We start from the raw sequence: 144,179 nt of genomic DNA, 5'->3' as shown, positions 1-144,179 counted from the left end.
CTTGCGGCTTCTATTGTCACACATCATGATGATGAGGATGATGGCGACTGAGACGGCGGTACGTTCAGATGCAGATCTGTGTGTCTGTAGTCTCTAGTCTCCTAGTTTAACTTTACGTCATTGTCAGACTAGTAGTCAGTGGGTGATTTTATTACTATGACGTCAGTCGGCCTTTAGATGGGTTTTAAGCACGTCTACTTCTACGAGGCGGGTGTTTAGATGGGTTTTAAGCACGTCTACTTCTACGAGGCGGGTGTTTAGATGGGTTTTAAGCACGTCTACTTCTACGAGGCGGGTGTTTAGATGGGTTTTAAGCACGTCTACTTCTACGAGGCGGGTGTTTAGATGGGTTTTAAGCACGTCTACTTCTACGAGGATGGTGTTTAGATGGGTTTTAAGCACGTCTACTTCTACGAGGATGGTGTTTAGATGCTCTCTTGGTTATTCTGCTTGTGCGTGTGGTGCTGGCTCAGAGAGTTTCCTGTCCATATTCTCCCTGTGAGGTTTTGTGGAGGTTGAGATCAGATGCTCATGGACGTCAGTCTGCGCCATCCGTGTGATTTGTACAAGAGCCTGCAGCCACTTATCAAACAGGCCTGCCTGTTGCCTACACACATACGTAGGAGCGCACATACGTACGTGTGCACACATACACACGCACAAGCACATCTAGGCATGAGCGCACACACATTTGCGGATTGACTGACTGACATTGACTGACTGATTGATTGTGAATGATTGATTGAAAGGGGCTTTCTTAATGATGTGTGTCTTTGTGCGGTGGGCTTAACACAAACCTCTCGCCAGCTCCCAGCAGGGCTGCGGTTCAGAGGCTGGGGCTTTGTGTTCTGTGAAGGTGTCCTTAATTTGAGAACAGAGAGACATTAACATATGGCTTATTTCATTGTTTCCTTGGCAACCATGCCCTCTGTCACAAGATGTCCGTTTTGGTTGACTTGGGCGGATGACATGAGAGTGTTAGCGTGCCGTGACGCCGGGGAGATTAGCGGTGTCTCATCGTGGATGACTTCATCTTCTGTCGATGACTGTGCTGGGCTAGAGGTCAGGCAACCTCAGGTGGAGAGGTTCATAAGAGGGGAAGTTTTATTTGAAATCTACTATTATTTAGATTTCACTTGTCTTTGGAAAACTTACCCCAACCAGTGATTTACTTCCTCATCCCCGTAAGGGGGCTCTGAAAAAGTATTAACAAATTCTCCAAAAACACCCATATATGTTATTTTAGGAACGGCAAAGCTCTCAGTATATAACATCTAAAGACCTGCATCACTATTTTGAGAGCTTATCCGTTTCCGCAAACTTCTATAACATGCCATTTACATCAAAAATAGAGATTTGGTTGCAAAAAAGCTAAATTCTCCTTTAACAGGGAGCAGCCATCACTGTTACTCCAACACTCTAATGGGACATGCTGAAAAGCCTCTAATTGTGGAGTCCAGCATAATGGATCTGGTCATCAGGCTAGGTCTTCCTGAGCGCACCGTAGCTGTGGTATTCAGCTGGGACACTGTTCTTCATGTCTTTGAACATCCTGTTCTGAGAAGGAACATTATGGAACACTTCCTTCTGAAGGTTCTAGAACATTAAGATCCTTGTTTTTGGAAGTTCTAGATTAGAGAAATTGACTCCTCTAATCCAAAGTGTTCCAGACTTGATCATTGGAACCGTTTATGACAGATGTTGTAGAACACTCTGACGTCCCCTGCATTGCTCGGGAACCTTCCCTGTTGTTCTGGGATGTGTTGTGGAGTTGTTGGATTCATATCGGAATGTCCTGAACCATCGGCGACTATTAAAGGATGTGCTGAGCCAGCAGCTGTGCTCCTCTCCTCTCAGAGGACAAGCTCCCAGTCAAGTCTCCCAACAGCAACACACATTCACCCCCCTCTGCTACTCTGCTCTCCTCTCCTCCACAGCAACACAGCACACAGATTTACAGTTTATGTGCGCCTTGGCTCGCCATCATAATCACACTCTACTGTGTTGGATGTCTGTTTGAAGCTGGGCGGCGGCCATAGCGCACATTACAGAGCTTTGAAGTGCAAATGGCGGTCTGCTCCGCTGCACCGTATGGAGGGCCAGTGTAGAATAACCACGGTGTGAGAGGAATACGCAGCCAGGGGATCATGTGTTGATAGTCGTTTCCTTGTGTGGGGATAGAGCAGCGCCAGCAACCCAGTGTGATGCAGGGTCAAGTTCAATCCAGATGCCAACACTGGTGGTCAGAACCTCCCTAGTCAGCCAGGCAGCAGAGTAGAGCTGGAGGAGGAGTCAGGGCTCTGAGGGCTGACCTGACTAAGTCGCTTAAAAGCGTTTGCTAAATGGCACAGAATTGTTCTATTATATTACCTCCAGAATCAATACAATGAACCAACTTGAAAGGGAGAAGCAGAGTAGCAGTAAACATTCATCAATATGAAATCAAGTTTAATGGGGCAACCCTCAGTTCTAACAAAGCACCTCCCCACCATTGTTTCGGTAAAAGGCTGAGGGATTGGGCAATGTAACCACTCTCAAATTCATAGCCAATTTAACCACTCTCAAATTCATAGGCAATGTAACCACTCTCAAATTCATAGGCAATGTAACCACTCTCAAATTCATAGACAGAGCTATGGATGCAAGTACTGACCATCCATGATATCAACACTCTAGCTCTAACTATGTTTTAAGGCTATACAGTGTTTGTTTACATTTACTTTGTTTACAAACATTGGAGTAAAACAAGCTAATAGTTTGGAGTTGAACTAAGCCCATGAGGCATTTAGAAGTTAGATTCTTCAAGAATCAATGCGTATATTGAATGAATACATCTATTGATGCTCATGGACACATCATCAGTGATGCAACCTGAGGTCATTTGGTGTTTGGGGTCTTTCAACATGAATTTATAAGGCCCCCTTAACTGGAGATATTGATTTTGTCTTTTAACTTTAACATTTAAAAAACAACTTGTTGTCTCCCCCTGTCAGTTTTGGAGGTGTGCTGCTGTCCTCATTGGTGCTGATGTATTTATTCAGGCGGGTCTCCTTCAACCTCCGTCTCTGACACCCCCCCCTTTGATACTTTATTTTTACCCCGCTCCACACCATCAGCCACCAGCTGGCAGAGTGTGGCTTCTAATGCGCTCAAACCCTGGTGTTACTTAACACGTTTACCTCGTGTTTACCATACATTTACCTCACAGGAGGTTGGTGGCATCTTAAATGGGGAGGACTGGCTCATGGTAATGGCTGGAGCGGAATCAGGGAATTGGTATCAAATACATCAAACACGTGGTTTCCAGGTGTTTGATGACATTCCATTTGCTCCGTTCCAGCCATTATTATGAGTCGTCCTCCCCTCAGCAACTTCCTGTGCTTTACCTCATATATCCAACATGGTCACCCACAGTGTATACCTCACTCACCACAGAACAACCCTTTCCCCCTCAGGCAGACAACTCCCTCTCACAGACAGAGAGACAGAGAGACAGAGAGACAGAGAGACAGAGAGACAGAGAGACAGAGAGACAGAGAGACAGAGAGACAGAGAGACAGAGAAGCAGGAGGAATGAGCGATGAGGTTGACTGTCAGAGGAAACTGAGACTTCCTGTCACTCCTTATCCTGTCTGGGTACTGGCCTGGGTATGCTACACTGTATCTGTGTGTATATACACTGTATTTGTGTATATCTGTGTGTGTACGAGTGTGTGTGCCTGTCTATATGTGTGCATGCATGTGCTTGTGCACAGTTGTGTGTTTTTGAGTGTGTGTGGTGTGCTTGGGTATAAGAGGATGTGTGTGCAGTGTGTGTGTGTGTGTGTGAAGAAGAGAGAGGGACATGAGGAGGAACGCTGCGGTGCTTATATGTCAACCAGTGCTGGAGGGGCCGATGACTCCAATCCTCACCCACAGGAAGTGAAGGAGCATGGCTGACTTACCCCCTTTCTCCTTGTCTCCCTTTTCTCACCCCGTCCCTCAGAAATGTAGATAAAGCATCAGTCCCTGCCTGTCCCTGCCTTGCTCTGAGTCTCACGCACACACACACACACACACACACACACCCACACACACACACACACACACGCATTACTTCAACCCTAACCCTCTCTCAGGAAAAAAGGGAAATGAACACTACAACAAGCCAACACTTGAGATATTTCCTTCCCTCTGTTTAATTAAACATAGACTCCATCTGCTCTTTTGGTTCGCTTCTTCTTTTCTTCTGCAATATTGACTATGGTTGTTCTCGTGATTGTTTCTTATGACTCTGTTCTAACCATGAGTGTGTGTATTAACACTGGAAACATGTCACGTGTGTGTGGAGGAGGGGTCATTTGTTCTGCTTAAAGGTTCCGTGCCAGACCATTCAACCTCTGTTCATGTGCCATACTGAGACATTTATGGAATAAAAAATACATTGTTTTTTCACATAATCCCCATTGAGATGCTGGTCGTTATTTTGAGTGACAAGTGAAGTTTGAAATGTCTCAGAGAGAGTACAATTGAAGTCGGAAGTTTACATACACTTAGGTTGGAGTCATTAAAACTTGTTTTTCAACCACTCCACAAATTTCTTGTTAACAAACTATAGTTTTGTTAAGTCATTTAGGACATCTACTTTGTGCATGACACAAGTCATTTTTCCAACAATTGTTTACAGACAGATTATTTATCTTATAATTCACTGTATCACAATTCCAGTGGGTCAGAAGTTTACATACACTAAGTTGACTGTGCCTTTAAACAGCTTGGAAAATTCCAGAAAATGATCTCATGGCTTTAGAAGCTTCTGATAGGCTAATTATTTGAGTCAATTGGAGGTGTACTTGTGGATGTATTTCAAGGCCTAACTTCAAACTCAGTGCCTCTTTACTTGACATCATGGGAAAATCCAAATAAAACAGCCAAGACCTCTGCAAGTCTGGTTCGTCCTTAGTACCTAAGTATAAACACCATGGGACCACCCAGCCGTCATACCACTCAGGAAGGAGACGTGTTCTGTCTCCTAGAGATGAACGTACCTTGCTGCGAAAAGTGCAAATCAATCCCAGAACAACAGCAAAGGACCTTGTGAAGATACAGGTACAAAAGTATCTATATCCATAGTAAAACGAGTTCTATATCGACATAACCTGAAAGGCCGCTCAGCAAGGAAGAAGCCACTGCTCCAAAACAGCCATAAAAAAAGCCAGACTACGGTTTGCAACTGCACATGGGGACAAAGGTTTTGGAGAAATGTCCTCTGGTCTGATGAAACAAAAATAGAACTGTTTGGCCATAATGACCGTTGTTGTGTTTGGAGGAAAAAGGGGGAGGTTTGCAAGCCGAAGAACATCATCCCAACCTTGAAGCACGGGGGTGGTAGCATCATGTTGTGGGGGTGCTTTGCTGCAGGAGGGACTGGTGCACTTCACAAAATAGATGGCATCATGAGATAGGAAAATTATGTGGATATATTGAAGCAACATCTCAAGACATCAGTCAGGAAGTTAAAGCTTGGTCGCAAATGTGTCTTCCAAATGAACAATGACCACAAGCATACTTCCAAAGTTGTGGCAAAATGGCTTAAGGACAACAAAGTCAAGGTATTGGAGTGGCCATCACAAAGCCCTGATCTCAATCCTATAGAACATTTGTGGGCAGAGCTGAAAAAGCGTGTGCGAGCAAGGAGGTTTACAAACCTGACTCAGTTACACCAGCTCTGTCAGGAGGAATGGGACAAAATTCAACCAACCTATTGTGGAAAGCTTGTGGAAGGCTACCCAAAACGTTTGGCCCAAGTTAAACCATTTAAAGGCAATGCTACCAAATACTAATTGAGTGTATGTAAACTTCTGACCCACTGGGGATGTGATGAAAGAAATAAAAGCTGAAATACTATTATTATTATTATTCTGACATTTCACATTCTTAAAATAAAGTGGTGATCCTAACTGACCTAAAACAGGGAATTTCTACTAGGATTAAATGTCAGGAATTGTAGAAAGACTGAGTTTAAATGTATTTGGCTAAGGTGTATGTAAACTTCCAACTTCATCTGTATCTGATTGTGTGTGTATAATCTCAGTGTATAGAAATTAGATATGTATGATTTAAATATGTGTGGGCTTTTTGTTTGAACTATGTAATTCTCCAATGCATATGTCAAATATTTGTTGTTTTCCTTTTGAGTGCATGTGTTTTTTAGTGTGTACCATAGTGTGTGTGTGTCTACCATAGTGTGTGTGTTTGTGTGTGTTTAAAAGGCAAGGTGTTATGTCAGTGTGTTAAAGCTGATTTGACATTACAGTATGGCTGCGGACTGGCTGGCTGCGAGGTGTGTATTTTGACCCTAATGACTGACCACCGCCTGCGCCCGCCTGACATCTGTCTGTGTGTGTGTGTGTGTATATGTATATGTGAGTCTGTGTGTGTGTGAGTCTGTGTGTGTGTCACAGTTTTTAGCCTGCGGTATACACTGCTTTCGTGCTAGCTGGACTGGAGGTTAGCCAAAGGGTCAGCTGCTGAATGCTACGGACTCAGGGTTACAATTCTTGGCTAACCCAAGGGTGTGTGTTTGTGTGAGAAGAAAAATAGCTAAAAACCAGTGGCCTGCTTTGCATACCGTATGTGCTGTGCATATCCATATGTGTGTATTTAAACATATAATTTTACATTTGTTTGCGGGTTGCTTCTTGTGCATGCGTCTTCAGTATGCCCTTGTGAGTCTGCATGTATTCCTTGTATCTGTCTCTGGATCTGTAGATGTGCAGTAATCCAGGTAAGTAAAAAACATCAACAAGCATTTTAATCATGGGAGTCTTGTGTGTGAACATGCCCTTCAAATTACTGATGCTATACATCACTCCCATAGCATACATCTTACCTACTCTATGGTGCAGTACACAGTCACACTGAATAGATTATGCAAAACTATCCTAACAATGATCATTTTCAGCTCTCTGATGGTGGGATCTGCATGACTCAAGGGTACCGCAGCGACTACTTATTTAAGATGAAAAACAGACTGTGTGAAATCCAGGCTCTTCGTATGTAATAGAACTGAACATTGCAGTATGTGTTTAACTCATTCCAACCATTAGCTCCTTATTCATTCTGCGGTGAGAATCATTTCTGTCGGGTTTGAAGGAGTTTTAACCGAGCAGACCGCAAAGGAAAATAGAAACTGATGGAAGGATGAGGAGACAGGAGGAAAGGACACAGAGGAGATGGATAGTGATTTGAGAGGGAGGAGGGGACAGAGAGAGGAGATGGATAGTGATTTGAGAGGGAGGAGGGGACAGAGAGGAGATGGATAGTGATTTGAGAGGGAGGAGGGGACAGAGAGGAGATGGATAGTGATTTGAGAGGGAGGAGGGGACAGAGAGGAGATGGATAGTGATTTGAGAGGGAGGAGGGGACAGAGAGGAGATGGATAGTGATTTGAGAGGGAGGAGGGGACAGAGAGGAGATGGATAGTGATTTGAGAGGGAGGAGGGGACAGAGAGGAGATGGATAGTGATTTGAGAGGGAGGAGGGGACAGAGAGGAGATGGATAGTGATTTGAGAGGGAGGAGGGGACAGAGAGAGGAGATGGATAGTGATTTGAGAGGGAGGAGGGGACAGAGAGGAGATGGATAGTGATTTGAGAGGGAGGAGGGGACAGAGAGGAGATGGATAGTGATTTGAGAGGGAGGAGGGGACAGAAAGGAGATGGATAGTGATTTGAGAGGGAGGAGGGGACACAGAGAGGAGATGGATAGTGATTTGAGAGGGAGGAGGGGACAGAGAGGAGATGGATAGTGATTTGAGAGGGAGGAGGGGACAGAGAGAGGAGATAGATAGTGATTTGAGAGGGAGGAGGGGACAGAGAGGAGATGGATAGTGATTTGAGAGGGAGGAGGGGACACAGAGAGGAGATGGATAGTGATTTGAGAGGGAGGAGGGGACAGAGAGGAGATGGATAGTGATTTGAGAGGGAGGAGGGGACAGAGAGAGGAGATGGATAGTGATTTGAGAGGGAGGAGGGGACAGAGAGGAGATGGATAGTGATTTGAGAGGGAGGAGGGGACAGAGAGGAGATGGATAGTGATTTGAGAGGGAGGAGGGGACAGAGAGGAGATGGATAGTGATTTGAGAGGGAGGAGGGGACAGAGAGGAGATGGATAGTGATTTGAGAGGGAGGAGGGGACAGAGAGGAGATGGATAGTGATTTGAGAGGGAGGAGGGTACAGAGAGGAGATGGATAGTGATTTGAGAGGGAGGAGGGGACAGAGAGGAGATGGATAGTGATTTGAGAGGGAGGAGGGGACAGAGAGGAGATGGATAGTGATTTGAGAGGGAGGAGGGGACAGAGAGGAGATGGATAGTGATTTGAGAGGGAGGAGGGGACAGAGAGGAGATGGATAGTGATTTGAGAGGGAGGAGGGGACAGAGAGGAGATGGATAGTGATTTGAGAGGGAGGAGGGGACAGAGAGGAGATGGATAGTGATTTGAGAGGGAGGAGGGGACAGAGAGGAGATGGATAGCGATTTGAGAGGGAGGAGGGGACAGAGAGGAGATGGATAGTGATTTGAGAGGGAGGAGGGGACAGAGAGGAGATGGATAGTGATTTGAGAGGGAGGAGGGGACAGAGAGGAGATGGATAGTGATTTGAGAGGGAGGAGGGGACAGAGAGGAGATGGATAGTGATTTGAGAGGGAGGAGGGGACAGAGAGGAGATGGATAGTGATTTGAGAGGGAGGAGGGGACAGAGAGGAGATGGATAGTGATTTGAGAGGGAGGAGGGGACAGAGAGGAGATGGATAGTGATTTGAGAGGGAGGAGGGGACAGAGAGGAGATGGATAGTGATTTGAGAGGGAGGAGGGGACACAGAGAGGAGATGGATAGTGATTTGAGAGGGAGGAGGGGACAGAGAGGAGATGGATAGTGATTTGAGAGGGAGGAGGGGACAGAGAGGAGATGGATAGTGATTTGAGAGGGAGGAGGGGACACAGAGAGGAGATGGATAGTGATTTGAGAGGGAGGAGGGGACAGAGAGGAGATGGATAGTGATTTGAGAGGGAGGAGGGGACAGAGAGGAGATGGATAGTGATTTGAGAGGGAGGAGGGGACAGAGAGGAGATGGATAGTGATTTGAGAGGGAGGAGGGGACAGAGAGAGGAGATGGATAGTGATTTGAGAGGGAGGAGGGGACAGAGAGGAGATGGATAGTGATTTGAGAGGGAGGAGGGGACACAGAGAGGAGATGGATAGCGATTTGAGAGGGAGGAGGGGACAGAGAGGAGATGGATAGTGATTTGAGAGGGAGGAGGGGACAGAGAGGAGATGGATAGTGATTTGAGAGGGAGGAGGGGACAGAGAGAGGAGATGGATAGTGATTTGAGAGGGAGGAGGGGACAGAGAGGAGATGGATAGTGATTTGAGAGGGAGGAGGGGACAGAGAGAGGAGATGGATAGTGATTTGAGAGGGAGGAGGGGACAGAGAGGAGATGGATAGTGATTTGAGAGGGAGGAGGGGACACAGAGAGGAGATGGATAGTGATTTGAGAGGGAGGAGGGGACAGAGAGGAGATGGATAGTGATTTGAGAGGGAGGAGGGGACAGAGAGAGGAGATGGATAGTGATTTGAGAGGGAGGAGGGGACAGAGAGGAGATGGATAGTGATTTGAGAGGGAGGAGGGGACACAGAGAGGAGATGGATAGTGATTTGAGAGGGAGGAGGGGACAGAGAGGAGATGGATAGTGATTTGAGAGGGAGGAGGGGACAGAGAGAGGAGATGGATAGTGATTTGAGAGGGAGGAGGGGACAGAGAGGAGATGGATAGTGATTTGAGAGGGAGGAGGGGACAGAGAGGAGATGGATAGTGATTTGAGAGGGAGGAGGGGACAGAGAGGAGATGGATAGTGATTTGAGAGGGAGGAGGGGACAGAGAGGAGATGGATAGTGATTTGAGAGGGAGGAGGGGACAGAGAGGAGATGGATAGTGATTTGAGAGGGAGGAGGGGACAGAGAGGAGATGGATAGTGATTTGAGAGGGAGGAGGGGACAGAGAGGAGATGGATAGTGATTTGAGAGGGAGGAGGGGACAGAGAGGAGATGGATAGTGATTTGAGAGGGAGGAGGGGACAGAGAGGAGATGGATAGTGATTTGAGAGGGAGGAGGGGACAGAGAGGAGATGGATAGTGATTTGAGAGGGAGGAGGGGACACAGAGAGGAGATGGATAGTGATTTGAGAGGGAGGAGGGGACAGAGAGGAGATGGATAGTGATTTGAGAGGGAGGAGGGGACAGAGAGGAGATGGATAGTGATTTGAGAGGGAGGAGGGGACAGAGAGGAGATGGATAGTGATTTGAGAGGGAGGAGGGGACACAGAGAGGAGATGGATAGTGATTTGAGAGGGAGGAGGGGACAGAGAGGAGATGGATAGTGATTTGAGAGGGAGGAGGGGACACAGAGAGGAGATGGATAGTGATTTGAGAGGGAGGAGGGGACAGAGAGGAGATGGATAGTGATTTGAGAGGGAGGAGGGGACAGAGAGGAGATGGATAGTGATTTGAGAGGGAGGAGGGGACACAGAGAGGAGATGGATAGTGATTTGAGAGGGAGGAGGGGACACAGAGAGGAGATGGATAGCGATTTGAGAGGGAGGAGGGGACACAGAGAGGAGATGGATAGCGATTTGAGAGGGAGGAGGGGACAGAGAGGAGATGGATAGTGATTTGAGAGGGAGGAGGGGACACAGAGAGGAGATGGATAGTAATTTGAGAGGGAGGAGGGGACACAGAGAGGAGATGGATAGTGATTTGAGAGGGAGGAGGGGACAGAGAGGAGATGGATAGTGATTTGAGAGGGAGGAGGGGACAGAGAGGAGATGGATAGTGATTTGAGAGGGAGGAGGGGACAGAGAGGAGATGGATAGTGATTTGAGAGGGAGGAGGGGACACAGAGAGGAGATGGATAGTGATTTGAGAGGGAGGAGGGGACAGAGAGGAGATGGATAGTGATTTGAGAGGGAGGAGGGGACAGAGAGGAGATGGATAGTGATTTGAGAGGGAGGAGGGGACAGAGAGGAGATGGATAGTGATTTGAGAGGGAGGAGGGGACAGAGAGGAGATGGATAGTGATTTGAGAGGGAGGAGGGGACAGAGAGGAGATGGATAGTGATTTGAGAGGGAGGAGGGGACAGAGAGGAGATGGATAGTGATTTGAGAGGGAGGAGGGGACACAGAGAGGAGATGGATAGTGATTTGAGAGGGAGGAGGGGACAGAGAGGAGATGGATAGTGATTTGAGAGGGAGGAGGGGACAGAGAGGAGATGGATAGTGATTTGAGAGGGAGGAGGGGACAGAGAGGAGATGGATAGTGATTTGAGAGGGAGGAGGGGACAGAGAGGAGATGGATAGTGATTTGAGAGGGAGGAGGGGACAGAGAGAAGCAAACAAGTTTCCTTTTTTTTGTGGCTTTTTAAAAGGTCAATTCTTGCAGTTGGCTGGAATCTAAGTGTTTTCTCTTCCTCTAATTGAGGTCTGTTGTATATCACCCATTTTTCACCTTCCCATGGTTTCTGTTTGGTTTCTGGTCTGCTGGTCATGGTTAGGGTTAGCCATGTTGAATGTGACGCAGGTACCATGGTGTTTTAGTCTGGAGGTCAGGACCAGCGTTAATCCTCAATGTGAAGGTCACTATCAGAGGAAGGTGCCTCTGCCTTCTTTAATTCAGTCCCCTGTGATGGACTGTCCATGTCACCCCCTCCTCCCTCCCCTCCCTGCTCGCTCTGCAGTGATACAGTTGTAAAGCGTAACCTTGGAGACAGGAGGTAATCATCCATCCCATAACTACCCTTTCAATGTCCCCCTCTTTCTCACCTCTCTCCTGCTCTCCTCCCTTCCTCCGAGGTGGCACGGACAGCTGTTTAGGTATTTTATCAGGTTTACAGTATTTTTGCAAAATTATCCTTTTCACTTTCCTCTGTTTGTCCTGTGGAAGGACGTTTGTTTTCCTGTGGGGGAAGAGGGTAATCGACGTCGAGAGAGGACTTATTGATTAGAAAGCATGGAACAGGAGAGAGTGAGAGGAGAAAGTGAGTGAGAGGGAGAGAGAGAGGTGACAAGATGACACACCAAGCACATGACACATACAATGTACAAGCACAATATCTGATGACTGGACATACAGGACAGTATATAACCCCCCCCCCCCACACACACACACACACACACACTCCTAGAAAAGGAGAACCATTTTCACCCTTTACACTTTTTTTTTAAGAGTGTACAAACATTAATATATTCAGATCTCAACAAGCTGCATGTTTTCTACCCACATGCAGCTCCGACAGGTTCATATATTATAAATATCACTGTGACAGAACGTATACAGTAAATGTAGAAAAGAGAACACATGACATGCAATCTCTAAAGGAGTTTATAGATATTTCACTCACAACTATGGCAGACATATGTTCACAGTTTGCACTCCACGCCACACAGCCAGAGTCAACACAACACTAAACACTAGCCTACCAGCCAACGCGTGTGTGACTGTGACTGTGTGGTAAAGAACCCTTGAAAGTAGGTGGCAGGAAGAGTTGTACGGACTGTTGACTTTCATCACAGTATGACAGAACACACGGCTTCAGCACAGACCCCAGTGACACTGACAGCTACTCATCCACACGTCTGTTTCCATGGCTTCCCAAATCCTGAAGCCGTGTGACAGGCAGGGCTCTGACTGAGGAGACCACGGAGGAGGATTGCAGACAGAGGATTTGACACTGTTGTTATCTGTGTGATAGGATAATTATCTCTCATATTCAGCATTCCAGACTAGAACAGAGAACAACTGGTAAACATCCGAACGCACACACCCGGCTATGAACACATTAATATCTACACTAGACAGGCAATCGACAAACGGCTTGTTGCACGCCCTGTAGAATGCACGCCCTGTACCGGCGCACACAGATTTCCTACACATTAGTGATTGACATGGATGAGACAACTTATTGGCTAGATCAACGTAGATACAGCACAAACAAACACACAAATGGTGAATTGACAGTGAGTGGATTACTGCACACAGTGTACTTTACTGTGGTGATTGACATGCAGGTACAGTATTTTTTTATATTTTTAAATTGTACCTTTATTTAACCAGGCAAGTCAGTTAAGAACAAATTCTTATTTTCAATGACAGCCAAGGAACAGTGGGTTAACTGCCTTGTTCAGGGGCAGAATGACAGATTTTGTACTTTGTCAGCTCGGGGATTCGATCATGCAACCTTTCGGTTACTAGTCCAACGCTCTAACCACTAGGTTACGCTGCCACCCCACTGCAGTATACAGTGTGGCTGGGCTGCATTATATACTGTATGTACTGAGGGTAGGCAATCTCTCTGTACACAGCAGATCAAAAGGTTCAGTGTCAACTGGTTGAAAGAGTTGCACCAGTGAGTGACTTGGGGCTGTGGAGCCGTGGAGAGGTGAACCTCTAATCAATACCTTCAATCCATCGATTAGCTGCAGAGTAATGACAGGCAGCAGACAATGTGGTCCTGGAAGACTGTGTGTGTGTGTCCGCACGTGTGTGCATGTGTGTGTGCCTGAGTGTGAGAGAACAGCAGGTAGGCTAACTAACTACAGGACGTAAAGCCACTAGTGGAGCCTGCAGCGGTGGACACCTGTGTGAAGCATCCTGAGAGACTGGCTCTTATTTACTTCACTCCACTACCTGGTGTATTGAGTCAGCCTCAGCCCTCTTAGACAGGCTCTGCTGCAGCTGGCTGCCTGTATACCTGCCTTCCTGGCTGTGTGCCTGTAAACCTACCTGTAAACCTGCCTGGCTGCCTGTAAACCTGCCTGGCTGTCTGTATACCTGCCTGCCTGGCTGCCTGCATACCTGCCTGGCTGGCTCCCTACCTGTATACCTGCCTGCCTGTTTACTTGCCTGCTTGACTGGCTGCCTGCCTGTATATCTGCCTGGCTGGCTCCCTACCTGTATACCTGCCTGCCTGTTTACTTGCCTGCTTGACTGGCTGCCTGTATACCTGCCTGGCTGGCTCCCTACCTGTATACCTGCCTGTGTGACTGCCTGGCTGGCTGCCTGTATACCTGCCTGCCTGGCTGCCTGTATACCTGCCTGCCTGGCTGGTTGCCTGTATACCTGCCTGCCTGGCTGGTTGCCTGTATACCTGACTGCCTGCCTGCCTGCCTGCCTGTATACCTTCCTGCCTGGCTGTCTGCTCCCGCAGGCACAGGGGCCTCTGCTGCTACTGGTGTGTGATATGCTATGCTTGCCCTGCTAGCATTAGCGCATTAGCATCACTGTTTACGCCCCCTGAGGTCACACACACACGCCTATTTATACCTGGACTGGTGGTGTAATGAGATGACGTTATGTATAGTGGGATGGGACAGTTTCACCATCAGATAATGACTCCTAGGGATGTTGATGGATTCTGTCTATATTTGTATTAACCAAGGAACCAATGTCACTTCTCCACGTTGCCCTGGATACAGACGTCTGCTAAATGACCCAATAATGATAATAATAACAATGACAGCACTATTTAAAGATTGGCTTTTAAAACCACAGGGAGAGGGACACAGTGAGATGAAGAGAGTAATGAGGATACAAAGAGGTGGAAAGAAGGAGCGAGGAAGGAGAGAGAGAAGGGGGGTACACAATCAATGATCAGTGAAGTAGCATTAGCATTGTTCACACATCCCCAGTCTCGTCTCCCCTCCCCCTTCCTCTTGCGGCCTCTCTTTCTTGCTTGCTGCAGCGTTACCATGGCGACCGAGAATATGTGGGAATACCTCTGTCCTTCAGAGAGAAGGAGAGGTAGAGAGACAGTGAGAGAGAGAAAGAAGTGGAAGCAGGGAGAGGTATAGTGAGACAGAGAAAAGAGAGAGAGAGTGAGTGAGGGAGGAAGATGCAAAGAGCATGGGGAACGAAAGCAGACGTGCTGACTGAGTAGACATTAAAGGCCTTGTTCTGTACTTAGAGGAGCCGTTAAAGCATGGAACATCATGATTGTACACCCTCACATCTCACACACACCCTCACATCACACACACACCCTCACATCTCACACACACACACACCCTCACATCACACACACACCTCTGCTGTGAAGCCACTGTTACTATGACAACCTGTGGCCTAAAATAGTCCACTCTAACCCCCTTTGCTTCCATAGCGTGCCTTGTTTTTGTTTTTCTCTTCCTCCTTGTTACCTGAAACTCTCACCCTACCTCCGCCCTTGCCCGTAAGCCCACACCCTCAACCCGGTGAAGTGACTGTTGTATTCATAGGGGCTCAGTCTGTCTGAGGGTCTGAAGTACCCCTCTCTCTTTCCCCCTTGTTGCCATCCTCTCCCCTACCCGTCTCTCACCTTCCTGCCATCTCCCTGCAAAGATTCAGTTCAAATTCATTTTATTGGAAGCTTGTGTTTCCATGGAAACATCTTGAAACCATGGCAACTATTTGAATTGAGCCAAACGCTCTTTCAAAACTGCTGCATTCATCCCCCTCTCTCTACCTCCTTTTCTCCCATCCTCCCGCCATCTCTCCCTCCTCCCTCTCTCTACCTCCTTTTCTCCCATCCTCCCTCCATCTCTCCCTCCTCCCTCTCTCTCTCCCTCCATATCGGCACTGTGTTGCTATTTCATCCAGTCAACTAGTGTTTGTGTGTGTGTTTGTGTAAGTGTGTGAAAGAAATCGTCAAGTGACGGTTGTGTGTTGGTGAGCATGTGCAAATGTCTCCAGGAGTGTTAGAGTGAGCATGTAAGCCGGTTTGCATAAGTGTGAGAGTATATGCCTTCTGCTGTCTACCTGCCATGTGAGCTAAGCATGATTATGTTTGTGTTCCCAATCCTCCCCTCCTTTCTCCCTGCACCTTGACTCTTCTCAAGTGTTACGCAAGAACATACTGACCTGTCTGTCTGTCTGTCTAACTCCTCCCCCTGGGCTCCTGCCTCTCCCCCTGGCTTATAGCATGCAGTCTCTCTCTCCATCACGTGAACCGTGAACAGTGCTGCTGCTGCACTTCCTATGTGAAGCTGAGCAACGTGGATCCATCCAGACCTGCCTGCCTGAGCAGCCCTCTCCTGGCTACAGGTGGGATTGCCACAGAGCACACAACGGACATCATCCAGTCAAACATATTTAGTACCTCATTTACTGGGCCTAATAGATGGGAGGTGGGATAGTGTAGCACTGGGAATGGATTGCCAGGACCAGGATACAGCCAGCACATAATGGTTACATATGGCTAATTGCTTCGAGGAGGCTCTTCAACAGTAATACTCTGGAGTTTCTAAAACCATGCAATCCTGAGTAAGTCTCTGCATAAGTTGATCCCATGACTACTGCTGCAGAGTTAGCGTCTAGCAACCATCAAAGAGTACATTTTTTTCAGTTTGGTTGATGTAAGAAGAGTTTCTTTCATATTAGGGCTTTGATTGTACAGAAGAAGAACACAGATAAAGACAATGCTCTCTATGACTTGACTTCAAAAGCCCCCCCCCAAAAAAGGCTGTCAAAAGTGTGAAATCTAATCTGGCCTACTTCAGATTCGTTGGATATAATGGATATCTTACTGCTGCTAAGTCGCTTTCGCAGGCTGGGATTTTATCTCCTGGATCTGATTGTAAGACCCTGATTATACACACATGGGGAACCTAAAAACACTACTAATGACATCACTCTCTTTACTCACAGTCTAAAATGTACAGATAAAAAACATTGAATAATTTGTGAGGAAGAGAAGTGGGGGGAAGGGGGGAGAGAGAAATAGAGGGGGAATATCCCTGTGCCTTTCCCCCACAGCCAGTAAAGTGTAATTAGCGTAATTGTTTTAATGAAAAGGCCTTTTCCTTCTGCCAGTCTGTGATAGCAGATGAGTTCACTCACCTAAAACGCAAGTGTCCTCAAGAAAAAACGCCAATCAGAAACAGAATGAAAAGCACATCAGTTTTTACTGTTCATCAAATAACATGAATTGAAATGTAGTGAGAATACGAATCATTAGTAAAGTACCCCAGTAATACTACATATAACATAACACAGTAATAAACATACTACAGATGAAAGCACTTTATTCACAAGTCAATTCCCCAAAGACCTGCTCAGGATTTATACGGTGAGAGAGAGAGAAAAATAATTACCAAGCCTTGAAATGAATAAAAGGTATATTCAGTTATCTGGGTCTTTGAAGATGGGCAGAGAGTAAGCAACTGGAATTGAGCACACAGAGTTTTCCTAGTGCTGTGGGGCCCATGAGAACAAGCCCTATCTCCCAAAGTGCAGAGATTAGTAGGTGGTTCAACCAGCTCCCTGGACTCTGGGGAGGGGAGTGAGTGGTTTGGGTCGCAGTAATGAGAGAGATGATTGATACAGGCTGAAGCACAACCACGGCCATGAAGAGACTGAGTTTTACATTCAAGGATCTGGAAGTCAGGCAGGGACTTTATGAGGAGGAGCCGTTTTGGGATAGAGAAGAACAGGGGATGATGTCATGAGGAAACTCACGCTCACAGAGACACACACAGATGCACAACAAATACACACAGACAGACAGGGACACACACACGCAGTGGCTTCATGCCCATAGGGTGCACAAAGGCATGTGCCCCCTCAGATTTGTCCTGTTTTAAACATGTTCAGGTTTAAAGGGCTCTATTCAGTCAGATCCGCTTTAGCCGACATCCACAGTGGTTGTTCTGGTGGTGTCAGAGGTGGAACTGCGTTAGAACTGTCAAATCCACAAGTGGCTCCTGGAATTATACCTAAAACGGACATAGCCTACACTTTCTCATTCAGAACTTCTAATGCTAGTGGGGCGGGTGTGGCTCACTGTCGTAATGCAGTTCCTCTGGACCCCTGCAAGGTCACTGATTTGACGGCTCCAACGTAGTTCCGACACCGCCAAAACTTCCTCTATGTGGGTGTCTGCTATCACCGGTTAACGCTAAATTCATTACTAAACGTAAGTCCACATTTTATCATCATTTCAAGCATAGTGATGGCTGCATCATGTTATAGGTATGCTTGTAATCGTTAAGGACAGGGCAGTTTTTCATGATAAATAAAACTGATTGGAGCTAAGCACAGGCAAATCCTAGAAAACCTGGTTCAGTCTGCTTTCCACCAGACACTGAGAGATTAAATCACCTGTCAGCAGGACAATAACCTAAAACACAAGGCCAAATCTACACTGGAGTTGCTTATCAAGAAGACAGGGAATGTTCCTGAGTGGACGAGTTTCAGTTTTGACTTAAATATTCTTGAAAATCTATGCCAAGACCTGAAAATGGTTGTCTAGCAATGATCAACAACCAATTTGACAGAGCTTGAAGAATTGTGAAAAGAATAATGGGAAAATGTTACACAATCTAGATGTGGAAAGCATTTCGAGACTTACCCAGAAAGACTCACAGCTGTAATCGCTGCTAAAGGTGCTTCTACAAAGTATTGGCTCAGGGGTGTAAATAGTTACGGAACTGAGATATTTCTGTATTTCAATACATTTGCAAACATTTCTAACATTTGTCACTTTGTCATTATGATGTGTACATTGTGGGAGAAATTGTCTTTTTAATCAATTTTGAATTCAGGCTGTAACACAACACAATGTGGAATATGTCAGGGGGTATGAATGCATTCTGAAGGCACTGGACCAGTGTGGCAACTCCTAAGGCATGAAAGTTCTTAAAGAATCAATGTGCATCATTCATTAAAATTACAATTGAATAGGGAAAGAGGAATGTTTCGATAACCTATGCAGAAAAATATACCTTTTTTATTTCCATAGAATTAGGCATAATGATTATGGCTCTAGATTGCTGTGTCAGTTGTTTGAAAAATGCTACCTTCTCCAACTTGTCCAAGTATAAACACAAAGTTGTCCTTTCCAGTCACACCAGCGTGATGTAGTTATTGTGATCTATCCATCTCTCTGCTCTCTCTCTTTAACCAATGAATACAATGACACCGGGTTTAAGTCACACTGATATTCAGTGGAGCATACTGTAACAACAACAAAAAGAAACATGAGACTGTGTTGGAGGATGAGTGTGTTTTAAATTCTATTTCAACAATGGGGAGGCAGGTAGCCTAGTGGTAAGAGCCTTGGCCTAGTAACCAAAAGGTTTCAGGATCGAACCCCTGAGATGACAAGGTGAAAATCTGTCGTTCTGCCCCTGAACAAGGCAGTTAACATGCTGTTCCTAGGCCGTCATTGAAAATAAGAATTTGTTCTTAACTGACCTGCCTAGTGAAAAAAAAGCTCTCAGTCTCACTGCAGAATTAGATGGTCATCTACATTCTCCAAACTTCAAAGTTGCACCAAACATCACATTTCAAAGTGTTTTTGTTGCTTCACTGTATGTTCCATTTCCCCAAACATCTAATTTTGAAGTTAAGTTTAGACACTCATTCCGAATTGTTAAGGTAAGGGTTAAGATTTGGGATAGGTTAAAACGTCAAATAAAAAGCTAGTGTCCACGACTGGGATCGAACACGCAACCTTCTGACCCAAGATTACTTGATGGTAATAGCGCTCACTGTTACCGCTAGTGGCCCGGCTTTGACGGCATTTTCCGATGTCCTCAGGACATGGATAGAGCTACAACCTGGCTGTTTATTTTTCAGTCTGCATCTTGTTTTGAGCTATTGGTTATGAATGTATACTTGTGTGCTCGTGGGAACTCACATGTACTGTACCAGTCAAAAGTTTGGACACAACTACTCATTCAAGGGTTTTTCTTTATTTGTACTATTTTATACATTGTAGAATAATAGTGAAAACATCAACACTATGAAATAACACATATGGAATAATGTATTAACCAAAAAAGTGTTAAATAAATCAAAATATATTTTAAATTTGAGTTTCTTCAAAGTAGCCACCCTTTGCCTTGATGATAGCTTTGCACACTCTTGGCATTCTCTCAACCAGCTTCATGAGGTAGTCACCTGGAATGCATTTTAATTAACAGGTGTGCCTTGTTAAAAGTTAATTTGTGGAATTTATTTCCTTCTTAATGCGTTTGAGCCAATCAGTTGTGTTGTGACAAGGTAGGGGTGGTATACAGAATATAGCCCTATTTGGTAAAAGACCAAGTTCATATTATGGCAAGAACAGCTTAAATAAGCAAAGAGAAATGACAGTCCATCATTACTTTAAGACATGAAGGTCAGTCAGTCTGGAATATTTCAAGAACTTTGAAAGTTTCTTCAAGTGCAGTCGCACTGTGATGAAACTGGCTCTCATGAGGACCGCCACAGGAAAGGAAGACCCAGAGTTACCTCTGCTGCAGAGGATAAGTTAATTAAAGTCACCATCCTCAGAAATTAGAGCCCAAATAAATGCTTCACAGAGTTCAAGTAACAGACACATCTCAACATCAATTGTTCAGAGGAGACTGTGTGAATCAGGCCTTCATGGTTGAATTGCTGCAAAGAAACCACTACTAAAGGACACCAATAAGAAGAGACATGCTTGGGCCAAGAAACACAAGCAATGGACATTAGACTGGTGGAAATATGTCCTTTCATCTGATGAGTCCAAATTTGAGATTTGTGGTTCCAACCGCCGTGTCTGTGAGATGCAGAGTAGGAGAACAGATGATCTCTGCATGTGTGGTTCCCACCATGAAGCATGGAGGAGGTGTGATGGTGTGGGTGTGCTTTGCTGGTGACACTATCTGTGATTTATTTAGAATTCAAGGCAAACTTAACTAGCATGGCTACCATAGCATTCTGCAGCGATATGCCATCCCATCTTGTTTGCGCTCAACGGGACAATGACCCAACACATCTCCAGGCTACTTGACCAAGAAGGAGAGTGATGGAGTGCTATATCAGATGACCTGGCCTCCACAATCACCCGACCTCAACCCAATTGAGATAGTTTGGGATGAGTTGGACTGCAGAGCGAAGAAAAAGGAGCCAACAAGTGCTCAGCATATGTGGGAACTCCTTAAAGACTGTTGTAAAAGCATTCCAGGTGAAGTTAGTTGAGAGAATGCCAAGAGTGTGTAAAGCTGTCATCAAGGCAAAGGGTGGCTACCTTGAAGAATCTCAAATATAAAATATATTTAGATTTGTTTAACACTTTTTTGGTTACTACATGATTCCATGTGTGTTATTTCATAGTGTTGATGTCTTCACTATTATTCTACAATGTAGAAAATAGTCCAAATAAAGAAAAACCCTTGAATGAGTAGGTGTCCAAACTTTTGACTGGTACTGTATGTGCACATGTGTGTGTGTGTATATTTTAGTAACTGAACATGGATTGTGTTAGAGTATCTATGCTGTAATGAGACATCTATGCAGTGAGTTGGTAAGAGAGAGTGGACTATGTATAAGTGGATGAGCTGTACTGTATGATGTTCCTGTGTTTCCTTCTCTGTGTCTCATTTGGTTCTTATACTGTAATTACACAGTAGAGACTCGCTCCCTCCCCTGCTTCTTCTCCCCCTCTCCCTCTCCCTCTCTCTCTCTCTCTCTCTCTCTCTCTCCCTCCAATTCTGTGATTGCATGTATAATTAGTGGCATAATTATAGTTCTCTCCATCTCACTGTTTCAGGAGCTCTGTCTCTGTCTCTTCTGAACACCTCAATGTTTCACCCCCCTCCCATCTCGCTCTCTCTCTCCCTGGGTTAGTCTGTCTGTCACTCTCTCTGAAGATGTCTCTCTGTCTCTAGCTGTGTGAGAAGGAGCTGTGCTAATATTGGGATGATGATAGAGATTCTGGTCTACTCCTGGGCTGCAGTGGCCTGGTTTCATCATTAATTATTCATTATTAATTCAGGAATCTCAAACTTTAAAAGCCTTGAGGTGTGTCACTGTGAGAAGCAAAACAAAATGCATTATTTCTCTTCAAAGCCACTTTTTCTTCCCAAACTCACAAAAAAACACAGTGTGTGTGTGTGTGTGTGTGTGTGTGTGTGTGTGTGTGTGTGTGTGTGTGTGTGTGTGTGTGTGTGTGTGTGTGTGTGTGTGTGTGTGTGTGTGTGTGTGTGTGTGTGTGTGTGTGTGTGTGTGTGTGTGTGTGTGTGTGTGTGTGTGTGAGAAAGAGGAGGGATGGGGGTGTGGGTTCCCCATGTATAAAAAAAAAAGTAATTAAATAATGAAAATATGTGAAAGCAAATGTCGTCCCAGCAGGTACAATTAGTTTGATTGCTTAGCAACAGAAAGTGACATCAGAGAGTGTGAAATGGTGAGAAAGCTCAGATGGAGCATTGGTTCCATCTCCTTTGTTTGTAGTGTTCACAAGGAGTTGTTTCCCTAAACTTTTCAGATCACATTATCATAGCTGCTCTGTGCTTTAAATCAGAAACACTTAAAATGCTGTTTTCATAAATAGAAACATTTTAAAAACAAAGGACAGCTATTTAGAATCACACATGTACTTCGATGGAGCATACAGTGGAGCTAGTTCTAAAGTTAAATGTTTTTTGCTCTACTGTAAACCAAGCTACTACAAAACAACCATGTCCTACTTCACAAAGCCACAGGGTTTCCCTCTGCCTTTACAAGTTCAACTAATGACGTGTGCAAACTTTATTTTCACTTGTAACCAACATGAAATCAATGGCAAAACATTTGAGTTCTTTCACTTTCAATATGGACCCTTATGTAGGCCATACCTAAGTACAGCGGTCTATATAAAGTGTAGGCCGTCAATAATGTACTGTATCTTCTTTAGAAAAAATACATTGCTATAAGGAGTCTATGAACGCTTGGCCTGATGCTATGGTTGAGAAAGTAGTTAATGACCTGTCAATCTAAGGATCCTGTATGGGCTGGTCAGTGTTAGGGTCCCTCAGTGGTTGAGCCACTATACTCTCACTCCCTCTAGAGGTAACACATGGCTACAGTAAGTCAGTCAGTCCAATGGCCAACTAAGACCTGAAGTCGCAGCGAAAGCATATTAAACATAAGGAGGCCCAGAGACATGGATAGTCCTAGTCCTCACAACTCAGCCCACTTGATAAAATTCTCTCAGCGTTTTCTCCACTTTAATCTTTTGTAAATCTTGTGTTGTCAGACCGATGAATAGCGGGCTCCACCAGGGGCCTGGTTGGTTGGGGCTGCAGTACAAGGCTTTCATTTAGTGTGCAAGGCGCACGGCGGTCTTTCCCAACGGAGACGGTGCTGTGTTTGTTTTGCGGGTGTGTAAATTAGCGGTAATTCGTTTGCTCAGTAATGACGTGGGAGAACTAATTAGGGCAATGTTGATGGGTGCTTTAATTAGTCTCCAGTGTGTTATGCTAATGAGACCCTAATTTGTGTGTGTGTGTATGCGTGAGTGTGTATATGTGTGAGTGTGAGTTTGGTTTTAAGTAAGTAGTAATTCTTAAGATATATGATGCTGGACACGCATGGCTGAGTAGTGATCTCCTTCACGCAGCCTGTGTATCCAGCTAAGTGCTAAGAGGCTTTGGTCTGAGAGGCTCTTCCCTCCACTCCCCATACCTATTACCTACCCTCCACTCCCACTCCACACACCTACACTACCCTCCACTCCCCATACCTATTACCTACCCTCCACTCCCACTCCACACACCTACACTACCCTCCACTCCCCATACCTATTACCTACCCTCCACTCCCACTCCACACACCTACACTACCCTCCACTCCCCATACCTATTACCTACCCTCCACTCCCACTCCACACACCTACACTACCCTCCACTCCACTCCCCCATACCTATTACCTACCCTCCACTCCCACTCCACACACCTACACTACCATCCACTCCCCATACCTATTACCTACCCTCCACTCCCACTCCACACACCTACACTACCATCCACTCCCCATACCTATTACCTACCCTCCACTCCCACTCCCACTCCACACACCTACACTACCCTCCACTTCCCATACCTATTACCTACCCTCCACTCCCACTCCACACACCTCCACTACCCTCCACTCCCAATCCCCATACCTATCCTATCCTCCACATACCTATTACCTACCTTACCCTACCCTCCACTCCCACTCTCCATACCTATCCTACCCCCCACTCCCCATACCAATTACCTACCCTACCCTCCACTCACAATGCCTACCCTACCGTCCACTCCCACACCTATTACCTACCCTCCACTCCCACACCTATTACCTACCCTACCCTACCCTCCACTCCCCATACCTATTACCTATTACCTACCCTCCACTCCCCACACCCATTACCTACCCTCCACTCACCATAACCATTACCTACCCTCCACTCACCATACCCATTACCTACTCTCCACACCCATTACCTACCCTCCACTCCACTCCACACACCTATTACCTACCCTACCCTCCACTCCACATACCTATTACCTACCCTCCACTCCCCACACCTATTACCTACCCTACCCTCCACTCCACATACCTATTACCTACCCTCCACTCCCCACACCCATTACCTACCCTCCACTCACCATAACCATTACCTACCCTCCACTCACCATACCCATTACCTACTCTCCACACCCATTACCTACCCTCCACTCCACACACCTATTACCTACCCTACCCTCCACTCCACATACCTATTACCTACCCTCCACTCCCCACACCTATTACCTACCCTACCCTCCACTCCACATACCTATTACCTACCCTCCACTCCCCACACCTATTACCTACCCTACCCTCCACTCCACATACCTATTACCTACCCTCCACTCCCCACACCTATTACCTACCCTACCCTCCACTCCACATACCTATTACCTACCCTCCACTCCCCACACCAATTACCTACCCTACCCTACACTCCCCATACCCATTACCTACCCTCCACTCCCCATACCCATTAACTACCCTCCACTCCCCATACCCATTATCTAACCTCCACTCACCACACCTATTACCTACCCTCCACTCCCCATACCTAATGCAACCAATATGATGGTAGGTAGGTGCACACACACACCAATGCTTTCACTAGCAGAATTACAATCATAAATTCCACCAGCCGTGATAAAGCCGCCCGGGACCTCACACACAACACTGACAATGCTTTGGTAAATGACTGTTTTATGTGTGTTGCACTGACAGGTTCATGTCACAGATAAGAACAATCCATCTCTGAGCTGTAATATTCAACCATTATTAAGGTACTCTATTACTACACTCAATTAGCTTGTCTCAATGTAGTGGTCTGTTATTATCATAATTCATTCAGTTATTACCGATATGGTATTTGACATGCCACTGGTGAGGATGTGAGAACGAGAGGGATAGAGAGAGGAAGAAAGAGAGAGAGAGGAAGAAAGAGAGAGAAAGGGGGAGATAGAGAGAGGGAGATAGAGAGAGCATATTTAGAAAACATCACCAGTTTTTTATTCTAATCATATTTATTCACGTCTATCCTGTTATACATAATCCATTATGATTCCTGCAGAACTGTATCCTCTGGTGTTTCTATCGGTCACTGTAACTCATTTCTTCTCCTCGTCTCCTTCTTTCTTCTCCTTTAAGACTGGGGAGGGCAGAGAGAGAAACTCACCATGAAAGAGAGGCTAGAGGGGGATTATCCTACTTTAACCTCCCTCCATATATACAGTGCCTTGCGAAAGTATTCAGCCCCCTTGAACTTTGTGACCTTTTGCCACATTTCAGGCTTCAAACATAAAGATATAAAACTGTATTTTTTTGTGAAGAATCAACAACAAGTGGGACACAATCATGAAGTGGAACGACATTTATTGGATATTTCAAACTTTTTTAACAAATCAAAAACTGAAAAATTGGGCGTGCAAAATTATTCAGCCCCCTTAAGTTAATAATACTTTGTAGCGCCACCTTTTGCTGCGATTACAGCTGTAATCGCTTGGGGGATGTCTCTATCAGTTTTGCACATCGAGAGACTGAAATGTTTTCCCATTCCTCCTTGCAAAACAGCTCGAGCTCAGTGAGGTTGGATGGAGAGCATTTGTGAACAGCAGTTTTCAGTTCTTTCCACAGATTCTCGATTGGATTCAGGTCTGGACTTTGACTTGGCCATTCTAACACCTGGATATGTTTATTTTTGAACCATTCCATTGTAGACTTTGCTTTATGTTTTGGATCATTGTCTTGTTGGAAGAAAAATCTCCGTCCCAGTCTCAGGTCTTTTGCAGACTCCATCAGGTTTTCTTCCAGAATGGTCCTGTATTTGGCTCCATCCATCTTCCCATAAATTTTAACCATCTTCCCTGTCCCTGCTGAAGAAAAGCAGGCCAAAACCATGATGCTGCCACCACCATGTTTGACAGTGGGGATGGTGTGTTCAGGGTGATGAGCTGTGTTGCTTTTACACCAAACATAACGTTTTGCATTGTTGCCAAAAAGTTCAATTTTGGTTTCATCTGACCAGAGCACCTTCTTCCACATGTTTGGTGTGTCTCCCAGGTGGCTTGTGGCAAACTTTAAACGACACTTTTTATGGATATCTTTAAGAAATGGCTTTTTTCTTGCCACTTCCATAAAGGCCAGATTTGTGCAATATACGACTGATTGTTGTCCTATGGACAGAGTCTCCCACCTCAGCTGTAGATCTCTGCAGTTCATCCAGAGTGATCATGGGCCTCTTGGCTGCATCTCTGATCAGTCTTCTCCTTGTATGAGCTGAAAGTTTAGAGGGACGGCCAGGTCTTGGTAGATTTGCAGTGGTCTGATACTCCTTCCATTTCAATATTATCGCTTGCACAGTGCTCCTTGGGATGTTTAAAGCTTGGGAAATATTTTTGTATCCAAATCAGGCTTTAAACTTCTTCACAACAGTATCTCGGACCTGCCTGGTGTGTTCCTTGTTCTTCATGATGCTCTCTGCGCTTTTAACGGACCTCTGAGACTATCACAGTGCAGGTGCATTTATACGGAGACTTGATTACACACAGGTGGATTGTATTTATCATCATTAGTCATTTAGGTCAACATTGGATCATTCAGAGATCCTCACTGAACTTCTGGAGAGAGGGGCTGAATAATTTTGCACGCCCAATTTTTCAGTTTTTGATTTGTTAAAAAAGTTTGAAATATCCAATAAATGTCGTTCCACTTCATGATTGTGTCCCACTTGTTGATTCTTCACAAAAAAATACAGTTTTATATCTTTATGTTTGAAGCCTGAAATGTGGCAAAAGGTCGCAAAGTTCAAGGGGGCCGAATACTTTCGCAAGGCACTGTAATATATATATATATACACACATTCATTCATACATACATACTGAACAAAAATATAAAAGCAACAAAGTGTTGGTCCCATTTTTCTGTTATTACTCTTAAATATTGTGCACAAATTTGTTTACATCCCTGTTAGTGAGCATTTCTGTTATTACTCTTAAATATTGTGCACAAATTTGTTTACATCCCTGTTAGTGAGCATTTCTGTTATTACTCTTAAATATTGTGCACAAATTTGTTTACATCCCTGTTAGTGAGCATTTCTGTTATTACTCTTAAATGTTGTGCACAAATTTGTTTACATCCCTGTTAGTGAGCATTTCTGTTATTACTCTTAAATGTTGTGCACAAATTTGTTTACATCCCTGTTAGTGAGCATTTCTGTTATTACTCTTAAATGTTGTGCACAAATTTGTTTACATCCCTGTTAGTGAGCATTTCTGTTATTACTCTTAAATGTTGTGCACAAATTTGTTTACATCCCTGTTAGTGAGCATTTCTGTTATTACTCTTAAGTGTTGTGCACAAATTTGTTTACATCCCTGTTAGTGAGCATTTCTGTTATTACTCTTAAATGTTGTGCACAAATTTGTTTACATCCCTGTTAGTGAGCATTTCTGTTATTACTCTTAAATGTTGTGCACAAATTTGTTTACATCCCTGTTAGTGAGCATTTCTGTTATTACTCTTAAATGTTGTGCACAAATTTGTTTACATCCCTGTTAGTGAGCATTTCTGTTATTACTCTTAAATGTTGTGCGCAAATTTGTTTACATCCCTGTTAGTGAGCATTTCTGTTATTACTCTTAAATGTTGTGCGCAAATTTGTTACATCCCTGTTAGTGAGCATTTCTGTTATTACTCTTAAATATTGTGCACAAATTTGTTTACATCCCTGTTAGTGAGCATTTCTGTTATTACTCTTAAATATTGTGCACAAATTTGTTTACATCCCTGTTAGTGAGCATTTCTGTTATTACTCTTAAATATTGTGCACAAATTTGTTTACATCCCTGTTAGTGAGCATTTCTGTTATTACTCTTAAATGTTGTGCACAAATTTGTTTACATCCCTGTTAGTGAGCATTTCTGTTATTATTCTTAAATGTTGTGCACAAATTTGTTTACATCCCTGTTAGTGAGCATTTCTGTTATTACTCTTAAATATTGTGCACAAATTTGTTTACGTCCCTGTTAGTGAGCATTTCTGTTATTACTCTTAAATGTTGTGCACAAATTAGTTTACATCCCTGTTAGTGAGCATTACTGTTATTACTCTTAAATGTTGTGCACAAATTAGTTTACATCCCTGTTAGTGAGCATTTCTGTAACAAGCCCTTTTGTGGGGAAAAACCTGGCCCACCTCCCAAGTGGGTGGGCCTATGCCCTTCCAGTCCCACCCATGGCTGTGCCCCTGCCCAATCATGTGAAATCCATAGATTAGGGCCTTATGAATTTTCCTTCTATGAAGTATAACTTCGTAGATTGTTGTTTATTATTTTTGTTCAGTGTAATATGATGATTTGTATTCTGTACAACTGCCTGAATCATACACTCACAATCTCTACATTTAATCTTGTTAGGGAAAATTACATACTATCAGAGTGTTCCCAACAAGCGATAATCATAAGTCATAGATTGTGAATCCATGACCAGCTTTGTAATAATGGGTTTAACGGATGATAACTGATGATTAGTTAGACAACTATTGACTGCCAATAAAAGTCTGTCTCATGCTGAGTATGATAGGAGTTGTAGTGTGTGTGTGTGTGTGTGTGTTTGTGCATGTCTATGTGTGAATGCGTGACACTGTGTGTGTGTGCCAGTACCTCGGACTTCCAGCCTGCACTCCACCTCGTCCTCCCCCAGGTCGTTGATGGCCTTACAGGAGTACTTGCCCCCGTCAAACTGGCCGGGCTTCCTGATGTTCAGGGTCAACACCCCCTGGTTGTTCTGCATCAAGAATTTAGGATCCTCTCCGATGATCATCTTGTTCTTCATCCACACTATCTTAGCCTGAGGTGAGGAGAGGACGCGAGAGGGGGGGGGGGGGGGGGACTTTAATTGGGGAACATTTGGCCTTGAAATATAAATCACCAACTCACTAGGCAATTTTCCATTGACCTCGGTTTATTCAACAAAAGCAATTTCATTGTAACATGTGTAATGGAAAGGCAGATATAGGAGACATTTTCTGAAGAACGATAACATTTCTATCCATTCAACAGGGGTGGATTTTAGTAATTTTTCTTTATTTGTGAAAAAAATAAATTATGATTGCCTATTAATTTAAGGTACCCAGGGCACGTGATTTCACCGAGTAACTATAAAGCTCCACTCCATATTTAATTCTATGCTTACAATAAACATTTTTCCAACTACACTGAACAAAAATATAAAAGCAACATGTAAAGTGTTCATCCCATGTTTCATGATCAGAAATAAAAGATCCCAGAAATGTTCCATGTGCACAAAAAGGTTATTTCACTCCAATTTTGTGCACAGATTTGTTTACGTCCCTGCTAGTGAGCATTTCTCCTTTGCCAAGATAATCCATCCACCTGACAGGTGTGGCATATCAAGAAGCTGATTAAACAGCATGATCCTTATACAGGTGCAACTTTTGCTGAAGACAATAAAAGGCCACTCAAAAATGTGCAGTTTTGTCACAACACAATGGCCACAGATGTCTCAAGTTGTGTGCGCAATTAGCATGCTGACTGCAGGAGTGTCCACCAGAGCTGTTGCCAGAGAATGTAATGTTCATTTCTCTACCATAAGCCGCCTCAAGTCGTTTTAGACCAGCCCAGGACCTCCATATCCGGCTTCTTCACCTGTGGGTGTCACGCCTGCTCCCGCTCCCCCTCCCTGGCTCTCGAGGGCACCAGGCTACCCGTCATCCGACACACCTGTTACCAACATGCTGCGCTCATTGGACTCACCTGGACTCCTTCACTTTGTTGATTACCCCTTGTATATCTGTCTGTTCCTTGGTTGTGTTCCCTGTGTCCGCATTATTCCGTATTGTGTTTGTCATATGTCCTTGTTTACCTGTGTGCTGATGCTGTTCCTGTCATGTTCTATATCTGTTCCTGAATAAATGTTTGACTCTCCGTACCTGCTTCTCATCTCCGGCATCAGGTCTTTGCAGTGGGATTGTCTGAGACCAGCCACCCGGGCAGCTGATGAAACTGTGGGTTTGCACAATCAAATCATTTTTCCACAAACTGTCAGAAACCGTCTCAGGGAAGCTCACCTGCATCCCCGTTTTCCCCAGGGTCTTGACTTGACTGCATTCGGCATCGTAATCGACTTCAGTGGGCAAATGCTCACCTTCGATGGCCACTGGCGCGCTGGAGAAGTGTGCTCGTCACGGATGAATCCCGGTTTCAACTGTACTGGGCAGATGGCAGACCGGTGTCGTGTGGGCGAGCGGTTTGCTGATGTCAACGTTGTGAACAGAGTGCCCCGTGGTGGTGGTTGGGTTATGGTATGGCCAGGCAGGCCTGGGAGCAACTTTGGTTTTTATCCAGTTGGAATAATACTCCAGACAGCCTAACTGACCGCTCGGAGATGTCCGCAAGGTCCTAAAGCATTTTCCTTGTTTTGTATCACATTCCAATGATCAAATAATGGGGGACAAAAATGAAAGTTGCGCCCCTGTGGACACGGATAAGCACAAACACAACTGCATTTTATCGATGGCAATTTCAATGCACAGAGACACCGTGACGAGATCCTGAGGCCCATTGCCGTGCCATTCATCCGCCGCCATCCCCTTGTGTTTCAGCATGATAATGCACGGCCCCATGTCGCAAGGATCTGTACACAATTTCTGGAAGTTATGACATGTCACACATTGAGCATATTTGGGATGCTCTGGATCGACGTGTATGACAGTGTGTTCCAGTTCCCAACAATAACCAGTAACTTCACACAGCCATTGAAGAGGAGTGGGACAACATTCCACAAACATTCTGATAAACTCTATGTGAAGGAGATGTGTCGAACTGCATGAGGCAAATGGTGGTCACACCAGATAGTGGCTGATTTTCTGATCCACGCCCCTACTTTAAAAAAAAAGGTATATGTGACCAACAGATGCATATCTGTATTCCTAGTCATGTGAAATCCATAGATTAGGGCCTGAATTCATTTCAATTTGATTGATTTCCTTATATGAACTAAGTAAAATCTTAAATTGTTGCATGTTGAGTTTATATTTTTGTTCAGTGTACAAAAATAATGTTTCTTAGCAGTACATGGATTGTCCTGACTTTCAGGAATGCCTGAATTTGGGCTCCCGAGTGGCACTGCATCGCAGTGCTAGAGGCGTCACTACAGACCCTGGTTCAATTCCAGGCTGTATCACAACCGGCTGTGATTGGAAGTCCCAAAGGGCGGCACACAAATGGCACAGCGTCGTCTGGGTTAGGGTTTGGCCGGGGTAGGATGTCATTGTAAATAAGAATTTGTTCTTAACTGATTTTCCCAGTTAAATAAAGGTTAGCTAAAATAAATAAATTAAGAATTGCTGCGCCTTGCTTTTCTGGTGGATGCAAGTGTCACCATCCAACTATTTCAGATCTACAGGAGTGCAAGTTTCCTAGTGGCATGGACTGTGGAGTTATGTTGGCACATGAGAATTATTAGAATATGGCAAATATTAGTCAATTATTCTATTCATGCTGGCTTTCGCGGGCTACCTGAAACATGAAACAGATAGGTGGGAGGGGATACAGGTTGTTGCCAATTTATTCATGTAAAATTTGACTAAATGGGTAATGGAAACACTTCAACCAATACATTTGTATTTTAGGTGTAACATCATTACGTCCAGCTGTTTTAATCGACACAAGATCGTTAAATGGAAACGCACCCAAGCAGGCAATTGTCGCATCTATTTTCTATGCCAACTTTCTGAATGTTGAAAAGTCACCAGACAAGTTAATGGAACCACAGCTTGTGACACAAACGCACCTTCAAACAGCTTCTTGTTCTCGCTCTCTCAACACACACTCAATTACAGTACTGCCCCCCCCCCCCACACACACACACACCCCCTCACCTTAGGGTAGGCCCGGACAGCACAGCTGATGGCAGTACTGTAGCCTGCAACAACAACCCTGTCCACTAGGGGAGCTGTAAACTTGGGGGAGCTGCTCATGTCCTTCTCTTTGAAGGCTGGTTTGTTGTACTCCAGATCTGAGGGAGGGATATAGATGGGGACTGTGATAGCTGTGTTTACTAGGCTATATAATAATAATATTAATACATGCCATTTAGCAGGTGCTTCTATCCAAAGGGACTGACAGTCATGCATGCATACATTTTACGCATGGCTGTCCCGGGAATAAAACCCACAATCCTGGCATTATAAGCAACATGCTTTAGCTTTACCAACTGAGCTACAGAGGACCACATGTTGTCTACTATATCTACATACTACATTTGGTTTAGTATAGTATGGTGTAGTGTGGCGGTTCTCAAACTGGGGTTCGCAAGAAGGTTTTGGGGGTTGCAAGTTTGAAATGGAATGTGGAAAATATTTCACACATTTTAAATCAGCTACATAAAGTTTAGCAATCTGCTACGAACACATCTTTGCCAGAACAATTTCATTGATTATTTTCACATTTTAGAAGGTTTGGGTGGCTAGTACTGGCTACATTTCTAAAGATAGCTGTAACACTGTAACAGTCTTTTTTGACTTATGGGGTGAAGATGAAACATATTCTGGCGAATTTATTGCGAGATTTGTGAGGAAGAAAAAGACTACAGACGGTAGACTACATGGTTAGGCTGTTACGGTGACTGTATTACGGCCACGCCGGCGGTCACGAGTCATGACCACAGTCAAATTCCATGTGACAGTTTAATCACAGTAACTAGGCTTCTCCAAGCTCTGATGCTGCTGATGGTCATTAGTAGTCAACCAAACTTGCTAACTGCCTGGTACTCAGCACTCTATTGTCCTTCTAATCACTCTGACATCAATGCAAATGTAATCGAAAATCAAATCAAAACCCTTCATGAGAGCCCATGAGAAAAGCCCATGCATGAGAAAACAGAGTTTTCACGGCCTCTTTTAAAAAGAGGAGGATCCCGGCTAGGCCTACTATATTTATTTCTCAACTTTCATAATATTAAGCACATTGCTTCTCTTTACAAAGGGAGTATAGCCGACCTGGCTGGCAAGAAAATGAACCACGTGAAAGTCGTCCTCTATTCGCTATTTAAGTGCATAGATGACATGTATTTTCTCCCCCTGCCTGTTCCAACAGGTGAATGATAATGATACATTCTAAATCAAATACTAATTTCATACATATATTATTTAGTATCTGAAAAGACAAGATTAAATCAAGAATAGTCTGATGGGTGATAATATTAGTCTATCACTTGTGAATGATGTGTTATCACTTGTGAATGATGCCCAGCTTGTGTGCAGTAAGGCAAGAAACAGCGCGTGCCTTTTTTTGGCGACTTTTTCATAGTCGCACACCTCATGTAGCCTGGCCCAAAGCCAACTAAAGTGGCCAAATAACTTCTTAAAATGAAGTACCTGAATCCTCTTTATAGCCTAACTACATACATAAGCGGTGTGTGAGTTTCAAGTTTGGGGAAGATAATTTTCACCATAAAAATGCACCTTTATAATAAAGCATTACATGCATAATCTAATTTGTGAATGGTGTTTTCCCACTAATTGATTGCAGTTTGGTGCGCATTGCTGCGCTTATAATGTTAAGAAATCGCCTAACAGTTTATCAACATTTTATGCTAAACGTTCTGATCTGTTGCATCAGCCTCAATGCCTTTAAAAGTTTTTGTTGATGCTAGTGGTTGTATTGATTTTGGATCTATCGCATCCCACAACTGTCCCAGACTATGTTTGGAATATTTATTTCTCACACAGAAGAGAATAGGTCAACTTTTGTACTATGGGGGATAGTAGATTGACATACTGTAGGCTAGTGCTTACCCTAACCAGGTAGACCATATGACCCGGCTTGCTCTGGACTCCAGAGAAGTGACATGATATCCCTAGTTGATATTGGCTGCTGATAGCTCTGAATGACTTTAATCTCAAAATGCTGGTGTAAAACGGATCTAGATCTTGCCTTTTGAAAGTGCATCACTGTTTATGCCTGTAATGACAGGCTACATTTGCACAGCGATGGTGTGTGCGTGTTTGCGTGAGCGTGCAGGGGGGTATAGTATGGTGTAGTATTGTAGTGTGTTACCTGTTTTTCCTATGATGGCAGTGTTCTTGCTGAAGGCCACCTCATCGCTCAAGCCACAGATGTTCTCACTGAACACACGGAAGGAGTACTCGTTCCCCATGACCAGGTCAGACGCTGTGCAGCTGGGCCGGCGGTTGTGCTCGTACACTGTGAACCAACCCTGACCAGAGAGAGGAGGAGAGGGAGAGAGAAATATGTTTACAGAGAACTAGAGAGGTTGAAAAAAAAGGAGATGATATATGGATATATAGAGGCAGATGTTTGAGTACAGAGGACGAGGGTAGAGAGGGCAGAGAAGGAGAGGTGAGGTGGATACACATTAAAGAAAGAGAGAGCTATAGAGAGAGATGAGGAGGGAGTTGGAGACCTGGGTCTTCTTGTCAGCCTTCTGGATGGTGTAGCCGGTGATATCAGTGTTGCCTGTGTCTTTGGGGGGCTTCCACTCCAGAGCAGCATTGAAACCCCACACATCTGTTACCATCACATTTATAGGAGGACCTGGCTTGTCTGTGTGTGTGTGTGTGGGGGGGGGAAAGGTACATCTGTGTGTCAGTGAGAAAGAGATATCTTTTAACAGACAAACAGACAGCGGAAATGGAGCATGTGGAGTGTGTCTCATGTACGTCAGTACTCCAGTATGTTTGTCATTAATCCTGGCCTCTGCCGTGCTGCTGCTGCTGTGACTAAATGTGTGTGGGGGCTGATCTGAGGAGGCTGGGCCCTCTCATTAGCTCACCTCCCAGCAGGGGAAAGGAGACAAAGGCCCCTAATCCCACCCTAATCCCAGTCTACACACCAATAATGCCAATGGAACCCCACTGCACAATCCACCCACCCAGCCATACAGCACCCTGACCCTCACACGGGTGCTAAAAGGGAGCAGGAAGGAGGGAAAGAGGGGAGGGAGGGAGCCAAGCGGCGGTACGGTGGCAGTCAGGGCAGGAGGGAAGGATTAAGAAGAGAGGAGAGGAAGAGTGGAATCAGCCTCTTTGATGATTCCTTCCGAGGATTAAATGAGGAATTATCATCACATTAAACTCTGGGGTGTCATCCTAGATTTAAGTCATTGCATCATGGTGGCTCCATATTTGACTGTAATAAGTAATAAAACATACTAGGTATAGTGACTGAAGGGTGAGTGGGGACATACAGTTACAGTGGCAAGGAAAAGGAGGTGAACCCTTTGGAATGACCTGGACTTCTGCTTAAACTGGTCATACAATTTGATCTGATCTTCATCTAAGTCACAACAACACACAAACAGTCTGCTTAAACTAATAACACACAAACAATTATACGTTTTCGTGTCTTTATTGAACACACCATGTAAACATTCACAATGCAGGGTGGGAAAAGTATGTGAACCCTTCGATTTAATAACTGGTTGACCCTCCTTTGGCAGCAATAACCCCAACCAAATGTTTTCTGTAGTTGCGGATCAGACCTGCACAACGGTCAGGAGGAATTTTGGACCATTCCCCTTTACAAAACTGTTTCAGTTCAGCAATATTCTTAGGATGCCTGGTGTGAACCGCTCACTTGAGGTCATGCCACAGCATCTGAATCGGGTTGAGGTCAGGACTCTGACTGGGCCACTCCAGAAGGTGTATTTACTTCTGTGTTTTGGTCATCGTCCTGTGGCATCCCCCAACTTCTGTTGAGCTTCAATTGGCAGATAGATAGCCTTACATTCTCCTGCAAAATGTCTTGATAAACCTGGGAATTCATTTTTGTGTCGATGATAGCAAGCTGTCCAGGCCCTGAGGCAGCAAAGCAGCTCCAGACCATGATGCTCCTTTCACCATACTTTACAGTTGGGATGAGGTTTTGATGTTGATGTGCTGTGCCTTTTTTCTCCACACATGTGTTCCTTCCAAACAACTCAACTTTAGTTTAATCTGTCCACAGGATATTTTGCCAGTAGCACTGTGGAACATCCACATGCTCTGTTGCGAACTTCAGACGTGCAACAATGTTTTTTTTGGACAGCAGTTGCTTCTTCTGTGGTGTCCTCCCATGAACAGTGTTTTACGTATCGTAGACTTGTCAACGGAGATGTTAGCATGTTCCAGAGATTTCTGTAAGTCTTTAGCTGACACTCTAGGATTCTTCTTAATCCTCATTAAACATTCTGCACTGTGCTCTTGCAGTCATCTTTGCAGGACAGCCACTCCTAGGGAGAGTAGCAACAGTGATGAACTTTCTCCATTTATAAACAATTGGTCTTACCGTGGACTGATGAACATCAAGGCTTTTAGAGATACTTTTGTAACCCTTTCCAGCTTTATGCAAGTCAACAATTCTTAATCTTGGGTCTTCTGAGATCTCTTTTGTTCAAGGCATGGTTCACATCAGGCAATGCTTCTTGTGAACAGCAAACTCAAATTTTGTGAGTGTTTTTTATAGGGCAGGCCAGCTCTTATCAACATCTCCAATCTCATCTCAATGATTGTATTCCAGGTTAGCTAACTCCTAACTCCAATTAGCTTTTGGAGAAGTCATTACCCTAGGGGTTCACATACCTTTCCCAACCTACAAGGCAAATGTTTAAATTATGTACTCAATATAGACAAGAAAAATACAATACTTTGTGTGTTATTAGTTAAAGCAGACTGTTTGTCTATTGTTGTGACTTGGATGAAGATCAGATCTAATTGTATGACCAACTGATGCAGAAATCCAGATACATCCAAAGGGTTCACATACTTTTTCTTGCCACTGTACATATGGCCTCAATCCCAAATGGAAACGCTATTGCCTATATAGTGCACTACTTTTAACCAGAGCCCCTAATGATGTTGGTGCCAGTGACTGACCTACGATCTGGATGTGTATGTCAGCCTTGTCCTGCATGTTGTCTATCTGGACAGACAGGGTGTACGTCCCAGAGTGGTCCCTTTCTGCCGAGCGGATGAACAGGATGGTGTCAAAGTCACTGGTGCGGATGCCCACCGACTTATTCTCCAGGGGCTCACCATCTTTCAGCCAGTTGACCACGGGGCGAGGCTTCCCCTGGGGAAACAGAGGGGTGATATGGTCAGTGAATGAAAATGACATTTAATGAATTAAAGAGTGAGATGCTGCTACAGGAGAAGTGCAGGAGGAACACCCTAAAGTGAGAAAGGTGTAGACTGGCAAGAATATCCCATTTTCTGATTGGTTTATTTTTGCATTACAGGACAATGATTGCTCTTCTTTTCACACACTGAGACCCAGATAACATGAAGTCAGCCCTGCCTCTAGCCTGGGGAAGATTACTACTGTGTGGTGCTAGGTGTTCTCAGACCTGGAAGGGGATGACCAGGTTGATCTTCTCGCCCACTTTCCTGATGAACTTGGTTCTTAGCTGGCGAGGCAGGCGGATCTTTGGGTACTCTGAGACATGGAGGGAGACAGAGAGGAATGTCAACACAGAAGTGGCTGTGTATACCGTGTGTGTCAGACGTCTATGGAGAAGTGTGTGTGTGTGTGTGTGTGTGTGTGTGTGTGTGTGTGTGTGTGTGTGTGTGTGTGTGTGTGTGTGTGTGTGTGTGTGTGTGTGCGTCCATGCATGTGTGTGAGTCTGACCCATGATCTCTCTGATGATGACAGACTGTTTCATGGTGCAGGGGGGGCTGCGTCCAGCGATGTTCATAGCCACCACTCTGAACAAGAGCTTCTCTCCTGTTGGCAGCCCCTTCACACGGTACGTGTTCTTGTCCACTGGCTCCTTATTGGCTTCTACCCAGTTATCCTCTGAGGGATGGACCAATAGCAGAAGAGTATTCATTGTCATCCACTTGGAAATTAGATGGTTCATCTGTAGGGTTTTATAGGAATTCTATAGAGGAATTCTATGGGAGCGATTAGTGAATTAGAAGGAATAATAATGTTTTTGAACAAAATCCTTCTTCACCTCCTTCTTTGCACCACTCGATTATGTACCCGTCAACGCCCCCTGCTCCAACCCTCTCTGGAGGACGCCACTTCAGGGCACAGGTGCTGTCTGTCACATCCTCCACCGTCAGACGAGTGGGCTCACTGGTAGGGGCTGAGAGAGAGAGAGAGAGAGAGAGAGAGAGAATAGTTAAGAGGAGAGGAAGACCGAGGTAAGCTGTATAAGTAGAGTATCAGGAGATTGAAAAGATTCTCTCCACTGCTCTAGTAATAAGTGTCTACCCACCTATGGGCATGAAGGGCTTTGAGTTGCCGCTGGGCTGGGAGATCCCGATCCCGTTGACAGCAAACACTCTCATCTCATAAAAAACACCCTCAATCATCTTCTTAGCCTCGTACGTGGTTGACTCAAACACCTCAAAGTTCAGCTTGGTCCACCTGGAGGAACCCTGCTTCTTCCTCTCCATCAGGTAGCCTGCGAGTGAAGTCATCACAGAGCGACATTACATCATTACAGACCGACATTATCACAGTGACATCATCACAGAGCGACATTACATAATCACAAAGCGACATCATCACAGAGAGACATCTTCACAGTGTGACATCTTCACAGAGAGACATCATTAGATCTTACCAATGTAATGAGAGAGGTTAACAGATGCCTGTTAACCCAGAGGAAAGAGAGTCTGATAGCTCAACAGATAGATGTAAAAATAGAAAAGGTGCACCTTTGATGGGCGCACCCCCGTCAAATTTGGGGGGATCCCATGTAATGGTGGCTGTGTCCTCGCCAACTCCCATACATCTGACGTTCTCTGGAGGGTTAGGCACATCTGGAGTGGACAGGGGGAACAGTCAGGACAGAACATAGAGGTGTTCTCACCAGCTCAGAATGGGTTCTAACTTAATGTCACATCTATTATTGAATCTCTTTTAGTGAATTGTTTTTACATTTCTGTTTACATATATATTGCATAAGACGGGAGAACAAGACACAGAGAGAAAAGGGAGAGAGCAGGGAGATGTGGGGGAAAGAGGAGAGGAGTGTAGAGAGAGAGAGTAGAAGACTGGAAAGAGAGAGGAGAGTGAGAGAAGGAGAGAGAGAGTACCACTGACCAACAATCTTGACGGTGAGCTCAGCCCTGTCCTCTCCGGCTGGGTTGGTCACTATGATGGAGTACTGGCCTTCGTCTGTCCGCTCCGCCCCCTCAATGACAAAGCTGCTCAGAGTGGTCCTGGTTTCCACCCTCACTCTGCCCTCTGCCTCCGATATCACCTAGAGACAGGAACAGGGAGGGCACTTAGACAACTGGACTGACACTGTCTGGTGTTTCAGCTACTGGGTGTAACCTGGATGGCCTAATGATTGGTTAATGTGAGTGACACCTTGCCTTCCTTAGAGAGGCATGCTGGGGCAGGGGTTTGATGTGTGTGTGAGGAGGATGTAACAGAAAGACTAGACCCTCACAGTGTCTCCTTTCATCCAGCACACAGTGGGGACAGGCTCTCCTGTGATCTCCACATCAAGGCGGAGCTTGTTGCCAGCCACCACAACAATGGTGTTCTTGCTGCCCGTGCTACTAGTGTCCAGGTGGATTTTGGGAGGGTCTGTGAGGGGCGGAGGAATGTCAGAGAGGGACAGGTGGTCCTGGGTAATTATCACAGTATTAAATACACTGTAATAAATAGGTAATGCCAACGGATGGTAGGTGACAATAGCCACACCTACCTTGGCGTGGAACATATTCGATCTTGATTTCTGAGATTAACAGGGAAAACACATGAATCGGTATCATTTAAAATGCAGGCTCTGCTTCATTGTACTCAGTAATACTTAGAGGAGTCTCTCTCTCTTTCTTGCTCTCTCTCACTCACTCTCTCACTCACCAATGAAGTTGAGTTTAGCGGAGAGGGAGAGTGCGTATCCTTCAGGGACAAAGGTGTAGTTTCCATCGTCCTGCGGCTTCACGTCATCAATCGTCAGCTTGTGGATCCTGGAGAACCAACGGCAACCCAACGTTACCAAGGAGACAACAGACACTCGCAGTGACCCACAATTATGCAAAGCACAGTTACCCTGGCAACATGCTTCATTATGCAATATCAAGTTAAAAAACACATGGGAAAGCTCACTCCCTGCATGACCAGTGTTGCCATGGTAAAACACCCGCCATAGGTGGGTCTAGCTAGTGAGAATATGTACTGTACTGACAAGATCCCATGTAGACAGCGAATTTGAGGATGTTCAGGCCTGTCTGAAGTCACTGCAACTGAATGAGGACCCCCCCCCCCCTCCCAGCAATGTGATGCCAAACCTTCCGATGTGTGACATCTTGATGCGGTTGCCGGGTTTGACCTCCACACCATCCTTGAACCACTTGCCCACCACCTTCTCATCAGACACCTCACACTTGAACATGGCCTGTTCACACGCCTTCACCGACAGGTCAGCTATACTCTGCAGAACCTCCAGCTCCTTGGCTGGGCACCAGGGGTAGAGATGAAGGGAAGGAGAGAGAAAGAGAAAACAGAAAGAGACAGCATTTCAGACTCTTCCAAAAATGAAGTTAATAAAACATTTCCTTATTTAGTGTACTGTATGATATCCGGATGTGGTACCTTCCACTTCCAGTTCTCCTTTGGATTCTCCCCCATTAGTGTAAACATAGTACATTCCGATGTCCTCTATGGTTGCTTCATTGATGACCAGAGTGTGTTTCTTCCCATCCTTCTTTATCCTGTACTTCCCATCCTTGGTCAGCTCAACTCCATCTTTCATCCTGAGCACGGGTGAGACCCACACAGACATAGAAATAGCGTTTAACAGCGGTGAGAGACACATACAGTGGGGAGAACAAGTATTTGATACAGATACTGCCGATTTTGCAGGTTTTCCTACTTACAAAGCATGTAGAGGTCTGTAATTTTTATCATAGGTACACTTCAACTGTGAGAGACAGAATCTAAAACAAAAAGTAATTAATTTGCATTTTATTGCATGACATAAGTATTTGATCACCTACCAACCAGTAAGAATTCCGGCTCTCACAGACCTGTTAGTTTTTCTTTAAGAAGCCCTCCTGTTCTCCACTCATTACCTGTATTAACTGCACCTGAACTTGTTTCCTGTATAAAAGACACTTGTCCACACACTCAATCAAACAGACTCCAACCTCTCCACAATGGCCAAGACCAGAGAGCTGTGTAAGGACATCAGGGATACATTTGTAGACCTGCACAAGGCTGGGAAGGGCTACAGGACAATAGGTAAGCAGCTTGGTGAGAAGGCAACAACTGTTGGCGCAATTATTAGAAAATGGAAGAAGTTCAAGATGAAGGTCAATCACCCTCGGTCTGGGGCTCCATGCAAGATCTCACCTCGTGGGGCATCAATGATCATGAGGAAGGTAAGGGATCAGCCCAGAACTACACGGCAGGACCTGGTCAATGACCTGAAGAGAGCTGGGGCCACAGTCTCAAAGAAAACCATTAGTAACACACTACGCCGTCATGGCGCACGCAAGGTCCCCCTGCTTAAGCCAGCGCATGTCCAGGCCCGTCTGAAGTTTGCCAATGACCATCTGGATGATCCAGAGGAGGAATGGGAGAAGGTCATGTGGTCTGATGAGACAAAAATAGCTTTTTGGTCTAAACTCCACTCGCTGTGTTTGGAGGAAGAAGAAGGATGAGTACAACCCCAAGAACACCATCCCAACTGTGAAGCATGGAGGTGGAAACATCATTCTTTGGGGATGCTTTTCTGCAAAGGGGACAGGACGACTGCATCTTATTGAGGGGAGGATGGATGGGGCCATGTATCACGAGATTTTGCCCAACAACCTCCTTCCCTCAGTAAGAGCATTGAAGATGGGTCGTGGCTGGGTCTTCCAGCATGACAACGACCCAAAACACACAGCCAGGGCAACTAAGGAGTGGCTCCGTAAGAAGCAATCTCAAGGTCCTGGAGTGGCCTAGCCAGTCTCCAGACCTGAACCCAATAGAAAATCTTCGGAGGGAGCTGAAAGTCCGTATTGCCCAGCGACAGCCCCGAAACCTGAAGGATCTGGAGAAGGTCTGTATGGAGGAGTAGGCCAAAATCCCTGCTGCAGTGTGTGCACACCTGGTCAAGAACTACAGGAAACGTATGATCTCTGTAATTGCAAACAAAGGTTTCTGTACCAAATATTAAGTTATGCTTTTCTGATGTATCAAATACATATGTCATGCAATAAAATGCAAATTAATTATTTAAAAATCATACAATGTGATTTTCTGGATTTTTGTTTTAGAATCCGTCTCTCACAGTTGAAGTGTGCCTATGATAAAAAATTACAGACCTCTACATGCTTTGTAAGTAGGAAAACCTGCAAAATCGGCAGTGTATCAAATACTTGTTCTCCCCACTGTAAACACACAAATGCCACAGCTGTAACAGAAATTGATTGATTTAGTTACTTAGTCATTTGATTAAAAAGGGTATTAGAATGAGTCCCTCACCATTTGACGTTGGCTCCTTCCTCTGACACCTCACACTCAAACTCCACCTTCTCTCCCACCACTACATGCACATCGTCCAGCAGCTTGGTGATGGTGACCGGGGGCTCTGTGGATAGACACAGATGTCAACACAACTCATACACCTCATACAAACACCATGGGGAAGTTACACACATACACAACTACACTTACAGGAAAACTCACCAAACAAAGACTTGATCACTCAACACCAAAGTATGCAGAAGAATAAAAAGGAAGAAGTGGAAGAATGATGAAGCTGAAGATTTCATGGCACAGCACTGTATACTGTGCTAACACAAAGACACGAACGCCTAACATGTACCAGTCCGCACCAGGATTCGATACCATGTCTCACAACAACACAATGTCCTCCATAGTCTCTGTTAATACTGCTATAGAAACAGAGAACTGAGCTGTTGTGCTATACCGCAAAAATCCTGGATGTTTTTTTTTTTTGGGGGGGGGGGGGGGGGGGGGGGCAGTACTTCAGTTCTCCAGGAGGTGAATGAACTGTGTGATCGATGCTAAGCTAGCTTCCACTAGCTACCGTCCGCTAAACACACGTACACCTTCTCTCACGTTAGACACATCAACACGTATGGCACAAACACTGACAGAAGCAGTAGGGACGTCTAAATACACACAACAACATACTGTGGTTGTCGCACTGGAATGGCGTCTGTGTGGGGAAAGCTTACCCGTTGCTGTACGGTCTGATAAATGCAAAAACAGGATGAAATGAATGGGCACAGAGAGAGAGCAAAGCGCATGATGATTGAGGAGCAAATGCATCTTTGCCCCTCTACCCAAAATCAACGACACACACAGAACACGCATAAGACACGCTACAAACTGGACAACACATATAGGATGACAACGTTGTGCAAACTTACTGTTCATAGACATTAATACACACATACATATAAACATTGAGACATGTACTGCATACACAGTAAATGTTGACAGACACTACACACTCAGACACTGAACTAAGCAGGGAACAACTCCCTCCCCTCAAACAACCTATGTAAAGATGCTTTACCTTTGACAAAGACTTCAGTGAAGCTCTTCTCCTCTCCCACCACACACTCATAGGCTGCATCGTCAGACAGGTTGCTCTTGTTGATGGTGAGTGTCCGTTTGTTGCCCACGCACTCAAACACATACCTGACATGACAGACAGACAGGGGCAGAGAGAGACACTGGCAGAAAACAGTGAGGACAGACAGACACTAGTGACCGAGTGTCGCTCACTCAACTCATCGACAAATGAATGACTCACACGCTCATATAGTCAAATATACTGACAATCACACATATCACACACACACACACACACACACAGAGACACACACAGCAGTCAGTCTCACTTGGCAGAGGGTTTGATCTCCACTCCGTTCTTCAGCCATTTGACCTGAACGTTGGGGTCATGGAGCTCAACATGCATCTGGGTCCTCTTGCCCTTGTCCACAGAGTAACATTGCTCTAGCTTCTTCAGGAAGGCTGAGGGAGGGAAAGAACCACTGTTGTGTCTCCAGCCTTTACACACCAGACACAACAACCAGAATAACCCAAGCAACACTACACCAGACTACCTCCCTTTCAGAGCCCCTCAGGCATTCACTATAATAAAGCATTCCCTGTCCCAAACACTCTGTAGTAGAAATGCCCACAGCTTGCCTACTTCCTCCTCCAGTATCCCCCCCTTTCTCTCCCCTCACCGTCACTCTTCTTGGGTTCCACCTTCTTCATCTTCTTCAGTCTCTTGAGCAGGCCCCTGAGGTCTGTGATGCCGTAGTCAAAGGCAATCTTCTCATAGTCACATGGCTTAGCATCCTTCAGGATCTCCCACACATCCACATCCTCTTTGGGCTCGTCCCTCGCCTTTTTTTCCCTGAAAGAGAGGGGGAGAGGAGATTGATTGTGTGTGTGTGTGAGAGTATGTGTGATTGCTCATAATGGAGTTAACTCCACTCCTACCTTTTTTTGAGGAGGGCACTGAAGTCCAGGTCACCTGCATCCTCTCCTGCATCTCCCCTGGGGACAAGAAAGGTCACGAGTGGGAGAATTAAGTTTCCTACAGTGTTAGGTCAGGTTAGAGGAGTCGGTCATTTCAAACATAACATACAGTATACTGTACATACAAATATACTTGTTGTCTATTGAGGTTTTACATAAGATCAATCAACAATGAATATCTGTGCTATTTCAATGCTATAGTAGTGAATCATTGTTAGTTTACAAAAAATATGGAAGTGAATGAATGGTACTGGACATACAGTAGATGGTACTACACTGTACCCTGCTAAGACAAACACACACACACAAACATCCACACCCACATACAGTAGATGGTACTACACTGTACCCTGCTAAGACAAACACACACACACAAACATCCACACCCACATACAGTAGATGGTACTACACTGTACCCTGCTAAGACAAACACACACACACAAACATCCACACCCACATACAGTAGATGGTACTACACTGTACCCTGCTAAGACAAACACACACACACAAACATCCACACCCACATACAGTAGATGGTACTACACTGTACCCTGCTAAGACAAACACACACACACAAACATCCACACCCACATACAGTAGATGGTACTACACTGTACCCTGCTAAGACAAACACACACACACAAACATCCACACCCACATACAGTAGATGGTACTACACTGTACCCTGCTAAGACAAACACACACACACAAACATCCACACCCACATACAGTAGATGGTACTACACTGTACCCTGCTAAGACAAACAAACACACACACACAAACATCCACACCCACATACAGTAGATGGTACTACACTGTACCCTGCTAAGACAAACAAACACACACACACAAACATCCACACCCACATACAGTAGATGGTACTACACTGTACCCTGCTAAGACAAACACACACACACAAACATCCACACCCACATACAGTAGATGGTACTACACTGTACCCTGCTAAGACAAACACACACACACAAACATCCACACCCACATACAGTAGATGGTACTACACTGTACCCTGCTAAGACAAACACACACACACAAACATCCACACCCACATACAGTAGATGGTACTACACTGTACCCTGCTAAGACAAACACACACACACAAACATCCACACCCACATACAGTAGATGGTACTACACTGTACCCTGCTAAGACAAACACACACACACAAACATCCACACCCACATACAGTAGATGGTACTACACTGTACCCTGCTAAGACGAACACACACACACAAACATCCACACCCACATACAGTAGATGGTACTACACTGTACCCTGCTAAGACGAACACACACACACAAACATCCACACCCACATTCACTTTCCCTGACGTAAAGACACATCAACGATACAGTATTGATATAAAAGTTATAGCAACAGGGCCGGAATTCCCATATACACACAAATATACAGACAGTGCACTGTGGTTGCACAGTATCACACAGTGTCTGTAGCCATGTCTTACCCTTTTTTGGCGCCTTTTATGCCTCTGATAACACAAAACAGGATGGTAATGAGTGAGCATATAGAGCATTGTGGGAGTCAATAAGGTGCATACTGACACTTTGCCCGCCTAAATTCAATGGGACATAAAAAACAGCATACTAGTGTACACACACACACACACACACACACACACACACACACACACACACACACACACACATTTAAACATTCAGTATTGACCTCTATTTGTTACTGTATGTAATGCAAACACAGATACACTGTACTTGTACAAGGCTGTACATTGACACATATATACAAGGTAAATACTGTGTAAATGTACACGCACAGGTACTGCTGATACACACCCACACAGAGCTTTTCTTACACTCACATAAAGATCCACACATATGACACCTCATGATTGCATCTCTAATGTATGTAATCCATGGGAAATATACACTAGTTCCACTTGAGGCCTTGTCAATGGGCCAGACGTACAGTACCAGAAATAGCCTCACATGACAAAGAACACATGAGGGGAAGCACAGGCTATTTCACATCTGAACACACACAGTGGACAGATGAAGAATTACAAAGGTGGGAATATGGAAGCACACGGAAGGGAATCCCAAATAATATATTCTGAACACACACACAATGGATTCAGGTTCTGGAAGAAGCTTAGGACAAGGCTGCCTTATAACAGAGAGGCAGCAAGGCCAGACACGGAATCGCTGAGGAGGTAGATGGGGGTACACACGGATGAATCGCAATGACTGGATTCTCCATACTTACTGACAGTGGGAGTTGGAACGCAAAGACCGCCACATACTGTGGCAAGGTCAACACTAACCCATCCAGCAACCTTTGGGGTGTTGACGGTTTTTTGGCAACTTGGATTTTCACAATTTAATTCAGGCTTGTAACGCATCTATTTTTTCATATCTTTTCATTCTTTTTTTCTTTTCTTCATACCAAAATAAACACAAAAACACAATCTGAAATGGTCCTTTGCACGTTGTGCTTCCTGTCTTACCCTTTCTTTTTGTCTGATTAGGAGAGTAAATCATATTTAAAACAGTAACTAGAGTGAACTGACTGGCGGCAGCACTATGCCAACAAACACAGAGGGATTTTCTACAGCTTCACAGCGAGAGACAGAGCTGCTGCACACATATTGAAACAAGTCTTTGGAAACAGGGAAGAGAAGACACACGAATACAGAGATACAGAGATATACATAGTGAACAGACACAGAAATAGAAACATATGGACAAAATGTACAACTTAAACATAAAAACACACAAACATAGTCACAGAGACACACCAGTAAGTCACAGAGACACACCAGTAAGTCACAGAGACACACCAGTAAGTCACAGAGACACACCAGTAAGTCACAGAGACACACCAGTAAGTCACAGAGACACACCAGTAAGTCACAGAGACACACCAGTAAGTCACAGAGACACACCAGTAAGTCACAGAGACACACCAGTAAGTCACAGAGACACACCAGTAAGTCAGAGAGACATTAGTAAGTCACAGAGACACACCAGTAAGTCAGAGAGACATTAGTAAGTCACAGAGATACACCAGTAAGTCAGAGAGACATTAGTAAGTCACAGAGACACACCAGTAAGTCACATAGACACAAATAGACATGAATGCACAGATAAAGACATAGAAAAGGCAGATGTATAGTACAATGACAGACATACAGTGAAGCCGAAACGCACACAGACAACGTGACTGACACAGATATACCAAAGACACCTACAAACACAGATATGGGAGCCAGAAAGACAGTCAGGGGAAGATATACTCACAGAGTGGGACAGATGCCCGGAGGCAAAGATAGAGAGAATAACCAACATATGTGAGGTGGGAGAGAAAGACAGATGATATGTTGAATGGAACCACCCTGACAGTGACACTCACGATCGCTTGAAGGCATCCAGGATGTTGGCGGGCTGCTCCTCTTGTACGGCTGAAACATGACAGAGGGAGGGAACGGTGAGAGGAACACTGGACTAACTGACAGACAGTTGAAAAATCAGGATGAATAATGGACTGAGTACTGACACTGAAACACATATACACTACCTGCTTTATCATTAAACATTCTGTATCAAATATTGAATGACTTACTGACAAACTCACTGACCACAGGTTAAGTGACAGATACATGACTAAATGGCTGACGATGATGGCCTGGGAGGGACCCACCTTCCACTGTGACTTCAAATGTACAGCTGTCACACTTGTCTTTGGAGGTGACCTCACAACGGTAGCCACCTGCGTCTCCTTCCACTACTTTGATGATGCTCATCTCATATGTGTAGACCTGGTTGAGATGGCGAGAGAGGAAGACATACACTCTTACAATATATACATGCACACACAGTACACACACAGTACACACACACACACACACACACACACACACACACACACACACACACACACACACACACACACACACACACACACACACACACACACACACACACACACACACACACACAAAAGAGTAACACAGATGTACAGTAGACTTTCACTTGTGCAGATTTGAGAGAATGTGAAAACAGTGACACACACACACACACCTTGGAGTTCCTGTCATAGGCCTCTTTAAACTGCACGTGCTTGCCAGCCTTGCTGCCCAGGTCCAGCCACTTCCCTTTCAGCCATTTCATGTTGGGCTTCCTCAGCAGGTCAGATGAGTCCACTTTAGCCACAAAGGTGACGTTCTTCCCTGCCACCCACAATTTACATCAGCAATCAGACATTCTGACCTCTGGATAATGGTGTTTTTACGGTTGTTATCCATGATCAATTTCTGTACAGCACTTTGAGATATCAGCTGATGTACGAAATAAATTGTATTTTATTTGATTTGATGATCAGTATGTGAGTGTCAATCACAACTTCAGAGTGCTACAGTATGTCAGAGAGGGGCAAGAGGGCAGGGGTCTCACCTTTGGTTACTGTAGTGCTCTCTGGCCTCTCTACAAATAGTCCGGTCAGCTCGGACTGCCCTCCTGGGACAGTCTCTAAAAGTAGGGAGAGGTCATAGAGGTCAGGGGTTAGAATAAGGTCATTGATGACTGCTCATCAGACATCATAGACACAAAACCATCAGTGAACAGACAAGTAGAGGCAGAAAACCAAATATTAGACCATAGCACCTAACCTTTGTTTATAAATACCATTCATTTATTGATATTTTGTCTGCTAGGCAGCAAGATCAAATGTCAGAGGTAAAGCTTGTCTTTGTTCACCCTGTGACTTATTGAGACTTCTTACATCCACATTTAGCAACAGCTTTTCTCAAAGACAGAGACAAGTGCTGCGGCATGTGTTTCCACTCCCTGAAATGTCTCCATTATTCTAATGGATGATCATGAGAAATCATGTCAATGACATCAGTCTTGTATTTAACTGAGGGTCAGTATCCAAGCGTCTAGTCAACACCAGAAGAGGGCCTCTAACAGCAGTAAGGTAAGCCCACCTGGGAATGAACAAGGAACTAAAAACACATCTGAAGACGTGTTTATCCATCCCTTTCCACTAGTCTTCTCCCACTGTGACAAAAGTAAATATAGCTCTTTAATGTTGTGATATTATCAAAGCATGACTGCTTGCTGCTGTTCCTTTGCGTGCTCCCTCCTTTTCAAAAAAAGGATTGCATTGTTTTGTGTCAGCAGATAGACAAATACAAGCTTATGTATTTGTTTGTCTTACCATCATCGGGCAATTCTGTATCAGGGAGAAAGAGAGAGAGAGAAACACAGCAGGGGAACACATTAGCCGCAGTATCTTTACTGTAATCTGAAGGATGAGCGTTTACTGAGCAGCTATGAAAACCTGACCTGCAGGTGCTCTCTCACACACACTTAACGTCTCTCTCTTCCCTCTCTGACTTGGATGAACATTTCCTTTCTTTTCAAAATGGAGGTAAAAACTAGACGGTTAATGAGTTATTTCCTCAGTAGTCAAATTCAAACCAGTTGGTGACACTGTACTCATCATTACTATTATTATTATTATTATTGAGAATTTAGGGGAATTATTAGCGGTGCAAACAGAACACAATTGATTTGTTCTCTCACCTTCTGATTCTGACAAGAGCTCTATGGAAAAAGAGAGTTTATAAGCATAGAGAAGCAGGTAAAAAGCCATATCGATTGACCAATCGATTGGGTGAAAAGGTTGTCGAGAGAATGGAACAAGGGTCAAGAATCAAGTGAGGTCATGCACCTCCATAAACTCAGAGTCACACCGCATATGCCCCTCTCTCTGCTTTTATGGGCTCAGTTAATTTGATTGGAATCAAGTGACCCCTGTGCACAGATCCAGGCTCAGTTCTCTAGTGTGATTTAAATCATTTCAGTAAGAATGTGAATAGGTCAAACTGATCCTGGACCAGCACCCAAGGGACACTTTTCCTTCAGCTCTTTACACCATTTCACTCTCACATTGGAAAGTCGCTGTGGTTTGAAACTGTGAGAGGTTGGGAGTGCAGCAATAAACACCTCAAATGGAACAGCAGAACCGGCAACCATCAAAACCATAACAATTCTTCAGTAAGATCAGTTTGGGGGATAATGCGTATTATGGGAAATATTACTGTAGGTAAATATCACTTAATTGATTATTACTGTAACACTTCAGGAACAGATAATACCTTGATATTTCATATCAACATCTTTTGCAAACAGTGATTCATGATAAGGGATATGGTATTGAGCAGGAACAGTATTTGAACTTACGCAACAAAACAGCAAAACTTATCATCAACTTATCCTTCTATTAAACCATTACCTTAGTAAGTGCACACATACACACAGGTCACGATATATACCCAGAGTAAATATATACAGTATATATCATTTGGTCATTTGTAATTTAGATTACGTTTTCACTCTGCATCAATTTCAAGTCATGGTCATTTGATGTTTAATACAATTCCTTCACTTGGATGCTTTGGCGAAACCATGATACTGTATCATGTAATGTCTAATCTCAACAGATGTTTTTTGCCAAAAACATGAATATCATATTAAGCACAAAAAATCTTAAGTCCATTCATAAGCAATAGAAAAATTATGATTTTATGCCATTTTGCCAATATGATCTTTATGTTTTTGGGAAACTTACCGCTGATCTCTAGTAATTAGTATCAGTCGGCGCTGATATCACAACAACTATCTGTCAGACTGATTCTCTGGGTCTAACTCCTCAACAGATGATTCCTAAAGACCTCTACATAAATGATACAGTATCCATAAACCCATAAAATAGGCCTGCAGGATCTTTTCCATTACTGACGGCCATCGCCAGAGCAATCCCAGGATTCAGTAGTCTCCGTTTGTCAGTCCACCGTGACGGACACTCAGGTCACCGATACACCGTGCCGTGACTGAGACTGACAGACATGCACGTTAACCAGGTGATTGACAGGAAGCAGGGAAGCATACAAACACAAACACAGAGGGGGAGTTGTGTATTGTTTCCTTTCCTTACCATCTCTGCACTCACTTCCCTCTGAATGAAAAGAAACAATTGGTACATAGACATTAGTACTGCGGACAGCGAAGGGTTAAACAACAACCAAATATACTGTTCCTGTGTACGGAGTCTGTGACTGGAGAAAAAAGTTGTGGATATATGAATATATGAAATACTAGATCATAAAAACAAGACATACAAAAATACATAGGCTTACCCATGATGACACTGGCATACATGCTTGTTTATACAAATACACACAAACGCAGAATGCATTGATACATTTGTGCATTCATACAGTCACTGCACTACAATCCTTTTTGTTACAGTACCCTTCCTTGTCTCAGGGTGCCTCACCTCTGATAAAAGAAAGTAAAAGGTTTTATGGTTAAGTATGAGGAGAATGCTAATATATACAGTACTCGTCAAAAGTTTGGACACACCTACTCATTCAAGGGTATTTCTTTATTTGTACTTTTTTTCTAAATTGCAGAATAATAGTGAAGACATCAAAACTATGAAATAGCACATATGGAATAATGTAGTAACCAAAAAAGTGATATATTATATTTCAGATTCTTCAAAGTATCCCCCCTGACAGCTTTGCACACTCTTGGTGTCACGCCCTGACCATAGAGAGCTGTTTATTCTCTATGTTGGTTGGGTCGAGGTGTGATTTAGGGTGGGTTATCTCGGGGAATTGTATTTCGATGGTGGCCTGATATAGTTCCCAATCAGAGGCAGCTGTTTATCATTGCCTCTGATTGGGGATCATATTTAGGTGCTTTGTGGGATCTTGTCTAGATATAGTTGCCAGTGAGCATTATTAACATACCACGCTGCATCTTGGTATACTCCTTATGACGAACGTGACACTTGGCATTCTCTCAACCAGCTTCATGAGATATTCACCTGAAATGCATTTAAATTAACAGGTGTGTCTTGTTAAAAGTTCATTTGTGGAATTGATTTCCTTCCTAATGTGTTTGAGACAATCAGTTGTGTTGTGACAAGGTAGGGGTGGTACGCAGAAGATAGCCCTATTTGGTAAAATACCAACTCCATATTATGGCAAGAACAGCTCAAATAAGCAAAGAGAAACTACAGTCATTATTTTAAGACATGAAGGTAAGTCAATGCAGAACACTTCAAGAACAGTAGCAAAAACCATCAAGCGCTATGATAAAATTGGCTCTCATGAGGACTGCCACAGGAAAGGAAGACCCAGAGTTACCTCTGCTGCAGAGGATAAGTTCATTAGAGTTAAATGCACCTCAGATTACAGCCCAAATAAATGCTTCACAGAATTCAAGTAACAGACACACCTCAACAAGATGTGTTCAGAGGAGACTGTGTGAATCAGGCCTTCATGGTTGAATTGCTGCAAAGAAACCACTACTAAAGGAGAACAATAATAAGAAAAAACTTGCTTGGGCCAAAAAACACGAGCAATGGACATTAGACTGGCGGAAATCTGTCCTTTGGTCTGATGAGACCAAATTTGAGATTTTTGGTTCCAACCGCCATGTCTTTGTGAGACACAGAGTAGGTGAACAGATGATCTCCGCATGTGTTGTTCCCACCGTGAAGCATGGAGTAGGTGGTGTGATGGTGTGGGAGTGCTTTAATGGTGACACTGTCTGTGATTTATTTAGAATTCAAGGTACACTTAACCTGCATGGCTACCACAGCATTCTGCAGCGATATGCCATCCCATCTGGTTTGCGCTTAGTGGGAATCATTTGTTTTTCAACAGGACAATGACCCAAAACACACCTCCAGGCTGTGTAAGGGCTATTTAACCAAGAAGGAGAGTGATGGAGTACTGCATCAGATGTCCTGGTACTATATAGTACCAGATGTCACTGGTACTATATATGCAGAAGCACACACTGAAATACCCACACACACCCACCCAAAAGAAATTTCTTCAAATATGTATACAAGATACAAACAAACAAGTAAAGGCGTATATTAATACAGTGCATTCGGAACCTATTCAGACCCCTTCACTTTTTCCATATTTTTTGACGTGAGAGCCTTATTGTAAAATGGATAAAATAATTTTTTTCAATGGAAACAGGATGCACCTGAGCTCAATACCGAGTCTCATACAAAGGGTCTTAATGCTGATGTAAATAAGGATTTTCTGTTTTTTATTTTTAAGAAATTTGCAACAATTTCTAAAAACCTGTTTTGTTTTGTCATTATGGGGTATTGTGTGTAGATTTTTATTTAATCAATTTTAGAACAATACTGTAACGTAACAAAATGTTGAAAAAGTTATGAATGCAATTAGCTACGTAAAATGGCGATCCTTCTGCGTACTTGCATCAACTTTCTAATTGTGGGGCTGCACACGTCTGTATACTATAGAGGATCGCCATTTTGCCTAGCTTATTGTAGTTGCATACAGCGTAGGGTGTAAATGAAGGCTTAACACATTGACTGAAAAGCTCTTACCCTCTGTTGTGGCTGGGCCTGTGTTAATGTTACAGGCTGGGCCTGTGTTAATGTTGCAGGCTGGGCCTGTGTTAATGTTGCAGGCTGGGCCTGTATTAATGTTGCAGGCTGGGCCTGTGTTAATGTTGCAGGCTGGGCCTGTGTTAATGTTGCAGGCTGGGCCTGTATTAATGTTGCAGGCTGGGCCTGTGTTAATGTTGCAGGCTGGGCCTGTGTTAACGATGCAGGCTGGGCCTGTGTTAACGATGCAGGCTGGGCCTGTGTTAATGATGCAGGCTGGGCCTGTGTTAATGATGCAGGCTGGGCTTGTGTTAATGATGCAGGCTGGGCCTGTGTTAATGTTGCAGGCTGGGCCTGTGTTAATGTTGCAGGCTGGGCCTGTGTTAATGTTGCAGGCTGGGCCTGTATTAATGTTGCAGGCTGGGCCTGTGTTAATGTTGCAGGCTGGGCCTGTGTTAACGAAGCAGGCTGGGCCTGTGTTAACGATGCAGGCTGGGCCTGTGTTAATGATGCAGGCTGGGCCTGTGTTAATGATGCAGGCTGGGCTTGTGTTAATGATGCAGGCTGGGCCTGTGTTAATGTTGCAGGCTGGGCCTGTGTTAATGATGCAGGCTGGGCCTGTGTTAATGATGCAGGCTGGGCCTGTGTTAATGTTGCAGGCTGGGCCTGTGTTAATGTTGCAGGCAGGGCCTGTGTTAATGTTGCAGGGCTGGGCCTGTGTTAATGATGCAGGCTGGGCCTGTGTTAATTATGCAGGCTGGGCCTGTGTTAATATTAAGCGGTCACTTAATATTCTCGCTCAGGGCCCCCAACAGGCTAAAGCCGGTCCTGCACGCAAACATCACATTCGCATTTTATAAGTGACACAATAGGCCAGAAAAGCTCTTGCCATCTGTAACACCATCTGCTAATGAAAATGATAGAATTCAAAAAACAGTTTTGTCCATTTGTAAAGCTAGCATGATGCACCTTATCCACACATACAGGTACACTTCCACATAACAGTATGCGCACACATACAAGTAACACATTCAGCTAGAGAAGCACTTACCCTCTGCAGTAGGCTGGTTTTGGGTGATGAACTGAATAAGTAGTATTGCACCTTGTAAGCATTCACACACACACACACAAACACACACACACACACACACACACACACACACACACACACACACACACACACACACACACACACACACACACACACACACACACACACACACACACACACACGTATACACACATACACACACACACACACACACACACACACACAACAGTAAACGCACGCACACACACGTATACACACACACACGTATACACACACACACACACATACGCACACACACACACACACACACACGTATACACACACACACACACACACCTATACACACACACGTACACACACGTATACACACACACACCTATACACACACACGTACACACACGTATACACACACACACACACACACCTATACACACACACGTATACACACACGCACACACACACACATTCCGTACAAGTGACATGTTAGGCCAGAAAAGCTCTTACCCTCTATAGCAGACTGGTCTTCTGCCAAGAAAATGAAGGGCTTTTAGAAGAGGAACTTGAGTAATTACTTAGTAAATATGGCATGATTTACACACACACACACCTGTTCATACAGAATGCTATCTTCATACATTGCATACACTCACGTAAGTATCACATTCAGCCAGAAAAGCTCTTACCCATTATAAATAAGAGGGTTTAAGGAACTGGACTTAAATGTTGAGTAGAGCTGCCTTACATGACGTAATATGAACTCACCCATACACATCCACATGCACATAGTGTACACAGACGCAACTAACACATTTAGCCAGGTTCGACCACTGTCAATACAATGACAGAATTTCAGTGATATGAACTAGACTGTCTGTACCGAAGCTAGCATCAATGCAGTATGCATACAGATGTAAGTTCCTAATTTGACCACTCTTTTGTTGATCAGAATTGTCCTGCACAGTAGGAAATGAAAACTTGTCGTGCACTCAAGGTTTAAAAAGGCTTCCAAAGTTTGTAGTTTCCACTTTAAAACGTCAGTCTTGATTTGCCTTAACGTAAAGTGTATCCCTACAAAATATATCCATGAATTATAATCAACATAATAATTCACATTTCCAGTTACTGCAGGATTATTTTCCTGCTGTAGCAATCTGGCTCAAATTAAGATCCTACATGTACATATACACTCTCACATAAAGTACTCATATACCCACAAGCAAATGCCTCCACCATCTCTCTGATGAACCGTAGATAACACACTGACTTCAACTTAATGCTGTGTGTGTTATACATTGAAGGACCATATTAAGCCAGAACAGCTCTTACCCTCTACAGCAGGTTCGCCTTCTGTCAGTAAAGATAAACAGGGCTATCAGGGAGGACGACTGGACTTCATTGTTGAATAGAGCTGACATGATGCACGGTGTACACATACAGCACTCTCACAATATATGCAAACTTACCGTGTACACACACAACAACCCATGTGCTCGTGCTGCATACACTCATTTATGTAATTCATTCAGCCACAAAAACTTTTCCCCTCTATAGCAGGCTGGGCCTCTGTTAATACACACAAATGGATTTCAGTAGGAGGTACTGGACTTAAGTCCATATTGGAGATAGCATTATGTACAGACAGTCACACGCACATACACACGCTGACACACACACACACACACACACGCTCACACAAACAGACATACAAAAACAGATACAAACATACAACACGGACAAAAACCTATACCTGCACACATCCACATGCAATACATCCACAAATGTCACAACAGAATAGCTCTAACCCTCTTCAGCAGGCTGAGCCTCTGCCACTAAAACGAGAGGATTTCAGTGTGCAGTAAGTGTGTAATAAAAGTGGTATACTGCAGTAGCAGACACTCACACAAACTCACACACTGAGTACAAGGAAATACACATCCGAAACGTTTCCTGAACAATCCTCCACGTATGCATGTATGTATACACTGTAACAAAAAGATGTTGATTCAACGTACAATTGTTTTTTGTTGTGAGTTTGTTGAGCAAACTCACAATCCTATTGCAGCTGGTTGTTTTGCAAATGTACGTTGATCCAACAGATTTTTTTTTTTTACAGCTTACACACACACAAAATAAAAATAATAGACACACTCACACAGACCACACCACACACACCCCATACACACACGCACGCCCAGATATACACACGCACCCAGAAACACACACTCCAGTGCTTGCCAAAATAACCCACATAACAAACATCACCTCAACATTAACATAGGTAGTTCTTACCAACTGATTGGTGACCTGTTATCTCAGGTAATAAAAAAACCCAGTAAGAATCAGAAGAATAATGACTAATATATCATTTAAATGAATATAGTCTGCTTTGTCAGGCATAAACCAGTAGGATATTGTGATAGGCGTGAATATAAACGTGTGAAGCCTAAGTTAAGTGTATTGGCGTTCTGTCTGATCAACACTGTCATGGTGCGTGGTGAGAATCATGCATGGCCACTCTGTCTCATCCCCACAGAAAGCTACTTCTGTGATTGGTCTTAGAGGCCTTACCATGATCCTCCGCTGGCTTCGCTGAGTGAGGAAAAACTGTTAACCGACATTACATTGGAATGATGAGGGGATGGTTATGCCCTACTGACTAACACAAACACACACAAAGGGACACAGGTTAACACACACACACACACACATGCCCTGTTCTCACCCACCCTTATCTGTAAAAAAAAAAAAAAGATTTTATTTTTTTGAATCAGACATTGATTGTAGTACAGGCCTAACCATTCATTGAAGTATTTCATGTATACGTATTTGTCATCCATTTGTTATGAGTGGACTCACCAGCAGGTGCTGCTGCAGCCTTATCTGTCTTGGCTGCTACAATTAAAGACAAACATATACAATAATGAATAACTAGAGAGCAAAGGTTAGATTCCAACCATACCATCTCAAAAACATCATGAACCATTAAACTTATAATATAGTTTTTTTTAAATTAAGTTTTTATTTATATTTAATTTGACCCCCTTTTTCTCCCCAATTGTTAGTAGCTACTATCTTGTCTCATCTCTACAACTCCGAGTACGGGCTCGGGAGAGACGAAGGTCGAAAGTAATGCATCCTCCGATACACATCCAACCCAGAAGCCAGCCACACCAATGTGTCAGAGGAAACAGTGGCAACCCGGTCACGGCTGGTTACGACAGAGCCTGGGCGCGAACCCAGAGTCTCTGGTGGCACAGCTGGCGCTGCAGTACAGCGCCCTTAACCACTGCGCCACCTCGGAGCCCAATTTACAATATAGTTAAGATAATGTAAAATAATCACCACTGTGAATTACCAATATTTGACTTCACACTGTGCAAGCATGCATACATACAAACATTCACAACTTATTTGAATGCACATGTATTATGTAGAAGTCTAGATATGCATAATCCACGCATGCACACAGCACTGTAGTGTAAAGTCAGAATGTTGATACATTAATGCATTCCCATGTACATTGTACATACAATATTATACCGGTACGTAGACACATAACACATAAGTTCATACGATAAACAAATACACATTCTAATGTAACCACAGAGGAGTTGCACATTCACTCAACCTTGCTTTGTGCAGTTTTTACCAATTCCTTCCGGCTCTGCCTCTGGCAAAGAACGAGTATTGGAATTGGAGTCAATGTAAGTATACTGTATATAGAAAAAGGTTGGCATTCATTGGGATAACTCATGTCCTGGAGGCAGCTCTGCCGTGTAGTCACTAGCTGGCACAGCCACAAAATCATAAAATAATTAACCCTAACATTAACCACACTGCTAACCTTACGCCTAACCCTAACCTTAAATGTATTTTTACAATATATAGCTAATTTTGACTTTGCAGCTGGCCCATCTAGTGGATATCACTCAATTATGCCTCCAGGAAAAGATTCATCCCAATAAACATCAACATGTTATAGAAACAGTTGCTACTGTGTGTATGTTCTTGATAGAGATGGGAAGTTTTAAAGAGAAGATCATTTTTATTTTTATTTAACCAGGTAGGCTAGTTGAGAACAAGTTCTCATTTACAACTGCGACCTGGCCAAGATAAAGCAAAACAGTGTGACACAAACAACAACAGAGTTACACATGGAATAAACAAACATACAGTCAATAATACAATAGAAAAAGTCTATATACAGTGTGTGCAAATGAGGTAGGATAAGGGAGGCAAGGCAATAAATAGGCCATAGTGGCGAAATAATTACAATATTGCAATTAAACACCGGAGTGATAGATGAGCAGAAGATGAGTGTGTAAGTTGAGACACTGGGGTGCAAAGGAGCAAAATAAAAAATAAAAATAACAGTATGGGGATGCGGTAGTTGGATGGGCTATTTACAGATGGGCTATGTACAGGTGCAGTGTTCTGTGAGCTGCTCTGACAGCTGGTGCTTAAAGTTAGTGAGGGAGATATGAGTCTCCAGCTTCAGTGATTTTTGCAGTTCGTTCCAGTCATTGGCAGCAGAGAAATGGAAGGAAAGGCGGCCAAAGGAGGAATTGGCTTTGGGGGGTGACCAGTGAAATATACCTGCTGGAGTGCGTGCTATGGGTGAGTGCTGCTATGGTGACCAGTGAGCTGAGATAAGGCGGGGCTTTACCTAGTAAAGACTTATAGATGACCTGGAGCCAATGGGTTTGGCGATAAATATGAAGCGAGGTCCAGCCAACGAGAGCATACAGGTCGCAGTGGTGGGTAGTATATGGGGCTTTGGTGACAAAACGGATGGCACTGTGATAGACTGCCTCCAATTTGCTGATTAGAGTGTTGGAGGCTATTTTGTAAATGATATCGCCAAAGTCAAGTATCGGTAGGATAGTCCGTTTCTGAGAAATATCAAAGAACGCAGCCTCAAGACTAAGATGCTCTTGATAGGGTTTAAGACCATCAAAGTACTGATATCTGAGATAAACAATACCTCCACAAGGGTGCCTAATGAATGTAGAGATTAAGACTTAGTTACTGAAAAACGAACTGAACCACACAGTAATGGTAATGATCTCTGGCTCAAACTCTGGCCGGACACATGGATCTGCCATCCAAAGCTATAATTTGTACAGACAGTGTCCCTGTTCAGAGCACCTGTTAAAGTGATAACATAAATAGTCTCAGTGCCTTGGGGTTTGTAGTGAGCTAAATCCATTAAACTACCCAACCACAGAATGTAGAACATGAACCAAGTCTCCCGAACCATCTCCATCTGATCAATCACAACTGACTTTTCAGAACTATTGTCCCATGAGTATACCGAACTGCGATTCTGAGATTTCAGCCTTGGCCTTGACACTCTGGTTGTGCTGAATGACCCTGGCTGTGTTCTCAGTGTTGGCATACTGAGCAGCTGACACGTCTATTTTTGAAAAGGTTTGTTTTTCAGGCAGCAATAAGTTAGCGTTCTCAGCACATCTAGTTTTATCCCTGGCAACACCCACTGTCTTAGGTCTCGGGGGGTCTTTGACACACAGGGCATTAAAAGCCTTCTTTAGCCGAGGTTCTGAGCCTTTTTTAGCAGGCCCAGTCCATAGATGGAGGGTAAGTGGGTCAGTGAAGTTCTGATGCTCCATTTGCTGCTCAGTCCACTATTGTTGACTGGGATGGGTGTTATGCACCATTGAGCACATGGCATGAGACGGTAAGCCCAGATGACAAGGCCTTGTGTACTAAGCTGGCACAAAGCATTTGTTTAACCACCCATCATGACATTGTTAAAGCACACAGGATGAGTGGCTGTTGTGAAGCACAGGAGAAATATGGAACATGTAGTGACTATCACTGCATGGTCTCCTCTGTGACAACAGTGTAGAAGTCAGCAATCAAAATGACAAATCCTGTCCCTATACTACAGTATGTTCCAGGACGGTGGTTACCAGTCAAATCCCCTGTTCAGATTCCCATGAAAATGTATGATAGCAGAAATTGATAGTTGAGACCATCCCTAGATTCCGTTGCTAAATAAGATGCCTTAGGATACTATAAAAACAGGCCGGAATTTGACAAGTGATTGTCTTTGGTTAGACCAACACGCAACCCCTTCTCTCCTTCAGCCCAGTTTGGCCAAGGCTTCTCTCTGGTTACGACCTGTCAGCACTCTCTCTATCACAGGCCAGCTCAGTGTCTGTCTATCTGTCTATCTGCCGTACTCATACCAAACGTTCTAAGTACAGCGTTAAGTCAGAGAGAGAGAGACAGACAGAATGACAGACAGACAGAGAGAAAAGATGAGCGAGAGAAAATAAGAGAGTGAGAAATTAGAGAAAGTGAGAAGGAGCTAGAGGGAGAGGTAAATGAGAAAGGCCGTCAGGGGTCAGATATGGTGAGAAGTGTTCAGTTTGAGGGCTTGAGGGTCAGCTCCATCAGATTTGGGAGAGATGGATACCATGGTGTATATTTAACAAATATCCTGTGAGATAGTTGATGAACCCGTGTTTGATTTCCTCAATTTCTCTACCCAAGCTGCCTCATCACTGTTAAGCCTTCCTCTAAATATATACTGGACAAAAATATAAATGCAACATATAAAGTGTTGGTCCCATGTTTCACGAGTTGGAATAAAAGATCCCAGAAATGTGTTCCATATGCACAAAAAGATTATATACCTCCAATTTTGTGCACAAATCAGCCAAGATGGTCCATCTACCTGACAGGTGTGGCATATCAAGAAGCTGATTAAATGGCATGATCATTACACAGGGGCACCTTGTGCTGGGGACAATAAAAAGCCCCTCTAAAATGTGCAGTTTTGTCACACAACACAATGCCACAGATCTCGCTTTGAGGGAGCATGCAATTGGCATGCTGACTGCAGGAATGTCCACCAGAGCCGTTGCTAGAGAATTGAATTTTAATTTCTCTACCATAAGCCTCATCCAACGTCATTGTAGAGAATTTGGCAGTACGTCCAACCAGCCTCACAACCGCAGACGTGTATGGTGTCGTGTGGGCGAGCAGTTTGCTGATGTCAATATTGTGAACAAAGTGCCCCATGGTGGTGGTGGGGTTATGGTATGGGCAGGCATAAGCTATGGACAATGAACACAATTGCGTTTTATCGACGGCAATTTGAATGCACATAGATACCATGACGAGATCCTGAGGCCCATTGTCGTGTCATTAAAGTGGTGGAAAAAGTACCCAATTGTCATACTTGAGTAAAAGTAAAGATACCTTAATAGAAAATGTAAAAAAGTGAAAGTCACCGAGTAAAATACTACTTGAGTAAAAGTCTGAAAGTATTTGGTTTTAAATATACTTAAGTGTCAAAAGTAAATGTAAATGCTAAATTATAAGTAAAAGTACACATCATTTCAAATTCCGTATATTAAGCAAACCAGATGGCGCCATTTTCTTGTTTTTATTTTATTTACGGATAGCCAGGGGTACACTCCAACACTCAGACATAATTTACAAACGAAGCATGTGTGTTTAGTGAATCCGCCAGATCAGAGGCAGTAGGGATGACCAGGGATATTCTCTTGACAATTGTGTGAATTGGAACCTTTTCCTGTCCTGCTAAGCATTCTTAATGTAACAAGTACTTTTGGGTGTCAGGGAGTAAAAAGTAAAAAGTAAATTATTTTCTTTAGGAATGTAGTGAAGTAAAAGTATATGTAGTCAAAAATATAAATAGTAAAATAGGGTACAGATACCCCAAAAATGACTTAAGTAGGACTTGAAAATATTTTTACACCACTGTGTCATTCATCACCTCATGTTTCAGCATGATAATACACAGCCCCATGTCGCAAGGATCTGTACACACTTCCTGAAAGCTGAAAATGTCCCAGTCCTTCCATGGCCTGCATACTCACCAGACATGTCACCCATTGAGCACGTTTGGGATGCTCTGGATCGACGTGTACGACAGCGTGTTCCAGTTCCTGCCAATATCCAGCAACTACACACAGCCATTGAAGAGTAGTGGGACAACATTCCACAGGCCACAATCAACAGCCTGATTAACTCTATGCGAAGGAGATGTGTCACGCTGCATGAGGCAAATGGTGGTCACACCAGATACTGGTTTTCTGATCCATGCCCCTACCTTTTTTTAAGGTAGCTGTGACCAACAGATGCATATCTGTTTTCCCAGTCATGTGAAATCCATAGGTTAGGGCCAAATTAATTTATTTCAACTGACTGATAACCTTATATGAACTTTAACTCAGTAACATCTTTGAAATTGTTGCGTTAATATTTTTGTTCGATATGTATTCATGCCTCAGCCTCACTGCTCTGAAAAGTGGTGCTTCATCTTTTTGGGAAAAATCCATCAAATTATTATCATCATTTGAGGTTTACAGGTTAAAATCAGGGACAAATCACAATACAAGTTCTTTACCATTCAACAAGGTGGGGGCATTTGGCTTTTGAACTATGCTATACAGTAAATGAAAGTGCACGTCTTCACTCACAGGGTGATATGGATTAAGGATATCATATTCTTTCTCAAAATATACAGAATCTTTCAACATTCGTACCAGGTAGCCTGAGTATTTATTATGTATATATATATATATATATATATATATATACTCTCTCAGCTCTCTCCCCCTCTACTTCCCCCTCTCTCTCGCTCTCTCTCTCTTATTGAAGGGTAACCTCTGTGGAATGTTCTTAATCTCTCTTGACATTTCCCCCTCTTCCTTCTCTCTGTGTGCTTCTCCTCCCTCAGATACAGTAGTAGTATGCCATAGACAGTCTACTGCCATGTGTGGCCTCATTTTATACATCACTCTCAAAGGCTTAATCTTTGAAGTGTTTGCTAATTTCATCACTGACCCAGGTCACAATGTATATACATTAGCAAGAGTTGTCTTAAAGAGTTGAATCTGTGATATCTTGAAAAGAAAATATGTTTGTTTTATACTACCATTAGAGTTATATATTTTAGCCTTGCGGTAATGCATCTACAGTATGCTTGGTGAGGATTCCTTTTCCTAAGCCAATGTTAGAGAGCTTCTGAAATACCTGCCTATAGGCTCTTTAATGTAGGGGCTGATGCTGGAGTAGAGAAGCAGGTACGGGGAGTTGAACATTTAATGAGGAACAGACATGGAACAATACAGGAACAGCGTCAGCACACGGGGGGGGCACACAATGACATAGAAACATTAATCCTGAACCAGGGAACAGAGCTTGGGACAGACATATATAAGGGAGGTAATGACACAGGTGATTGAGTCCAGGTGAGTCCAATAATTGCTGATGCGCATTACAGGGGAAGGCAGGTGTGCGTAATGATGGTGGCAGGAGTGCGTAATGATGGGGAGCCTGGTGCCTTCGAGCACCAGGGAGGGGTAGAGGGAGCAGGCATGACACTTTAACACGTCTACAACCGTGAGTTAAAGGCAACATGTTGTGTTAATGGCGCTTGGTGACCCTCACAACACCACAGAGATATCTACAACCTATAGACATGTGACATACATCTGACATACAGTGCATTCAGGAAGTATTGAGACCCTTTCCCTTTTTCCAAAGATGTTTAGGTTACAGCCTTATTCTAAAACGTTTTCAATTGTTATTTTCTCCAATCAATGTACACACAATAACCCATAATGACAAAGCAAAAACAGGTTTTTAGAAATGTTTGCAAATGTATAAAAAAAAGGAGAAATATTACATTTACACAAGTATTCAGACCCTTTACTCAGTATTTTGTTGAAGCACCTTTGGCAGCGATTACAGCCTCAAGTCTTCTTGGGTATGAGGCTACAAGCATGGCACACCTGTATTTGGGGAGTTTCTCCCATTCTTCTCTGCAGATCCTCTCAAGCTCTGTCAGGTTGGATGGGGAGCATCGCTGCACAGCTATTGTCAGGTCTCTCCAGAGATGTTCGATCAGGTTCAAGTCCGGGCTCTGGCTGGGCCACTCAAGGACATTCAGAGACTTGTCCCAAAGCCACTCCTGCGTTGTCTTGGCTGTGTGGTTAGGGTCGTTGTCCTGTTGGAAGGTAAACCTTCGCCCCAGTCTGAGGTCCTGTGTGCTCTGGACAGGTTTTAATCAAGGATCTCTCTGTACTTTGCTCCATTCATCTTTCTCTCGATCCAGACTAGTCTCCTAATCCCTGCCGCTGAAAAACATCTCCACAGCATGATGCTGCCACCACCATGCTTCACTGTAGTGAAGGTGCCAGGTTTCCTCCAGACCTGAAGCTTGGCATTCAGGCCAAAGAGTTCAGTCTTGGTTTCATCAGACCAGACCAGACAATCTTGTTTCTCATGGTTTGACAGTCCTTTAGGTGCCTTTTGGCAAACTCCAAGCAGGCTGTCGTGCCTTTTACTGAGGAGTGGCTTCCACCTGGCCACTCTACCATAAAGGCCTGATTAGTGTCCTTCTGGAAGGTTCTCCTATCGCCACAGAGGAACTCTGGAGCTCTGTTAGAGTGACCATCGGGTTCTTGGTCACCTCCCTGACAAAGGTCCTTCCCCCTTGATTGCTCAGTTTGGCCGGGCGGCCAGCTCTAGGAAGAGTCTTGGTGGTTCCAAACTACTTCCATTTAAGAATGATGGAGGCCACTGTGTTCTTGGGGACCTTCAATGCTGCAGAAATGTTTTGGTACCCTTTCCCAGATCTTTGCTTCGACACAATCCTGTCTTGGAGCTATACGGACAATTCATTCGACCTCATAGCTTGGTTTTTGCTCTGACATGCACTGTCAACTGTGGGACCTTATATAGACAGGCTTTTCAAAATCATGTCCAATCAATTGAATTGACCACAGGTGGACTCCAATCAAGTTGAAGAAACATCTCAAGGATGATCAATAGAAACAGGATGCGCCTGAGCTCAGTTTCGAATCTCATAGAAAAGGGTCTGAACACTTATGTAAATAAGGTATCTGTTTTTTATTTGTAATACATTTGTCAACATTTCTAAAAAACAGTTTTTGCTTTGTCATTATGGGCTATTGTGTGTAGATTGATTAGGAAAACAATCAATTTAATCAATTTTAGAATAAAGCTGTAACGTAACAAAATGTGGAAAAAGTCAAAGGGTCTGAATACTTCCCGAATGAACCGTACATGTCTCATTACTCACATGTGATGCTGCACACCCCAAAAAATCCTGCATATCAGTATGGGAGAGTGGGTTAAGTTGAGCCAAAGGGGTTTCTTCCATCATTTCATGGAAGAAACCACATGGAAAAAGAAGTAAGCAAGTTAGGTCCAAACAGGCGATTTTCACCAAATCAAATTAATTTATTGTGTTAAGAGGTTTCATGATGCTTGTTTCTAAACCAAAGTAGATCATTTTAAGATTGTTCTATACATCAGCTGGGGTCTCTATAAACTTCAATATGAGGACCTAAACCTAAACCTAACCTCCTGTGTGGGCTAATAAAGTCCAAATGTTCAGTGTTCGTAGTTGTATCTAGTATTGTAATTCAATGAGTAATTATATTTCTAAGTGCATAACCTACAGTACATACAGTATGTGATACAAATAAACATCTTTATTTGGACATCAGCATGTGCTTGTTTATCTATAAAAGTCACCATGGTATAATACGCAGGCTGGAATTTATTGTCATGAATCTTACCCTGGATGCAGTTCTGAAGTGTGGTCACTAGCTGGCACAGCCACAAGTCATCAAAACCTGACCCTAACCACACTGCTAAACCTAATGCCTAACCCTGACCTTAAATGAAGACCAAAAAGCTCATTTTTTATTTTCATACATTTTTTACGGTACAGACGATTTTGACAAAAAGCTCAGTTCTGCATACGGGGCAAGATGAATGAAAATCAACATCAACCTGCGTATAATGCAGGCATTTTCATATATATATATATATAACTGTAGCACCAAGCGGGAATATTCACATTAGGACTCCAAGGGGAGATTTATATTCAAAGGGTCTATTTATACCGCTGAGCGTGTGGTGGAGTATCAATGGTATTATTGGCATTTGGCGGGCATCTATGCTGGGGGCAGAGTGTGACTGATGGAGTTTCATCGTTTTATGATGAGGATGAAGAGAGTGATGCTTTTGGCAGCATGGGAGTACACTTAAGCCTCTGCTCTCTATATCGCTCCATCATTTGGCGGTTTTATTTGACAGTTCCGATGATATGAGTTATAGAGGTATATGTCATAGTGTTTTCTGGACAAAGGCAGAAGGGGGGGAGCATATTCTAAGGAGTAGTAGTAGGGGGGTAGGGAAGGTGGCATGGTGGAGGGAGAGTAATGTAAGTTGAATGAATAACATAACATATATGCAGGCCTATATTGCTGGCATCAGGTCTTGCTATGAATAGCATTAATACCACTCTAATGTAGTATTTATTTGTGGTTGTAACTTGGCGGAGGTTGTGGTGGGTCCCAGCCAGGTGTATTTGTTTCCACTGTGCAGTAGTTGTGCTGTGCAATCGCTGCAGTTGTCTTTTAACACAGCATGTGTGGGCTATAGAAGTCACTGGGCTGGCAACTATAACTTCACCTGTTTAACGAACCACTTTCATGTTTTCCAACATGGCAACAGGAAGAGGTGGGAGGACATTTACTAGGGTACTACAGTACTGAGGTAAGCCTGTAAGGGAACATAGGAAGGGAGGGGAGAGAACCTGGGAGGGAACCTGGGAGGGTAGTATATCACACCGTATTTTATCAGACAGTAATGATGATAAGAATTATAGCCTGTATGCATTCCTCAAGTGATGTCTCTCTCCGCTACCCCTCCCCCATCTGCAGGCACGCATCTGGGGTGAAGGTCTATAGTGGAACAGTGGAGGAGAGAGGATGAGACATGGTAATAGGAGTGGTAGAGAAGTAAACGGAGAGAGAGGACAATACCAAATACTATTTGGTATTGTCGTAAATATGACCGAGTATTTTGGAACATCTTGTAAATAGAAAGCTTTTCAACAAAAAACACTTTGGCACAGAGGAAAATGACACCTCTTTAGGGGAGTAGAATCTGCAGAATGGAATAAACGAGACCACATAAATATCATCCCAAACTGTCCTCTATCTTTTCCATTCATCTCCATTCATTACCATTCCCTCCGCATCTCTCTCCGTGCCTTACCAGAGGGTGCTTAAAATAGGTCTGGCTCAAAGCGCAGAAACAACATTTTACATTAGAGGACATTACCAAATACTACTGCCAGTGTTCCTATCGGCCACAATGTTTATAAAGTCTTAGTTAATGACATATTGGGGCTTAACGGTTCACACTCTGATTGTGAACTCCTCTGGCTCTCTGTTGACTCTGCATCTGTCTGTAATCCATCAAGCCAGAGCTGCATACCTGGGGGGGTATGGTGAAGGCCCTGGTATGAGGTAATGCTATACTCACTGCCTCGGTTTCATGAGGGCAGGGTGTGGAACAGGAGGCTCAGGAGATTTTCAGTCTTTCCCTGCCACTCTGTCCAGGCAGCAGGGCCCAGTCCAGAAGAAGGGGTGGAAAGGGGTGTGGGTAGAGGGGGTCAGTGGCAGTCAGTGCCATTTAAGATTAGGGAGGATGGTTCATTTTTTTAAGGGCCTTAATTCTATTACAGTATATTGAATGACTGTTATTCATATTCCTTTCACCAAACTCCGTGTAACAGCGATAGGTTTAGACTACAGCATGATACTTAAATTTGTCCTATACCTATCATGAGGTTGCTACATCCTAGCCTACAAAGTTTAACAGGTCAAGAGACAAATTGGTATAATCAACGTGACAGACAGGGACACATTCAATACCCCATTGCACACTCTTGCCTGCACCTAGCTGATCTAGGGTGTAATCATTAGTCCAAACAGTTTAAAAACAGTATGTTTTGCAACTAAAACAAGTTTTTATTGGACAAATACAGGTTAGTCCATCCCGTTTAGTTCCGTTTGCTTCTGTTTTTAAGTTTTATGAAGTTTTATTGTTTTTCAATCAACCAACAAAACACATTCCACATTCACAGATGTGACAGGCTTAAAAAAAAATATATATATATATATATATATAATAATAATACATTTTGAAAAAAAATACAATTAAAATGAAAGATTAAGAAAAATAAGTGTTTTTATTTTATTTATTTTCCTTGGTGCATATATATACATACATACCCACACATACATATATATATATACATATACATACATACGCACATGTACATTTTTTTTTTTATATAAATAAAAACACACGCAAAAAAAAAAAATGTTTGCTTCTGTTTAAGAAACATTTTGCAACAGAATTGGTGGAATTAATACACACCTGATCACACAGTTCACTTTCATAGCAGCCATACAAACAGCATCATCACATCTACGCGCTCTCCTCCGCTCACATTTTCCCTTCACTTGAGGACTTCAGTGCACAACACAACAGCTGTCTGGATCAGGCGAAAAAACCTCTCCAAGCCCAACCTTCATACCATAAGTGCTACACACAGCCTGCATCGTTGTCACCATATTAGGTAACGTCAACATACACAACATTACCAAAAGTATGTGGACACCTGCTCATCGAACATCTCATTGGGCGGCAGGGTAGCCTAGTGGTTAGAGCGTTGGACTAGTAACCGGAAGGTTGCGAGTTCAAACCCCCGAGCTGACAAGGTACAAATCTGTCGTTCTGCCCCTGAACAGGCAGTTAACCCACTGTTCCCAGGCCGTCATTGAAAATAAGAATGTGTTCTTAACTGACTTGCCTGGTTAAATAAAGGTAAAATTTAAATTTAAAAAAATTCCAAAATCATCGGCATTAATATGGAGTTGGTCCCCCCTTTGCTGCTATAACAGCCTCCACTCTTCTGGAAAGGCTTTCCCCTAGATGTTGGAACATTGTTGCAGGGACTTGCTTCCATTCAGCCACAAGAACATTAGTGAGGTTGGGCACTGATGTTGGGCGATTAGGTCATGCTGAAACAGGAAAAGGCCCTCCCCAAACTGTTGCCACACAGTTGGAAGCACATAATCATCTAGAATGTCATTGTATGCTGAGCATTAAGATTTCCCTTCACTAAGGGACCTAGCCCGAACAATGGAAAACAGCTCCAGACCATTATTTCTCCTCCAACAAACTTTATAGTTGGCACTATGCATACGGGCAGGTAGCGTTCTCCTGGCATCCACCAAACCCAGATTCGTCCATTCGACTGCCAGATGGTGAAGTGTGATTCATTATTCCAGACAATGTGTTTCCACTGTTCCTTAATGTTTTAAGAAATTAATTTGTTCAAAACTGTTCAACTATTGTCTTTCCCTTTGAGTCAATTACTCACCACATGTTATGCACTACAGTGCTAGCTAGCTGTAGCTTATACTTTCAGTTCTAGATTAATTCTCTGATCCATTAATTGGATGGACAACATATCAGTTCATGTTGCAAGAGCTCTGATAGGTGGGAGAACGTCCTCCGGAAGTTGTCATAATTACTGTATAAGTCTATGGAAGGGGGTGAGATCCATGAGCCTCCTAAGTTTTGTATTGAAATCAATGTATCCAGAGGAGGACGGAAAATAGCTGTCCTCTGGCTACACCATGGTGCAGAGTGCTGTTAAGGCTACTGTAGACCTTCACAGAGTGATTAAATCAGTTATTTGGTGACGTGAATATATTTAGTACAGTTTTATCTAAAAAAAGATCACTTTGAAATGTTTCACTATTTTTTATTTATTTAAATTCACTGAGTAGGATGGTCATCCCCTTCCTCCTCTGAAGAGCCTCCACTTGAAGGGGTCATGAAACCCTAAACTTTCACTAATCAAATGGCCCCCCCGCAAAACACGTTGGTGGGATATCATAACACTCTATTAGGGACATTTCACTGCACCGGTCTACTGCTCCAGACCTCCAGGGAGGGGGGTGTAAAGATGCTGATCTTTCACTGCATTACAGAGAATAATTCATTGTGTTATTTTCGCTCCCCTGATGAAGGGAAGCAGCGTCAACAAACAACTCTTCACCTGTTATCACCCCTCATATTGCCTGAGTGTAATTGATACCATGATGTGTCTCACAATCATATACTGTATGTCCAAAACACAAGACATTCATGGCTAATCATTAATATCTCTGATAAAATATTCATATTTTCCACAACACTAGGTTGACCAAGCTTAGGTATTCCCTCTCTGGTATGCTCAATCCCCTTCCTCAGGCTAAGCACACAAGCTGCAGAACTATTCTTAATGCTGTTTATTGGGAAGCGTGCTTTCTCCATGTCCCAGTGGCTTCTTGAGTACCAGACAGTCATCATGGGGGAGGGGAAGGCTCCGGGGCTGAGTTGAAGTTCAAAGGGGGGGGGGGGGGGGGGGGGGGGGGGGGCAAGGATTGGGGTTGGTGGAAAAGTAAGGGAGAGCAGTCTAAAGGATGGAATTAATGTGGTGACAGGAACACGATCTGCATGATGTCATGATGCTAGATTGGCAACACATGGCTGAGACATAAAGGAATTGGTGTGTAATTACTCTGAGCCAGCCAGGCAGGCAGTATAAACAGGAATAACAGTGGTGAAACGAAGGGTGTGTAAGGTAAGATGACAGAGTACAGTAAAAGAGTTATGAAACATATAGTAAATACAGTACAATATATTGTATGTCCTTTGAATGCATTTACTGTATATAGCTAATAGTCTATGGTAAGGATCCAAACAGGCCACATTAATCAGTTAGCCCAATGAAAGAGTTCAGTAGAGGTGTAAGTGAAGTAGACAGGCAATCAGGGTCAGATAGATTGAGCCTCTGAGGTGCAGAGAAGTGATGTGAAAAGAGGTCACACCTGACATGGCATAACCTCCTCCGACACATCATCTCGTTCATCTGTCTCCCCTCATCTTATCGGTATGCTTTACTATGCTACTGCTCTACTCTGTTCTACACTCTTAGAAAAAAGAGTTTCAAAAGGGTTTTTCAGCTGTCCCCATAGGAGAACCCTTTCGGGTTCCATGTAGAACCCCCTGTAGAAAGGGTTATACATGGAACCCAAAGGGTTCTCCTATGGGGAAACCCGAAGAACCCTTTTAGGTTCTAGACAGCACCTTTCTTTCTAAGAATGATTATTCTCCCTCCCTCCCTCCCTGTTTGAGTCTCTCAAATGTCATGTTGCCATGTGATTTACAGTGCCTCAAGGTCACTGTTGAAAAGAGACCATGACATATTTTAGATCCCCTCAGATAGACAAACATTACTACATACGGGCAATAAATTTCACTGACACTTATGGCAATGTTTTGTCAACAGATGCCGGAGCTGCAATGTCTAGGTCTTCACAACAACTAATTCCATGCATAAAAGACCTACGTATTGCTGGTGTTAATGCTGTCTGAATATAGGCCAACAATGTATAAGTCCTCACACTTGAACCCCTTTTCCCCCATATCAACAGTGTGGGTCTATTACAGACACGGGAGGACTTTGTGGTGTAAAGGAGCACAGATCTGTGCAAATAATAACATGAACCTTATTATGATCTATAACCTCATTTTAACAGATATGTGCTATTTTCGATAGTGTCAAATAGATGGTTTGTAGATGTTCAGTAGATCAATTATCTATCAACAACATTTTAACTAACTATCCACTCTAACCATAGACCTAACCTTAACCCTTATCATAATGTCTATAATAATAAAAGTTCCAAACTAACTATTGAGACGAGATAGGCCTCTACCTTGCCACTGTCTGGACTCTCCACCATCACAAAAAACATGCAGATTCTCACTATATTTCCTGCCATCCACTTTTCTCTTTACCTCACTCTACCTTCATAATGAATGCAGCCTATGTTAATTCACTTTGTCATGCTTATCGTAACATTTCCCAACAGATATGACAATAAACTTCATATATTACTACTGTTGACGCTATGGGGGTATAAAGTGAAAAACAACAACGTATCCAGTCCAAAGAGGACACTAGCTGTACAGCAGTACTGAAGCTTATGATGTGTATGACCTGCTTACCTGGCTTCTTGGCTTCGGGCATAGCTGCAATAGTGTGTCTCTCTCTTCCTCTGACTGTGTCTCCCTCCCTCCTTGTCTGTTAGTCTGTCTGCTTTTCCTTTTTATTCCCTCCTCCCTCTCCACTTCAGTCCCCCTCCCCAGGAAAAGGCTGTCAGATGACACCTAGAGGGGATCCAGGAGCTCTGAGGAAAGAAGGAAGGGGTAGCGGGTGAGAAGGAAAAGAAGACAGCATAGAGGTGAATGGGGGTTGGATGCAGTAATGAAGAGGACGACCCGGCTGGAAACTGTTAATTGGTTAACACGGTAGCCAGCCCATTAGCTAATTGATTGACACACCGACTAGCATTGATTGACAGGTTGATTGTCTGACAGTTCTCTATATCACTTTTGACTGTCTAATACAAGACACCTTAGGCAAGTTTCCATTGACCCAGGTTTATCCAACAAAATCAGTGGAGCCCCGACTGTTTAGTGAAGACATCAAAACTATGAAATAACACATATGGAATCATGTCGTAACCAATTTTGTTTTCATCAAATCAAAATATATTTTAGATTCTTCAAAGTAGCCACCCTTTGCATTGATGACAGCTTTGCACAATCTTGGCATTCTCTCAACCAGCTTCAAGAGGGATGCTTTTCCAACAGTCTTGAAGGAGTTCCCACATATGCTGAGCACCTGTTGGCTGCTTTTCCTTCACTCTGCAGTCCAACTCATCCCAAACCATCTCAATTGGGTTGAGGTGGGGTGATTGTGGAGGCCAGGTCATCTGATGCAACACTCCATCACTCTCCTTCTTGTTCAAATAGCCCTTACACAGCCTGGAGGGGTGTTTTGGGTCATTGTCCTGTTGAAAAATAAATGGTAGGCCCACTAAGCCAAACCAGATGGGATGGTGTATTGCTGCAGAATGCTGTGGTAGCCATGCTGGTTAAGTGTGCCTTGAATTCTAAATAAATCACTGTCGGTGTCACCAGCAAAGCACCCCCACACCATCACACCTTCTCCTCCATGCTTCACGGTGGGAACCACACACGAGGAGCTCATTTGTTCACCTACTCTGCATCTCACAAAGACACGGCGGTTGGAACCAAAAATCAAAAATGTTGACTCATCAGACCAAAGGACAGATTTCCACCGGTCTAATGTCCTTTGCTCGTGTTTCTTGGTCCGATTCACACAGTCTCCTTTGAACAGTTGATGTTGAGGTATGTCTGTTACTTGAACTCTGTGAAGCATTTATTTGGGTTGCAATCTGAGGTGCAGTTAACTGTAATAAACTTATCTTCTGCAGCAGAGATAACTCTGGCTCTTCCTTTCCTATGGCGGTCCTCATAAGAGCCAGTTTCATCATAGCGCTTGATGGTTTTTGCAAATGCACTTGAAGAAACTTTCAAAGTTCTTGAAATGCTCTGGATTGACTGACCTTCATGTCTTAAAGTAATGATGGTCTGTCGTACACTTGTTAATTGAAATGCATTCCAGGTGACTACCTCATGAAGCTGGTTGAGAGAATGCCAAGAGTGTGCAAAGCTTTCATCAAGGCAAATGAGTGGCTACTTTGAAGAATCTCAAAGGTAAAATATATTTTGATATGTTTAGCACTTTTTGAGTTACTCCATGATTCCATATGTATTATTTCATAGTTTTGATGTCTTCACTATTATTCTACAAAATAGTAAAATAGTACAAATAAAGAATGCCCTTGGAATATTTTGTAACTTATTTTGAAAATAATGTTTCTGCCACCGTATCTTACGGCAAAAAAGAGCTTCTGGGTATCAGGACAGCGATCACTCACCTCGGATTAGACTAAGATTTTTTCTTCAAAAAGCAGAACACACAGGATATACTTCAGACACCCGACAAAGCCAAAATCTCTGTCATTGGCAAGAGAAAGAGACGTAGGTACAGAGGACACAGAGCAGGGTGCCTCGTAAGGATCTGTCAACGGAGAGTGGGAAATCTGCCTTTACCGTCAGTATTACTTGCAATCATTGGACAATAAATTAGATGAGGTACGATCATGAATATCCTATCAAACGAAAAAACTGTAACATCTTATGTTTCACCGAATCGTGGGTGAATGACGACATGGATATTCAGCTAGCGGGATATACACTGCACCGGCTAGATTGAACAGCACACACAGTAAGACGAGAGGGGGCGGCTCGTGCCCAAAATATAAGGAAGTCTCTAGATTTTGCTCGCCGGGTGGTGCCAGAATAACAAAGTACAGTGCCTTGCAAAAGTATTCACCCCCGTGGCATTTTTCCTATTTTGTTGAATTACAACAATTTGGATTTCATGTAATGGACCTGAACTGCTACTATAGATCTGTCCCGAGAGGACTGAATGATCCATAGTAGAGGTTGACACTTGATTCTTTAAGTGAGAACCACTCCAGACAGCCATAGACCTTGCTAGATAACCCCACTAGCTACAATCCCAAAAACATACACACCAAAACCCCAAGACAAAACACACCACAATACAAAAACTCCATGCCACACCCTGGCCTGACCCAATACATGAAGAAAAACACAAAATACTTAGACCAGGGCGTGACAGAAACCCCCCCCCCCCCCTAAGGTGCGGACTCCCGAACGCACCTCAAAACAATAGGGAGGGTCCGGGTGGGCGTCTGTCCATGGTGGCGGCTCCGGTGCGGGACGTGGAACCCACTCAGTTAATGTCTTAGTCCCCTCTCCTCGCGTCCCTGGATAGACCACCCTCGCCACCGACCATGGCCTAGTAGTCCTCACCCAGAACCCCACTGGACTGAGGAGCAGATCGGGACTGAAGGACAGCTCGGGACTGAGAGAAAGCTCGGGAGTGAGAGAAAGCTCGGGAGTGAGAGAAAGCTCGGGAGTGAGAGAAAGCTCGGGAAGAGTCTGGTTGACTGGCAGATCTGGAAGAGTCTGGTTGACTGGCAGATCTGGAAGAGTCTGGTTGACTGGCAGATCTGGAAGAATCTGGTTGACTGGCAGATCTGGAAGAGTCTGGTTGACTGGCAGATCTGGAAGAGTCTGGTTGACTGGCAGATCTGGAAGAGTCTGGTTGACTGGCAGATCTGGAAGAGTCTGGTTGACTGGCAGATCTGGAAGAGTCTGGTTGACTGGCAGATCTGGAAGAGTCTGGTTGACTGGCAGATCTGGAAGAGTCTGGTTGACTGGCAGATCTGGAAGAGTCTGGTTGACTGGCAGATCTGGAAGAGTCTGGTTGACTGGCGGATCTGGAAGAGTCTGGTTGACTGGCGGATCTGGAAGAGTCTGGCTGACTGGTGGATCCTGGCTGACTGGCGGATCCTGGCTGACTGGCTCTTCTGGCGGATCCTGGCCGACTGGCACTTCTGGCGACGCTGGGCAGACTGGCGACGCTGGGCAGACTGGCGATGCTGGGCAGACTGGCGGCACCGGCGGCGCTGGGCAGACTGGCGGCGCTGGCGGCGCTGGGCAGACTGGCGGCTCCTTGCAGACTGACCGCTCCTTGCAGACTGGCAGCTCCTTGCAGACTGGCAGCTCCTTGCAGACTGGCAGCTCCTTGCTGCTTCATGCAGACTGACAGCTCTGGCTGCTCCATGTAGACTGGCTGCTTCATGCAGACTGGCAGCTCGGGCTGCTTCATGTAGACTGACAGCTCTGGCTGCTCCATGCAGACTGACAGCTCTGGCTGCTCCATGCAGACTGACAGCTCTGGCTGCTCCATGCAGACTGACAGCTCTGGCTGCTCCATGCAGACTGACAGCTCTGGCTGCTCCATGCAGACTGACAGCTCTGGCTGCTCCATGCAGACTGGCAGCTCCTTGCAGACTGGCAGCTCTGGCTGCTCTATGCAGACTGACATATCTGGCTGCTTCATGCAGACTGACAGCTCTGGCTGCTCCATGTAGACTGGCTGCTTCATGCAGACTGGAAGCTCTGGCTGCTCCATGTAGACTGACAGCTCTGGCTGCTCCACGCAGGCTGGCAGCTCTGGCTGCGCTGAACAGGCAGGAGACTCCGGCAGCGCAGGAGAGGAGGAAGGCTCTGGCTGCGCTAAACAGGCGGGGGAATCCAGCAGCGCTGTAGAGGAGGAAAGCTCTGGCAGCGCTGAACAGGCGGGAGACTCCGGCAGCGCAGGAGAGGAGGAAGGCTCTGGCTGCGCTAAACAGGCGGGAGAATCCAGCAGCGCTGTAGAGGAGGAAAGCTCTGGCAGCGCTGGAGAGGCGAGGCGCACTGTAGCCTGATGCGTGGTGCTGGTACTGGTGTTACTGGACCGAGGACACGCACAGGAAGCCTGGTGCGGGGAGCTGCTACCGGAGGGCTGGAGTGTGGAGGTGGCACAGGATGGTCTAGACCGTGAAGGCGTACTGGAGATCTTGAGAGCAGTGCTGGCACAGGACGTGCAAGGCTAGGGATGTGCACAGGAGGCCTGGTGCGTGAGGCTGGCACCAACTTCACCAGCCGACTAACACGCACCTCAGGACGAGTATGGAGCGCTAACCCAGGTGCCATAAAATCCCCGACACGTTCCGTCGGGCGAATTCCATGCAAAAAGCACCAACACAGCAACTCCCTCATTTCTCTCTCCTCAAATTTCCCCATTAACTCCTTCACAGTCTCTGTTTCGCTCACCTCCAACACCGGCTCTGGTTCTGGTCTCCTCCTAGGCTCCTCACGATAAACAGGGAGAGTTGGCTCAGGTCTGACTCCTGACTCTGCCACACTCTCCCTGAGCCCTCCCCCCAAGAAATTTTTGGGGCTGATTCTCAGGCTTTCTTCCGAGTCGCCGTGCTGCCTCCTCATAACGGCGCCTCTTCGCTCTCTCCGCCTCCAGTTCTTCTTTGGGGCGGCGATATTCTCCAGGCTGAGCCCAGGGTCCTTCTCCGTTTAGGATTTCCTCCCATGTCCAGAAATCCTTGTAGCGCATCTCCTCTTTGGGCTGCTCCTGCCTGTTGACACGCTGCTTGGTCCGTTGGTGGTGGGTGATTCTGTTACGGCTTTCTAGTGGTGAAGGAGAGTCGGACCAAACTGCAGCGTGTCGATTGTGATCCATGTTTATTTAAACAAACGTAAAACACGACTAAACACGAACACTACAAAAACAATAAACGAAAACAGCCTATACTTGTGTCAACTAACATCAAACAAGGACATCAAGACACTCAGGACAAATAGGACAATCACCCACGACAAACTCAAAGAATATGGCTGCCTAAATATGGTTCCCAATCAGAGACAACGATAAGCACCTGCCTCTAATTGAGAACCACTCCAGACAGCCATAGACCTTGCTAGATAACCCCACTAGCTACAATCCCAAAAACATACACACCAAAACCCCAAGACAAAACACACCACAATACAAAAACTCCATGCCACACCCTGGCCTGACCCAATACATGAAGAAAAACACAAAATACTTAGACCAGGGCGTGACACCAAGGTTCTAAACTTCTCAGTAGGGGTGCATAAGATATTAATGGGTGATTCCTCACAAACTATAACAAAAGAAGGTGATTTCAGAGATTTCCACAAAATGTAATCCATCAAAGGGTTTTTGGAATGATTATTGACACCAATTGTTGCTTTGTAGCAACTACAGATGAAACATTATGGAGTCTTAAAGGAGGCCTGGGTAAGGCCAAAATGTCCAAAATGTTCCATATTCAATGAATTATTTCTCAATTACGCTTTAAGATAAACATTTCAAATATATGTCAACAATCCTCACTCTGTGGATTAAATTACATGAAAATCTTATTTCGCTCTAGTTTCGTGATATATCCAGATTATTGTTTTTGAAGGTCATTCTACAGTTTCACATGAAGGGACATGCTGTGTACATGGTGCTGATTGTCCTAAGAATAGTATGGAGGGGTGTACAGGGAGGCAGTACCATTGTCTGAGAGTGGTGACAGAGAGTGATGGGCAGCCCCAGCGAGAGGGAATGGATTCAAAGCAAGAATTTGAGAGAATCACATGTCAGGGGAGTTGCCATGTCCCATAAGCAACGCTCACACATTCAGACAGAAACAGGAATCCTGGGAAGGAAGGTAAAATATACAGGTTTCAAGTGAAACAGGATGGTACATGACTACACTCCTGGGCCTTTTGCTTGTATTGAATGTGTGACAATGTGAGTGCATCTGTGTAGCCCATTTACTATAATTATGCTCGCCCTCACTCTCTATGTCACAGCAAATAATATATTTGAAGTCCATAATATACATAATTAGTCTCACGGATAACCCTAGGCCTATACATTATTTAGTAAAAGAAGGGTAATATATTAAGACAGTGAAATTAAAACGCAAAGAACGGGAGCTCAACACATTGTGTTTTGAACAAGACTAATCACGTGTTCTTCAATAAGTCACACGAACACTGCTTTTAGTGTCTGTGCGTCCTTTGTTGTGTTTTATTGTTTAATCAAATGTCCCCTTTGGGAGATTAATAAAGTACTATCTTATTTGACTTTTTTAAACAAAATAAAAAATGTATTCAATTACATGCTAACCACACGTTTACAAAAATGCTTGCTTCCTACATTGAGGAACTGTAATGGTTTTTTTTTATGACCTGACTAGATCATAGAGGAACAATTGTCCAGACAGAGGTTTGAGTTTACAAGTTCACGGTTCATTAACCTAACTTCACACAGGCTACTGTTTGTCCGTAGCCCACGCCAAATAAATGAAGAACAACCTATAAAACAACTGTGACCTTCTCTTGTGAAAGCCAGACATAAGAGAGAGAACAATGGCTAAACCTGCTCTTAACTTCCAATGCTCCATCCCCCTGCCCAACCCCCCTCCACGCCACTCCGACAACTATCGTTTTTCAATCTCTTGTTTTAGATATTTCAACGGTCCTGCATGAAGTTTGCTATCAACGCTACTCTATCGCCACCTGCAGTTTACTATAGGTTAGTGCTCGTTCTCCGGTGTGTTACGTCATCGCGTAACATTGTAGTTCCATGTTTACTTTGACGCACGGTCCGACAAAATGGCTTCAGTTCCACGGTTGTGTTTGTTACTGTCAATTATTCCCACAATACTTATATTGTGTGCTGATTTTGCGTGTTGCAACACTGGCAGAAAGGTATGTCAAAACCACTTTTTATTTTATTTGCCAATATCTAATTCCATTAACTTAGATAACTAGGGTACTTGCTGTTAGCTCTTGCTAACCGTCCGACCTTAGCTAACTAGCCAAATGAGTTAATGAAGACAACGCATGAATGCAATACAGCGTTACTTACTGTGCAGATAATGTTTTCACCAACGTGTATCAAACACGTGTATCAACGTTACGTTGGCAGCAAAAATTAGCGTTATAGTAACGCTAGCTAGATTGATATTATGTTGTTTAGCTAGCCGTAGTTAGTTAGCTAGCTAACGTTATCTAGGTAGGTGGTTTTGACAGCCTTGGTGGTGGTGCTCAATTTGTCACGCCATGGTAGTCATTTGTAATATTGTACGGATGTGTTCAACACATACGCACTGTAAATCAAGCCAATAAGAATTCGGATCAATACCACTATGTTTGAATGGAAGGTCCAATTTGTGGAAATGTCATCTTACATCTGAACTGCTCATTGTAAAGTGTTCCCAGGGTAGGGATCTATATTACGGCATCCATTGGGGCCTTATCTAGCTAACTGCACTTTTTGCTCCTTCTTGCTGCAGCACTTCTGTTGAAAAATGTTCTACCCTAACTTAGTTCTGCCCTGGGAACTGCCAATGCAGTAAGTAAAACTGCTAGCCAGAATAGATTCCGATCCTACGCTTGTTTACATCTGCGTTGGGGTCGGATAGTTTCGATTCTTGTTTAGGTTAATACACCACGGGGGATGAGAAAATGCGTTACACTTTAAAAAAAAATCCCATTATCCCAACTGTTACACCGAGAAGGATGAAGGACTGCTAGTTTTTTGGGGAAAACTGCTGTTTTTAGTCCTAATGCTAGCTAGCAGTAGCCACAGCAGCCATTATGGAATGACAGGTCGTGTTGAATATAGGGCTGACCCCATTTAGTCAATTGGTCGATTGTTTGGTTGATAGGTTGTTGGTCGACTGAGATTTCTTTAGTAAAAATAAAAAAATCATGGTGTACAAGTCTGATTCGCACCTGTCTGAGTGAACTGATCCATTGTGCAGGCCGTTGAAATGGCACAGTTCATCAGTCTAAGTAAGACATGTGCTACTAAAAATGTAACGTTATATTATGTAAGAACAATGGTGCAACACAAATAATGCTTATTTTATAACAAATGCGATTTCTCCCACGTTGGATAGTGGTCGCAGTCTGCGGTTCTGAAACACATCAGTGCCTGTTGAATTGGCGTCTTTTCCTAGACCATGTTGCAATGTGCATAATAGCAAAGTAAACCATGATATTGGTGTTGAGAACAATGCGGCTGAGGCAACAGAGAACAGCCCAGCAGAAAACAGCCCTTGCCTTAATTGTCTAAGAAAAATGAGGAGAGAGGAAACACCAAATTAATTAGGTCTATAATCAATAGCCTAACTGTTAAATGTAAGACAGATCCTGCTTCTGTTGCCTATTTGAGTGTTTAGTTGACAACCTACTGATTCTGTGAGCACCAACAATTTCATAAATTCTGCTGTTTTTAATCTTTGCTATGCTGTAATAAAGGCTTTACACTTAAAAAAAAAAATTGACCATCCTCTCTGGTATTATTTATAATGTATTTAGTGTTTGCACTGTTCCAGATTGACCGAAAAAAAGATATTTATGATAATAATAACCCTTTTTCCTTGATCTCCTTCTTATTGTTATTATTACTATTATTGTGATCATCCTTATAATAATAAATCATGTCATTAGTAGGCATAGTAAAGCAACCTTGTATAACCACCATCAAGTTGTAGGCCAAAGTCTAGTCTTAATACCATAACTTACTTAGGCCTATATTTCAATACTTATATAGGCTACTGCATCACTCAATCATTTATCCGTTCATGTCATCACACAGCAATGGAATCGAGCATTTTAGTTTTAAAATAAAATAACAAGCAATAATTTAATTAATAATTAGCGTAAACAACAAATAGGCCTAAACCGTTTCAATTCGGAAATTGCATTCACAAATGATTTTAGTCTTTGCTGTAATAAAGGCTTTACAAAAAAACATTACAACAGAGTCTAATTTATTTATTGTTTACATTGTTCGACTAATATGGACTAATAATATGCACGCAGCGCTTGCTCCATACCATCTTTTTCTTGATCTCCAGTATTTTCCACAACTAGCTAAATTTATTCCACACATCTGGCTTCCCCTTTACCTCCTGCGCAACCAGTAAACGTTCCCCTGCTTCAAGTTTATTTGTCACGTCCTCTGCATTCATTTTGCTGTCACGTGTTAAGGTGTACAGAGTTTGTTCTAACCAATTTATTGATGTGATTATGATATGCTATAGGTCAGGCCCTATTGGTCATGTGCATGTGAAGCATACATTTGTCACATAAAGAGAGCACAGGTTGAGGGAATAGGGATAGTTTTTCCTAAACAAATGAGGAATTTCGGTAAAATAACTTTTCAGTCAGAAATGGCTGTAATTATGTTGCAGCTTCAGCAAAACAGACGATGCTATACACACTGATGTTCTGTGGCGGTCTCTGCAGCAGGGAGGAGAGAGAGACAACACTATACACACTGATGTTCTGTGATGGTCTCTGCAGCAGGGAGGAGAGAGAGACAACACTATACACACTGATGTTCTGTGGTGGTCTCTGCAGCAGGGAGGAGAGAGAGACAACACTATACACACTGATGTTCTGTGGTGGTCTCTGCAGCAGGAAGGAGAGAGAGACAACACTATACACACTGATGTTCTGTGGTGGTCTCTGCAGCAGGAAGGAGAGAGAGACAACACTATACACACTGATGTTCTGTGGTGGTCTCTGCAGCAGGGAGGAGAGAGAGACAACACTATACACACTGATGTTCTGTGGTGGTCTCTGCAGCAGGGAGGAGAGAGAGACAACACTATACACACTGATGTTCTGTGGTGGTCTCTGCAGCAGGGAGGAGAGAGAGACAATGGGTGCTAGTCACACAGTCATTCGCTGTCTCTTTTTTTTTTGTAACACAGAGCAGCAAATCTGAGCCAGGCAGCACAATCAAATCAATTGCGGTCGGATTCCCTCTAGTCATTTGTGTCTTAACTATTTCATCAAACAGTTCGCTTAAAGCATCAGACAGGCTCTGTGCATATAGTTGAAACACATAGGATATGTCAATCGATTGGTCGAAAGATCAGACAACTTTTGGTCGACCAATATTGTTTTTAGTCGGGGACACAACAAAGGAGTTGATTGGCTGACAGACACGGCCATTAAAAAATAAATTATCGGTCTAACATTTGGGATAATTGGACAATTTGTAGTACAACACAATTCTGTGGATTGAGGTACGTTTTCCAAGCCATATCTCGCTCCAGCTCCGCAGTGTCTTACTCTAAACAGGAAGCTTGTTTCACCACAGTGTACCTGTAAGCAAGAGTCGGAATCTATTCTTTCTAGTAAAACTGCATCTATTTCCTTCTCCACAGACTGGTGATGGGCTGGACACAGACTTCAGTGGATTCTCTGTCCCTCTTGAGCATTCCTTTGAAGTTGGTTAGTATGTATTGTCTAACTGTGATACGTTATTCTTCAAGGTTCCATTTACCGAATGAAGCAGATATCGAGGTCACGATTTTGGTGCTCATCATGTGTTGTTATACCATTTCTTTCTTTCAGATGATGTGTCTCGGTTCCGTATGCGTGGAGCTCTGCAGTTAAGAGGTGGGAGGGAGACCAGTGTGTCCCTCTCCCAGAGCCAGCTATCAGAGGAGGACAGGAACACTCTGAAGGTGGGAGAGGAAGGTAGAGGCAGATGTGGTTTGGCGTTTACTGTCAGCAGTCAGGATTTTGTTCTGAATCTGTATCCCTCCTGTCCCTCTGACACAGGAAGTGGCTGCTGTGGATGGTCTGTACAAAATCCGAGTGCCCAGAGTGTCTTTGACAGACAGGCAGACAGAGCGCCAGATGGATGGCTACCTGACGGCGTTCGTCAGAGCGGTATGTGTGCCTCACCCTCATAGCAAGCTGAAATTAAAAAGACAACACACCTCATTGGCATTTTCTTTTGTAAACATATCTGTTTCTTCTCTGTCTCCCTCAGTGCTCTTTAGTTGAGTCCCACCTCAGCGATGTCATCACCCTCCACACTGATGTCTCTGGCTACCTCATCGGCGTTTCCATAGTGACCATTCCAGGCGCGTGTCGGGGGACAGAGGTGGAGGACGAAGTTGATCTGGAGGCCTTTAATACTACGCTGACCATCATACCGCCTACCAATGCACCCCAGTGAGTCATCAGTCCTTATTGATGTTCTGGTCACAGAAATATGGGTCTGGCTCTATCAAATCTTCATTTGATTTGATTTTCTAACTCTTTTGGGTCGACTACAACCTTTCTCTTTCTCTGTCTAACAATATCCTTCATCATCCTCTCCCCCAGGCCGGAGACTGCTCTGTTTATTGAGCGCATGGACATAGAACATGAAAAGAGAGGCAAGCCACAGGAGCAGAAATCCTTCTTTGCCAAATATGTAAGTGTGCATAGACATCTGTGGTTTTTGTCCTGCACTGTGTCATTATGACCGTCTATTGGGTCTATCCCTGGGCTCTTCAAGTCTTTTAAACTCTGCTCTGCTGTTCAGTCTTGAGCTGCTCTGTTCCATTATATATATATATATATATATATATATACACTAAGTGTACGAAACATTAGGAACACCTGCTCTTTCCATGACAGACCGACCAGGCGAAATCCAGGTGAAAGCTTTGATCCCTTATTGTCACTTGTTAAATCCACTTCAATCAGTGTAGATGAAGGGGAGGAGACAGGTTAAAGAAGGATTTTTAAGCCTCGAGACAATTGAGACATGGATTGTGTATGTGTGCCGTTCAGAGGGTATATGGGCAAGACAAAATATTTAAGTGCCTTTTGAACAGGGTATGTAGGTGCCAGGCGCACCGGTTTGTGTCAAGAAATGCAACGCTGCTGGATTTGTCCGCTCTCAACACTTTCCCGTGTGTATCAAGAATGGTCCACCACCCAAAGGACATCAACGCTTTCAATACCTTGTAGATAGGGCTGTGGCGGTAATGATATTTCATACGCTGGTGATTGTCAAGCAAATAACTGCCGCTCTCACAGTAATTTACCGTTAATTAACATAAACACATTTAGCGTCTCCTGTCTTCCACGCATAGCCTACGGGATAGGATCGGTCCCTGGTTGTTCTTTGCTTAGTGTGCCTAGGTACAACCTCTATGTTGTGAGTGGCTACCTGGTTGATCCTGCCAGTAGCATATGCTTGTCTCAAAGATTAAGCCATGCAAGTCTAAGTACACACGGCCGGTACAGTGAAACTGCGAAACTCCACTGATGCAGATCTTTGGAACATCTACATTTTAAAAAGTCTAATAAATCCATGTAATATAGCCTACGCCATCACAATAAATCCATTATTTATTTTAGACAGGTCTAAAGAAACATGATATGAGGAAAGTGTGGTCTATTTCAGAACAGGGTAGCATACTCTGAGTGTTAGGCCCTGATCTGGCTATGCCATACGGCTGTGGGCTGCACTAGTTCATTTAGCAGACAAGATTTGCTTAGAATTCCGTGGCATTATTTTATAATATGAAGAATAGAATTGAACATGGTTGAATAAAATAGAAAGGATATTTTGATTTGAGGGAGGGTGCACATGCGGCTATTCTGTGTTGAGCAGTTAACAAAGAAACAGGTACTCCTATATGCTTAATTTAGAGATTTATGTAACTTTAGTTGTGATACAAATGTTGGGCTATATGTTTTGTAATACATTCTATGGCTGCATGATGCGACTGTAATGATGATTTGAAAAAAGTCGCATGAAAGGCATGAGCTCTGCTTTGTTTCTTGCGCAGGTTGTACACATCAGTCTCTCATTCACAATTTGACAAGCACTTGATAATCCTGGCGGCATCCCCTTTGTGTGGCCGTATTGCTCCTAAAAAAAATCCATGCCATTGCCACCAGTGGCCGTTATGCCCTTGGGCTGAATATAAAGCACCTCTCACTCAAATGGCTCTCCGTCACGTGATCATGTCTTTCTCACAGGCTACAAGTAAAGACAGACACTTCGGGGACGCCACTGCGCGCATCCTCATTCAATTCCGAGGCGCATAATGAAGATATTGAAAGAACTGTCCACATTTACTTTTCGTCAGCCAATAAGATGAGAAGGCCTAACAAATAGCAAAAGCACTCGACTATGTCAATCTACCATCCTCCATAGTACAAAAATGGACCTATTCTATACGAAAAATAAATATTCCAAAAATAGTCTGGGACAATTGTGGGATGGGATAGATCCCAAATTAATACCACCACTGGCATCAAAAAACATATTTTAAGCAATGAAGCTGACACAACAGATCAGAACGTTTAGTTTAAAATGTTGCTAAACTATTAGGCATTTCTTCACATTATAACCGCAGCAATGCGCACCTGGCAGTAGGCTAAAAGTGCGGCTGTCCATTAGTGGGAAAATATCATTCTCAAAGGTGACCGCAAATGCAATTATACATGTAATGCTTTTATAGATATATATATATAGATAGATAGATAGATAGATAGATAGATAGATATATATATATATAGATATATAGATAGATATATAAATAAATAAATAAAGGTGTATTTCTTATGGTGAAAATGATCTTCCCCCAAACTTGACTCACATGCTGCGTATGTATGCCAGTTAGGCTCTGAACCCGTTGTAAAGCTGATTTAATATGCCTCATTTTAAGAAGTTATTTGGCCACTTTTGACATGGTTTGTATCACAACTAAACATATAGGCCAGGCTACATGACGTGTGCGACTATGATTTGAAAAAGTCGCCAAAAAAAGGCATGCGCTGTTTCTTACCTTACTGCACACAAGCTGGGCATCATTCACAAGTGATAACACATCATTCACAAGTGATAACACATCATTCATAAGTGATAGACTAATATTATCACCCATCAGACTATTCTTGATTTATTCTTGTCTTTACATAACTACATTTCACACATTATTTAGTATTTGATTTAGAATGTATCATTATCATTCACCTGTTGGAACAGGCAGGGGGAGAAAATACATGTCATCTATGCACTTAAATAGCGAATAGAGGACGACTTTCACGTGGTTCATTTTCTTGCCAGCCAGGTCGGCTATACTCCCTTTGTAAAGAGAAGAAATGTGCTTAATATTATGAAAGTTGAGAAATAAATATAGTAGGCCTAGCCCATAGAAAGCTGACGGGATCCTCCTCTTTTTAATAGAGGCCATCACACGCATGGGCTCTCATTTAGTGTTTTGATTTTCAATTACATTTGCATTGATGTCAAAGTGATTAGAGGGACAATAGAGAGCTGAGTACCAGGCAGATAGCACGTTTTGTAGGCTACTAATGATCAGCAGCAGCATCAGAGCTTGGAGAAGCCTGGTTACTGTGACTAAACGGTCACGTGGAATTTGACTGTAATCATGACTCGTGATCGCCGGTGTGGCAGTAATGCGGTCACTGTAACAGCCCTACTTGTAGAGTCCATGTCCCGATGAATTGAGGCTGTTCTGAGGGCAAAGAGGGGGGTGCAACTGAATATTAGGAAGGTGTTCTTAAGTTTGGTATACTCAGTGTATATCTGCATGTTGTTAGGTGTCTTTGTTTTGTCTAACCCTAGCCAATACGGATATGTCCTGTCCTGAGGGGTATGCTACGATTTGAAGCTACTCTGGGTTTTCTAGCTAGCCAGCTTCAGTTAGCTTCACATTCCAACTCAGGCTTTATCCGTACTACAACGGTTGATATTGGTTGTCCGCCTGCCGCTAACTCTACGTATTTTAACACACAAAGTCGTCTTCCTCAAATGAAGGGGATGGTGACGCAATCTTTGCAAGAGGGAGGGAATCTGATTGCGTTGGTCCTCGACTCGCAGCTCAGACACTTCATTCAGGATAAATTGAGTTAGCCCTGAGTTAACCTTGAATGAGAGCAGGGTAGTTCTGAAGGATTTGTTGCCATAGAAATGTCCCTGGCTAAAAGGTGAGCCGTGGTATCAGTTATACAGAGTTTAACTCGGTTGACCAACGTTACCTCACTAACTGCTCAAACTGCGTTCATAGTATAGGGCTCTGTGCTGTGCTGTTTTATGTGCTGTGCTTCCATTGCTGTGTTTGATTTAATCAGTGCTGTTGTCTGAGTCTGTGTTGCTGATTGTGACTGTGTCATTTGTTGACTCAGTGCTGTGCTGTGCCATTTGTTGACTTAGTGCTATGCTGTGCTGTGTTCCAGTGGTATTTGATTCTGGGAGGTGCAATCTTCCTCATGGCCAGCAGTTCGGCACAACCCTCAGCAGGGGGAGCCGAAGAGCAGCAGAGCTGATTCCCACTCAAGTACTGTTCTCACTTTGGCTCATTCAGCAACTCACTCTGGGCTGTCAGCCTATGTCTGTGCCTCGCTCCGTGTCTCTTCTGCTTCTTGCAAGCTTATGTATATATGTGTTATACTGTTCACTGATTTTGATTAACGCTAACATTTTTCACTAATCATTTTTCCTGTTTGTCCCTCCCCTCCTGTCCTTGTCATTCAAGGTCAATGCTAATGATCCAGTGCTAATGATCAGTTTTTTTTTTGTCACTGCAGACCTTTAATTAATCCAGGTTTGTCCCATTGATTAGTAATAAGCTGAAGCACTCTGGTAAAATAGGATTGGACAACATACACACCTTCATTGCTAAAGTGGATTAGATTATCACAGTTTAAGTAGCCAAAGTCACCACAGTCATTTTGTGCCTCCTTCTTTTACACACTTGTCATTGGCATTGACCCTGAGTTGTGTCTCACTTCACTGTTCACCTCACTCTCTCAGCCACTCTTTGTCCTTCTCTCGTTTGCTGAGTGAGGTGGACATTGAACGGGATGAAACTGTGGGACTGTTGTGCAGGAGCAGCATCACTAATCACAGCTTGTAGTCTTACAAGATGTTAATCTAACTCAGGGTATCATTTGATAATAACATGAACATCTGCCTTCCTCTCTCCAGTGGATGTACATTGTTCCCCTCGTTCTCTTCCTGATGATGTCAGGAGCTCAGGATCAGTCCGGGGGTGGAGCAGCTAATGGAGGAGGCCGATGATCGCCATGCCAACATGATTTATGTGGAGCAGTTTATTCTACTTGTAGAGAAATGCACACCATTCAACACACTGTTACACATAAACTAATATGGACAGATGAGCTAACCTTGAACATATGTCATGAACTTTTTAATATTGAACTGATGGGAAAAATAAAATATTTATTACTACCTGATAACTGTCTGTCTGACTATGGTATCAAATTTTATTTGTCACATACACATGGTTAGCAGATGTTAGTGCGAGTGTAGCGAAATGCTTGTTGATAGCCAGTATGATGCCGCTGGATACATATTCAAGAGTGTGGTGGGTGGGGGACGCTGAGGAAAGAGGGAAATGGGAGTGGTTTTCAGTCTTCTCTACTCCACTAGATGTCCTCTTTCTCTGCCCATCCAGAACGATGCCTTATTGAAGATTCGTTCAACATTAACGCAATTCAATGGAGGATGACAAAGGGAAATTGTCGCTTTCGTGAACATGTCACCATGCAGCATTTTGTTTGTGGTAATTCTTAAAAGTACATTGTGTAATAGCTGTAGACAGTGTAATACGGTGTATTTATTATGTGTTTAACTATTGCAGTGTCAGAGAACTGTCATTCAGATCACATACCCTGTCCTGCTATTAATCTCTATTTTATTGCACGGCTTGACTGGCACGCATATTCAAGCGGGCACATAAAACCACATCAAAGCAGTCATGCTTCACAGTCCAATAATACAGTGTTGCCAGGACACTATTGAGTCACTGGTTAAGTCCAGCCCCTCTCCTCAAATTTCTTCTCTGATCTCTTACTCTGTCCCTCCTTGTGAAAATCCTTCTGCTGTCCATCTTCTATTCAATTCTCTGCCTGGCTCTCTGGTACTGCCTTTACTCCCATCTCACCTTTGCTGAATTCTAAGCCATAGTTTCTGTGTCTTTACCACCCTTCTGTCTGTCTCTACCACCCTTATCCCTGTGTCTCTACTGCCCTTCTCCCTCTGATTCTACCCTTCTCCTTCTGTCTCTCTACCACTCTTCCCCCTCTCGGTCTCTACCCATCTCCCAATTGGTCTCTACCCTTCTCACTCTCTCTGTCTTCCAATCACACTTCTCCTCTCCCTCATATTTATAAGAATGAGTCAGGCTAGGGGGATTGTAGAATGCCAGCAGTATAGCTTTAGAGACAGAATGTTCTGGAACCCCTGTGTCAACATGGCCACCCCTCGTCAGTCAGCCTCAACGTTCACTTGTCTGTTTTTAGTCTATGTACACAGCTGTGAGGTGTAGCCCCTTATTTTGAGGCTCAGTGTTGAGCTCCCTCGCTTTAGTGTCCTCTGCCCCCCCACCCCACATTACCAGCTACCACTTTGGTCCTACAAACACAGAATTATGTTAGGCTCTGCCCTGAAACCTTTAACCTCAACCTTATCCCCATGTTCCTCCCACCTCGCTCTGTTAACTTGAGAAAGGAAGGGATGAGGTGACGAGGACAGCTGAAGGAAAAAGGAGAGCTTGAATGGAAGAAGGGAGAGAGCGACAAAGTCATTTGTTAGTTAAAAGATATGCCACTGTGTCAGGTGGGAAGGCATATGACAGTAGAAAACACTCAAGCAATGTGGGGAAAGTTATATCAGAAAAATATGTCAATGTCTTTCTAGTGGCAGCCCACAGGTACATTGTTATATTTGTGTTTCATATGTATGAATATATCTCAATGAATATGATTTTGAATGTTACACCTGACCTATATCTACTTCATTGCAGCTCTCCAATCTCTCTCAAACTAACCACGGATGTTTTGTTGAATGAAAAATCATCCTTATTCATAAATGATTCGTAAACACCAGCCTGTCCATCAGCATTAGGTAGTTGGTCACCTTTTACTTTCTCCACAAATAGCTCTCATCCAGCAGCCTGGTCTCATAGACCAGATGTAACATAGTAAATGTAAATCCAGGACACTCGAATTAGTATGATATGTTATGTTCTATGTATTTATTTAACCTTTATTTAACCAGGCAATTCAGTTAAAAACAAATTCTTATTTACAATGACGGCCTACCCATATATATCAATGTACCAACAGGCCACAGATAGCTAAGCAAGAGAAACCAAAATAAATTTGGAAAAGTGAGGATGGCCACATGGGATAGATGAAAGGGGGGATAATAGACAAATCAAAGGATAAGAAATTAAAGGATGAGAAAGAAGGTAGAGGATAGAGTGAGTGAAGGGTGAAGAGAATAAGATAAATCTTACAGACCAATTGGGCTGCTGCCTGCATGCCGGTGGTGCCACATAAATCTCTGGGTTCCCTGTCGCTAAGAAACCAACAATGTCACCATGACACCGTGCGTGGGCAGGGACCCCCGGCTTTGGATATCCTGTGATTAAGGAGTATTATGGGGTTTATGTTGCTCTGGCACAGCTATAGGGAAAACATATTTAGTGCAAACATCTTTAATGCTGGTTAGTGTTTACCTTGTCTGTACCCCGGCTCTGTAAGCACAATGTAAGATACCAAGTCCTATTCCTTCGAGGGCCTACTTAGTAAACTGTTTGTAACTCATGTATACATGGTACACCATGGGGCGGTTTCCCAGACAGTGAATCTCCATTGAAAGTGCTTTTTAGTCCAGGACTAGGCTTAACCTATGCCGCGAAAACCGCCTCCGTGTATTTCTGAGAACACATTATCATATATAAGTCATGAACAACAATTCTTATACATTACATTAGTACATGTAGCAAACTATGTAATCATTTTTACAAGAAGTGTATTAGCCATTCATTGCTTAAATTCAGCATTAACAAGCTTGGTAAAGTTCACGTACGAGCTTCATTGCATTTGCGGGTCCTGGGTTGCCAGTTTAAGCAGAGTTGCTGGAAAGGTTGCGAAGTTCGTACTGACCCAAAAGCACACATAGAAAAACAGCCACCATGAGAAACGTGAGAGGAGGAAAGCATATGGCTTTTCAATCAGCTGGTAACAGGCTCCTAACAGGGCGTCAGAAAAGGGAATGATCGCAAGGGCATATAAAGCCTTACAGTCCCACATACAATTATGCTTCTAAATCTATATGGTACAGTATGCGTAGTGTGACATCATTTGAGTCATTTCACCATACCACTATAACATTATCATAACTCGTAACAAATGGAATAAAATACTAGCTATCAGATAACTCAGTGAGTGGACATATTCCTGTATGGAATATACCGTGGTGGTATTAGTCTATATAATAATGATGCATAGCAACCCTGGAGGTGCTGAAAGATCTTAGTGTAATACTCTTTAAGTCCACACACTGACAGCCCTACGCTGTGGGTGTTGAATGCTGATGTTTATTAGCATACCACACACTCAACATATCTGGTCTTCTAGTGGCCAGCACGAAGAAGGCTCTTTCACTTCATTAAAATGCCTCTTCTAATAGCTAGATGTCCCCGAACACAGTGACCCAATGAAACACTGTGTCCTGTCAGGAAGTTATTTTGTTACAGAAATACAGAAATCCTCCTGTTTGAAATGATTTGGAGATAGGAGGCAGGTAAGGTGCACCTTCCCATGCAGTATCTGAGGATGCCGGCAGCGTGGCTTTTGACATTACAAGCTAGAACACTTCAACACAAGCCCGCACAAGCCCAAGAATCATACAGTATCTGCAAGGGCAATGCAATCGTCATTCAATAGCTCCGCATTTAGCTCCATACTACACATTCACAATATTCCATCACCTTTCTATAGGCTAGGCCTACTATATTTTTTTCTCAACTTTCCTAATATTAAGCACATTGCTTATCTTTACAGCAGGAGATTAGCCTACCTGGCTGGCATGAAAATGAACCACAGTTTGGAGAGAGAGGTCCATGATATTGGTCCATTCTAAATCAAAACAAATTTCACACATATACACTACCGGTCAAAACGTTTAGAACACCTACTCACTCAAGGTTGTTTTTTAGTTTTTTTAAAACGATTTTCTACATTGTAGAATAATAGCGAAGACATCAAAACTATGAAATAACATATATGAAATAACACATAATCATGTAGTAACCAAAAATTTGTTTAAAAAAATCTAAATATATTTGAGATTTGAAATTATTCAATGTAGCCACCATTTGCCTTGATGACAGCTTTGCACACTCTTGGCATTCTCTCAACCAGCTTCATGAGGTATTCACCTGGAATGCATTTCAATTCACAGGTGTGCCTTGTTAAAAGTTTATTTGTGGAATTTCTTTCTTTCTTAATGCATTTGACCCAATCAGTTGTGTTGTGAGAAGGTAGGGGTGGTAAACAGAAGATAGCCCTATTTGGTAAAAGACAGAGTCCATATTATGGCAAGAACAGCTCAAATAAGCAAAGAGAAATGACAGTCCATCATTACTTCAGGACATGAAGGTCAGTCAATGCTGAAAATCTCAAGAACTTTGAAAGTTTCTTCAAGTGCAATCACAAAAACCATCAAGCGCTATGATGAAACTGGCTCTCCTGAGAACTGCCACAGGAAAGGAAGTTACCTCTGCTGCAGAGGATAAGTTCATTAGAGTTACCAGCCACAGATTGCAGCCCAAATAAATGCTTCACAGAGTTCAAGTAACAGACACATCACAACATAAACTGTTCAGAGGAGACTGTGTGAATCAGGCCTTCATGGTCGAATTGCTGCAAAGAAACCACGACTAAAGGACACCAATAATAAGAAGAGACTTGCTTGGGCCAAGAAACATGAGCAATGGACATTAGACCGGTGGAAATCTGTCCTTTGGCCTGATGAGACCGCTGTGTCTTTGTGAGACGCAGAGTAGGTGAACAGATGATATCCACATGTGGTTCCCACCGAAAGCATGGAGGAGGAGGTGTGGGGGTGCTTTAATGTTGACACTCTCTGTGATTTATTTAGAATTCAAGGCACACTTAACCATCATGGCTACCACAGCATTCTGCAGCGATACGCCATCCCATCTGGTTTGATCTTAGTGGGACTATCATTTGTTTTTCAATAGGGAAATTACCCAAAACACACCTTCAGGCTGTGTAAGGGCTATTTGACCAAGAAGGAGAGTGATGGAGGGCTGCATCAGATGACCTGGCCTCCACAATCACCCGAACTCCACCCAGTTGGGATGGTTTGGGATGAGTTGGACCATAGAGTGAAGGAACAGCAGCCAACAAGTGCTCAGCATATGTGGGAACTCCCTAAAGACTGTTGGAAAGCATTCCAAGTGAAGCTGGTTGAGAGAATGCCAGTAGTGTGCAAAGCTGTCATCAAGGCAAAGGGTGGCTACTTTGAAGAGTAAAATCTAAAATATATTTAGATTTTTTTGGTTACTACATGATTCCATATGTGTTATTTTATAGTTTTGATGTCTTCACTATTATTCTACAATGTAGAAAATAGTACAAATTAAGAATAACCCTTCAATGAGTAGGTGTGTCCAAACTTTTGACTGGTACTGTATGTAAAAGGCGTATAGTGTTTGTGACATACTGTACAGTGTGTGTTTGCTTGTGTTTTTTTGCGCTCTAGAAAGGTTCACTATGTTTGCAGAAGTTTCAGATGACAGGACCAACCCTTCGGTAACCCCTCACATCCAACTAAACTTCACCAGACACCCCTCATCTCCCAACCTGGGCACCTCCTGCCCTGACCCGCCACCCCCTCCCCATTCTCCTTGACGAAATAAAAGTGTTCATGGAGAGAGGATCAGCCACTCTCTCTGCTGAAGACCATAGGGTACCATGCCATTGCCAAACTACGCTCCAAGCAGTAACAAAATCATGCCTGTGCCAAAGAAAGCAGGTAAGGGTTCATGATCTACTTTGTGAGCTTGCATGTGTACATTATGTAATTGAAAGCGGACCAAAACCCTCTCCTCCTCAGTTGAACAGATTTTTAAAGCAAATGTAATAATCATTCAATCAGTATTACATTAAAATAACATTTTATTGGATTTCCCAATAAATTATAGAAATGACCATTTTTAATGTATATTTCACATTTTCAGAAATTAGCATTCATAATTAATATTCACATTCTCATGAATACATGTTTTGTGTTTTGTTGTGTTATAAATGGTTTTACTTCATCAAACACCAGGCAAATAATGAATCATTTTGGATTGTTTTACTTTATTGACGTTGTATTGTTATGTCTCAAATGATTCATTGTAGTTTGTCAGTAACTCAACTAAATAATAAATAGGAAAAAATGTCATTACCATTGGGTCATTTTTTATAATACTTTTGAGATGAAATTGTACCTAGTGAACGGGGAAATTAGGATTATTGTGGCTGATGTATTTCTGAAAATCAAGTTATTCAAGTTCCTATGCCTTCCTCTCACTGAAAACTATATCCAAATATGGAGTAAGTCCAGTGTGTAATGATGCCAGTGTTGTTTTTCCTGACAACCTCAGTTGCAAAAGGCCAGTGCCTCCAGGCTTTTCTGGTCCGCAGGATTAAGAAACGAGTCGTTGTTTTAAGTTAACAAAGGAACCGACAGCCATTTCACTGTGTCATACTCAAACACACGTTTTAGCACTGGTGTATGGGGCATGGTGGAGTCTATATGTAGGCTATGGGGCATGGTGGAGTCTATATGTAGGCTATGGGGCATGGTGGAGTCTATATGTAGGCTATGGGGCATAGTGGAGTCCATATGTAGGCTATGGGGTATGGTGGAGTCTATATGTAGGCTATGGGGCATGGTGGAGTTCATATGTAGGCTATGGGGCATGGTGGAGTCTATATGTAGGCTATGGGGCATGGTGGAGTGCTTCTACACCTGCATTGCTTGCTGTTTGGGGTTTTAGGCTGGGTTTCTGTACAGCACTTTGAGATATCAGCTGATGTACGAAGGGCTATATAAATACATTTGATTTGATTTGGAGTCTATATGTAGGCTATGGGGCATGGTGGAGTCTATATGTAGGCTATGGGGCATGGTGGAGTCTATATGTAGGCTATGGGGCATGGTGGAGTCTATATGTAGGCTATGGGGCATGGTGGAGTCTATATGTAGGCTATGGGGCATGGTGGAGTCTATATGTAGGCTATGGGGCATGGTGGAGTCTATATGTAGGCTATGGGGCATGGTAGAGTCTATATGTAGGCTATGGGGCATGGTGGAGTCTATATGTAGGCTATGGGGCATGGTGGAGTCTATATGTAGGCTATGGGGCATAGTAGAGTCCATATGTAGGCTACTGTGTGTACTCTGATATTCACACCCTACTTCTTACAGTAGCATTTCTGTGCAGGTTCACTTTTATAAGAGTGTTGTTCAGTTACGGTTAAACTACTTGGAATCTTAAGTGTTAACTACTGTTTTGGCATATGGACTTTATTATAAGGCTAGCTAAGGAGAGAGACAGACAGACACAAAAACTACAGACAGAGAGAGAGAGAGACAGAGAGAGAGACAGACAGACAGACAGACAGACAGACAGACACAAAAACTACAGACAGAGAGAGAGAGAGAGAGACAGAGAGAGAGACAGACAGGCAGACAGACAGGCAGACAGACAGACACAAAAACTACAGACAGAGAGAGAGAGAGAGAGACAGAGAGAGAGACAGACAGGCAGACAGACAGGCAGACAGACAGACACAAAAACTACAGACAGAGAGAGAGAGAGAGAGACAGAGAGAGAGACAGACAGACAGACAGACAGACAGACAGTGCTCATCGCTGGGTGTTTATTATGAATGTATGATGTTGATAACATGTTGTTTATTGACCACCGGTTACAAGCTCTATCATGTTCCTTTGACAGGCCCACTTTGCCAAGTACCCCTCTCCGCCTGTCTTGCTTCCAAATCTCTCCCCCATCTCATCAATCAGCTCATCAAACTGTTTCCCCCTCTTCTGACATCACCTCTCCAGACCACAATGTTCCCACCGGATCAAATCCATACTTCAGGAGTCAGCTCTCTACACAGCCTCACTGGCCCGTTGGCCATGTCAGCTCTCACACAGCCTCACTGGCCCGTTGGCCATGTCAGCTCTCACACAGCCTCACTGGCCCGTTGGCCATGTCAGGTCTCACACAGCCTCACTGGCCCGTTGGCCATGTCAGCTCTCACACAGCCTCACTGGCCCGTTGGCCATGTCAGCTCTCACACAGCCTCACTGGCCCGTTGGCCATGTCAGGTCTCACACAGCCTCACTGGCCCGTTGGCCATGTCAGCTCTCACACAGCCTCACTGGCCCGTTGGCCATGTCAGCTCTCACACAGCCTCACTGGCCCGTTGGCCATGTCAGGTCTCACACAGCCTCACTGGCCCGTTGGCCATGTCAGCTCTCACACAGCCTCACTGGCCCGTTGGCCATGTCAGCTCTCACACAGCCTCACTGGCCCGTTGGCCATGTCAGGTCTCACACAGCCTCACTGGCCCGTTGGCCATGTCAGCTCTCACACAGCCTCACTGGCCCGTTGGCCATGTCAGGTCTCACACCTCATCTCTGTCTGTCACTTTGCTCCATGAAACTAATCTCTCTGAATGCTGCCAAGGATTCCGTCCACTTTTTTTCTTTATTTCTCATCCTCTTTCTCCCTCTCCAGTTTCCACTCTGTGCTTCTCCATATATCCAACCCTGCTATGGATCCTTTACATGTATCCAGCCCAGTGTGGCCTCAATGTCCCATCACTCCCTATCACTGCCATCCTCTGGCTCCCATGGTAATGAAGTGTGAAGTCATGGACAGTAACTCAAGTACCTGGCTGTGAGACCCCATGTTTTATTCATGGCTGTTTGATTCTGTGAAAATCTGACCGCTGAGGTACGTATCTGATTGCTTCAGTTCTGACTCATGAAGAATTATATTTATGCAGATTGCCAGATTTAAATGTAGACAGTTGCATTGCTTTTCATGACAATGTACTGCTAAACATTGATTATTACAAAGTCAATTGGAGCTAGGTCTTCACGGGTCCAGGTGGACCCGATATACCCGATTTCGGACCAGGGCCTGATCGGGTTCGGGTCTGAAATTCTAACTTGTCCCTCAGGTCCGGGTTGGGTCCTGTTTGATCGGACCCAGCCACGGCTCTGCATAGCCTCTAGCATATTTATTTCACGCTAATAAGGAGAATTTATTGACTTATAGAAGGCCTAGCCAACATATACTGTAAAGACCTATTTGTTAACCAGAAGAACAACTTGGCAGACAAACAGATTTTTTTTGTCACTCGGACCAGTTAGGATACGGGTTGGGTCTAGGTCGAGTTTTCCTTGGGTCCATTATGGACCAGTGAAGACCTCACATCTCATGTTGAGAACCTCCCAATGACTTTCTCCTGACTTTCTCCTTTTTCAAGAATGCTGTCCTGTTGGTTTGTACATCTTTCAGTCCATGCTTTTTCCATCCATCTCCATTTCATCATCGGCATGGAACACAGCAAGGTTTTTTTAGACACTTCATAACAGAGGGCAAAGGGATGGTTCTGAGCTTTGGCCAGCTCCCTTCACCTCTCTCCGTCACATCTCGTGATCTCCCTATCAGTGGAGATCCCGCTGTTCCCGAACCCGATCCGGGCAGAGAGCTCCATCTCTTCCAGGGGGGTTGCGCAGACCACCGGCGAGCATGTCCAACATAAGCAGCTTCTTTTCTACCATGTCAGAGGGTCATCGTCCTGGCCTCTGAAAGGCATCTACAGATGTCCTCAACATGGCCGACTGGCTTTCCTCCAATTACCAGGGAGGAGTCTTCATTTCATTCTCAGATTAGCTTCTGCACACCTGTCATATGTCCTGAATATCGTTGTTACTGTGAATAAAAATCATACTCATCTTCAAAAACATCTCTAGAAATTGACAAATGTTGGTGAAATGGACAAACTTTTCTAAGATCAGAAGAAATCAAATGCTGTCCCCAATACTGTTGGACTTCCATTCCAATACTTCCCCTGCCAATTAAATCCTATGATTTCACAATTAGATTTATGGTTCAATGGATTCCAATGCATTTGACCCGTATGTTTGACCTCCCTTGTTTGTCATTTTCTGCCACTGTCTCTATGTGCCTGAACATTCATCCACCCGTTTTCTCTTTCTTTAAATATCTCTATCTCTGTGTCAACTCATCAATCTCTCTGAGTATCTGTTTATCCATCTGTCAATCTGTCCAGGGCTTTGCTGGTGACCCCACTGAGAGCAGCAGGGTATCTGGCTTGGCTTATCCTCCACAGGGGAGCCAGAGCCCACTCATATCCCCCCACCCCCGCCGGGCCCCGCTCATAATAACCAGCCGGGGTGATATCTCACTCCATGGTGACTCTGGATGTTTTCTGGATGTCATTAAGTATTCAGAACCTTTCCCTTTTTGAAAAAAAACTCAAAAAATCTGTTTTTGCTTTGTCATTATGGGGTATTCTGTGTAGATTGATGAGGGGGAAAAACGATTTAATACATTTTAGAATAAGGCTGTAATGTAACAAAATGTGGAAAAAGTCAAAGGGTCTGAATACTTTCAGAATGCACTGTATACTGCCTGTGAAACGTTCTCTTCAAATGAGGATCAGACACTTTCAAATAGCAAGATTGCCTGTCAAATGCTCCATCACATTACTGTGCTAGCAAAACATTTTAGCAGCCCCCCTCTTGACAGCGTTTAAGAGTTAAGTTTGCGCAATTCCACACATTGTGAAACGGGGCACAGAGAAAATGGTGATGATTTAAAGCAAGTTTGCTGCAAATCTACACATTTTACCATGCGGCAGAGAGACGATTTAGCAACTTTATAACTCATTTCATGTAATTGTACTCATTTTGCCAAGATGGCGGAGAGAAACAATTGGCTGTTTGACAGCTAATTTCCTTCAAATTCTATACATTTTCCATAGGGTGGAGAGAAATGTTTGCAGGTTTTATGATATCTGAGTGAGACTGACTAACAAAATCACTTACTAACAAAATCAATGGGGGCCCCCCGGCCGATAATTTGACCGTTATTACTAAGTAGCTAGCTGACTGCTAGACTAATTTGCCAATATACAAATGTTTTGCTGACATGGGCTAATTGAGTGACTATCAGGGTCTGACATAACAAGAGAAAAACTGCTGATGCACAACCAAATACACCTTGTCTATTCTACTATTCTAACTTGCAACAGTAAGGCTTATTACATTTTTTTGGGGGAGCAGCCAATTGCCCATCCCCGCTTTAAAATGTATATTTAAATCTCTCTACCCTCGCAATGATTCTCCTGAATCCCTTGGTGATACCCTCCATCAATGTCTTACTTTTGCCATCTACTAACTATCCTTGATTATCCTATTAGCCGACTCTTGCTATCTTTCTCTGTGTCCCTCCCTCTCCCATCGCTCTGTCCCTATAAGGGAGGATTCTGGGAGAGTATGGGGAGGGATGACAGATTAAGTGACCTGTCATCAACCCCTTTCCTTCCTACTGCCCACGTCCCGACTCCAGAGATCAGATGTCCTTCTCCCTTTCTCTCTTGCCTGATCATTACTTCTACTTGTTGTTCAGCACAGTATACATTATATGCATGCCTTTCTGTCAAAGTCATTTTAATCTCTTTGGGGCAGTGTGCAGCTGTTCAGTCTTCAGGGCACATACAGTGGAGTGTAAGTCACAAACATGGAAGCTTTATTGGAAAGACCAGTGGATCAGAGTTCAGCCAACCACGATGGGAAGTTGTTGAAATACATCATAACCTCTAAACTGGGCATACAGTAATGTGGTAGCTTCTTTGGTACACATGCTTCAAGCAAGGAAGACAGTGAGGTTCTCAGCCTTATTCTTCCTTTGCTCATCCTCCCAGTTTCGCTTGGCCTCTGCTGATGTTGTAACAAGCTCACATTTTTCCTCATGGTCATCATCCTGTCGGCTCCCTCTCCGCCACTGGGCAGACACATCGCGAAAGCTGGAGAGTTAGGTTTCCCTCAGACAGGTGCCAGCAAGGACTGTCCTGCGCAAAAGAGCTGGGCTAAAAGGACAGACTGGCCAATCTTTCCAGCAATGTGTTGGCAGTTGATCACCTGTCCTCTAAAAAGTAATCCATTGGTGTTAGCAAAGGCGTTGGCTTCCTGCAATGGTGCAGACTGTCAGGAAGAACCATTAAGACATATTGCGCATGCTCTCTGCTATCCCCTTCATCACTGAAAGCTTGCTATCCAGCGACATCCTCAAAAACACGTTTAGGGCATTTGAGAGCATGTTGGCATCGCAATGGATGTAGAAAAGAAATGGAAACGCTCACTCTGTACCTAGTTCTCACGTGGGTGGGTGTGTAGAGGTACACGTGCGTACCGGTATCCTATGTGTGCATGTGTGTGTTATGTAAAGGAGAAAACACCCAAATCAGTCCCTCCAGGATTTTGACATTCTGCGATTCTGCATATTATACGAGGGGTTGCAAATTTGACCAATCACCACACTATTACTGTATAAAACAGTCAAATCACAGCAATATTACTGCATAAAACTGTTCAATGACCACACTACAAAAAGAAGGCTCGAAATTCTTACCAATCCCAACACTTTTACCACAAACAATGGTTCAATCAAGCCACATAACAAATCCCGCTATGCCCTCAGACGAACCATCAAACAGGCAAAGCGTCAATACAGGACTTTTATGCTAGCTTTGAGGCAAGCAACACTGAAGCATGCATGAGAGCACCAGCTGTTCCAGACGACTGTGATCACGCTCTCTGTAGCCGATGTGAGCAAGACCTTTAAACAGGTGGCCAGACGGATTACCAGGACATGTACTCAAGGCATGCGCGGACCAACTGGCAAGTGTCTTCACTGACATCTTCAACCTCTCCCTGATTGAGTCTGTAATACCTACATGTTTCAAACAGACCACTATAGTCCCTGTGCCCAAGAAAGCGAAGGTAATCTGCCTAAATTATTACTGCCCCGTAGCACTCATGCAGGTAGCTAGTGCTTTGAAAAGCTGGTCATGGGTCACATCAACACCATCATGTCGGAAATCCTAGATCCACTCCAATCTACATACCGCCCCAACAGATCCACAGATGACGCAATCTCAATCGCATTCCACACTGCCCTTTCTCACCTGGACAAAAGGAACACCTATGTGAGAATACTGTTAATTGACAACAGCTCATCATTCAACACCTTAGTGCCCACAAAGCTCATCACTAAGCTAAGGACCCTGGGACTAAACACCTCCCTCTGCAACTGGATCCTGGACTTCCTGACGGGCCGCCCCCAACGATGAGACAGTCTATAGGGAAGAGGTCAGAGACCTGGCAGTGTGGTGTCAGGACAACACCCTCTCCCTCAATGTGAGCAAGACAAAGGAGCTGATCATGGACTATAGGAAAAGGAGGGCCGAACAGGCCCCCATTAACATCGACGAGCTGAAGTGGAGCAGGTCGAGAGTTTCAAGTTCCTGGTCATGGTCTAAAAACATCAAGGCAGTTGTGAAGAGGGCATGACAACACCTTTTCCCCCTCGGGAGAATGAAAAGATTTGTCGTGGGTCCCCAGATCCTCAAAAAGTTCTACAGCTGCACCAACGAGAGCATCCTGACGGGTTGTATCACCGCCTGGTATGGCAACTGCTTGGCATCTTACCGTAAGGTGCTACAGAAGGTAGTGCGTACGGCCCAGTACATCACTGGGGCTAAGCTTCCTGACATCCAGGACCTATATACAGTGGGGCAAAAAAGTATTTAGTCAGCCACCAATTGTGCAAGTTCTCCCACTTAAAAAGATGAGAGAGGCCTGTAATTTTCATCATAGGTACACTTCATCTATGACAGACAAAATTAGAAAAAAAATGTGCACCCATGGTGCACCCATGACCAGCTCTAAAACCAGATTGCATAGCGGAGAAGGTATGGTGGGATTCGAAATGGTCAGTAATCTGTTTGTTAACTTGGCTTTCGAATACCTTAGAAAGACAGGGTAGGATAGATATAGGTCTGTAGCAGTTTGGGTCTAGAGTGTCACCCCCTTTGAAGAGGGGGATGACCGCGGCAGCTTTCCAATCTTTGGGAATCTCAGACGATACGAAAGAGAGGTTGAACAGGCTAGTAATAGGGGTGATCTGAAACGAGATGGATGACCCTGTGAAAATCAAGTAATTTGAGCTAATGTCGCCCATAGACGAAAGGAGACTGACGGATGGTGACAGTCTGAGTGGAAACAGCAATAGCACCCAGTTTTCTGAGAAAGTGGGATGACAAATGAATGGACAGGAGGGAGAACTGGAGATTAAACAACATCTAGAGTACTTCAGCAGCAGAGACAAACATGCTGTCAGTGGCGTGAAATTAACGTCCATCACACACAACTTGTAATCTTATAACGGCCTGACCCCTGGTGTCAGTGGCTGTGATGTGTGTCCTTAGCGGATGTAAAGCCGTAACCCAAACCTGGGCTGGTATGGGTAAACTACATTAATCAGTGCTAAGAAAAAAGACTCACCCTCCAAGGTGATATATGGCATAAAGGCAGATAGTGGGAGGGGGGATGAAGGCAGAGAGTGGCAGGAGCAGGGAGATAGAGGCAAGGGAAGGAGAGATGAAGAGAAGGAAGGGAGAGAAGGAATCATGGACAGTAAACTGCACCTAGCACAACCTCTACAATCTGCAGCTAGCACAACCTCTACAAACTGCAGCTAGCACAACCTCTACAAACTGCAGCTAGCACAACATCTACAAACTGCAGCTAGCACAACCTCTTCAAACTGCAGCTAGCACAACCTCTACAAACTGCACATAGCACAACCTCTACAAACTGCAACAAGCACAACCTCTGCAAATGCACAGTAAATAAATACATAACAATCTGACACAAGATAATGTTCTACCTGGGAAAGATAATTCATTTTTGCCTTTTTTCTGTAGGAAGAAAATCCCAGGCAGCTCCTGCAGGTATGATTTCTGTAATACTGCATGTATAAGTACTGAAAAGCCTTTGTAAATCCTGACTAACAATGGCATCCCAGGAATTACATTAGACCGGTGGTGTAATTCAAACTGGATTATCTCATCAGTATACCGTTAATGGATTTCACACTTTATCTCTCTCTCTCTCTCCTCATAACAGAGGTGCCGCCGGTGTACGAGCCCAATATTCATGATCCCACCACCAGGGCTGACCTCATGAAATGTAAGGCCATGTAATTGGCTCTTTATCACTTTGGGCCTCACTCTCTGTAATGCATGTGATGCTAAATTCTGCTTGCCCACAGCCTATACAATGTTGAAATGCACAATTAGGACCTGGCTTACAGTATATCCACTTTACTGCCTACACACAAGAGATTGTACATATCGCAATAATATCACAGTACTCATCTGACCTTATCTGTTCTCCGACCCTTTCATCTCATTCATCCAACCACTTAACTCAATTCCTCTCTCTTCACCTCATCGTTTCTCTTTCTCCCCTCAGACTGGATCCCCCTCTCCCTAGATGACAAAACGGCCCAGAAGCTGCTGTGGATATCCGAGAGCAACCTCAAGGTGTCGCGTATGTCAGAGGAGGTGTGTCCATACCCCATGAGACCGGAGAGATATGAGCATTCACCACAGGTTGGTCTGCCATCCTAAGTTACAGGGCACACATCATATTGCCATTGTGTAACTAAAGTGTGCCCACCGTTTTGGAGATGCCATCAGTGCATGCCTGGCTCTAAGACATCTCTAATCTACCCTTTCTACTATCCACTCTCTACTCTGTGCAGGTGCTGTGTAAGGAGGGTCTGTTGGGGCAGAGAGGGTACTGGGAGGTGGACTATGGCGGCTGGGTGGTGATTGGGGCAGTGTATGAGAGCATGGGCCGGAAGGATGGGCCATGTGGGCTGGGGGAGAACGAAAGCTCATGGGGTGCGGGCTGGGCCGGCTCCTGCTACCAAGTCTGGCACAACGGGGAGAACGTGGAGGTCGGGCTCCCTTTGTGCAACACCATGAGCATATACCTGGACCAGCCCGCTGGCATCATCAAGTTCTTCATTGTGGAAGGAGAAGAGGAGGCGGAGAAGGCAGTGCGACTGATACACAAGTTCAAAACTGACCTCAAAGAGAAGATTCTGCCTTGTTTCTGGGTTGGCAGTAAATCCTTCTGTTGGATCCGGAAGAAAGAGGGACAGTAACAAGAAGGGTGTAGGAAAGGAGAGAGGGAATAACAGGTCAGGGAATTTGTAAGAGAGGGAGGTAAAGTGAACGAGAAGATATATGTTTCTAATATTTGGAGCACAAGCACTGGTGTCAGAATGCAGAATTGAAGCAGAGAATAATGGAATCTTCACAACATGAAATCAGTTGTAATCTGTTCACATCATGTCTATGGTTTTAAGTGTTGCTGTTATCCCTCTGTTGCATGAGGACAACATACATGTGAATTGCTAGGTTATATTATAATATTTAGAATGACAATTATATTGACTATTACTATTTATTTGTACCGTAAGTCGTTTTTGTTACAGCACTAGTTTGTTAGTGTTAAAGTAGGGTGTGTAGTTTAAATTCATAGCTTGTATCATTTTATATCTGATTGAACCATGGTCATGTATGAATGTGATGAATAAATACAACTGTGTATACAATAGAGTTCAACTATTTACACTGACAAATATATATAAATGCAACATGCAACAATTTTACTGAGTTACAGTCCATATAAGGAAATCCTTCAATTGAAATAAACTCATTAGGCCCTAATCTATGGATTTCACATGACTGGGAAAACAGATATGCATCCGTTGGTCACAGATAACTTTTAAAAAAGTTAGGGGAGTGTATCAGTCAGTATCTGGTGTGACCACCATTTGCATCATGCAGCGCGACACATCTCCTTTGCATAGAGTTGATCAGGCTGTTGATTGTGGCCTGTGGAATGTTGTCCCGTGGAATGTTGTCCCAATCCTCTCCAATGTCTGTGCAAAGTTGCTGGATATTGGCAGGAACTGGAACACGCTATCGTACACGATCCAGAGCATCCCAAACATAATCAATGGGTGACATGTCTGGTGAGAATACAGACCACGGAAAAACTGGGACATTTTCAGCTTCCAGGAATTGTTTACAGATCCTTGCGACATGGGGCCATGCATTATCATGCTGAAACATGGCTGTGGATGAATGGCACGACAATGGACCTCAGGGTTTCATCACAGTATCTCTGTGTTTTCAAATTGCCCTAGATAAAATGCAATTGTGTTCGTTGTCCATAGCTTATTCCTGCCCATACAATAACCCCACCATGAGGCACTCTGTTCACAACGTTGCCATCAGCTCATGGCAACGCTCATTCCCACACGACGCCATACACACTGTCTGCCATCTTCGATACCGGGATTCATCCGTGAAGAGCATACTTCTCCTGCGTGCCAGTGGCCGTTGAAGGTTAGCATTTATCTACTTTAGTCAGGTCAAGACCCGGGTGAGAATGACAAGCACACAGATGAGCTTCCCTGAGACGGTTTCTGACAATTTATTTGGCTGTGCAAGCCAGTTTCATCAGTTGTCTGGGTAGCCGGTCTCCGACGATCCCGCAGGTGAAGGAGCCAGATGTGGAGCTCATGGGCTGGCGTGGTTACATGTGTTCTGCAGTTGTGAGGCCGGTTGGACGTAGTATCAAATTCTCTAAAATTATGTTGGCGGCGGCTTATGGTAGGGAAATGACGATTCTGGCAACAGCTCTGGTGGACATTCCTGCAGTCAGCATGCCAATTGCATGCTCCCTCAACTTGAGACATCTGTGGCATTGTGTTGTGTGACAAAACTAAACATTTTAGAGTTGCCTTTCACTGTCCCCAGCACAATGTGCACCTGTTAAATTATATTACTGTTTAATTATCTTGTTATGTCACACCTGTGGATGGATTATCTTGGTAAAGGAGAAATGATCACTAACAGGGATGTAAAGAAATGTGTACACAAAATGAGAGAAGCTTTTTGTGCCATATGGAACATTTTGGGACCTTTTATTTCAGCTCATTAACATGGGACCAACACTTTACATGTTGTGTTTATTTCTGTTCAGGATATTTCTTAATCTGATACTGCCCTCTCTAGGACAGCCATTATACTGCATCCAAATAATATTCAGTGTCAGAACCAACAGCCTGATTCACAGATGTTGCTCCTAAATTTAAACCATACAGGTACTCAAATTAAAACATTTATCTGCTTTTGAAAAGTTGGGAGATGATAGATACATCTCTGTTCGCCTCCTCCGCTTTCTCTCGCTCTCACAGTCAACACATTTGGAGGACATTATTATTATAATAGTGTCAATATCAGAGATTGTACACGTACTATCATTCTACCAGTCAGTCATTCATTGGCAAGGTAGAAGTACAAAAAGCCATGTTTCATGGAGACATGGTGCCCTTCACTCACAATTTGAAAAGCTACAGGCTTCATGTTAAAAAGCCCCCTAGAGCCAACCATTTCTATAAGGGTGACCCATCCTCCTTGAATCTACTTGGCAAAGTCAGTTAAAAACATTTCAATATGTTAGTGTCCATGTTGGTCAGTACAGTGGGTCACTATGAGCACATTTGAAGTGAAGTTGTGTGTAGCGAGTTGTCTTGTAGTGTTTAAGTGTGTATGGGTGTAGTGTAATGTAATGTGTTGAAAATGATCTTAGTGTGTATACGAGCATATGCTATGTCAGTTAATCCTCTCTGGGTTCACTGTTGTTACTACCAAATTTGGGGTTAGTGATTAGCTAATACACTGGGATACTTTTCCACCTGCCAGCCAATCAATTAGCTCTCTTTCATCCACACACTCTCTCTCTCACTCCTTCATCCCCTCACTTTCTTTGGCTCAGTGTTTGAGGGAGAAGTCTCCCGTGTTGAGGCGAGGGCGAGGTAGTCCTCCAAACATTTCTGTTCCATCGTTGGCTCCTGGGGCCAACAGGGCCTTCATGCTGGCAGCAATATGATCCAGGTCAGCTACACCAGCCTGCAACACAGACAGTTAGTGGGTATGTGTGTCAGAATGACTGATTGACAGAGAGAAAGTGAGCTGTATGTTTTTAAACGAAGGTTGACTGACCCGTTCCCCACTGTGGCCTTCTCCCTGGTGGGGTCTGTTGCCCTTGAAGCCCCACACAGGAACAGACACGGGGAGGGAGCGGGCCATGTTCATGGGGTTGGGGTGTCGAGATGAGAATGACTGCCCCATGGCCATGCTGCGGGGGGGAGGAGGACAGTCCTCACTTAACGAGCCTGGAGCAGAGAGGAGGCACATATTAAGAGCATTAGATCATCATTAACTAATATTACTACACACACACACACACACACACACACACTCACCATCAGTGCTCTCCTCCTCTCCATCGGACTCAAAGAATGGTTCACAGTCACGAGACAGCGAGTCCTCATCCATGGAAAAAACTCCTGAAGCAGAGAGAGATTAATATTTACGAAGTCATTCAGACCAGGAGATTAAACCAAATATTATAATAATAGTTCCACAGAGCTATGTTCACCTGCAGTCTCATTCAGATTACGGCTCCTTTCGTCCATGTCCTCCTCTTCCTCACACTCTTCCTCTAAGTCCCCAATTCCGGGAATGTCTCTCCCTCGTCCAGCCTCCTCTATCATCACAGCCATCTCTCGCTCCCTCTCTCCATTCCCATGCTGCCCAGCAGCTTGGCCAATGACAGCCCCTGAGTGGTAGATTGATGGGTAGCTTTGCGAATAGAGTGTGGTATTGGGGCTGATGGTTCCCACACCACACTCACCTGTTAGGCCCTGTGGAAGAGAAGTTAAGAACTTTACGATCACACACAGCACTATGAATGACAGCCACATTGAATGGCACAAAATGACTGACAGTCAGTCTACTCACCGCCCTGTCAGAGGGTATGTCCACTACCAGTTTAGCTCCTCCGTCTCCTGCACTCAGACGTGTATATCTATGTGCCGTTAGCATAGATGTGGAGTGCAGCACCGCAATGTCGTCCATGTAGCGCCGCGAAGACTCAGCCAAAGCCCCCTGACCCCACACGTGATAGGAGAAATCCCACTTCCGGCCTCCGGCAGGCAAGCCACTCTCCTTTTTCCTCTCATCTCCCTCCACTACAGATGGCCAGAACTTCTTACAGGCTGTAAGAAGAGCCAGGTCGCAGCCTGACTTCTGACAATATCCCTCTGCCGCGGCAAGTAGTGCCAGCCAGCTCTCTTTGTGGTTGTCTGGGATCTCGGGGTCAGATGATTGGGTGATTGAGGCCATGCTGGGTAAACAGGACTGCCAAATGACTGTTGGATGTGTTTAATTTATTAGGGCTAGCTTTTATGGAATGTATAGATGCTTTGTAACTGTTTTTATTGATCAATAGCTAAAATGGTTTAGGTTAGTGTAATCAGGCACCTGTAGGACTCAGCCAGAAGTTTAATATTAAATACTATATATTTTTGTTAACAAGTCTTGTGATAAATGTACCTTTTTTCTCACTGGATTGTAGGCTGTAGTGTTAATGTGTTTTTGGAATCTGCTTTTGGCTAATCTGAGGAAACGTTAGGATCCTTTTACTATTGCTGGTTTGGTTTAAGCTAAGAATAAAACTATCCTTAGTTGTTATAAAGCAGGTTTCAGAGGCACAAGGTGATTGTTTAATATTATTAATGTCAGTGTGCCTGAGAGAACTAGGGGAGAGATAAAATAAAAATGTTGCTGGTGTTACCTGGAAAAAACAAAATGGAGAAAGCTTGAGTTGCTCAAAAAAAAGTTTGCAGTGTTAGTCATTATAGCAATATTAGCTGATGTCACTAGCTAGGCACTATTTAGATTATCACTAAACCAGAATTCAGATAATAATCTCATAAAATTATGCATGATGAAACTTCATGAAATTAGACTACACTCAACTCAAGCATGGAATTTGTAAAATTCACATGATCCAAATACTGTACAAACATTTCAATTCCATGTAACTTTTCTGACGTCTGACTGCCTTGTAGAAGTCCGAGTTCATGGTCAATATCTCAGTGGTCAATATCTCAGTGGCAGTTTGAGGATGTTCCAAAATTGACCTATGCTAACCGTGGGAAGACATTGTCCACCTGTCGTTTCGTTACGTCTCGCGAACTGTCGCAGTTCAGCGTCGTCGTCCCTTCCTCCCCCCACAATCTCATGCATTCGTTAGCATACGAACTGGCTCTGCCAAAAACTTGTGGGGTGACTGCCTGCTCTAGACTTACCCAGCTCGTTTCTAAATGTCATTCCTGTAATTATTACTACCAGGAAAGCACTTCAATGAAAATGTCATGACTGCCGATTGTTTGTGCTTGTTTGTTTGCTAACATGCTAGCCAACTGGTCTCCTGTGCACTCTCCTCCCAACATGAACACATTTCATTTCTCGCCTTTACAGAGACACTAGTACACACAGACACAAATAAACAGCAAGAACAGAAGTCAGCTTACACATTCAGTTCCTTATTTCGTCTGTTGCAAGCGTTTTTCTAGTTCTAACCGTTTCTTTATCTCTCAAGAATAGTCTCCCCTAGACTCCGACGTTGCTGTTTAGAGACGCTAGACGAGACGCACGTTTTTACACGTGACTGTGGGCGGGCTCGTACTCGTCTTGATTTGGACGCGCACTTGGACGAGGCTGCATCTCAATAGCTTGTCATGGTTTCTTCTACTGGTATAATTCACTTCATCCTCACTGATCTGACATGATGGAAGCAAATGCTTCTGGTAGGCTTTTCAATCTCTATATTATTCCCACCTAAACTGTCTTTAATTTTGCAGTGCAGATGAAGGACAAGAGAGGAGAGTAGTAAAACGTTACATTTTTATTTAACTAGGCAAGATAAGAACAAATTCTTATTTACAATGACAGCCTACCCCGGCCAAACCCTAATGACGCTGGGCCAATTGTGCACCGCCCTATGGGACTCCCAATCACGACCGGTTGTGATACAGCCTGGAATCGAACCAGAGTTTGTAATGACACCTCTAGCCCTGAGATGCAGTGCCTTAGACCCCCTGTGCCACTCAGGAGTCCTAAAACTGGGATGCAACTTTGAGAAGACAGACAACAACAACCACTTGCCGCCTTCATCAGCCTCCCTGTCTAAATTTTCTCTGTCCTTCTGTTCTTTGCTACATTGGTGGCAGTACCAGGATACTCACTGTCACTCATACATTTGTTAGAAGTGTTTCACTATTCACATTGGGATTTTCATTACCACCACTGATGCCTAATAAACTGCCATTTTCATAATTACATGAAACTGACAAATATTGTAAGAATAGAGCCCCACAGTGGAGGTGTCATAACAGTAGTAGGCCTGATTACCCAAAATAAGGAGACAGCCTACAGGGAGGAGGTGAGGGCCCTGGCGGAGTGGTGACAAGAAAATAACCTCTCCCTCAACATCAACAAAACAAAGGAGTTGATCATGGACTTCAGGAGAAGCAGAGGGAGCACGCCCGCATACACAGGACCGCAGTGGAGAAGGTGAAAAGCTTCAAGTTACTTGATGTACACATCACTGATAATCTGAAATGGTCCACCCAAGAAGACGCAACAGCAGCTCTTCAACTTCAGGAGGCTGAAGAAATTTGTCTAGGCTCCTAAGACGCTCACAAACTTTTACAGAAGCACATTTGAGAGCATCTTGTCGGCTGTATAACTGCCTGGTATGGCAACTGCACCGGCTGCAACTACAGGGTTCTCCAGTGGGTGCTGCGGTCTGCCCAACGCATCACCAGTGACACGCTGCCTGCCCTCCAGAAAACCTACAGAACACGATGGTACAGGAAGGCCAAAAAGGACATCAGGGGCATCCACCACCCGAGCCACGGCCTGTTCAACCGCTATCATCCAGAAGGCGAGGTCAGTACAGGTTCATCAAAGCTGGGACTGTGAGACTGAAAAACAGCTTCTATCTCAAGGCCATAGACTGTTAAATATTTATTTTTTATTTTTTATTTCACCTTTATTTAACCAGGTAGGCTAGTTGAGAACAAGTTCTCATTTGCAACTGCGACCTGGCCAAGATAAAGCATAGCAGTGTGAGCATACAACAAAGAGTTACACATGGAGTAAACAATTAACAAGTCAATAACACAGTAGAAAACGAAGGGGGGGTCTATATACAATGTGTGCAAAAGGCATGAGGAGGTAGGCAAATAATTACAATTTTGCAGATTAACACTGGAGTGATAAAAGATCAGATGGTCATGTACAGGTAGAGATATTGGTGTGCAGAAGAGCAGAAAAGTAAATAAATAAAAACAGTACGGGGATGAGGTAGGTGAAAAGGGTGGGCTATTTACCAATAGACTATGTACAGCTGCAGCGATCGGTTAGCTGCTCAGATAGCTGATGTTTGAAGTTGGTGAGGGAGATAAAAGTCTCCAACTTCAGCGATTTTTGCAATTCGTTCCAGTCACAGGCAGCAGAGTACTGGAACGAAAGGCGGCCAAATGAGGTGTTGGCTTTAGGGATGATCAGTGAGATACACCTGCTGGAGCGCGTGCTACGGATGGGTGTTGCCATCGTGACCAGTGAGCTGAGATAAGGCGGAGCTTTACCTAGCATAGACTTGTAGATGACCTGGAGCCAGTGGGTCTGGCGACGAATATGTAGCGAGGGCCAGCCGACTAGAGCATACAAGTCGCAGTGGTGGGTAGTATAAGGTGCTTTAGTGACAAAACGGATGGCACTGTGATAGACTGCATCCAGTTTGCTGAGTAGAGTGTTGGAAGCCATTTTGTAGATGACATCGCCGAAGTCGAGGATCGGTAGGATAGTCAGTTTTACTAGGGTAAGCTTGGCGGCTTGAGTGAAGGAGGCTTTGTTGCGGAATAGAAAGCCGACTCTTGATTTGATTTTCGATTGGAGATGTTTGATATGAGTCTGGAAGGAGAGTTTGCAGTCTAGCCAGACACCTAGGTACTTATAGACGTCCACATATTCTAGGTCGGAACCATCCAGGGTGGTGATGCTAGTCGGGCATGCAGGTGCAGGCAGCGACCGGTTGAAAAGCATGCATTTGGTTTTACTAGCGTTTAAGAGCAGTTGGAGGCCACGGAAGGAGTGTTGTATGGCATTGAAGCTTGTTTGGAGGTTAGATAGCACAGTGTCCAAAGACGGGCCGAAAGTATATAGAATGGTGTCGTCTGCGTAGAGGTGGATCAGGGAATCGCCCGCAGCAAGAGCAACATCATTGATATACACAGAGAAAAGAGTCGGCCCGAGAATTGAACCCTGTGGCACCCCCATAGAGATAGCCATCAATAGCTTGCCTCCACCCAGTACCCTGCACCTTAGAGGCTGCTGCTCTATGTACAAGGAATCACACGCCTCTTTAATAATGGAACCCTGGTCACTTTAATAATTTTTACATGCTGTTTTATTAATTTCATATGTATATACTGTATTCCAGCAGTTTAAGGCACTGCATCTCCGTGCTTGAGGTGTCACTACAGACGCCTGGTTCAAATCCAGGCTGTATCACAACCGGCTGTGATTGGGAGTCCCATAGGGCGGTGCACAATTGGCCAAGCGTCGTCCGGGTTTGGCCGTCATTGTAAATAATAATTTGTTTTTAACTGACTTGCCTAGTTCAATAAAAGGTTAAAGAAAAAAAACAAAGAAATAAATTCTAGTCAATGCCACTCCGACGTTTTGATAATCATGTAAATCTCGGACAAGTGTTTATTAGTATATTCGGCTCTATTTACTCACAGATTCGAAAATTCTAATTACCATCAAGGTGGACATCATGCAAAACTACAAATCCCTGAAAGCTCCTGAACATCATCGCTAGCTGACACCCTTGTTAACAGGTATTGTGTCAATTTAAAACAGAATTGTCCATTTAAAGAAATTTAGCCAATTTATTCATTACTACATTTAGATAGTTAATCCAGAGATTCTTACCTTTGCCTCATTTCAGCAGTCTCATCCAGATCATCATGGCATTTGTAGTTCTTTATAATAGCCTCATTAGCGTTTCCTTTTTGGGGGGTAAAGACAGGCGAAAATATTGATAAATCACCTTGTCCTAGAGAGATTCACACAGTTATCAAAACGTCACACCAGAGTAATCCTAAATTAAATACAGGCCTTGTTTTAAGGTGATTTATCAATGGTGGAAAAACAGATTGGAACAATTTCCCGCTTTGAACACTAGGGTTTATGGGTATTATGATTTATACAGTGGTACTCTTGCCACGTTAAAAACAACTGGGAAAATACGTAAAATCCTGACATCGGTGATCTTCATGTCGGAAAGTCGGAGCTCTGGAAAGAGGCCCGACTTCCCGAGTTGGAATTCCGAGTTGGATAACTGTTCTAATCGAGTCGGAGCTCGTTTTTTCCGAGTTCCCTGTTGATTTGAAAGCTCGGAAGTCGGAGATTTCCGATTTCCCAGTTCTGAGTTCCCCGTTGTTTTGAACGCGGCATCTATTCCAATTTAGACGTGCCACCACCTATGATTGGTTGATGTTCCTGACTGACGTATAACGTAGACGGTGCAGTCTATGAAAGCGGAAGTCTTCTGACGACATTTGTTTTGAAGAAGAAAAAAAAGGCTAGTGGAAGAAAAATGGAGCCAAAGGCTGAGACTAGTCACAAGGTAAGCGCAATGTGTTGACATTGAAGTTTAGATTTCGTCTTCGTCTGATTGATTCGGTCTGTATTAAAAGGCCGCCAACTAAACAAACTCGGTTATCACCATTGTAGCTAGACTATCACCTTCACAACAAAGTCGTGTGATATGAGGATGCTGACGTAACTACAGTAACAGTTAGCTAGCTAACGTTATAACAACAAACAAACAAGCTAGCTTCATAATTATTTCCAGATTCAATTGATATTTGCTGCTGTGATATATTACTTGTTCAATAAATTCCAACAATGCCGAGTTAAAAAAAAAAAAATGGTAACACGAGGAATAAAATGCACAGGAATGGAGCTATAGACAGGGAGTACCAGTACCAGGCACTACCTGGGAGAAACCCCTGGCATGCACACAGGTGGAATCACTGTGCGAGTGACTCAGAGTTCATGTGACTCTATTTTGTAGGCTACAGTAAAGTCAGCTAACTCATCCTCTTTAGGATGTCATATGATTGTCATTCACCACCCTATTCCCACTCGATCACACTTTCTGATTCATTGCACTGGAATCCATGACATGACATTTTGCCATTTAGTTTTCACTGCAAATTATATTCTATTAATAGCATATGTTGTTTTGTCACATAGCTGGTGTTTGAGAAGGAGGGGGTTTACCTTCACACCAATGCCAAGAGGAGCAACCAGGACACCACAATCCCAGGATTCATCCGTATAGTGGAACGGGTAAGTTGTGCTTCTCCCATAGACACCATATTTACAGTGAGCTCCAAAAGGGGTGGGTATAATTTGTGTAACGTTGCAAAAGGAATCTGTCCAAAAACGAAGTAAAGTACAAGGAGGTTGCCAACAAACAATGCATACAAAGTAGCATGATCAATTCACCTAGCTAACTATCTGCCGAATAGGCATCAGCTCACCACATAGCTTATTCTTAATGCTTGTCCCGAGACTACCAGAGTGAGGACAGACTTTTTTTGTAAAAAACGTGAAAAACTTATTGAAATATACCGGGTAGGGAGTGGGCTCTTATTCTGTCACTATACAACTTTGTATGCATTGTTTGTTGGCAACTTTATTTACAATGTTTTTGGGACAGATTCCTGTTGGAACCTTCCACAAATTATACCCACCCATCCAAAAGTATTGGGACAGTGACACATTTATTGTTGTTTTGGCTCTGTACTCCAGCTCTTTGGATTTGAAATGATACATTGAATATGAGGTTAAGGTGCAGACTGTCAGCTTTAATTTTAGGGTATTTTCACCTGCTTTGGAGTTACAGCACTTTTCTTTAGGGGATCAAAAGTATTGGGACAAATTCACTTATGTGTATTAAAGTAGTCAACATTTTAGTATTTGGTCCCATATTCTTAGCATGCAATCATTAAATTAAGCGTGTGAACCTACACATTTATTGGATGCATTTGCTGTTTGTTTGGGTTGTGTTTCAGATTAGATTCAGATTTTGTGCCCAATAGAAATTAATGGTAAATAATGTATTTTGTCATTTTGGAGTCACTTTTATTGTAAATAAGAATACAATATGTTTCTAAACACCTCACATTATTGTGGATGCTACTATGATCAAGGATAATCCTTTGTGAGAAAGTTAGAGGCATAAATGTCATATCCCCTCAAAAATGCTAACATCTCCTGTTACTGTAATGGTGAGAGGTTAGCATGTCTTGGGGGTATGATAACTTTCTAACTCATCATTGTATAATTTCATGTCCAAAGTGCTGGAGTAGAAAGCCAAAACAACAGCAAATTGTCACTGTCCCAATACTTTTGGAGCTCACGGTATATGAAAATATTGCCTCCCCGAGTGGCACAGCGATCTAAGGCACTGCAGTGCTAGTGGCGTCACTGCAGACCCGGGTTCGATCCCAGGCTGTGTCGCAGCCTACCGTGACCGGGAGACCCATGAGGCGGTGCACAATTGGCCCAGTGTCGTCTGGGTTAGGGGAGGGTTTGGCTGGCTGGGATGTCCTTGTCCTATCGCGCTCTAGTGACTCCTTGTGACCGGCCAGGCACATGCGCGTTGACATCTGTCTCCAGCTGGACGGTGTTTCCTCCGACACGTTGGTGAGGCTGGCTTCTGGGTTAAGCGAGCAGTGTGTCAAGAAGCAGTGCGGCTTGGCAGGGTCATGTTTCGGAGGATGCATGGCTCTCGACCTTCGCCTCTCCCGAGTCCGTACGGGAGTTACAGCGACAGGACAAGACTGTAACTACCAAGTGTATATCACGAAAAAGGGGTAAAAAGTACAAATAAAATAAAAATATGACTATTGGTTGATCAAAAACCAATTCTGGTCATATTCAAAGTGTACTCATCCCTGTGGTGGAAGTCTTTGTCATCAGTAACTTTGTTTTGCTTCCTTTAGTCAAACACACAGGCCTATAGATCATATACAGTATGTCCTTTCTTCTTAGTGTTAGGCTATCACATGTTATTCTGGACTAGACTACGGTGTTTGTCTATGTTTACAGGGTGGGGAGCCAGCTTTGGAGTGGAGCGCACTAGAGGACGAGGGCCGCAATACGGCTGCTGTATTCTACACTAAAAAGGTGAGCGCTTGTTTAATACACTAGTGACACACATCACTCTGTTTTCTTCATGTTCTTTATATACGGCCTGTCTTCCTGTTAGGATGGAGAAGGAGGGGTGGAGGACACCAACTTTGACCCTGGCTACGAGCCAGACTGGGCAGTCATCAGCACAGTGAAGAGAGACCGAGTCAGAGAGCACCCCCCTGTCAAAGAGACAAGTACGTAGACTTTTATAACTTGCCTTCTGCGTTTGTAGTTCTCATACTAGGCTATACTCACAAGTGTGTTTGCAGCAAGTGTATAGTGCTATTTTTGATGTTGATGTCTCCCCCTCTGTTCTCAGGCCAGTGGTCGTTCTCCCTGCCTCTGTCGGAGCTGTACTCTCTGCGACGGTCCCGTTTCTCCCTGGGCCGTAACTTCCTGGTTTTTACTAGCAGGGGTGGCCACCCTCTCCCTCCTTTGCACTTCCATAGGGGGGGCACCAGGGAGCTGTTGAGGGCCCTGCAGCATTACATCATCCTGGCCCCGTGAGTAGCAGCAGACAGCCAGCTCTCCCTCTCTCTCAGATCAATGCCTCAGAGGAATTCAAGGCATTTCACTGGCATATAACTTGACTCTGAACAGTAGAGTTTAGCAGCTGTTGTACCCAACCCCCTTTCTACATACATTTTGAAGTGTCTTTTTCATACTTTCTCTCTGTCTTGCTAGCGTTTTCTTCTATTCTGAGCTTCTATATCTTCTCTGTCGCTGTCTGTGTCTCTTACTATCTGCCTGACTGTGTTTTTCTGTTGTTTTAGATCACCTGTAGATGGTCGTCTCTTCCTAGCGTATCCCCATGACTCTGGGGCTCTCTCTCAGTCCTTTGATGAGCTGCACCTCTTTGACGATGGAAGCTCCGACCTCGTCTCTGTAAGTCTTCTGTTTTGTGTGTACACCTTCTCAAAGAATAGCAATGTGAGTGTTTATAATTATATTAATCTCTTTGTTTCCAGAGGTTTATCCAGGACCCTTATGCCACCACCTTTGGGGGATTCTCCAAGGTCACCAATTTCTTCAGAGGGGCTCTACGACCACCAGATTCCCCCTTCCACTCTCGTGGCCCTCAGGACCACCATGGGCCCCCCTCAGCTGATGACGAACCAGGCTTTGAGCTCATCACCTGTGTAAGTGGGGGGATGGGGTTGGAGATGTAAACTCATCACTAGCCCTGACATCTGTGGAGTAGATGGAGAAGAGGACCTCACTTTATATCATCCAGATGTTGGCTGTAACATACGGATGGCGACATCGTCCAGGCGTTGGCTGTAACATACGGATGGCGACGTCATCCAGGCGTTGGCTGTAACATACGGATGGCGACGTCATCCAGATGTTGGCTGTAACATACGGATGGCGACGTCATCCAGACGTTGGCTGTAACATACGGATGGCGATGTCGTCCAGGCGTTGGCTGTAACATACGGATGGCGACGTCATCCAGGCGTTGGCTGTAACATACGGATGGCGATGTCGTCCAGGCGTTGGCTCTAACATACGGATGGCGAGATCGTCCAGGCGTTGGCTGTAATATACGGATGGCGACGTCGTCCAGGCGTTGGCTCTAACATACGGATGGCGATGTCGTCCAGGCGTTGGCTCTAACATACGGATGGCGAGATCGTCCAGGCGTTGGCTGTAACATACGGATGGCGAGATCGTCCAGGCGTTGGCTGTAACATACGGATGGCGATGTCGTCCAGGCGTTGGCTCTAACATACGGATGGCGATGTCGTCCAGGCGTTGGCTCTAACATACGGATGGCGACGTCGTCCAGGCGTTGGCTCTAACATGCGGATGGCGATGTCGTCCAGGCGTTGGCTCTAACATGCGGATGGCGATATCGTCCAGGCGTTGGCTGTAACATACGGATGGCGAGATCGTCCAGGCGTTGGCTGTAACATACGGATGGCGACGTCGTCCAGGCGTTGGCTGTAACATACGGATGGCGATGTCGTCCAGGCGTTGGCTGTAACATACGGATGGCGATGTCGTCCAGGCGTTGGCTGTAACATACGGATGGCGAGATCGTCCAGGCGTTGGCTGTAACATACGGATGGCGATATCGTCCAGGCGTTGGCTGTAACATACGGATGGCGATATCAATGGTGAGAGTTTTCTTTTTGGTGGTACCAGGGGGTGGAGCTTGGCCCTAAACCAGACGTAACCAGGGGACAGCCTCTCGACAAATGGGAGGAGTTCCTGGACCCAGAGGGGCGTGTGAAGGACCCACAGCAAATCAAAGAGCTGGTCTTCAGGGGGGTAAGACCGTACAGTATAATTCCTCTCTGACACCATCTTCCCTCCAAATGGGTTTTGCTGTACAGTGTCTGCACCTTGTCATTCAAACCATCCTTCCTTTCCCTCTCCTAGGGTATCACACCATCCCTGAGGAAGGATGTGTGGAAGTTTCTGCTGGGTTTCTATCCCTGGAATAGTACTGTGAAAGAGAGGGAGGACATTCTGAGGATGAAAACGTTAGTTTCTTATTATCTCCCTCGCTTGTTATGGCTCTCTTATCACAGACTGGGACTGTTGTCTAAACGGGAGTGAGTAAATTCATCTCCTCAACCCCTCTGTGTTTTTCTGTCTTCAGAGATGAGTATTTCAGAATGAAGGTTCAGTGGAAGTCAGTCAGTGAAGAGCAGGAGATGAGGAACTCCCTCCTCAGAGGATACCGCAGCCTGATAGGTTGGTGTTGCTGTCTGTTAAACATGATCTCACGCCTCATTGGTTGACACATTTTATGATTTGTTACTTATCTGTTCATGTTGTTTTGATTGGACAGAAAGGGACGTGAGTCGGACGGACAGACACAACACCTTCTTCTCTGGCAACGACAACCCAGGCCTGGCTCTTCTCAATGACGTGCTGATGACATACTGCATGTTCAACTTTGATCTGGGTAAGCCACTCCCCTTGTCCTTACACTTGAAAGTTCAAAGCCATTGTATCACATTTCAACTGTATTTATTATCAATATCTCACACCTGACTCTCCTCTCTCCTTGTGGTTCCTGTTGTTTCTCTCCCTGCAGGCTATGTCCAGGGGATGAGTGACCTCTTGGCTCCTCTCCTTTTTGTCACTCAGAACGAAGTGGAGTCCTTCTGGTGTCTGACAGGTTTTATGGAGATGGTGGTAAGCACCTTACTCTCTTGTTAAATACTCCTATATTACCACATAAGAGTGTTAAAACATAGCATTATACACTATTTTAATGTTCTCTCTCTCTCGGGCCCTCAGCACCAGAACTTTGAGGAGTCTCAGGAGGCCATGAAGCAACAGCTCCTTCAGCTCAGCCTGCTGATGAAGGCTCTGGACCCTGAGCTCCTTGACTACCTGGGTAAACGATGACTATCACTCAGTTACTGTGTTTCTCTCACACTTCACCATAACTCAAATGTGTTATTACTCAGTGAGGTAGACATTCATCATGCAGTCAATTCTCTAATCAGCCAATTGATTATATTTGACCTTAACTCAAGGTGTGTTATGTAACTACCTGGATGCGTAATCCGTTGACATAGTAAATTCTTCACATTGTTATGTTGTCTCTTTCAGACTCCCAGGACAGTGGCTCTCTGTGCTTCTGTTTCCGTTGGTTACTGATATGGTTTAAGAGAGAGTTCTCCTTCGAGGACATCCTTTCCCTTTGGGAGGTGAGTGGGTGGATACTACTAATTAGAAACACTCCCATGTAGCTTAGGCTCTACACACTATATGGAAAAAAACCTTAGTTTTACAATATATGTAAGTAAACACACAGTGAGCGCACTGTTCTGTGCTAGGTTCTTTGGACTCGTCTGCCCTGTGAAAACTTCCATCTGCTGATGGCCGCTTCCATTCTGGAATCACAGAGGGGGGAGTTCATCGGCTCTGACCACGACTTCAACACTATTTTGAAGGTTTGTTGGAAATGTGTTTGAAGTTATTTTTCTTAATGATGTTGTCTTTTTGTTTGTGTGTACAGTACTAATGACTGTTTGTCTATGTGCAGCACATCAATGAACTGACCATGAAGCTGGATCTGCAGACAGTCCTACGAGGAGCAGAAGCTAACTACCTACAGTTGGCCTGCTGCAAAGTAGGAAATATCTTAGAGGAGGATACATTCATTTGGACATGATCTATTTAACATATTGTGTATTGTCATCTAACTGATCTAAACTCTTCTCCTCTCTCCATTCCTTCTGTCTCTCAGGAGCTGCCGGTGAAGGTGCAGGAGGTCATTGGTCTGTACGTTCCTCCCAGCCCCGATGACGAGACAAGCCCAGAATCAGAGTCACATGAGATGCAGTAGATTCTCAAACGATCACAGGCAGCAGCTACTGAAACGAGCCAGTCAAGTAACAGCACTGCTGCTGCAGCAGCACGCCCTCGCCCTACCTACCCGTAACTCTGAAGGACAGGGTGATTGACATGAGGAGAGAAAGCCATTAACCGATATGAGGTGTTCCATATAGGAATATATACTCTCAATGGCCAGTTATTTGTTTTTATTTTTTAGGTACACCCATCTAGGTACTGGGTCGGACACCTTTTTTCCTCCAGAACAGCTTGAATTCTTCGGGACATGGACACGTTGCTCAATTGATATCAAGGGACCTAACATGGGCGAAGGAAAACATTCCCCATGCCATTACTTTACCTGCCACCAGTCTGTACCGTTGACACCAGGCAGGATGGGTCCATGGACTCACGCTGCTTACACCAAATCCTGACTCTGTCGTCAGCATGATGCAACAGGAATCGTGATTTGTCGGGCCCGGCAATGTTTTTCCACTTCTCAATTGTCCAGTGTTGGTGATTGCGTGCCCACTGGAGCCACTTCGTTTTTAGCTGATAGGAATGGAACCCGGTGTGCTCGTCTGCTGCAATAGCGCATCCATGAAAAGAACAGAGTTCAGCGGTTCAAGATGGCGTTCTGCACACCACTGTTGTATTGCGCCGTTATTTGCCTGTTAGCTTGCATGATTCTTGCCATTCATTTTCGCCCACAGAACTGCCGCTTTTGTTTGTCACACCATTCTCGATAAACCCTAGACACTGTCGTGCGTGAAAAGCCCAGGAGGGTGGTTGTTTCTGAGCGCCTGGCACCAATGATCATACCGCACTCAAAGTCGCTTGGGGCACTTGTTTTGCCCATTCTAACATTCAATGGAACTGCCTGCTTTATATAGGCCATGACACTCACTGCCTGTAGGAGCTAACCATTTTTGTGAATGGGGTGGTGTACCTAATAAACTGGCCATTTATTGTATATTTGATGATATGGGGCATAGGCGAGAGTGTTTGATAATGTACTGTAGTACATGAGGGTTGCAGACTGTTACCATCTCTGACAGACTGGGCATTAGAGTGAACGGTGATAGGTTGTTTTTTCATCAATGTAACTAGCCCAAAATATTGAAATGGTCTACATATGTAGTGCTTTGTCTTTATATAAATACCACAATACATTTATTTTGTTTTCCCTAAGTATTTTGTGTGAATCCAAGTCATGTCCAGTCATTTATATTTCCATTTGTGTACCTGTCTCGTGAGAATATATTTTTTTCATTTTTTTGTTCTAAATTCTTCTTTGTGAAATGCTTCCATTTTAAAATTGTCTGTTAAATTGTTTTATCCCTGTCTTCATCTCAGCCCATTTGTCCCTTTTTTTTTTAATGGTGTATCATTGTGGTCTGCATTATTTCCACCCTGTTGTTCCTTCTATCCATGCTCTCCTCTCTATTGCTGTCCTTCTCACTCTAAGTAATACTAAATATAAAATGAAGAATAATCTTACTGACAGAGTATTACAAGTACTATAAAATGCCTACCTATAGAGTGTTATACATGCAGTACTATAATGTTTAAGGTTTTTAACTACTGGTATTATGTCATAACAATATTTTCACTTATCTGAAATTGCTGAATCTTACCAAATAAAGGGTACAAAAACAATCAATTACTGGTGAAATTGACTCTTTTTCAGATGTTGTTTACTAGTCATATGTTCCCACCAGACCGTGTGACACCCCCCCCCCCCCTCCCCAATTCTGTTAACCCTCCACTACCCTCCCAAACTATTCATCCTAACACTGCCATGAATCTTAATGCGTGACTGGTCCATGCCCTCTCCCTCATCTCAGTTCCATATGAAGTTTTAGACATGGAAATGCTAGTACGTATAAGAGGGAGATCGAATTGTGAACAATGAAAGATTTACCGGAAACCTAAAATACAAGTATGTATTTGAAGTGGGGAAACTGTTGGTAACTGTTTGATTGTATTACTATTTATTGATTGCATTTGGTATTTTAATAATGGTATTTTATGTATTCTGCAGCGCTCATTTGGAAAAGAGGCCTGGATCTTAATGACTTCCTGTTGAAATAAAGGTTCATTCAAATATTGTCTTGTCAGATGGTATGTGAGTTTTGATGCTCTTGCTGTTTACACCGTAGTTATTGTTGTAAACTAATAAAGTTAAGTGTAAAACACCACTCATTTGCCAGAAATGTGTCAAAAGCACTTAGTTGGTTGACTTAGTTCTGAGTGATAAAGTGTTTATCAGTTCTGTAGGATGGTTTATGCAGTGTGTTAACTGAGTGAGCAGACACCCTCCCCGTCAGCAGGTGTCTGTGAGGTGAAAAGGGATCTCTGTCCTCCACTGTCCCGGGCAATGAGGTGGAAAATGAGGGGCGGAGAAACACACCCCCCTCTCAAGACCGACTGGGTCGTCCATGTCTCTCCGTCCCCCTCTCTCCCTCCTTCCCTCTCTGTCTCAGTTTGAATACAGCTGCAATGTATGAATTTAGCAGGGTACTTAAACAGGCGGGCGATCTGTCACTCTGTTTCTCTTCCCCACGCCCCTCTCACCCCTCTCTCTCTTCTGACCTGACCTCTTCTGACTCCCACAGCCAAACTCACTCTGGCTCTCATTCAAACTCAATCTGTTTTCAGTGCTAATCCAATCCCTGTTTATGGATGATGTCTCTCTCAACAGCCATCATCCCCTCTAATTCTACAATGGTGCCAGTGTGTTGGGGTGATAATCTCTCTTGTTGTGATTGTGTTACCGCTTGGAGGGGTTTTTATCTGGAGTGTTTGAGACCTCAGAGGAGATAGTCTGTGGTTTAAATCTCAAGTCCCAGATAAGTGTGCTCTTACTAAAGAAGAATGCCTTTTGCATTCTTCTTGGGGTTTTCCAGCAAATGTGCAGCCACACACACACAGATGACTAATGATTAAGGGTGATAGAGGAATATTTCAGCAATGAAATCTCTTGACTTCGAAGAGATTCAACAAAAGGACTCAGAAATGATGCTTTGACTTTCCACAGTAAATGTTAGTGAGAAACACAAAATACATTCCAGCTAAACATTTGCATAAAACAGATACTATTTTAAAGGAAAACAACTGTATTACAACATATCTATTTGAAGGTCTGATTATAGTGATTGATTTAAAGCGGCAATCAGCAGTTGAAACAATAAGTGACTCCCCGCCCCTGTTTTGGTAAAAAGCTAAGGGGTGGGGCTGTAGAAATGTAACAACTCTCAAATTCAAAGACAGAGCTATGGATGCAAGGACTGATCATCCATGATATCAATATGATAGTTTTAACCATGTTTGTTTGCATTTACTTGTTTGTTTGCATTTAACATGTTTGTTTACAACCATTGGGATAAAACAAGCTAGTATATTGGGTTCTGATGTGCAGATTTCCCCTTTAATGAAGTAAAAATGCAAGCTAACCTTAATGTATGCTTTTGTCTTATGATATTTTAAGGCTGATTCAAGAGGTGTGTAATTGTTTAATTTTCAGTGCTTCCCAAATGTCTCTGTGAAACATAAGCCATCGTGTGTCCCTTAAACCACCTGTAGTGACTGACTCACTGTGTCAAATAGAATCTGAATTCACTACTCGTAAGTGTGACCCCATTGTGACCGTCAGGGGAGTCCCTGAGGAGCATGCGAGAGTGTGTCTGCTGTCCAGTGAATGTGTGAAGGGTGTGTGTGTGTGTGTGTGTCAGAGAGAGAGAGAGGACCCAGCAGAAGGCCAGGGGCTGGTGTCTGACACTGATTTGTAAAGGAGACAATACGGCTCATTGACCTGCCTGCTCTACTGTCTGTTGCTCAAACCTCACCCTGTCCTCCCCAGTGGATTCACTGCTCTTTAAACAGGGGGAGCAGATTGCCACAGGCTGGGGGGGAGGGGGGGTAGAGTGACGGGACACAGGTTGCTTTGACAATGAGATTCCTCAGAGAGTTCTGGGCACTAGAGAGAGAGAGTTTCATGCCAGAAGTTAGACATTTAGAGGCCGGAAATCTTTGTACATAGATATTAGTTCATAGCACAATAAGTACTGTATAGCTACAAACAGGACAGGGCAAAAAGATTTACAAAAGGATTTTGTAAAAATGCAACCATTCAACACAGCATAAACCCTCACGTTGCTTTTCCAATTAACCGCAATTATAATCTCTAATTTCTCTATACAGTTTATATTATTTAATGGGAAAGAATTTTGAACTTTCAGTTTGAGAAGATATATTTCCATCTTTTCTCTTTCCCCTTTAATATTGTCAACAAACAACCTACTCCTCATGTTATCCATTCCCATTGTCAGAGTTTGGAGATGACCTTTTCTCTCCTCCCTTCTCTCCCTTTCTCCCCTTCTCTTTTTCACTGTTGGGGGCAAGCTGTTGCCCTGTCCCTGCGGGCCCCTCCCTCTCTTGTCTGCACCCTCTCTCCTTCTCTATTTTCTCCCTCTCTCCACCTGTTGATACCATTGTTGTACAGACAGCATTGTTGTCTTTTTATTATTTTATGTCAGTCACTATGTTACCACCCTCTTTCTCTTTCATTCCCTCTTCACCACACCCTCTCTGTCACCCTCTTTCTCTGAGGGGTATAAAACCCAGCCAGAGGAGGTTCGGGCTAAGATTCACACCAGCGCCACACAGGAACACACACATACAGAGGGGCAAGGAAATAAAAGGACATCCAACATAGCAGTGACAAGAAGAGGGTTTAATTGAGTTGGATTAGTTGCAGATTTTCAGCACACATATTGGTCCTACATTCTCTCTCCTTACACTGACAGAGTAACATTGACTTGTTGTATCCCACTTTCTGGACCGAGAGGAACACAAACCCACCTAGGTAGTTGTGTGTGTGGGCTGAGCTGAGGGATGTCTGTGTCTGTGTCTCTGTTGTGTGAGGAGGAAGTCCGAGGCCAGCAAGGCCAGGGAGCCCAGCAGGGCCAGGCTAGGGGCCATTCACAGCTCCGGGCCCCCTGGGACCCCAGTGTGTCTGGGCAGCGGATCATCCAGAGGCTGCTACAGGTGGAGGAGAGATATCTGCCCTCCGCCCTCTACGTCGCCCTCATTCAGAGAGAGCCGGAGCGGAGAGAGGAGCTCGCCAAGTGGGCTATGGAAGTATGAACTTTCATTCTCTGGATTCCATTTTCATCTCTTTTTTCCCCACATTAATGTCTTTGGTATACTGTGATGAGGCACTAATTGATTATCACCTGTTGGTCTCTCTACTAGGTATGCTGTGAGCGTGGCTGTGACGAAACAGTGTTTCCCCTGTCTGTCTCTATGTTGGACTGCTTCCTGTCTGCCTCCCTGTCTCTCCCTGTCTCACCCTACTGCCTGGCTGCAGCCTGCATCCTCATCGCCTCCAAACTAACAGAGTGTGACACAATCTCTGCTGACTCTCTTTGTGCTGCAGCTGGGTACAGCTTCCTGCCCTCCAACATACGGGTAGGTCCCCATTTTGATATTGAGGAGAGACACTTTCAAAACTCTGTATGTGACAATATGGTGGACCTTGTGAATGCAAACCATCTCTGTATTATTATATGCATTGTATTCAGTGGGCTATATATACACTAAACGAAAATGTTTTTACACATAAACACATGTATATTGATGTTCTTGCCCTTTCATCATAAGGAGATGGAACGTGTCATCCTTGCGACTCTTCGATGGGACGTTGCTGCGGTAACCGCTCAGGACTTCATTCCACATTTCCTTCCCCCTGTAGGGGAGAGGAAGGATGGAAAGACAGACACAGAGGAGTTCTTCTCCACACTGCGTCGGCATAGTGACACCCTGGTTGCCATGTGTGTCTGCGACTACCGTTTCCTGGGAGCCCCTCCATCCCTGGTTGCTGCGGCAGCACTGAACTCTGCCCTCCGGGGTTTGGGCAACAAGGGTCCAGGTCATCTGGGTCATATGAGTGCTACACTGGCAGAACTGTGTCAGACTGACCTGGTGAGTGCCTAGCAGTATCTCTAATATCTCTCCAGAAAATATCTCAACATATTGGTTGTATTACAGCCATGAGCTGCAGTTCAACTCTATTCAATAGCAATGCTGAATGAAAGACTGATTTAGAGGTGAAAATGGGACTGGAAAGAAAGGACCACAGAACTAAGTGTTTGAGTTACAGATTGGTTGTGATATGGTTAGTGTGACTGGAAGGGTGCTGGTTTTAATCCTAATCTGTGTTTATCTTTCTTCTTTGATGACAGATGGTGTTGCAGTGTTACAGTGAATTGATAGAAGCTGCCCTCAAACAACGGCTCAGAGGTGGACTCCAAGACAGTGCCATGGAGAAGGACGGAGAAATAGAGGATGAAAGAGCAGGCACTCCTACTGATATGAGAGAGATTGATTTCTAAACACTAAATTGTGTGAGACAAAGTGCAAATCAATCAAAGTCCTGCATGTAGCTCATCAGTGAAACTGATATAAACTCTTTATGACCTCAAATGCTATACAATTTATTATCATATTTTGAAATTACTTTATTTTAATATTGTTTATTTATTCATTGTGTTTCTTGTGCCATATTTATTATCTATTTCATGACTGTGATTCTTTGTCATTATGTTGTTGATAGTATGTCCTTAATCTATTATTTATCCATTTATTTATTATGTGCAATTACATAATGTTAATTTATTTCAATTCACCATTGTTTGTGTTTGTATGTGAAGTGACAAGGTAATTGATGAAATAATATACATAGCTATCTATTTTAATTAAATAAATACATACTTTTTACCTGTTGGAATTTGATATTTTATTTATTTTCTCTTTATATGTTATGTGTGTGCTGGACAAACACCCTTATAGAAATAAAACACCCGTACAATGTAAATGAAATACGATTACCTTATTTAACTTCAAAACAATAACTGTACTTCGCATATGTGGGTGTTTTTCATACGATAAGGAAGACGTAAAGGAAATGTACGTTTTTTTTGTATTGGAACGAGACCAAAGATGAGCTATTATATTGACAAGACTGACCATTCTAACAACGGAAACATATGTCATCAATGATGGAAGGCAGGAGAAATCAGGTGTAACCATTTTAGCCAATGAGAGGGCAGATAGGCGTGACCAACAGGCACAACTAAGTTGTTTTTCTCAAAGTTTCCGGAATGCCACATGAATCCACTTCTATAAGTACATTTGTAACAACCTAAACATTACAAAACTTCTATTCGATTTCGACACCCTCTCATAGCCCTCCATGCAAAAAAAGGCCTTATCTCACGCGGACATATTTTGGGCGTAGTAAATCCTCTCGCTTCGCCTCTTCCTCTCTGACGAGACCACTGAACTACAGTTTATTAAGAACGGACGGGATGGAGACGCTGAGTGATAATAATGCCGCGTTCATGTGATAGTCGGAACTGGGAACCTCAAAACTAGCAAACTCGGAAATGTACGAATTTCCTAGTTCCGAATAGTAGTTGAACGCGTTATAAGAACGGACGGTACCCATACAATCCGTCACACACAGTCGCTTCTTTTTTACGTCATTTTCGACTGCGACGCAAAATCATTTTTTTTTCATTTCGGAAAGCTTTCGGTAAAGGAAGTAACGTTAGCTGGCTAATACAACGGGCAAGAATTAGCCACCGATCAACAAGTAACGGTAAGCGAGAATCCCTCATGGCACACCGAGTGTACATAATACTACATTTGGCCTGTTGGCGTTGCCAGACGTTTTCTAGTGGGATTCGCGCATTTAATATGAATGGGGGATGCAAGATGGATGGAAGCCTCTCTCATCCGTAGCTTCCTAACGTTGGCTAGCTAGCTTGCTGTTGTTCAAGAGGGCTGTAGTGTCTTTGCTGTTGCGTGTTGTTGCGCTTTCTACTGAAAAGGGTAGACCTTTCATTCAGTGAGGTTTCGCGTTAGCCCATAGTGCGTCACTAGCCCACAGTATCTGATGGTCAGTCTGCCAGTTCCCATATAATGTCCATGCAACAGGATACGCCTCCTGTGATGTGCCTCTGTCTTTCAGATGTCAGCCGTCAAACATCATTCCGTTGGTGTTCAGTACCAAATGACAGATAGCTGAATAATGTCTGAATACACAATTGACATAGACAGATCTTATATGTTCATACTTCTCTTGCAGGAGGATGAACCTGGATCCTGGCTGGCTGCTGCTCCTATCCATGTCTCTGGAGGTTTGGTCAGTGCCCCTCGACCGCAATGCAACCCCCCAGGAAGCACATTCTCCCCAGGAGGACAAACAGGAGGATAATGTGGTATGCCTTTGTTCTGTCTGTCGTCCGTCCGTCTATCCGTTTGTGTGGTTGGTTGTTTGTCCGTCCGTCTGTATCCATCCATGTGTGATGTTTGTGTGTGTGGTTGCCTGTCTGTCTGTATCCATCCATGTGTGTGTGGTTGCCTGTCTGTCTGTCTGTATCCATCCATGTGTGATGTTTGTGTGTGTGGTTGCCTGTCCGTTGCAGGACACAGGCCTATACTATGACCGGTATCTGTATCCATGTGTGATGTTTGTGTTTGTGTGGTTGCCTGTCCATTGCAGGACACAGGCCTATACTATGACCGGTATCTGAGAGAGGTGATTGAGGTGCTGGAGACAGATCCCCACTTCAGAGAGAAACTCCAGACTGCCAATACAGAGGACATCAAGGTCTCTCGCTCTCTGTTGTTTTTCCCCTTGTCTTATATTTTCTGACCTTAGTAGTTTTTTATTAGTTTTTGAAAGTATTAACTCACTAAGTACCCCCTCACCTCCTTGTGTAGTACCTATGATGTTACACAAGTCATCTATAGTAGGGATTGGCACGGGTTATTCGAATATCTGAATGGACGTTAGTATTCGATTACTTAATGGTCTATTTTAACAAGGAAAATGCTTGGTCTAAAATGTCATAAAAGTATCTATGTGACATTGCTACATAGCCTACAAGGATAGACCATTACATTAAACATTTTAATAACACAACAGTTTTATGACCGTTTTTATGCCCATAAAAAAGATGCTCCGGTAGCCTGTTGTTATTGTTGGTCAATCAAAGTGGTGTTACAGTCGGAGGCTCAATGTGTAGCAAAGGAAGTGGGAGATTTCTAATCGATGCAAATTAGAATAAAAATTACAGAAATAAGTTGGCTAAATGAGAAGGAGTAGGCTACAATGATCAACCAACAGGTAGGCTGTTGTTTCATATGAATGGAGTTGTCGTAGACAATTACGAGGTGTGCCGCAAAATAGCCTCAATTAGCCTTTCTACTTTAGCTAGCTAGCTGACTAACTTAGCTGGCTACTGTAGCCAGCTAGCTTCTTTACAATGATTTGGTTCAGTCAAGACCGGTACTACCAGATGGTATGATAGATAACCTATGGCAGAAACAAGTTTTCTAACTAGCACGAGTCGGTTTGTCTACTTTTTCTCTCACCCTCTGTGCCACACACACTGGCCCTTGCTCCTCTCACACCTCACTTACCCTTCTGCTGAAACGCGTAGGGTACCGTTTTCTTTAAAACATGTACTTCGACAATCCAGATATCTGAAAAAATATCGTATTTGAATAGTGAAATAATTTCAGATGCCCATCCCTAATCTATAGTGTATATACTGTATTTCGAGTGTGTAAATTCTTTGTCTATACATTCTGTCTGTATTCTGTCTATGTTCTGTTTATTGTGGCAGCATCAAGTCACTGGGTTAAGTTCCTGGTACATGTAAAGTAAATGTCCTGGCGAATAAAGGTGAATCTGTGTCTGACTGACTGTCCATCTTCTTCAGAATGGTCGTCTCAGTAAGGAGCTGGACCTTGTGGGGCACCATGTTAGAACTCGTCTGGATGAGCTGAAGAGACAGGAGGTGTCTCGCCTCAGGATGCTGCTCAAAGCCAAACTGGACAGCACCAACACACAGAGTGAGGGTTTTTTAAAGGCCTGGAAGATCAAGATTATATATGTTTTCTCAGTCACTTGTTAAAACCCCTCTGTTTATCCCCAAGGTTTACAGATGGACCATGCCTCTCTGTTAAAGCAGTTTGAACACCTGGATCCACACAATCAGAACACCTTTGAGGCCAAAGACCTTGAGCTGCTCATCTCAACGGTAATGCAGTGAGCATAGAGTCCAGGCTTGTATTTGTATTCATAGAACATCTAAGAGTAGGTGCAGATCTAGGATCAGTTTAGCCTTCCCAAATACATTTTTATGGGTACACATACACATATTTATCAGATGTTATTGCGGGTGTAGCGAAATACTTGTGTTCCTAGCTCCAACAGTGCAGTAGTATCTAACAGCTCACAACAATACACACTAATCTAAAAGTAAAAGAAGGGAATTAAGAAATATATACATTTTAGGACGAGTAATGTCGGAGTGGCATTGACTAAAATACCATAGAATAGAATATAGTATACATATGAGATGAGTAAAGCAGTATGTAAACATTATTAAAGTGACTAGTGTTCCATTATTAAAGTGGCCAGTGACTCTATGTATATAGGGCAGCGGCCGCTAAGGTGCAGGGTTGAGTAACCCGGGTGGTAGCTGGCTAGTGATGGCTATTTAACAGTCTGATGGCCTTGAGATAGAAGCTGTTTTTCAGTCTCTCAGTCCCAGCTTTGATGCACCTGTACTGACCTCGCCTTCTGGATGATAGCGGGGTGAACAGGCTGTGGCTCGGGTGGTTGATGTCCTTTTTGGCCTTCATGTGACATCGGGTGCTGTAGGTATCCTGGAGGGCAGGCAGTGTGCCCCCGGTGATGCATTGTGCAGACCGCACCACCCTCTGAAGAGTCCTGTGGTTGCGGGCGGAGAAGTTGCCAAACCAGGGGGGTGAAACAGCCCGACAGGATGCTCTCAATTGTCCATCTGTAAAAGTTTGAGTGTCTTAGGGACCAAGCCAAATTTCTTCAATTTTCCTGAGGTTGAAGAGTAGTTGTTGCTCGTTCTTCACCACACTGTGTGGATGGATCATTTCATATTGTCAGTGATGTGTACGCCGAGGAACTTGAGGGTACTATGGTGTTGAAAGCATTCTTCTGTAGGTATTCCTCTTGTCCACATGGTATAGGGCAGTGCGATGGCGATTGCATCATCTGGGGATCTATTGGGGTGGTATGCAAATTTAAGTGTGTCTAGGTTGTAAGGTAGCGGTGATATTATCCTTAACTAGCCTCTCAAAGCACTTCATGATGACAGAAGTGAGTGCTACGGGGAAATAGTCATTTAGTTCAGTTACCTTTGCTTTCTTGGGTACAGGAACAATGGTGGACATCTTGAAGGAAGTGGGGTCCGCAGACTGGGATAGGGAGAGATGGAATATGTCTGTAAACACTCCAGACAGCTGGTCTGCACATGCTCTGAGGACGCTTCTAGGGATGCCGTCTGGGCTGACATTTTTGCGAGGGTTTCCACGCTTAATTGTCTTACTCCCATCAGCCACGGAGAACGAGAGAGTACAGTCCTTGGTAGCGGGCCACGTCGGTGGCACTGTGTTATCCTCAAAGTGGACGAAGAAGGTGTTTAGTTTGTCCGGGAGCAAGACGTCAGTGTCTGTGACGTGGCTGGTTTTCCCTTTGTAATCTGTGAATGTCTGTAGACCCGGCCACATATGTCTCCGTTGAATTGCGACTCCACTTTGTCTCTGTACGGACGTTTTGCCTGTTTGATTGCCTTACGGAGAAAATAACTACACTGTTTGTATTCGACTATATTCCCAGTCACCTTGCCATGGTTAATGCAGTGGTTCGCGCTTTCAGTTTTGTGAGACTGCTGCCATCTATCCACGGTTTCTGGTTTGGGTATGTTTTAATAGTCAGTGGGAATAACATCCTCTATACACTTCCTGATGAATTCAGTCATCGTGTCTTTGTATACGTCAATGTTATTCTGAGGTTACCCAGAACATATCCCAGTCCGCTTGAACAAAACAATCTTGAAGCATGGATTCCGATTGGTCAGACCAGCGTTGACTAGACCTTAGCACGGGTACTGTTTGAGTTTCTGCCTATAGGAAGGGAGGAGCAAAATGTGGTCGTGATCTCATTTGCCGAAGGGAGGGTGGGGGAGGGCCTTGTAGGCATTTCGAAAGAGGTGGTTGAGTGTTTAATCAGAGCGAGTACTACAGTCAATGTCTTGATAGAACTTCGGTAGCGTTTTCCTAAAATTTGCTTTGTTAAAATCCCAAGCTACAATAAATGCGGTCTCAGGATATGTGGTTTCCAGTTTGCATAAAGTCCAGTGTAGTTCCTTGAGGGCTGTCGTGGTATTGGCTTGAGGGGGAATATACACAGCTGTGACTAGAACCCGGAGAGAATTATCTTGGGAGGTAATACGGTCGGCATTTGAATTTGAGGTATTCTAGGTCGGGTGAACAAAAGGACTTGAGTTCCTGTATGTTATCACAATCACACCATGAGTAGTTAATCATGAAACATACACCACCTCCCTTCTTCCCTGGGAGTTCTTTATTCCTGTCTGCGCAATGTACAGAGAACCCAGCTGGTTGTATGGACGGGGACAGTATATCCTGAGAGAGCCATGATTCTGTGAAACAGAGTTTGTTACAGTCCCTGATGACTCTCTGGAGGGGGATCCTTGCCCTGAGCTCATCTACTTTATTGTCCAGAGACTGAATATTAGCGAGTAATATACTTGGAAGCGGTGGAGGGTGTGCAAGCCTCCTGAGTATTCGGGAAAGTCGTATTCCTGGTTGTAATGCTGGTGAGTTACCGCCTCTCCGATTTCCAAAATTATTTCCGGCTCTATGTAATAACACAAACGTTCTGGGCTAATAATGTAAGAAATAACACAAAAACAACTAAATACTGCAAAGTTGCTTAAGCGCTAGAAGCAGAGCTGCCATGTATGTCTGTCGGCGCCATCTTTTATCATAATTAATGCTATTATATTGGGTGCTAATCCTAGATCAGTATTCCTACTCTGGAATGCGTTATGAATACGGGCCCTGATTCTTATCTACTTGTATCATAACACTGGTGTTGATGTACTTCATTATCCCCTCGTCCTTGTCCTCTGCCTCCCTGCTAGGCCAATGTACATCAGTATCCCCCTTGTCCTCTGCCTCCCTGCTAGGCCAATGTACATCAGTATCCCCCTCATCCTTGTCCTCTGCCTCCCTGCTAGGCCGATGTACATCAGTTTCCCCCTTGTCCTCTGTCTCCCTGCTAGGCCGATGTACAGTGGGGCAAAAAAGTATTTAGTCAGCCACCAATTGTGCAAGTTCTCCCACTTAAAAAGATGAGAGGCCTGTAATTTTCATCATAGGTACACTTCAACTATGACAGACAATGAGAAAATTAATTCCAGAAAATTATGAAAAAAAATTATTTTTTATGAATTTATTTGCAAATGATGGTGGAAAATAAGTATTTGGTCAATAACAAAAGTTTATCTCAATACTTTGTTATATACCCTTTGTTGGCAATGACAGAGGTCAAATGTTTTCTGTAAGTCTTCACAAGGTTTTCACACACTTGCTGGTATTTTGGCCCATTCCTCCATGTAGATCTCCTCTAGAGCAGTGATGTTTTGGGGCTGTTGCTGGGCAACATGGACTTTCAACTCCCTCCAAAGATTTTCTCTGGGGTTGAGATCTGGAGACTGGCTAGGCTACTCCAGGACCTTGAAATGCTTCTTACGAAGCCACTCCTTCGTTGCCCGGGCGGTGTGTTTGGGATCATTGTCATGCTGAAAGACCCAGCCACGTTTTATCTTCAATGCCCTTGCTGATGGAAAGAGGTTTTCACTCAAAATCTCACGATACATGGCCCCATTCATTCTTTCCTTTACACGGATCAGTCGTCCTGGTCCCTTTGCAGAAAAACAGCCCCAAAGCATGATGTTTCCACCCCCATGCTTCACAGTAGGTATGGTGTTCTTTGGATGCAACTCAGCATTCTTTGTTCTCCAAACATGACGAGTTGAGTTTTTACCAAAAAGTTATATTTTGGTTTCATCTGACCATATGACATTCTCCCAATCTTCTTCTGGATCATCCAAATGCTCTCTAGCAAACTTCAGACGGGCCTGGACATGTACTGGCTTAAGCAGGGGTACACGTCTGGCACTGCAGGATTTGAGTCCCTGGTGGCGTAGTGTGTTACTGATGGTAGGCTTTGTTACTTTGGTCCCAGATCTCTGCAGGTCATTCACTAGGTGGTTCTGGGATTTTTTCTTACCGTTCTTGTGATCATTTTGACCCCACAGGGTGAGATCTTGCGTGGAGCCCCAGATCGAGGGAGATTATTAGTGGTCTTGTATGTCTTCCATTTCCTAATAATTGCTCCCACAGTTGATTTCTTCAAACCAAGCTGCTTACCTATTGCAGATTCAGTCTTCCCAGCCTGGTGCAGGTCTACAATTTTGTTTCTGGTGTCCTTTGACAGCTCTTTGGTCTTGGCCATAGTGGAGTTTGGAGTGTGACTGTTTGAGGTTGTGGACAGGTGTCGTTTATACTGTTAACAAGTTCAAACAGGTGCCATTAATACAGGTAACGAGTGGAGGACAGAGGAGCCTCTTAAAGAAGAAGTTACAGGTCTGTGAGAGCCAGAAATCTTGCTTGTTTGTAGGTGACCAAATACTTATTTTCCACCATAATTTGCAAATAAATTAATAAAATGTGATTTTCTGGATTTATTTTCTAATTTTGTCTGTCATAGTTGAAGTGTACCTATGATGAAAATTACAGGCCTCTCTCATCCTTTTAAGTGGGAGAACTTGCACAATTGGTGGCTGACTAAATACTTTTTTGCCCCACTGTACATCAGTATCCCCCTTATCCTCTGTCTCCCTGCTAGGCCAATGTACAGTACCAGTCAAAAGTTTGTACACACTTTACTATTTTCTACATTGTGGAATAACAGTGAAGACATCAAAACTATGAAATAGCACATATGGAATCATGTCGTCACCAAAAAACTGTTAAAAAAATCTAAATATTTTAGATTCTTCAAAGTAGCCACCCTTTTCCTTGATGACAGCTTTGTACACTCTTGGCATTCTCTCAACCAGCTTCATCTGATGCAGCACTCCATCACTCCTTCTTGGTAAAATAGCCCTTACACAGCCCTGTTTCGGGTCATTGCCCTGTTGAAAAACAAATAATAGCCCCACTAAGCGCAGACCAAATGGGAGGGTGTATCACTGCAGAGTGCTGTGGTAGCCATGCTGGTTATAAGTGTGCCTTGAATTCTAAATAAATCACAGACAGTGTCACCAGCAATGCACCATCACACCACCTCCTCCATGCTTCACAGTGGGAACCACACATGCGGAGATCATCTGTTCACCTACTCTACGTCTCACAAAGACATGGCGGTTGGAACCAAATATCTCAAATTTGGACTCATCAGACCAAAGGGCAGATTTCCACTGATCTAATGTCCATTGCTCATGTTTCTTGGCCCAAGCAAGTCTCTTCTTTTTGGTGTCCTTTGGTAGTGGTTTCTTTGCAGCAATTTGACCATTTAGGCCTAATTCACGCAGTCTACTCTGAACAGTTGATGTTGATGTGTCTGTTACTTGAACTCTGTGAAGCATTTATTTGGGCAGCAATCTGAGGTGCAATTAAAGCTAATGAATTTATCCTCTGCAGCAGAGGTAACTCTGGGTCTTCCTTTCCTGTGGCGGTCCTCATGAGAGCCGGTTTCATCATAGTACTTGATGGGTTTTCCGACTGCACTTGAAGAAACGTTCATAGTTCTTGAAATGTTCCAGATTGACTGACCTTCATGTCTTACGGTAATGATGGACTGTTGTTTTCTCTTTGCTCAAATGCATTAAGAAGGAAAGAAATTCCACAAATGAACTTTTAACAAGGCACACCAGTTAATTGAAATGCATTCCAGGTGGGTACCTCATGAAGCTGGTTGAGAGAATGCCAAGAGTGTGCAAAGCTGTCATCAAGGCAAAGGGTGGCTACTTTGAAAAATCTCAAATACATTTTGATTTGTTTATCACTTTGTGGTTACTACATGATTCCATATGTGTTATTTCATAGTTTGTCTTTACAATCTTTGTACATTGTTGAAAAAAAGTAAGGAGTAGGTGTATCCCAAATTTTGATTGGTACTGTACATCAGTATCCCCCTTGTCCTCTGTCTCCCTGATAGGCCAATGTATATCAGTATCTCCCTCATCCTTGTCCGCTGTCTCCCTGCTAGGCCACTAAAGACCTAGAGAACTACGATGCAGAGAGACATGATGAGTTCAAACGCTATGAGATGCTGAAGGAGCATGAGAGACGGGAGTACCTCAAGGGTCTGGATCAGGAGAAGAGAGAGAAGGAGGAGAAGAGGATGGAGGAGCTGAAGGATAAACACCGCAAGCACCCCAAGGTCAACGCTCCGGTGAGAGAGAAAGACTGAGGGAGCGAGTAAGATGGAGGGAATGCTTTTTCTATGCGAGACCAGTAGAATGGAATATCATCTCTTTTCTCTCTCCCTCTCTTTTCTATCTCTCGCACAGGGCAGTGTTGCTCAACTGCGTGAGGTATGGGAGGAGACTGATGGACTGGACCCAACAGAGTTTAACCCAAAGACCTTCTTCAAACTGCATGGTCAGTTAAGCTGCACTCTACTATTACATGATGATGACGTTTGTATGTGTTCAAATAATGTTTATTTTCCTCCTTGTAGATGCGAATGGAGATGGTGTTTTAGATGAGCAGGAACTAGAGGCCCTCTTTGCCAAAGAGGTAACGCACGCCCTCACACGTGTGTGTGTCCGTGTGTGTCCGTGTGTGTCCGTGTGTGTCCGTGTGTGTGTCTGTGTGTGTGTCCGTGTGTGTGTCCGTGTGGTATAGTAACAGCTCTCTCCTGCCCTCTACCACCAGCTGGAGAAGGTCTACGACCCAAAGAATGAGGAGGATGATATGATGGAGATGGAGGAAGAGAGGCTAAGGATGAGGGAGCATGTCATGAAGAACGTTAGTATTGTTTGGATTTCTGTCCTCTGTTTTAATCCTCCATTCCTGTTTTTCCTTGTTTCTGTGTCTTTATCCCTCTCTCCTCTCTCTCTGTTCACCTCTCATCCGTTCACAGTCTGTCGGTTCACCTCTCATCCGTTCACGGTCTGTCGGTTCACCTCTCATCCGTTCACGGTCTGTCGGTTCACCTCTCATCCGTTCACGGTCTGTCGGTTCACCTCTCATCCGTTCACGGTCTGTCGGTTCACCTCTCATCCGTTCACGGTCTGTCGGTTCACCTCTCATCCGTTCACGGTCTGTCGGTTCACCTCTCATCCGTTCACGGTCTGTCGGTTCACCTCTCATCCGTTCACTCTCTGTCTGTTCACCTCTCATCCGTTCACGGTCTGTCTGTTCACCTCTCATCCGTTCACGGTCTGTCGGTTCACCTCTCATCCGTTCACGGTCTGTCGGTTCACCTCTCATCCGTTCACGGTCTGTCGGTTCACCTCTCATCCGTTCACGGTCTGTCGGTTCACCTCTCATCCGTTCACTCTGTCGGTTCACTCTTTTGGTTCACCTCTCATCCGTTCACTCTCTGTCGGTTCACATCTCATCTGTTCACGGTCTCATCTGTTCACTCTGTCGGTTCACCTCTCAACCGTTCACTCTGTCGGTTCACTCTGTTGGTTCACCTCTCATCCGTTCACTCTCTGTTGGTTCACCTCTCATCAGTTCACTCTCTGTTGGTTCACCTCTCATCCGTTCACTCTCGGTCTTTTATCTATTACTTTTTTCAGCTATTTTCTGTTTTGACAGGTGGACATCAATCAAGATCGACTCGTCAGCCTGGAAGAGTTCCTTAAATCAACAGACAAGAAAGAGTTCAACAACCCTAAAGAATGGGATGTAAGTGAGTGATGGACGTTGGGTCGTTTTATAGTTTGTGTGTTGAGTGATGTCAGACTCATCTTCCCCATCCCTCCAGACTTTAGATGACACCAAGCCGGTGTTTACAGAGGCTGAGCTCCAGCGGTTTGAGGCGGAGCTGCACACCAAGGAGGAGGAGCTGGGTAGGAGGGCGGAGTCTCTTCGTCAGGAGCAGGATCTGCTGAAGGAGAGGGGCAAGGCCCTGGAGGCCCAGAGACGAGAGTACCAACAGGTAGACAACCACCACTTACTCTGCACAGTGGTATGGAGGATAGCCATACTATGAACAGCCAAATACTGCAGAATAAGCCATACTGTCACTATAGCGATTATATCTTCAATGAAATATGAAACTATATGTTTATATGATGAAATGTTTGTCTGATTCTGTCAGGCAGTGCTAGAGATGTCTCAGAGGAAGGAGAAACAGGCAGTGGAGGGGCAGCCTCCTACGGGTCCTAACGGAGAACTACAGTTCCACCAAGAGATGCAGAAACTGGAAGATCAAGGTAAACGGGATAGACAAGATAAAAAGGGCAGGGATGGAGTGAGTTGGGGACATTTTTGCTTTTGTCTCCTCTGAGGGGTTCTTTCAGTAATGGAATGCTCTCTCTGGCGCTCTCATTCAGGTGCTAAAGCTCCTGTTGAACAAGAAGTCCAAGAGGCCCAGAATAACCTGCCTGCAGAACCACCACAGAACCTGCCCATACACACCTAATGCAGCACCCTGATACACATAGGGTTGCAATGGGAGGGTATATTACTGGAAACTTTCTAAGTTTACCAGTAAACTACCAGAATTTTTGTAACTTTCAAGGAATGTATGGAATTTTATCAGATGACATCTATTGTCTTTTTTTGGTACTTCAGATTATCACAGGTGTTTGTGAGCATGGTTACATGCGCACCATAATTTGATTTTGTTTAATACATTTACATGCTTTGCAAGAAAAACGATTTCCCTAATAATCCTGTTGACGTCTGAAATCAGATCAATTCCAAAAATCAGAAAACTAAAAAAAGGTTCGACCACAATGGCCAAACTTTTTTGCAAAACCTTTTTGATTCTGAGTTGGGACATATAAAGTTTGTATGTGAAAACAATTTCTAATATGCATACTTTGTTTTTCCAAATTCACGCATAAGAGGTAGTCTCTAGAATGCAGTAATTTGAAAGATTGCCTAGAAAACCAGGTGTTTTAATCGGTGGATGCTTACTTAGATTTTGACCGTACGCCCATTTAAGAGTAAGGTGTTTACATGACTATTTCCATACTTGGCCTACTGCCATAATCCGTTTAATACCGAATTATTAGTGTGCATGTAAACATACTCATGAATTATCTCTGGCCCTCTGTGTGGCCTTATCAGATGTAAAATCTATACAATAATTAAATGAGATGACAAAGCTGTAAAAGACCCTAAATATAAACCATCAACGTAGTGAATGTCATTGATGTTTAATATGAGGGTTTCAGAATAAAATACCCTTTGTTTATTTTACACACACTTTTTTTTATTTTACTATGTCAATATGTCTTTGTTGTAAATATTTTGGGGTCAAACTGGTGGCAGTTGTGAAAAAATACTATGGTTTGAAAAGTTTGTGGAGTGGATTGAAAACAATGCAATTGTTGATTAGATGCTTTTCCAAAATGATTTAGGTTATTTTTCTCTTGAACCATATAGTCTATCCACTAGAAACTCATGGACATTATGGTCACAGATGTAAAAAAGGTTTTACTATATATATGAATAACATTTGTTTTAGTTCAAGTATAAATCACCAAAGTTGCCATAGATTACCTGTTATTTACCAAAATTACAGAGGATTCCAGTAACTACCAAAATAGTGGTAGCTGTGCAACCCTAAATACACACACGCTCTCGCAGGAACACATCTCTTTCACTGACACACATATCCAGATGGGTACAGCAGATGACATCATACAGCACAAGCGCACAACCCCAGTCAGTCAAGCACATCGTATCGTCCCCTGGCACAGTCCCGGTGTTCACCTATCTCTGTAGTTTTACATTTGATCTCAATAAATTATTAAACTCACTGGACCTAGCCTTCTTCATTTTTAAATTCTCTGTCATGCCTGTGAAATGACTGTCTATAGATATTCTGCCCTTACGTTGTCTGTCTGTGGTGCATACCTAACTTACTATTTCCACTGTTTTCCCCAAATGTCAAATATCTGACCACTAACCCTTTCCCAGATGAGGTACATTGTTTGAATATTTAATTCCCAATCCCTTCTGCCTTCACACTCCTCTAGTTGACCTTTGACCTCTCCTGCCAGTAACTAATTTGTCTATTGGTCACTGGGATCTTGCATGCTTCTGTACATTGTTGTTATTCCAGCCTTGTCCCTTCTGTCATCACCCTTCTTATTTGAAATGTATTTTAAACATTGTTGTAGTAATGAATCCCTTCAGTGTCTCTGTACTGTGCTCTCTCTTTTACTCTGCTGTTGTCCAGTGTTATGGTTCCCTGGGGAGTATGTGCTCATCGTTGTTGTCTCCCATGGAATGGGTCCCCTGGCACACAGTGCATTCCTACCCTGCATTCCACTCACCCCCTGACCCCCGGTGACCTCAATGATGACCTCACTGCCACTTCTTTCTGCTGTTAGCTGTCAATCACTCGGCTGCTGGTGATGTCACTGCTCAGGGATGAGCAACATCTGCATCTGCACTGTGTTTAGCAACATCTGCACTGTGTGTTTAGCAACATCTGCACTGTGTGTTGCTGTGTGTTTAGCAACATCTGCACTGTGTGTTTAGCAACATCTGCACTCATTTTTCTTCAAAATGTTATATTTTTTATTCTCAGTCTGGTAGTAGGTGAGACAAGTATGTGACAACATGAAGGAGAGACAGCTGGATGTAATCTCAAGTTATGAGTAAGATAAGTTCTATATGTGTCCATTTTGAACATCTATATGGCTGGAAAACATGCAGTACCAGAGCAACACAGCAGATGATGGTGGACAGCCTCTGTTCCCACGTGTTAGTTCTCTGGATAGAACAACTGACTGTCTCTGCCTGTGACCTTTGGAAACCCCAATGAACCTGAAGGAATCACCAGATAATAATAGGAAATGATACCATTATGGAATGATCCTAGTATTAGATATAGTGCTGATGCTGCTGACACGTCTTCTTCACCATCATCTCTAGATCAGAGAGACACATTTTCAACCTCTCTCTGTTTGAGTCTGTAATACCAACATGTTTCAAGCAGACCACCATAGTCCCTGTTCTCAAGAACACTAAGGTAACCTGCCTAAATGACTACCGATCTGTAGCACTCACGTCTGTAGCCATGAAATGCTTTGAAAGGCTGGTTATGGCTCACATCAACACCATTATCCCAGAAACACTAGACCCACTCCAATTTGCAAACCGCCCTAACAGATCCACAGATGATGCAATCACTATTGCGCTCCACACTGCCCTTTCCCATCTGGACAAAAGGAACACCTATGTGAGAATGCTGTTCATTGATTACAGCTCAGCGTTCAACACCATAATGCCCTCAAAGCTCATCACTAAGCTAAGGACCCTGGGACTGAACACCTTCCTCTGCAACTGGACTTCCTGTCGGGCCACCCCCAGGGGGTAAGGGTAGGTAACAACACATCCGCCACGCTGATCCTCAACACTGGGGCCCCTCAGGGGTGCGTGCTCAGTCCCCTCCTGTACTCCCTGTACACTCATGACTGCACGGCCAGACCCGACTCCAACACCATCATTAAGTTTACTGATGACACAACAGTGATCAACGACAACGATGAGACAGCCTATAGGGAGGAGGTCAGAGACCTGACTGTGTGGTGCCAGGACAACAACCTCTCCCTCAACGTGATCAAGACAAAGGAGATGATTGTGGACTCCAGGAAAAGGAAGACCGAGCACGCCCCCATTCTCATCGACGGGGCTGCAGTGGAGCAGGTTGAGAGCTTCAAGTTCCTTGACGTTCACATCACCAACAAACTAACATGGTCCAAGCACACCAAGACAGCCATGAAGAGGGCACAGCAAAACCTATTCCCCCTCAGGAGACTGAAAAGATTTGGCATGGGTCCTCAGATCTTCAAAATGTTTTACAGCTACACCATCGAGAGCATCCTGACGGGTTGCATCACTGCCTGGTATGGCAGCTGCTCGGCCTCTGACCGCAAGGCACTACAGAGGGTAGTGCGTACAGCCCAGTACATCACCGAGGCCAAGCTTCTTGCCATCCAGGACCTCTATACCAAGCGATGTCAGAGGAAGGGACTAAAATTGTCAAAGACTCCAGCCACCCCAGTCATAGACTGTTCTCTCTGCT

The 144,179-nt window shown here is 44.0% G+C and overlaps 8 protein-coding genes across 31 annotated transcripts in view; 6 read left to right on the top strand and 2 right to left on the bottom strand.

The window, feature by feature from the left end:
- LOC116375919 (leucine-rich repeat-containing protein 4B-like) overlaps positions 1–4,339 on the top strand; it is a 36,432-nt gene extending 32,093 nt beyond the window's left edge. For both annotated transcript variants that reach the window (XM_031834762.1, XM_031834763.1), the window contains exon 4: positions 1–4,339. This exon is cut by the window's left edge and continues 7,222 nt beyond it. The gene's annotated coding sequence lies outside the window, so the exon portion shown is untranslated.
- A 20,693-nt stretch (positions 4,340–25,032) lies between these two features.
- On the bottom strand, positions 25,033–73,403 carry LOC109883671 (myosin-binding protein C, fast-type-like). 20 transcript variants are annotated; one of them, XM_031834742.1, is made up of 34 exons: positions 73,295–73,363; positions 58,986–59,006; positions 58,193–58,228; positions 58,063–58,068; positions 51,838–51,858; positions 50,424–50,444; positions 50,056–50,070; positions 49,290–49,364; positions 48,918–49,066; positions 48,538–48,655; positions 48,250–48,298; positions 46,328–46,351; positions 44,803–44,859; positions 44,544–44,716; positions 44,193–44,325; positions 43,865–43,989; positions 42,802–42,907; positions 40,924–41,084; positions 40,620–40,785; positions 40,192–40,298; positions 40,034–40,063; positions 39,773–39,912; positions 39,421–39,580; positions 39,033–39,137; positions 38,588–38,776; positions 38,321–38,455; positions 37,993–38,160; positions 37,712–37,800; positions 37,242–37,437; positions 34,793–34,932; positions 34,426–34,585; positions 32,247–32,383; positions 29,008–29,194; positions 25,033–25,494 (listed from the first exon to the last, which is right to left on the bottom strand). In XM_031834742.1, exons 1-34 carry the CDS (start codon positions 73,314–73,316, stop codon positions 25,454–25,456), a joined length of 3,462 nt encoding a protein of 1,153 aa, XP_031690602.1. In that variant the 5' UTR covers positions 73,317–73,363; the 3' UTR covers positions 25,033–25,453. The 20 variants fall into 20 exon arrangements, with proteins under 20 accessions (XP_031690602.1, XP_031690604.1, XP_031690605.1 ...); XM_031834744.1 differs by lacking the exon at positions 58,986–59,006 and having other exon boundaries at positions 73,295–73,403; XM_031834745.1 differs by lacking the exon at positions 46,328–46,351.
- A 6,844-nt stretch (positions 73,404–80,247) lies between these two features.
- LOC109898718 (ER membrane protein complex subunit 10) lies at positions 80,248–89,718 on the top strand. 2 transcript variants are annotated; one of them, XM_031834741.1, is made up of 8 exons: positions 80,248–80,380; positions 83,860–83,926; positions 84,050–84,162; positions 84,260–84,370; positions 84,474–84,658; positions 84,812–84,902; positions 88,691–88,791; positions 89,442–89,718. In XM_031834741.1, the coding sequence occupies exons 1-7, from the start codon at positions 80,285–80,287 to the stop codon at positions 88,778–88,780; spliced, it is 753 nt and encodes a 250-aa protein (XP_031690601.1). In that variant the 5' UTR covers positions 80,248–80,284; the 3' UTR covers positions 88,781–88,791; positions 89,442–89,718. The 2 variants fall into 2 exon arrangements, with proteins under 2 accessions (XP_031690601.1, XP_031690600.1); XM_031834740.1 differs by lacking the exon at positions 88,691–88,791.
- A 5,447-nt stretch (positions 89,719–95,165) lies between these two features.
- LOC109883673 (tripartite motif-containing protein 16) lies at positions 95,166–106,080 on the top strand. Of its 2 annotated transcripts, XM_020475702.2 has the most exons (5): positions 95,167–95,327; positions 104,378–104,404; positions 104,580–104,642; positions 104,928–105,067; positions 105,220–106,080. In XM_020475702.2, the coding sequence occupies exons 1-5, from the start codon at positions 95,267–95,269 to the stop codon at positions 105,625–105,627; spliced, it is 699 nt and encodes a 232-aa protein (XP_020331291.1). In that variant the 5' UTR covers positions 95,167–95,266; the 3' UTR covers positions 105,628–106,080. The 2 variants fall into 2 exon arrangements, with proteins under 2 accessions (XP_031688679.1, XP_020331291.1); XM_031832819.1 differs by lacking the exon at positions 104,378–104,404 and having other exon boundaries at positions 95,166–95,327.
- Positions 106,081–107,434: 1,354 nt separating this feature from the next.
- Positions 107,435–114,850, bottom strand: LOC109883675 (uncharacterized). Of its 2 annotated transcripts, none has more exons than XM_020475706.2 (6): positions 114,392–114,850; positions 109,343–110,177; positions 108,981–109,245; positions 108,805–108,888; positions 108,542–108,714; positions 107,435–108,448 (listed from the first exon to the last, which is right to left on the bottom strand). In XM_020475706.2, the coding sequence occupies exons 2-6, from the start codon at positions 109,724–109,726 to the stop codon at positions 108,311–108,313; spliced, it is 1,044 nt and encodes a 347-aa protein (XP_020331295.1). In that variant the 5' UTR covers positions 109,727–110,177; positions 114,392–114,850; the 3' UTR covers positions 107,435–108,310. The 2 variants fall into 2 exon arrangements, with proteins under 2 accessions (XP_020331295.1, XP_020331293.1); XM_020475704.2 differs by lacking the exon at positions 114,392–114,850 and adding an exon at positions 110,920–111,081.
- A 109-nt stretch (positions 114,851–114,959) lies between these two features.
- LOC109883670 (TBC1 domain family member 17-like) lies at positions 114,960–123,629 on the top strand. Its single transcript, XM_031834739.1, has 17 exons — positions 114,960–115,088; positions 115,721–115,816; positions 117,584–117,661; positions 117,744–117,861; positions 117,987–118,170; positions 118,441–118,552; positions 118,636–118,806; positions 119,816–119,941; positions 120,053–120,156; positions 120,276–120,370; positions 120,468–120,584; positions 120,717–120,817; positions 120,923–121,022; positions 121,241–121,338; positions 121,468–121,584; positions 121,677–121,763; positions 121,881–123,629. Exons 1-17 carry the CDS (start codon positions 115,059–115,061, stop codon positions 121,977–121,979), a joined length of 1,833 nt encoding a protein of 610 aa, XP_031690599.1. The 5' UTR covers positions 114,960–115,058; the 3' UTR covers positions 121,980–123,629.
- Positions 123,630–126,862: 3,233 nt separating this feature from the next.
- LOC109883676 (G1/S-specific cyclin-D2-like) lies at positions 126,863–128,419 on the top strand. The gene is made up of 4 exons (XM_031834989.1): positions 126,863–127,108; positions 127,223–127,438; positions 127,631–127,951; positions 128,212–128,419. The coding sequence occupies exons 1-4, from the start codon at positions 126,863–126,865 to the stop codon at positions 128,359–128,361; spliced, it is 933 nt and encodes a 310-aa protein (XP_031690849.1). The 3' UTR covers positions 128,362–128,419.
- A 679-nt stretch (positions 128,420–129,098) lies between these two features.
- LOC109883674 (nucleobindin-2-like) lies at positions 129,099–141,902 on the top strand. The gene is made up of 13 exons (XM_031834738.1): positions 129,099–129,629; positions 130,119–130,251; positions 130,536–130,643; positions 131,761–131,893; positions 131,978–132,081; positions 138,165–138,350; positions 138,469–138,559; positions 138,639–138,697; positions 138,836–138,928; positions 139,727–139,816; positions 139,896–140,069; positions 140,232–140,346; positions 140,467–141,902. The coding sequence occupies exons 2-13, from the start codon at positions 130,123–130,125 to the stop codon at positions 140,553–140,555; spliced, it is 1,371 nt and encodes a 456-aa protein (XP_031690598.1). The 5' UTR covers positions 129,099–129,629; positions 130,119–130,122; the 3' UTR covers positions 140,556–141,902.
- Positions 141,903–144,179: the final 2,277 nt, after the last annotated feature.

This window comes from Oncorhynchus kisutch, linkage group LG10 (assembly GCF_002021735.2).
Source record: "Oncorhynchus kisutch isolate 150728-3 linkage group LG10, Okis_V2, whole genome shotgun sequence".
NCBI lineage: Eukaryota > Metazoa > Chordata > Actinopteri > Salmoniformes > Salmonidae > Oncorhynchus > Oncorhynchus kisutch.
The sequence above is the reverse complement of the archived record's forward strand: the minus strand, read 5'-3'. Positions and strand labels throughout refer to the sequence as shown.

Coding starts and splice junctions, on each gene's coding strand:
- LOC109898718 (XM_031834740.1), top strand. CDS start 80,285: ATGGCTTCAGTTCCACGGTTGTGTTTGTTACTGTCAATTATTCCCACA. Junction 84,659..84,811: donor CCGCCTACCAATGCACCCCA/GTGAGTCATCAG, acceptor CCTCTCCCCCAG/GCCGGAGACTGCTCTGTTTA. Junction 84,903..89,441: donor AATCCTTCTTTGCCAAATAT/GTAAGTGTGCAT, acceptor TCCTCTCTCCAG/TGGATGTACATTGTTCCCCT.
- LOC109883671 (XM_031834742.1), bottom strand. CDS start 73,316: ATGCCCGAAGCCAAGAAGCCAG. Junction 39,581..39,772: donor GCTGGATGAAAGGAGACACT/GTGAGGGTCTAG, acceptor TCCTGTCTCTAG/GTGATATCGGAGGCAGAGGG. Junction 37,801..37,992: donor CATCATCAGAGAGATCATGG/GTCAGACTCACA, acceptor TCCATGTCTCAG/AGTACCCAAAGATCCGCCTG.
- LOC109883673 (XM_020475702.2), top strand. CDS start 95,267: ATGCCATTGCCAAACTACGCTCCAAGCAGTAACAAAATCATGCCTGTG. Junction 95,328..104,377: donor GCCTGTGCCAAAGAAAGCAG/GTAAGGGTTCAT, acceptor TTTTTTCTGTAG/GAAGAAAATCCCAGGCAGCT. Junction 104,643..104,927: donor CAGGGCTGACCTCATGAAAT/GTAAGGCCATGT, acceptor TTCTCCCCTCAG/ACTGGATCCCCCTCTCCCTA.
- LOC109883676 (XM_031834989.1), top strand. CDS start 126,863: ATGTCTGTGTCTGTGTCTCTGTTGTGTGAGGAGGAAGTCCGAGGCCAG. Junction 127,439..127,630: donor TCCTGCCCTCCAACATACGG/GTAGGTCCCCAT, acceptor TTTCATCATAAG/GAGATGGAACGTGTCATCCT. Junction 127,952..128,211: donor AACTGTGTCAGACTGACCTG/GTGAGTGCCTAG, acceptor CTTTGATGACAG/ATGGTGTTGCAGTGTTACAG.
- LOC109883674 (XM_031834738.1), top strand. CDS start 130,123: ATGAACCTGGATCCTGGCTGGCTGCTGCTCCTATCCATGTCTCTGGAG. Junction 130,252..130,535: donor ACAAACAGGAGGATAATGTG/GTATGCCTTTGT, acceptor TGTCCATTGCAG/GACACAGGCCTATACTATGA. Junction 138,560..138,638: donor GACCTTCTTCAAACTGCATG/GTCAGTTAAGCT, acceptor TCCTCCTTGTAG/ATGCGAATGGAGATGGTGTT.
- LOC109883675 (XM_020475706.2), bottom strand. CDS start 109,726: ATGGCCTCAATCACCCAATCATCTGACCCCGAGATCCCAGACAACCAC. Junction 109,246..109,342: donor ACATACCCTCTGACAGGGCG/GTGAGTAGACTG, acceptor TCTCTTCCACAG/GGCCTAACAGGTGAGTGTGG. Junction 108,889..108,980: donor TAATCTGAATGAGACTGCAG/GTGAACATAGCT, acceptor TCTCTGCTTCAG/GAGTTTTTTCCATGGATGAG.
- LOC109883670 (XM_031834739.1), top strand. CDS start 115,059: ATGGAGCCAAAGGCTGAGACTAGTCACAAG. Junction 115,817..117,583: donor TCATCCGTATAGTGGAACGG/GTAAGTTGTGCT, acceptor CTATGTTTACAG/GGTGGGGAGCCAGCTTTGGA. Junction 121,339..121,467: donor ACATCCTTTCCCTTTGGGAG/GTGAGTGGGTGG, acceptor GTTCTGTGCTAG/GTTCTTTGGACTCGTCTGCC.